Below are 144,179 nucleotides of genomic sequence, written 5' to 3'. Positions count from 1 at the left end.
GGAGCGCATGTGTGAAGGCGGCCAGGGACGAGCAGATTGCCGATCTGCGCGTCCATTCGGCAGTGGCCCAAGCTGCGGCGCGTCCGGAGAGATGGGACAGGATGTAAGCTACCTTGGCTCGGTCCGAGGGGAAGGCAGAGGCCTGAAGCTCGAAATGGAGTTCACACTGGGTCAGGAAGGGTCTAACATCACCGGAATCTCCTGAGAACTTCTCCGGCCGGGAGAGTTGCAGCGCTGAGGGAGCGACAGGTGGAGCCGGCGAGACCTCGACGACCGGAGCAGGTAGCGTGGCAGAATCAGTGGCAGGTGTGATGTTTCTGTGAAGCAGCTGAGTCAGGGAGTTCAGCTGCGCGCTCAGGTCGTGGATCAGCGCCTCCTGGCGCGCGGTCATCTCCTTCACGTAGGTGTGCACGGAGGAGATCTGTTCCTCCTGCTGCGCGATTCTCTGGCCCTGGACCTTCAGAGCGTGACGGACAGGATCAGAATCTGCTGAGTCCATTCTGGTTAGTCCGTTCTGTCAGAACCATGGACCAGAACACAGAATTGCAGGACTCAAAAATGCAGACTCTCAGACAGGTTGACGTGAAGCAAAAATCAGATTCTTTAATACAGTCCAAAGTCAAAAACCAGAAGTTCCAAAACTCACAGGCAAAGGTACAAAAAGCAGCAGGCAGGAGCGGAGTCAAAACGGGCTGGCGTGGTCGAGATGAAAACAAGACGTGAGTAAACTAGAGAGCTGGTACGTGACAAGAAAGGTCAACGGACTAACAAAGGAGGTGGGTGAGCAGGTGAGTATTATACTATGACTAATTAGTGATGCAGGACCGGTGTGAGGAGCAGCGTGCAGGACGGAGAACAGGAGAGGGAGGGGACGAGGTGAGTGACACAAGAGGTAAGGAGAGTCAGAGAGGAAAAGGCGGGGGCGCGGTGCATGAAGCGTGATTGATCTAAAAATAGAAAAGAGAAATTAGAACCAGCAAAAAATGAAACAGACATGAAAGTGCGAAAAAGGTGAAAAATAAACTTAACAGACGAGGATCGTGACACAGTGACAGTAACACAGAGTCCCCAAGCGTTGCTGCCTCAGAGTGATCTTTTGAGGTGGAAGATTTTTCCCCTTCAGAATCCCCTGAGGCAGGCTGTGAAGTGGTGGCGGACCGTGGCGGTCCTGAGTACTACTTGTTTGGGCCGTTGGCTCCAGCACTGGCATTACAGCCGTAGGTATTGGAGCCGAAGTATTGCAGGTGCAGGCATGAGAGGATGGGAGTGGTCTCTGAATGGTAAAGTCATTTAGAGGCGGTAACATTCTACCTTTTATATAGAGTAAAGTTTCTACGTCACATAAGCCCCGCCTTTTCAGAAAAGACCTTTCAAGGCAGATGTCAATTTGAGCTAATTAAAATATGTAAAATGCAGATTTTTATCCGTTTGGTGCAAATGTGAGAAATAACATCAACACTAATGTGCTTTATAATAGTTCAGTCAGATACTCAAGTGTACAGCTGATAAAAATGTTAAAGTGTTCACTGCTCCTTTAATAATGCAATTATCTAACTTTTTACGTGGAGAATACCAAATTAAGAGAATGGTATAAATTTGTTCTACAAAAAAACTATCTATGCCAAAATACAAAGGGGATCTTGGAATCTCAAATGTGCATTTTTTTTATCTTGCATGACAGATATTCACTTATTTGGGGCTAAAAAAATATTTTTTTAATGTGCAGCAATTTTTGAAAAAAAAAAAAAAATTTTTAGTGAGCAAACAGCATCTAGGCAGACCACATGTCTTAAATGATCTGGTCACAGATACAAATATTTCTAATATTTTGGACCAATGTGGTGATAATGATGTCAAAAGCTACTATGTCCAGTTTCACTAGTCCAAAACATTGTAATGTAATTTTAGCTTGATTTATGAAATATCAAAAATGTACCTGCACATTCTGGCAGCTACCTATACAGGCAAGAATAGCGCTGATTGTGGCCAGAGAGTATTAAATCATTTGAAAAATACAGGGGCTTTTTTTAAATTTCCTGATAAGATGTGGTTTTGTAGATGAGAAGTTATAGCTCCATGGCAGCAATATTTTGTTTTTGCTGCAAATGCAACACATGCCAGAACAGCCATCCGAGGATGTCAAATGTCTTCCATATTTAATTTTCTTCTGAAGTCACATTTGGCACAAGATCACAGGTAAGTTTCTGTGAGATCTCATGTGTGAGGAATCTTCAGACTGTTCCTAGAAACAGCAGGTGTTTGGTCTCACGGTCTGGCTAAATCATCTGATGTGTGGTTAAAAGAATTATGATGCTAAAAATTTGTTAAAACTGTATTTTTAACAGTGGTCCTCCATACTTTTGAGTCATTTGTAAATATGGTGTGTGTTTTTTAAGAATGCTCTTCCAGTATTTGAGTAATACTTGTTTTATTTCAGCTATGAAATGTGTTGTTTGTATTTCATGTCCTGTTGGTGCTCCATGCCATGTGATTAGGGATTGAGCTACATGTAGTGACTTTAAAAAGTATTCAGCCCCTAGATGTACTACCCTTTTATTGACTTAATACATCAATTATGTTAAATATAATTTGGCTTCTTTTGACAAAAAAAAAAAAAAAACAGATTTCTACAAAGTAATGTCAACTGAATAAAATCATGTGAAGTAAAATAAGTGTAGGGTTAACCCTAACCCTTGCAGAAATATTCACCTCCTTGATAGTGATTGACCTGATTAAACAGAGATCCAGCCAGTTGGTGCTAGTATTCTGACAAATAGTGAAATGGGGATCACTTGAGTGCAGTGGATGTGGCCTGAATGATTGTAGTATAAAGACGCGTGAGTCTGAAAGATCCAGTCACTGGTTTATCAGTATTAATGGCTACTATTACACCATAAAGTCAAAGAAACACTCCAAGCAACTCAGAGAAAAGGTTACTGAAAAGTACAAGTTGGGCATGGATAAAAAAACTTAAAGGCACTGAACATCCCTGGAGTTCAGTTAAATCCATAATCAAGAAATGGACAGAATTTGGCACATCTGTAAATCTGCCTAGATCCTCACAAACTGAGTGAATGTGCAAGAAGGAGACTAGTGAGAAAGGCCGCCAAGACACATATGACTAGTCTGATGGAGTTACAAGCTTCAGCAGCTGAGGTGGGAGAAACTCTGCATATAACTGTTGTCTGGGTTCTTCACCAGTCAAAGCTTTGTGGGAGAGTGGCAAAGAGACAGAAAACTCAACAAGAACTCAACAAGGAGACTCCATGGTCAAGTAAAAGTTTTTCTGATCTGATGACACCAAAATGGTTGTTTTAGGCCATCAACACTATGTTTAGTGGACACTGGACATAAACACACCATCCACATTGTAAAACACAATGGGGCAGCATCATGCTGTGGGGTTGGTTCTTAGCGGCTGACCCTGGTAGAGGTAACACAGTGTTAAAGGGAGCCAGACATGAAACCAAACAAGCTCTTTCTAGATATTATTTTGACTCGGGTAATTTTAAATCTCAATGAACAAGCAGAGAGTAGAGGTCTCTGTCAGAACTTCCTATATTTCCAGCAACACTTCCTCTTTCAGTTTGAGGTCTACGCTAATGTGTCTGGCTGATAAAAATAAAAAGGCAGAACAATGTTTCCTTTTTAACTTCCTGCTGTGTTTGCTTTAGAATTATAAATCAATGAATCTGCTATTTTAATGCTTGCAATCCTCTACTAACATTGTGCATGAACGCTCTGTCAGGTGCGGGTGTTCGGTCATGCAGGCAAATGTGGTCTGCACATTGCCTTCATTGGCCTTTTGCCAGCACTGTGTGAGGGCAGCGTGTTTGCAGACACGAGCAGGTAAGGGGAGGGCTTCAGTGGCTACGTGCCTGCAGAGTGGTTTTACAGGGGCCAAGCTTAGGGGGACAGAGTAGAATGAAGGGGGGTGGTGTGCAGTGATAAATCTGACATACAGTGCCACCATGCTTTGCATATAGATATGCATTGTGCATACCAAGAACAAGCAAAATAACACGTAATCCCATGAGTATCTCCTCCATCTCTGCCCTGCCTATGTTCCTATACTTATATAAACTCCTCTGCTACAACTTCCTCCATCTCCTTCTTTATCTCGTTCCTCCCCTTTTCATTTTCTCCTCAAGTTAAAGCCGCCACCTTCCATGAAACCAGTGGTCCTAGATAGCAGCCAAAACAGCTTGATGACATCATTTGTTCCACAGCTACTATCGCCCCCATTACCCAAAATCCTGTTCGCCAATGTCATTATCTCACTTGGCATCAGGCCCATGATTCATTGCTTCTGCTCCCTGCCACTCCCCCGATGCCCCATGCATGTACGTACACACTCACTGCCACCTCTATCCCGGAGTCGGAGCCAAAGCCTGTGGCAGGCTGAGCTGTAAGAACATGTCCCTAACACATATACTTCTTAGAGGCCATTTTAGCTCGTATAGCCTGTCTAAGCCTGAGCCGAGGAGACGGCACAAAGTTGGGATACATTTGTCATCCGATATGACAGGAAACTTTTTTTGGTGTCACTTAACATCAGCAACACCGTGCAATTAAACGCACAGGGAATAATATACTGTACATCTTCCTAAATGCAGAGTAAACACAAAATTATGTGGACTTGCCAAGCAGATCCACCCAACAGCTGCTATCCTGCAGCTTTAGGCCTGCATCTGAGACACATCAACAATGCAAAGAGAGAAATATACTCCGGACGGACGGAAACGTAATACTTCAGGAGATAGATCTGTTGCAACATAATGAGGTAATTCCCTTCATCTTTTATTGCCTTGCTCTCCAAAAGGGCTCTATCACTTCATCTTAAATGTTCTGTGAATCCGGTGGGTTTTTATCTCTCCAAGGTTTTCATTGTTGCACTGCGAGGTCGGCCACAGGTTAACTGATGTCACCTGGTTGCGAAAGCTGATTGTCTCTCCTGTAGTGTCTCTATCAGTCGTCATCTTATTCAGCTACTGTTTGCATTTCAACCCACACAGAGACAAGACTCTTGTCGGCACTCCCACATGACATCATGAGTGAGAGGCAGCTCATTAGGGAGTGAGTTGTTAAGGAGGTTGATTTTTAAGGGAAAGACAGAGAAGAAGGAAAGTGGAGGGAGAAATCACAGTAGGCTAAAAGTGAGGGGGAAATTAAACATAGAGGCTATGTTCAGTGATGTCCTGTACAGATAGGGAAGCGTAGTTCACTACCATCACTTGGCAGTTTGGCAACTGATGGTAGTGAATTGCATCTCTGGGATCAATCTAATCAGTGTCAGTGTCCTCAATGCACCCTCATGGTACTTTAAGAGGCCCTCATTATAAAACTTGCTTAGGCAGAAAACAACATGTATGGTAATTTCCACGCATAGATCGACATACGGTGCTTAACAAATTTATTAGACCACCTGTCATATTTGTCTCAGAGACTATCCAGCATCATGAAGTGCTTTAATGGGGACTCTTTCATTTTCAGTGAGCTCTACACATTTTGCCATTTTGAACAGGAATAAGGGAATTTCAAACTGAATTCACCTTTTTATACCCAAATTTGAGCCGGCTTACTGGAAGTCAGAAATTAATCAAGCATAACATTCAACCACTAAAACTCATTTTTCTGTTCAGGAATGCAAGTAAATAACTATCATTTGACATATTAATCAAGAAATAATAATGTGCTTTACTATTTTTTCAGTTTTTTTGTAAATCAGTAAATTTGAAAATTCATGGATAACAACAATCATTATATTTTAGCATTAAATATATCATTTTGGTTTATGAGCTTCTACATATTGGTGTATTAACCATTGCAGACACATAAAAAATGATTTTGGTAATTACCAATGCTGTTAATTTAGGGCAGCTGTGGCATAAACCTTTCTTTGGGTGGTGGTCTATTAAATTTGTTAAGCACTGTATACCAAACTGAACATGAGCAGAGGATACGTTCAAATCCACGACAGGTCTCACCTTGTGTATGCACGTTTTTGAGTCTGAGTGGTCTTGCTGTGCAGTCTTAATCTGGCAGCGACAGATTAGATATGGCTTTAAAAAATATTCAACATTACAACCCAAAAAAAATAACAACTGTGGCACATTAATTTGGCCAGAACTACTTGAGAAGTTCCACAGCTGTCCATATATGAGAGTGAGTGGACATCAATGGAGCTATCAATCAGGTCTGATAGAACAAATCAGGACTGAGTATTCACCAAGACCATGGTTTAATGGTTTTTAAATGTTGTTAAGCAGCAGAATCTTTCAGCTGATTCCTAATTGATTATTATATTTGATGAATGAGTGTTTCTTCACCCATTTACATAAAAGAAAAAAAACAGAGGCTGCTTTCACTTATTAAGTTCTAGTGTATTCAATGACATCATGTTGGGAAAGGTTAAGGGAGATTTAAGCTGAAAAAAAAAAAGTTTTTGGGTGTGCCTTTTTGGATAAATACTGCAGAGCTGTTACCACCTATTGTCACCAAATTCCCCGACACTTTCACTCTGATAGCCCAGAGTCATTTGATCAATATTTGTGATTTAATAAGATATTTATGGTATTAGTTCATCCAGAGAAATTAAGGCCCTGACCACCCGGAGATGAATTCAGGAGTATATGCAAAAGTTTTTTGTTGTATGGGCGTTTCATCCACACAGAAACAGCGTTTTAGGAGGCCGTAAACACTACTTGTTGAAACCGGGTACCAGAGTGAACAAATCTGTAAACACTTACTGTTTCGTCACCGTGTGGAAAGCCTACCGCATCTTTCTTTAAAAGATTACGTCACACATAGCATAGTCCACTTACACCGCTTGTGCAGCCGAATCAAAACAACAATGGCGGATTACAGTGTTGTGTTCGCACTGCAGAAGCTACTGAGCTTATTATGGCTGATGCTCCTTTACCACCGCCAAGAACAGCATACACCAGATGTTCTTAAATCCACCGCGGAAAACAACCAGAAGGGCAACTAGGAGAAAGTTTGCGGCAGTTTTCTGTAATCTTCTTCTTTCTTTTAGTGCATTTCTGTGGCAGCGTTACAGCACCACTTACAAGCTTGGCATAGATACTACAGATACTTTTAGTCGTTTTCAGTGGTTCTGTGCTTATGTGGTCATTTCGTGAAATAATCCCGTGTTTACGGAAAACTTTTACAAAACGAAATGAAATAGAGCGTTTTCGTCTCTGTGTGGACAAGGCCTAAGTTCACTACATAATGGCTTTGGCTATGAGAAATGCTACCAGCTAAGCTAAAGCAACACAAAAGCAGATTATTGTTAATATCTTTTTTTTCTCTTGAACACGTTATTTATAGTTTTGTTTAACATAACAGTGTTAACACTAAACACAAAACAACGACAGAAGCAGAAAGAATAGCAGAAATAAAGAAATACTGTATGGGAGACAGGGCTTTCAATTGCCTCATATTTGTCAGCATCATTTGTAGCATTCTACTTTTTTATATTCCAGTGACCCCCCTGTGTTACTAGGTAGAAAAACATAGAGTGGGCATATATGGTAGAAACCACAAAAAAATTAGAAATTAATTAAGTAGATAAAATAAATAAAATAAGCATAGACTAAATAAATAATGAGAAGGAAAAAGAAAAAAAATAGATAAATATGTTAATATCATTTTTGATGTTAAATCTTTCTCCTTTTTTTTTTTTTTTTTTTTTTTTTGTATTTTTTGTTTTTATATCAAACCAAGTTGGGGGTTTTTGTCTGTGTTAATTTTTATGTTTGGATGGACTTCTCTGTCCAAAATAATGGCATTTAATTTGAAAATTATGAGGTAAGTTTGGTGTCTGAAACCATAGCTAAATGTTGTGCTGACAGCCAAAACAGTGTTTTCTGAAATGTCTTAAATTGCTATTTAAACCAGCCTTTGATCAGCATCACAGAGCAGCACATTTATCCTGACTAATAACAGCCTAAAACCTCCTCAGCCTGGTTTAATAAAACTACTAAACACTTAAAATTGGTCCAATATGAAGCTTCCTCAATGAGAAACAATAAATTACATGATGTAGACAAAATGCAGCTGCCATTGCAGAAAAATGTATCAATTTATGCAGCAAAGTTTGTGCAGTCAGAATGACAGCCTATTCTTTCTAGGGAGAAGTGATTATATTTTCTTTGCCTTCATGCATTTTGTTGAAATCACAATTTAAGTTGAAATTTAGACACTTTCAGCATTGCAACTTTTGATTCTGCAAAGTTCTGCTAATCACATGTGAAAACAGTCAAAATGACTGCTATGGTCTCTGTAGAGTTGAAGGCTTCAGGGCTAATGTCAGATTAAATTAAAAGAATATTTAAGGCTCCATGTACTGTAAAGGAATGTGGACATTTACATTATAGACATTTAATTGTCAAACACCCAACCACCTGCCATGGAGTGTCTTAACTTAGACCTCTCACATAATTCTGATGACATTATCTTGACATCTCAATCTTACGTTATGCCTCCTACTAAACGCTGTGTGAGTTGATTAGTAAGTGATGACTGACTGAGTGGGTGAGTAACTAAGAAGGCATTAGCAAGAACATGAAAAACAAGTATTGTTAGCTTCCTGTCGCTGGCAGTTAACATGGAGAAAGAACACTTCCGTTCCTGCACCTTTGGCAAACATCCATTCACTTCACAGGAAGTGTTTGGCTGCCTGCAAGGTGGTCAGGTGATTAGAGTGGAGGAGATTGAAATAATCTGTCACACACAGTTGAATCATGAAACATCTGAGTGCAAAATGATCAAGTTCATCCCAAACTATGTGAGTAAATCAAGGAAAATCAATCTAGGGTAGATGCTAGTTCATGTGTGAGTCCTGTGTGGTGTCATGCAGGTGCGGGAGAGAGTATAGAGAGGGAGGTGCTGAGGTCCTGCATTGCTTTGCGAGGAGGCAGTGGGTGGTAGGGGTGGAAGTGCAGTGGAGATAATCCCCAGCTTTTGCCCTAAGTCCTGTGCACGCTGGGCAGATCAGGGACTGTGGGAGGAGTGGTGCTACCCGGTGGCAGTCACCCAGCCCCGAGCCTTCCACCTGACCAACCTGGCAACCCAGCAGGCCTGAAGACTCAGCCGTTAGCTTCAAACAAGCTGCCGAAGGCTTGTTCTACAGACTATAGGTTTGCTGTGTCCTAAACTGCCCCTGGCCACTCATGCTCTGAATTTTTATCAAGTCTCTACTTCCTTGTTACTTAAGAACAGGGCTGAGTAATATGGACTGAAAGTCAGATCCCAGTCTTCTTTTTAGCTGATTGTCAATACACAAAATATAAAAAACATATTTTTACTTTTACAAAATAATGACCTGTTGTGAGAATACCAAAATTATATGTGTGATTTAATTTTTTTTATTGTTGTAAGTAAGTGTCCTATGATAACTACACATGCTAAATTTATATTCAGAATTTAACATTTGGCTGTTGAGGTTAAATTTAATACTTGGCCATAATGGAGTCATGAATTTTTGCAAATAGTGTTCAATTGGTAAACAGTCATCTCATTTTGGAGCCAACCCAAAGTTATAAATAAGCTTATTACTTTGAGTGGTTCTTACTATAATTGTTCTTTTTACTGAGTATGTGCCTTGCATCCTTTTTCTTATTTCATGCCAAAATTATATCAGTATAAATGATGTTATCTTACCTTGAATCTTTTTAAAAAATATATTGATATAGTGGAAAAACTCAATATATTTCCCAGCCCTGAGTCAGAATCATACCATGTAATTTAAGATCCAAATCATTTTGAAACGAGTGTCTTGAGGCCTGTAATAATAGCTATTGTAACTACTGAGTGAGGCTAAAGTGTCTTGTGTATCATTGAGCAGGACACAGGGGGTCAGTGGGTTAATGTGTTCAGTATGGCTATGTGTTTGGCCCTGGGGAACGATGAAGTTGAGAGGTTAACCCAGGGGCTAAAAGGTCACCTAACCCCACAGCTCCACTCCAGGCCGAGCCCCAATTCAGCTGGACACCCTGAGGAGGGACCCCTTCAACCCACACATCACCCTGCATGCAGCACCAGCTGTTAAGAGCAGCAGAGAAGAAAAAGTGAGCTCAGCTGACAGGATGTGCTCTGGCCCCATGATACTCTTTCACTCCCATCCATCCATCCCACACTCTGTTATCAATCATATTGAGCACTTTTAATGTTCCTTAAAACTATTCCCCCAATAACATTTTAACATTTTATATAATCTTTTAGAAAGCTGTAAATAACATCTTAAATGGTTTTAAATTACACAAATTTCAGCATGCAAGCCATAAAAACATTGCGGTGTCACAGTTTAATTGGTCCCCTCCAGTGGCAGTAAACCGTGGCTCTTCTTCAGCCGGTCATAACCTCTTGCTCACCCCACCACCGCTGCTGTCATTATGGCCATCACAAGTGCTCTCATCATGTGATATTGGAAGCTTGGCTCCAGCTGTGAAACCACTGCTTCACACCCATTGTCCATTGGCCTGCTGATTGACTCCATCATGTCCTGGTTGTAAACATTTAAACACAAGTCTAGCACATATTTATGCCGGAGGGATTCTTGGGATAGCTGAGCTAAATGTTTCCCCACTCTACTCCACAGTGACTGTCACTTCCTTCTGTTTAATATACCAGCTAAATCCCTGTTTGCTTTTCTCTCTTAGGGGATGTCCCAGGGTGGTTTAAATAAAAGCAGAAGCTGAAAATGAGAGGATAAATCATAAGAGGAACAAATGCTTAAGTAGGCCAAGGGGTATTGGACTGTTGGCTGGATAGAGCAAAACCACAGCACAGATAGACGTTTAGAGGTTAGGCTTCTGGTAAACAGCTAAGATGCATCCGCTTGTCATCCGTACCAACTATGGCATGGGCTATTCGGACCAAAATTATATCTGTACCAGGCTGTTCACATGTTTAGTTTGGCTGTAATGCATTCAAGCCTTATAACGTTATGGCTCAGGGGCAATATTGCCATTTGCAACCACAAAAAGCAAGCAAGACTTAACGCATATGTAAGAAAGATTGAACTGACATTACGTGTTTGTCTGCCCCCTTAGCATCTTGAAAAAAAACTAACAAACAAGCTACCTAACTCAATATGCCAGATTGATTGTTTCACATATAGATGGTATTAAATATACAGTACTGTGCAGAACTTTTTGGCATATCAGGCAAAAAACTGAGGCTGAACTATAGCATAGATGTGGCAAGTTAGCCATAGGCACCATCAGTCAGGAAGGAGGATTGACATAACCCCAGTAGTGCTCTGGATGTCCTTGCATATTACCAGGAGCATGGGAAAATAATCTTTAAAAAATAACAAAGTCCACACCTTCAGGATGGAGTAAGGGGTGGATGTAGCAAGAAGGCACCACTGAAGGTACTGTCCAGGCGGGTAGTAGGGTTGCCACAAGCTCCCAGTCATGCTGTGGATGTCTAAAGGGCCTAAAAACAGTGGGCGTGTGGTCTCTGGGTATATTACCAGGGGTGAAAAGAGACGCCGTCGAGCTTGACTGTGGCTGCCAAATGTGTGTCAACGTGTCAATCTTGACTCTAGCTGCCCCCTTCCTCAGCCCCGCGTTGTGCCAAGTGGCCCCCATGGTGAATCCTTAATGCAACATGGCTGTGTCTAACACCCGCCTGGGTGAAACTCCATATATAGTGATGGGGAAAGACAGAACCTTTCAAAAAAGAAAAACTCAAAGCAGGAATTGACAAAATTTCCATCTGTGACATTCATTCTAGACTAATCAGAGAAACAAGACGTGATGTAGAAGGCCACTGAGGAGTAAACTACACTACAGTAAACACACGTCACGCCTTTCTTCACTATCACTGGAGCCAGTTGGTGGATTGAACTTGTGCCGAAGCTAATGGATGGAAGAGAAAAAACATGATTTTCACAAGGAGAGTCTTTCAGTGCAGTTTAACTTAAAACAAAAAAATGTCTTATTCTGATAAAACTGCTGTTAGAGCTGCATCTGTGCTAATCTCTTAACAGCTACCATTGTTTACTGGCTTGCAGTCGCTTCAGATAAACTATGCCCATAGCTACTGCCTCATTCCCCTTAAATGATGCTAATTAGTCTGGTCATTTGCTGGCATTTCAGCTTGAAGCCTGATTTTAAATCTGGCCAATCTATCAGCTTTCGCAGGGTTAACCACAGGGCTGTCAAGATTAACTGCAATACCCCTGTAAAGCCAATTGTATAATATTTGATACAATTTTTAAAAATCTTTTTCTAATTACCATGATCTTTAATTTCCTTGAAAACCCTTTGTTTACAGTCTGATAAATGATAAAAATGGCCTAAAGTGGATGGTTAGTTGCAGAAAACAGCTCATGTATCAAATGTGATGGGAAAAAAAAAGTGAAATTTTATGGCAACTTTTCTGTTTTGGAATTCAGTAGAAGGTCAAATAAACATCTCAGTTTCAGAACATTGGAATTGTATGGCTATTATTAATTGCAAGTCCACCACTGCTCCTAAATGTCTAATTTTCTTTAAAGAAAAAAAAAAAAAAAAACTCACACACAAGTTTGCATGCAAACAGGAAGTCAACTACCCTAAGTTTACAACAGCAGAATAATCCAAAATAGCCCAAAAACCCTTCTGAATACAAAAAAGTACATTTAAATTGTGATTAAAAGGATGCAATTGACCACAATTAACTACAGAAATTCTGAGATTGCCCTATTTTGACAGCCTTGTTTATATTCCAAAGGCCTGCAAAGTTAATTAGATAAAGAAAAGGATGCCTCTTTTTGATGTATTTTTGGGTATCATTGGCAACGCCGTGAGTCTAAAGCTGATTTGTTCAGGAGGGGGGAGATGGGAGGGGTCAGCTGTTGGATGTGGGAGCTGCAGCCTGCTTCTACAGGCACCTGCCGTGCTTTCCCAAGACTGATCCAGCTGATTGCATACCAGGTGCCCAGGACCCAGTGAGTCGAAACCAGACATCAGGGGTGTGCATCATGGACAGATGTTGCATGGGCCTGCAGGCCTAGACGATGGCCATCAGGAGGCCAGAGGAGTACAGGTTGACAAGGTACCAGCATATGCTTCTATACCTACAGTATATGTAAGAGACAAACCCAGTGACAGCAGAGCACTGATGGACTGACAGCATTATGTTTGACCATGTTTGAATGACGCTATTCTCTGCCAATATTGTTCATGCATTTTTTAAGTTGGGGTATGAAACTCAACTGAAGGGGCAGAGAACGTATTTAAGAGAGCTGAGTCATCTCATGCTCTCATGGTTGCCAGGCCCCCATGATAGTGGGACTTCCCATACTTTTCCAGCCTGCCTCAAGTGGTCATTAAATTTCTTTTTTCACTTCTTCTTAGGCTTCGTTTTTCAACACTTGAGGTTGCAGCTTGGTGACAATACGATCATTTGATGATGAGCACACAGGTTTCTCACAGAACGGCAGACATCTATTAAAGTACCTTTATACGCCTATTGTGAATACCTAATAGACCAGAAGATATTTGCATTATACCCCATGAGAAACTGTGCCTGATCCTTACAGGTGCCAAATTACCCTCACCTGCAAGCCAACAATGTCATTCAAACAGTTGAGATGGGACTATCTGCTAATGGATATTCTCAGACAGATTCAATGTGGGAAAATGTTCAGCCACCTCTGAAAACAATAAAGCTTTCTCACATTTGCATCCACAGAAAGAGCTGAATCATACCACACAGGCGATTGTTAAGCAGTTCTTTTTAAACACACCTGACAGAAGCACACAAACAAAGCAACAATTTTAGCATTACAAGTTCCTGCGTTTTCTCAAGTTGAACCATATGCACGATAAACAGCCAACATAGGCAGCATTTTGGCCCGAGTGCAGCCACGCACACAGCTCCTGGTCCTGCTCTCCCATACAAACATATCCTCAGAGGAAGAGGACGTACGGAGCCAACTGCTGGAAAATTTTGTAAAGTCTTGCCTTAGTCACATCAGGCCCCCACCCTAAAACACCACTAACTGTCAACCATTGATATGTGTTCATGCTGGACCCAGAAAATCAAACGTGCCTCGGCATATGAGTGTGTCACACATATAGTCTGGTCTCTAGAGCTCCGCTTTGCCTGATCAGGTCGTATTATATTACAAATATTACCACTGACAGACGCTACTGCTGCACGTCAGCCCAGAGCTCTTACTGCCTGGATTAAGGCCAGCGTAACGCATTTCCCCAGCCAAATAAGTTTCCCTCAAATGACTGAATTCATGTTTGTTTCTGTGCTCAGTGAGAGTAAACCTTTGGGAGTAAGTCTGCTCATTTACTGTGTTGTTTTAGCTAATGGACTTGCTGAGTCATGTCCAGACACTTATGATCTCTTTAAATGCACAGAGCTTGAATTCTAGAAATGCACGTGTCTTGAAAATCCTCATAAGATGATTCATGATTGGAGTGGCTTTAATTAGCATCATTATTAATGGGACATTAAAGTGTCACCATTGAGGAAACGACTAACATAAAATTAGCACTAGCTATTCCTTCCAAGTGACTATTCTGAACCAGAAAATGTGCTTTTCCACTCTGATAAATGTTTCTGAACCTAAATGACCCTTTCTGTACCTTAGGACTGTGGGTGCTGTTTTGTTCTCTCACTTTCACATCAGCATTCAGACTAGGTGCATGTTCGGCCATGTTGGCTACTCTCACAGCCTTCATAAGTCTTACCTCAGCATGCACTAAATGGACAAAAGCATTTGGCCACACCTGTTAATTACTGAATCAAGGTGTTTCAATCAGACTCGTTGCCACAGGTGTATAAAATCAAGCACTTAGCCATGTGCAAACATTTTTTAATCAAAATGAGTCATTCTGAAGAGCACAGTGACTTCAAGCATGGTTCTGCAATGGATGCCACCTCTGCAGTAGGGTGGTTTGTGAAATGTCAGCGCTGTTGAATATTCCACAGTCAACTTTAGGGAATGATGTTAGAAAGTGGAAGCGTTTAGGAGCAACAGCAACTCAGCCATGAAGCAGAAGACCAGGTAAAATCACTGAGTAGGGTCGGAGACAGCTAAGGTGTGTGGTGCATACATGTTGTAAAGCTTCATGGAATGGATTTCTATGGCCAAGCAGCTGCATGCAAGCCTCACATCATTGAATGCAATGCTAAGCCTCCTATGGAGTGGTGTAAAGCACAACAACACTGGACTGTGGAGCAGTGGAGACATGTTCTGTGGAGGTACGACTCATGCTTCTCTGTTTGGTAGTCAGATGGGCGGATGCTGGGATGTTATCTGCCTGACTGTACTGTCCCAACTGTGAAGTTGGGTGGAGGTGGGATAATGGTATAGGGCGGTTTTTCAGGATTTAGTAGTGTTGTAGTACTCGTCTTGGTCTTGAGACCGGTCTCAAGACCACATTTTGAATGTCTTGGTCTTGTCTTGGTCTTGGACTGGCCAGACTCAGGATTTTCCATCAAGACAGGTCGAGGCCAGCACTGATCTGCTATTCTTCAACTTCATTAATGTGATAATAAGGAGAGGCATTTGCTAAAACAACAAATAGCTACACCTGCACAAACTTGGACATCAATCCATCTTATTTCTAGTCTGAAATACCTCTGAACACCTCAGACCTCATTCACCTGACAAATCTAGATAAACATCTCATTTTCAGATATTTAAAATAATTCCAGACTTGTCATTGGTGTTTAAATACACACAAAGATTAATTTTTGTAAAAGAAGTTAAACAAATTTCTTAAGATTTAAGATTTGTGTATGTTGTGCTTTGAAAGAGTTGCAGACACCTTGTTTTTATCTATCAAACTTATTAAAAATGAAAACTTAAATTACAGAGGGAATACTCTTTAACTGTTCAACCTTGTCATGTTTTTTAAAATAGATTTTTTTGGTCTTGGTCTTGTCTTGGTCTCGGTCTTGACCCCAAAAGTCTTGGTCTTATCTTGGTCTCGGGCAAGTCTTGGATAGTGTGGTCTTGAGTACAACTCTAGGATTTAGGCTATGCCCCTTATCTCCAGTAAAGGCCAATCTTAATGCTTCATCCTACCAATATATTATGGACAATGCTGTTTCCAACTTTGTGGGAACTCTTTGAGGAAGGCCCTTTTCTATTCCAACATGACTGTGCCCCAGTGCACAAAGCAAGGACTATAAAGACATGGTTTGATGAGTTTGTTGTGGAAGAACTCGACTGATTTGCACAGAGCCCTGACCTCAACCCCATTGAGCACCTTTGGGATGAACTGGAACAGAGATTGCGAGCCAGGCCTTCTAGTCCAACATCAGTGCCTGACCTTATAAATGCTCAACAGAATGAACGGGCACAAATTTCCACATAAACACTCCAAAATCTTGTGGAAAGCCTTCCAAGAAGAGTGCAGTCCAAATACATCAGTCAATATAGTGTATCTCACTATAAGTGTCTTGATCCATTGTGTAACCAAACTAAGCTGGGACAAAGTCAGAGTAAAAGCATTCAAACAAGGTGAGCTTCTGCTCTGAACTGCTTAATCAGACTTTTGCTTTGAAAAACAAAAACCAAAAATGTTTTTCATCTTCCCTTTGACTTATTCTACTGATGTTGAAACAGAAAGCTTCTACAATTTTTCAAATTGTTTGAGAAAAACCATATCAGACCAGCATATTTTGGCTTGTGGCTTTCAACAGGGTTATCAAGAAACATTGTAGACATATTCTACCAATGTGTGCATGCATATCTAACAAAAAAAGGTAAATATGGATCCCTTTTCAAAAATTTCTAGTCTATTTTGCATCACATAAAAAACAGGAAAGCCTTTATTCTCTAGATACTTCTCACATAAGACGTGCATCAAGCACTTTAAATGCAGTTCTCATGCAAACTGTGTCCCTTGTTCATCCTGAAACAGGCTTTGGAGTAAATGCACCAGGAAACAGCACTGAGGCAAAGGAGAAGAGGTCCACCATTTGCCTTTCACATCACATGACACACTCATTGAACTACCAAACCACTCTTAGTTGGCAAGAAAGGCTTCAAGCATGCTACTTGTTTAGCTTATCCCTATCCTGCCATGTACTATTGTGTTGTTTTGTGCAAAACAAAAATGCATTTTTACTTGTATTGACAGCAACCTTAGCACGGCTCCAGCATTTTCCTGGCCCTTAAGGAAATATTTTCTGGCCACCTTAACAGGACTAAATGGTAGTGCTGTGCTCAAAATGATTAACCCTGGTCTTTATTATAATAGGCCACATCAAAGAGTAGAGTCTAGACCTGCCCTCTCTGTAAAGTGTCTTGCGATAACTTCAGTTATGAACTGTCACTATGCAAACAAAGACTGATTGATCGAGCCACAGTGATCCCAATACTAACAGCTGTTTCATACCGTAGGCACGTATTGGCAGTGTGACAGCTGTTTTTTCTGGTTGATTTCTTCATAAGTTTTACCACACTAAATCCACCTACAAGTTAGTTGATTCATTGTTTAACTGGCCTGGGAAAATTTCAGAATAAAAGCGTTCAGTGGGAATAAGGTGAAAAGCACAACCCAGTTTGGCGAGTGTAGCTGCACTGTGTTTATCTTAACATAGTTAAGAAGTTTTCAGAACAACTTGCTTAGACTGACAGGACCAAAAGTCCTAAAAATGCCTATTCCTTTCTAGGTTTCAGGACTTTACCACAGATCTGGCCAATCAGACCGACAAGACAAAGTTAGATTCTATGCATGCACTTCTGAGCAGACAGGCTGCTGTTGTAGTTGTGAATGGTGGAGCTCTTTGGCGGATACATTTTTGCCCAGGCCGGTTGGGAGACGTGCAAAAACATCCTCTTTGCCAATACAAGCACTCAGTGTGACTCTTAGTTCTTGTTTCACAGGAAAATGTATTCCAGTTCTGGTTAAACTGCTGCTTTCTTTTGGTTACTTCTGTGCTAATAGCTACTGTGGCAGCAGCCATTAGATACACCAGCAGACCCCACCCTGTAACGATTGCAAACCCTTGCCGAAGTAGACTGGGAGAAGAGTGAAAACATCTTTTCTGTCTTAAAAAATTGTCAGTGTGGCTCTTTTCTCCTGTATCAATACAGAAATATTGTGCAGTTCTGACAAAACCATCACTTTGGCTACATTTGAGATAATCACTCCACTGGCAGCCATAGTATAAAACCACTCAGTACAACTAACCACCATTCTGTGACTATCACAAACTCAAGCAGGTCAGCAGAAGCGCAAAAACATCTTTTCCATAATGACAAGCTTGGAGTGTTGTTTTATTCCTTATTTCATACAGAAATTCAGTCCAGTTCTGATAAAACTGCCACTACATTGCGGCTACATCCAAGCTAATCACTGCACTGGTGTCAGCCATTGTAATCGGCTAGGACATATAAACCCCACTCATAGCTATCCCCTTGTTCTCCTCAAATGATGTTGACTGGTCCCAAACGGTGTGGACTGGAGCTTTTCAAGATGGATTTGCCTTATGACAGACATGAAGTCTGGCAGAGTCATTTGCTTTGCAAGGTTTGGGTCCTTCTCTTATGTTTTTGCCCCTAGTGTGACATCCATCCAGCCCAGGTACTAAGGACTTGTGCTTGATGGCATAACATTCATGTCAGATGCCATATCAGAGTAACATATGTGCATGCACACCAGTCAAACATTTAAAAAATGCTAAATGTGGCTGATTTAATAAAACCAAAATAGTACCAAATGAAGGGCCACTTGTGAGCCAAAAGAGCTGGCTCTTTTTTGGAGATTGGCCAAATGATGCAGATCAGTAAAATGAGCTGAAATTCCCATCACTCTATTGCATGAACACCTATGTAAACAATACAGGCTTTAAACTTTTTAGCAAACAAACTTTGCAGATGGAGAAGGAAATGCTTTTATGGCTAACTAAGCCTTGAATCAATGTAAACAGAAACTTTGTGCAGAAAACAAAACTCAACAGGGGACTTTTAACAATAAAACAAAGATCTACGTGATGTCATATGCACTGCTTATTTGGTTCAAGGACAGTCAGCCACTATGAAGAACTTGATTTGAACCAAGATAAGTTTGACAGGTTATATCGAGTTTTAAAATGGACCTGTCTTGATATGAGGTGAAGAAAATGTGCACAAAAGCTGTAGATTAAATTTATATGGGATAATAAATGCTGCATAGCTGTAGTGATTCTGTAAAGTGTTGCTCCTTTAAGCCTCGATCTCTGATGATTCTTTCAAAGAGAAAGACTCATTCTAATTTCTGGCAAAGACACTCTGGGGCTTGCTGATAACATCACACAATGTCAACTTTCTGGGCCACGATTCAAGCGGAATGAACAGGAAGACAAAACCGCCTTTGAAATACAAACACCAGCGAGGGAAAAGCCTGAGTCGGCAGTATTTTGATCATCCTCCGTTTCAAGATTTGAAAAAAAAAAAAAAAAATCTAATTTTGTCTACGAGTAAGATTCCTCAGGTTTCTTTCAACAGGATGCTTGCTGGATTTTGACCAATAATCTTTTCTGGCTGTTATTATCTGCCAGTAATGCTGGATAATGGAAAAGAGAAGCTGCAACTAGCATGAACCTCATTCAGTTTTGAGTAACTTTTTAACTATAGCTGCCTTAGTGTGCATGGCCCCTGCAAGAAGATGGGAAAAAGGTAGATGATGTTGATCTTTTTCATATCTTTATGTCCTTGGCTGTGCGCAAATATGTGTCAGCAGCAGATATCCTGGTGTGGCTACATGTGGTGAAGCAGGTGATGGAGGGCCTCTCTGCCTGTGTAAACAAGGCCTGACTACCCTGTGAGTTGATGGCTATCGACCTGCCCAGACGCAGGAATGACAGGTCTTATCTGAGCTGTCACTGATGTCTATGTGAGCCAGCGGGTTCAAGTTTCTCTATTTAATCTTTGTACAGGACATCAGGAGAGAAATATCACCACTGCACAGCATTAGTAACACACCACAGCCACCTTGTTGGTGCTTTCAGTGTGATAGATGGCTGTGTGAGGTTGTTGTTCCTCACCTCTCTGCCAGCTCTGCACATCAGGAAACGAAATTCATGTGCCGCATGTAAGATGGAACTTTGAGTTTGAGGGTCAGGGGGGTCAGGGGTGTCTCTGGGTGGAGGATTCCTGCAGTGTGGGAGGCATCAAAATGTCAATCTGACAAGGCAAGATGATAAGATCCTGATATTTTAACTCCTTCATCGAGAGAAAGTCACAGGACTTTTAGGGCTCAATCATTCACCATTTTCATCACATTCACTACAGGGATAACAGGCACCATAAATAATCCAATTTATTATTAAAGCAATTTATCCAAATCAAAAATCAGCCGTCATGAGCCTTTATTCAGAGCAGTTCCTGTCTGCAGCAAGGGCCACATCACAGGCTCAGAGGGCCACATCACAGAACCTAAGGGGCACAAGATCTGAGGGCCAAACCACAGGCTCTGAACGCCACATCTCAGGCTCTGAACGCCACATCTTGGGCTCTCAGGGCAGCACCACAGGCTCTCTGTCTCTTTTTCTTCCCATTATGAGCCCCTTTGGACTCAGTGGTGGTGCCTAATGCAAAGTGGATAAAACTATTTCTAAAATTGATTTAAAATTGATTCAAAAATACATGCCCAATACCAGAGTTACAAGTGTGGATTTAATCTTTAATAATAATAATGATAATAATAATAATACATTTTATTTATAGGCGCCTTTCAAAACACCCAAGGACACCGTACAAAACAGATAAAAACAAACAATGAAAAAACAAGTTAAAAAGATTAGATAAAAGATAAAAGGTTAAAGACCCTGAAGTGTCACCCAAGGTCCAGCCTTGCTAGAAAAGCAACCATAAGAGCAACAAAGATGTAGATAGCATCATCAATGGCAAAACACAGGGCTTCCAGAGGGAGTAAAAGGAAGTGGCCGTAATTCATGGTTTAAGGTTAGACTCGTCAATTTGACAGCCAAACAGAGAAGTGTAATTCGTCACTCCACAGAATATGTCTCCACTGCTCCACAGTCCAGTGTCGTGTTTACACCGGCATTAGACCTACATGCAGCTGCTCAGCCATTGAAACCTATTCCATGAAGCTCCAGCACGTTTTTTGTGCTTACATTAACGCCAGAGGACGTTCAGGACTCTTCAGCTATGGAATCAGTAATAGACCTCTGGCTCTGTGATATTACATGGTCTTCTGCTCCCTGGCTGTTGTTCCTAAACTCTTCAGCTTTCTAATAATATCATTGACAGTCAACTGTGGAATATCCAGCAGGGATGAAATTTCGCTATTTTATTGCAAGAACCACTCTTGGAGTCACTGAGCTCTTCAGAATGACCCACTGTGTATCACAAATGTTTGCAAATGGAGACTGCATGGCTAGGTGCTTGATTTAAAACCCCTGTGGCAGGTCTGATTAACACAACTAAATTCAATGATATAAGTGTGACCAAATACTTTTGTCCATATTGTGTGTAATTGTCCTCGACTTTGCTTTTGCGATCAAAACTGCGTCTTCTGCCTCATATTTTCATAATGTGTGTGCAGTTGAAACAAACAGCAATGCACAAACGCATGTATACTTGTACTGTATTTTGTTGATTCTTTGTATATGTGAATGTGAATGATTATGTGAATGGAGTTTCTCTCTACTGATTTTCTGTATTTCTACAAATGATTCATATACTGCAATATGCACTTTAACTGAAATACTTTTACTCCAGCATTCAAACTCTAGCACTTCAACTCTGGCATTTTGTACTTCTGATTGTTTGATTGTGTGGTATTCATGAATTTTAGGCCTTATGAATTAACATTTTTTTAGTCTTATGATTTTAATGCTTGTTTAATTTTGTGACCTGCCAAGGGACAACAGACGCAAATTAGCATTTCTTTCTAACTCTGGCAAGTTTACAATATGTACCTCGTACGTTTTTACATTAATGTCACTGTCCCTGTTAAATAAATAAATAAAAGAAATAAAATAAACATGTTAACATAGAAATCCATGCAGAGGCATACAGATGTATGATACAATTTCAAAGGGGCAGATTATCTCTGTTGCTCAAGACTAAATAGTTGATTCATAACCATAAAAAAATGCCTATGACCTTCGGAGAGTGAGTCACTTTCACTTTAAAATGAGAGGAGTTTCATCTGAAATGCACCCTAAACCAAAAAAGTACCTACATTGGCATAGATTTTGCTTACTGTAGTGACAATTGTATTTTTGCTTACAATATCTTAAAAATATATATTTATCTTTTTATTTACATTTTTTTTTTACCCAGAAAAAAGGGTTCTAGATATTTGAGTTTTGGATTTGATTTTATAATGACCAAATTAAAAAATTAGTTTGAATTTCTCTATCTACAAACAGAAAATTTAATTTTAAATTAAACATTTTTGGATGCTTGTGCAATATTATTCAAGATTCTAAATGCAGTGTGCAGACTGCAAAACTAACGTTGTCAGGTCTTTGTTTCGTCTCTGACAGCCTCACATGAAGACATCATTTGTCCCTGCAGCTGACAGGTTGACACCCTCTGTCTAAATTCAGCAGCAGCATAATGAGACATCTCTATCTGACTGTGTTTCCCAAGGTAAACTCCAGACTATCACCCAACCTTCTCCACCACAGGACAAGCACTGGCCTGACCTTTGACTTGACCTTTCTTTCACAGAGAGGAGAAATGAGTAGCGCTGTTGGGTGGAAAAAGCACCTCTAAAAGTTTTTAGTGTCTTCCATTTAAATGTGATCCTTCCTCTTTGCCAGTGAGTAAAGGTCAAGCCTCTAGAGCTGCTGTGCTGAATCACCCTCTTCTGGAAAATTCTCAGCAGAAAAAGTGGAGAAATAAAAAATCATTTGTCATAATTTCCCCCGTTGGACAGATTTGGCTCTGCGGGGCCAATCGGCAGGAGTTCAGACGTGGTGCTCAGCGGGCTGGGAGTGACGTTCTCACCAAGTAGGGACAACCCGAACCGTTTGAGGTGGTCTGTCTGCTGGAATTCCGAATCCAGGAGTGAAATGGCCTGTCAGTGTGATGTATGATGTAGAGGGGACAGAGGGCTGGCATCCTCTAACGTGCTCCGTCAGAGGGCACGCACTAACTCTTTTACTGTCTCACGCGTCCATGTGAAAAACGAGGAAACCTGCATGAAGAATGAGTCACAACATTTCAGCGGCAAAGCTTTAGATTAAAGGAACCGTTCTGCTTATTTGAAGTAGGGTTGTAGGTGCTTTTCAAAAGTCATTGTAAGATACCAGTTAGCGTGGATCCTCTTTGGTTAAAGTACCAGGTAGGAGCTTCCAGAAATCATTGTCTGCCAACAAAGTTCGCTGTGCCATCCTTGAACGAAAGTTAAAGCTGAATCATGCAAAAAAAGAAACTGTATGTGAACATGATCAAGAAACAACTATCAAGCTCATTTAAAATGGATTGAAGCCAAGTGAAATACTGTTCTGTGGACAGATGAATTGAAATTTTAAAATATTTTTGGAAACCACAGATGCCATATCCTGCATACTAAAGAGGAGAGCTTGTTATCAGTGCACAGTTCAAAGTCTGCATTTTGATGGTATGGGGTTGCATTAGTGCTTGCACATCTGGAAAGGCACTGTCAATGCTGAAAAGTATACAGAGCCTTTAGAGAAACATGTGCTCCCATCCAGATAACCTCGCTTGCAAATTCCAGCAAGACCACTTACTGCATCCATCACAATAGCATGGCTTCATGGTAGAAGGGTCCAGATACTGATCTGGATTGCCAGCAGTCAACACCTTTCACCAACGGACAACAATTGGAGCAATATAATGAAAAATCCAGCAAAGAAGAGCCAGTACTGTTGAGCAGCTAGCTAAAATGTCTCAGTTTCAACATCTGATAATGATGTTTATGTTCTATTGTGAATAAAATATGGGTTTATGAAATCTGCCAATTATTGTACTTGGTTTTCATTTACATTTAACACAGAGGTCAAGCTTTTTTGGAATTGGGGTTGTAATTACTAACAAGTTGTCATTTCAATGAAATGGAGCATTTTTACCCCCAAAAATATATAAAATGTATAAATAAGCTGAAATGAAGGTAAAGAAAATTACCTAACAGAAGTTGGTGACACTTAGCTATTCCAAGCTTCAATGTATGTCATTGGATGCCACTTTGCCATTTAACCCATTGTGCCACTGTTTTGCCACTTAATCCAATTTTTTTTTGCCATTTTTGTCACTTTTCACTAATTTTTGACACTTTTTGTGCCACTTTTAACCCACCTTTGCTACTTTTTTGCCATTAAACCCATTTGAGCCCCTGTCCACCCATATTAACCACTTTTTTCTGCATCCTTTGCCAGTATTTGCCACTTTTAACTCACTTGTGACACATTGCAATTATTTTTGCCATTCTTACCCTGTTTATTTGCCACGGTTTGCCACTTCATGCCAATTTTGCAGTTTTTTTCCCCATTTGCCCCATAAAGTCACTCTTTAACCATATTTTGCTACTGTTTTTTTGCAAAATTCAACCTTTTTTGCCCATTTTTGTCAGTTATCCCTCTTTATCTCCCTTTTTTTTTTTTTTTTTTTTACCAATTTTTTGCCCCTGTCCACCCATTCACTTTTTGCTGGTTTTGCTCATTTTTTTGCTGTTTTTCCACACATTTTTGTCATTGAAGCCCTTTTTTGATGTTTTTTTAAACAATTTGTCACTTTTAACCCAGTTTCTCTGTTTTTTCTCTACTTTTGCCAATGTTTGTCACTTTCCACCCATTCCACCCACACTGTTTTTCTACTTTTGAACCATATTTCCACTCCCACCCTTTTAATTTTTGCTGAGGAGTTGTTGCCAGTTTGTTACACTTTTAACCTATTTTGCTGGTTTCACACATTTTAGTTCATTCAAACCTTTTATTTGCTGGGTTTTGCCATGTTTACCACTTCTTTCTTGCCTATTCCAACTTTGTCTGGTTTTTAGCCATTTTTGCCCCTTCTTTTAGAGTTTTAACCCCTTTTTTGTCAATTTTTTGTCACCCATTTTTTTCTACCTCTTTTCACAATTAATTATTTTCCATTTAAGATGATGCAGTTTCTTCTATTTTATTTTCTGGCATCCTGACATTTGTGCACATCATGGCTTAGCTTTGAAGTCTAACATTACTTTCCAAGTTGTTCAGAGAACCCATCCACATTGATAACATAACCAAAAAAAAGTGGTTATTATTTAGATTAAATTAAAATATGGTTATCACAGCTTAACTTTAAAGTGGATTATGATTTTTCTGACCTCCATGGGCCTCCACTTTGACTGGGTCTCAGAAAGCTCTCCCCTTCATCCCCCCTTATGGACGGCCTTGCCAAAGAAGGAAAATGCAGCTAGAGTCAGGTAAGAAGGAGCACAACTGTCTGTTATTCATCAAAAAATCCCTAATCCAGATTTTATATGACCTTAAACATAAAAACCAAATGGCAAATGACTAAATGTGATATAAAATGTTGAGTATCACTGGCTTCACATCTGATTATGAGCTGTACACTTCCTCTGTCTATAAATATTTCACTTCTTGTAACCACTTCTAAAGTAAAAGGGAAATGCTGCGCTGAATCAAAACGTGCTCACCCGAAAGGTCAACCTCACATCATCTTTGCCACTCTCATCCTCACCACCCCTCACTCTTGTTACACCCCCCATACTGCTCGACCCCACCCCCAAAACTCTCCCACACCCCCTTGCCCCCGCCCCTCGCCTTGCCACTGCTTCTCTGCATTGATGCTAATAATTACCGCTGAATGGATCTGCAGATTCCCATGGATGTCAGCAGAGCCTTTGGCCTGTTCTGCTGCTTCCCTCCTCCTTCTCCTCCTCCTCATCCTCTCCTGCTTCCCCAGTCTCCCCTTCCCCTCTTCAATGGGGATTAAGAGAGAGGCGAGAGATGGAGAGGGTAAGAGAGGGTGCTTTGCCAGAAAGAGGGTTTCCCATGCAACTGCCTCATCTATGTCACCTTGCCAATCAGAGGCTGTCACCATGAATAAACCAGACACACTGCTGCATTTTTTTATGATTTTCAGGAAGTGCATAATCTTAATGTCACTATCCATTTGCCTGGTGATGGATTGATAAAGCTCTTACTTGGGTAAAAATAATAAAGTCAAGGTAAATCCCATGACACATAAGAAAGTGGGAACCTGTTGGAAAAAGGGTTACCCCAATAAAGAACAATTGTGGAAAATACAGCAAGAAAGGAAAGTTGTGGATTCCCACCACTTCTCCAGTGCAGAGCGGAGTGGATCGACGTCATGGTCACTGGGAGCCCACGCAGCAACGGCATGCCAGAGGTAACCGATACCAAGTCAACGCTCATCCAAGCTCCAAAACCCACTAAAGCCATGCTTCTTTCCAAGGAAGTCCGAGGAGTGGCCAAGCCGGCACACCACAGTTAATCACATCACACCACAAGGAACAGCAAGAAAAAGAGAGCATAAAACTGTAAAGAGGGGCACTTAGAGGCAGTAAGAAACTTGGAATGATGGACAAGATGAAAACAGAAAGCAGTGCAGGACAAGCAAGAAGAAAGTTGTCTTTATTTTCCAATGCAAACCAGTATGCACTGAGCTACCATGCGTCACACATGTCTCTTTTACACAATATGTAACGTTCGACATGAAATGTGGACCTTTTCCAAGACCAAGTAGTAATTGTGTCATTTTTTTCCCTCAGATGGAGCTCCAATTCGAGGAAATGGTTTTGGAGTGCACTTAAAGGCGTCTATGCTGCAGGAGTGTTTGGAACCAACAAGGTTTGGCTCCGCACTGCATGTCAACCTCACTTCAAATTATCCTCATTAACGACAATTCTGAGGGGAAACGGCCATTTGTATGTGTGTGATACTCTGGTGTTCAGGGTCTGTAAAAGTTCTGGATGCACACCAGAATGAAAAGTGGCATTTATTAGTCAAGGTCACTGGTTGTTCGGAGCTGAACTGGACAGCCAATAGCAGCTCCTCTGGCTCAGATTCTGTGGGAGAAACGAGGATTGACGTCAAAACCTTGGATTGGTGGAACACCCCTATCACTGACCCTTATCAAACAAAAAAAGGAGACAGAGACATTGAAAACTATATTTTGGAAGTGGGGCTATCAAATGATTCTTCCAGTAGTTAATAATGATTATTCAAAATTTTAATTGCATGTTCAAAATTCAATAATCTTAAATCCAAATTGACTGTCAGTTAACCTTACAGCTGGACTGTTTCACATATTTCATGGGATATGTCTCACATCCATCTGAGCAACTGCACATTTAAAGAGTTTGAGAAGAGCGGAAGCTTTGAGTAAAACCTTGAAGGGTGATTGGATGAACATCCGGTCTGTCTCATTCATTACGGGCCATTCAGAATGCCAAAGCATATGACGCATCGGGCATGCAAAGCACCAGAGCAAACTAGCCATTATAGCCGCTAGGGTTGCTAACAATGACTGGAGCCAGTTGGTGAATCAAACTCATGCCGAGGCCAGCTGTAAGAAGAGCGAAAACATCTTTTCTGACAAGAAAAGCTTTCTGTGCAATGTTCAAAATTTTATTCTTTATTACAAGCTTGCAGCCCTATGTAAATGCACCATGTGCAGCAGACTCAAGTAAGCTATCTGTGTCAGATGTGCAACACAAAACACAAAATTAAGCATGCAAAGAACCATCCAAGTTAAAGAATGAAATGCATTATTTGTACAGTGGTATTACCCATACAGCAACTTTTCTAGAAGTGAGTGCAATATGAATACAGTGCATTCAGGAAGTAATCAGGTCCCCTTCACGTATTTCAATTTTCTCATGTTGCAGCCTGAAGCTAGAGTTAAAAAATAATTTTGGTTTGCACAAATATCTGATCTTGTCTGTGTTTCCTCAGTCTGGGTTGATGTGACAGGAAATCCATCTCTTTTAAAAGATCTAGATCATTTTGCTCAGCTCAGTAGAGCTGGATGTTTGGCTTCCAAACGGCTCTTCATTTTAATAATTGTGGATTACATCAACGTTTTCAACACAACAAGGATGTTTTTAAATGATTTCAAATTGTATATTTTACCAATTTTTCTAAAAATATATGCATGAAGTTTGTCAAATGTAAAGTAAAAAAGGTAATTTGGTGAGATTTATGCTGAGATCAAATTAATAAAAAAAAAAAAATCCTAAAATGTAACTCTGCACACGATTAATCGTAGATGTGCATGGCTGTGTTCAACTGTGCTTCAACCACCTTCAGGTGCAGTGGGGTTCCCCAGTCTCTGGCATCTTTTTGGGGGGTTTGCAGGATGAAAAGTTTGAGAATCCCTGGATTAAATAACAACAAAGGATGGAGGATAGGAAGCTGGCGCTCATATGGGGGCTAGCAGCAGTGTCTCACATTAAACAAAGCCTAGCATTTGCTCATGCAGGATACGGCAGTCTTACGCCCAGCTGATCCTTATTGTCACCCCCCAGCTACCACAGCCAATCACAGCTCTCTCTCTCTCAACACAGAGGTGAAATTAAATATGATGTACTTATCACTAATCTGTGCTTGCATTAATGTTGATGCACCATGATGCTGCGGCTGGCAAAGCTTAACTTCCTCCATCCCAGCCTCCTCCTCCTTTATAGCATACAGCTTGTTGCACCCTCATGTTCAGATTTATGCTATTATAGATTAGTAGCTTTTGAACTCCTTTCATTGTATTCAATATGCATTTTCATAACTGTATTTATCCGTGGCTTCGCCCCATTTCCTGACCTCCATCAGGCATACAGGATTACCTGATTGAAAACAATCTATAATTAATATAGTAAATCCATGATTATATATTTTTAGTAAAATGTTGTAAACCAAATGGGGGCTGGAGATGATTCCCAATCCAGCCCTGGTACTACTAAACATAAAAGTAAAACGTATAGAGCAGATCCAACAGATGTGAGTCCTCCATGCTGAATTAACATCTTGATTAATTTAAGAAAATGAATCATGGCTTGTGGGCCGTTTTCCCCTCCTTTAATTGACCCCTCTTCCATCCCACAAACACACTCCTCCTTGAACCTCATGAGAGAGAAAGTGAGACACAATGAAAGTTGGCAGAGCTTCAAGTGAGAGCTCACCAACTCAAAGCTCACGTTTGACAGTAAAAGTTTGTGTCTTGACACGTCTCACTGTTTCTTCGTGCACAAGTTACATCATCACTCAGGAGGCGAAATCAAGAGGGAGGCCGCCATTACATCCGAGACAGTCTTCCTCATCCCATCTTCCACCATCATTTCCCATGACTGTTGAGTGCAAACACAAGAGCAACACCGCCTGAGCTCATTATGGACCACCAAACTGGGATATACTGCCAAGTCCTGCCCCAAAACCCTGGGTCTAGCTCTGTTGCCGTGGCAACCCAGCATCCCGGAACATGGAGGGGAGGGTTAGTAGTGATGTGTTGACGTGGGGAGGGGGGTTGCATGATGTCATCCCGTGGCACGGAGGGGGCCAATCAAACCCTGAGAAAATTATGTCACCTTTTGTTGAGCCGGTCCATTCAGAGCTATAGAAGTGCAGTGAATTGAGAGCTGCAGAGGGGTCATTTTTTCCCCTGAGCTGTGTATGTGTGGGAGAAAAAGCAGGGGAGAAAAAAAGAGAGGAGGGGAGGCAGGGGAGCAGGGAAGTCCATTGTGGACATGCTAATGTTGTTGACCATAAGCACGGCCATAAAGATGTCATGAAGCTCAACTTCCAAAACATCAGCGCAGGGGCCTTCACAGCCTGTTTTCTGTTCTTCAGATGGCACTGACCTCGTCGCCCACAAATTTGATTCCTCATATGATCGCTGTGATGCTTTGGAAAACTTTTCAGGACACCGTCAAAGGCCGGGATGAAAGCCTGAGCAGAGAAATGGAAGCCAAACTAGTCTGCTTTGTTTTATTGCGCAGAGAAAGACAACAATAAGCAACCCCTTGAGGAATAATTACCCCCTTGGCAACTCCGCTACCCCAAACTCCTACACCCATCCCCCGCAGCCCCCCACCCAGGCTAGCTCTTATTGAATCACAGCTGAAATTGACAGTGAAAGACAGTTGAATAGGAAGTCAGTGCTGGATTGTTGAGCTAATTTTGAACAATAGAAAAGAATAAATGTGTTTTGTAAATGTATTCTGGAATGTCTTTCTGCAGAAGAGAAGAGGCTGTTGGGAATTTTTCACCACAGAATGAGGAAAACTCCCTGCAGTTTGGCCCATGTTGACCTAGACTGTGACATTTAGCACTTCTCTGAAAACATCATACATATAGAAACTACTCACAGAATAGAGAAATGAAGTCATCTTTCATAGAAAAGCAAAATGATAAAAGTTTAAGAGGTTTTTGCCAAATCAGTTTTATACAGTGTGACCATTTTTTCAATCACCAGATTGTGACACTGATTTCCCTGCAAACCCACATGTATGACTTCAAAGTACAGATGGATTCATGATGCAGGGACAGCTTTCAATAGTGTGGAAAAGGCCTCAGCATATGAAAAATCATATCTACCAAGACATGAAAACCCTTATTATATAACATCAATAAATGCTAAATTGGATTGCACTGGTATAATTTGCACACATTTTTACCAGTAAGATGGTTGTCATCAGCCTTTGCTGCATTAGAAGTTCATAACAGTGCTACTTTCAGCCTGTACCAGTCTAGCATTGCTAACTGTATTGTATTAGCTGGGATGTTTCTTCTTTGTAATCACTTAGGGTGTTTTCAGACAGACACGGTTCAGGTTCTGGCACTGGTTCTGTTCTGGAGACTCAAAACCTTGGTGCTTTCTGGTGAATCAGCCTACGTTCACACCAGTTTAAGCAGAACCAAAGTGGGGGGACATAATGGACATGTATTACCACGTCCTGCTCCACTTTTGCCCAGGTCTTTCCTGTCGTCCCAGTATTCCTTCTTCAGTTTCTTGAGTTTATTAATTATTTGGTCAGGCATTCAGGTGAATTCAGCCTTCGCCATGTCTTCCGCATGTTCGGCATATAACCAGCTTTTCCTTGTACTACTCTCCAGCTTCACCGGGAATTCTGTCCATGCCCAGATTGCAACGCAACATTTTGTCTCCCCAGCAGATCACTTTTTCTTTTTTTCCTGCTCATCTTCACAACCTAGAAAGTGATACGCCCCCCGATGATGTCACGGTTCCCAAGAAAGAACCAACTATTTTTGGTTCCAGCTGAGAACCAACTTTTCAGGTTCAGAACCAATTTTTTCCCGGTTTGAACACGACGGCTGGTTCAAATTTAGGTTAAGGAGCCGGTCCTGCCAGTCTGAAAGGCCTGTAAGTGACACTTAACTGAGCCTAGATCAGTTCAATGGAGTCAGTAGCCCATCGTGCACTGATCATGCCCATAGGTTGTTTGCATTCACATGATCTATAATGTCCATTGGGGTCAGGAATGGGGGGACAGTCCTTAGGAATGAATGAAAACCGAAACGGACCTCTACTCAGGAAATTAAATACGATTACTACACTTTAGAAACAGGGATTTTTTTTTTTTTTTTTTTTTTTTTACCACAGTTTAGATGATTTACCTGACATGGTAGTCTTGCAGATGGCCTAGCATCTAGTCTTGTCTATCCAGATGTAGGGAAACAAGAGTCTTGAAGAGTCTGGTACTGAGCTAAGAGGCTAGTTGGGCCCCTTCAGTGAATTAAAAGAATCCTCATGCTTTTAATTGAAACGGCAATGCACTATCAACAGCATAAACCTTGTGGGGTGAGTGTCTGATGATGATGAGCCATTCACAAACCAGCCTGTTCTTTGAAATAGCTCTTTTATGTTAGCTATGGTAGCTAGCGCCGGTATGAGTGCCAGTTTCCTTTCCTTTATCCTTTGGTGTTATTAAATCCACATTTAACAAGCCAAACAGTTTCCAAATTAAGATCCAAACAGCCAGGTCTACTGAGCTGAGCCGAGTGATCTGGATCTCTTGAAAGAGATTAATTTCCCATCACAATGAGCTAGACTGGAGGTTGGTGAAACTTAAAACACTTGGCATAGTCATAAACAGCTCAAAACATGGCATTTTGGTTGCATTTCTCTATGTAGAAATAACTTCTTGCCCCCCCCCCCCCCGCACCAGGGGAGTTCCCCACTGCTGCGTGACATCATCTGCAAATAACCTACTGAGTCATACCTACTATCTAATGACAGTCCCCTCATCAGCTATAAATACGGCATCAAAAACACCTTAACCCACTGAAGTGAGTTTCATGTGTGGATGGCTTTGTTTGGTTTGTGCACATATGAGGATAGCTAAACTCACAAAAAAGGAAATATATTGAAGCTTCAAAGAAAGCTGTCTGCATTTTGTACCATCTGGAGTTCTAATAGGTCATGAAGATGAACCTGATCTGACACAACATGGGGCTACAAATATGCACAAGAAAGTAAGACCAGCAAAACTTGCAGGCAATGTTCTTTTCTTCAGGTGTGCAGAAGCACCAAAAACAGCTCTCAAGGCTAACAAGAAATATCCCTGGGATAAGTGAACTCAGTGAGTCCTGCCTCTCTTCAGTATTTAAAATCCATTGTTGTTATTTTCTTTAAAGCCAACTTTTTCGTATCATTCATATTAAGATTATTAGATCAGTTTTCTAAGTGGAGTCCAGGGACTGTCAGACTTCAATAAGTGGTTACAGGGAGTTCCAACATAATAATTCAATCTTAAAATGACAGAATGTGACGTTTTGGTCATGGTTTTATTCACTTCAAAAATATATGAATATATCTAAAATTATTCGCACATGTAGGTCTGTTATGTATTTTAAGTTTAAGGGTCTTTATGGAGAAAGAGAAGTTCATTAACATGAAAATGATACATTTTCAGTAATACTACAGGTCAAATACGAATTTCTCCACTATGCACTACTTTCACACATCATACCTGCACAGCTGCTGTGGTGCTGAGCTCCTAATATAATGTTAAGTACCCTACACATAACATTTGTGTTTGCTAGTTAAGATAGGTCTGCATTCCACTGTGATCAACCTAGAAAATGCAGTGTGGTGTGTGTGAAACACAGGAGTCTTTAACTGGTACTATTTGAAGGAAGATAAAATCCCTCTGTTCAATCAACATTAGTGTCTCCATGGAAATGTCAAACTGGATTTGTACTTTGAAAAGCATGTGCATTTTGGACAAGAGATGCTGGTGGTAAAAATATGTGAGTCCTCTATTCTCAAGATTTTTAGCAGATGAGATGCAGTGCTCATGCAGGCAGTCTGAAATCCCTGATTTAACAAGCACAGCAAAATGAATATTGAGCCATTATGCAGATGTGATGTAGCACCCAGTCTTTAACAGTCATTTGACTTAGGGTTAGGAATTCTTTACTTATGCATCAACAAAGCATTTATAGTTGTCTTTCAGTAACATATCAATGAGTTAATAACATTTTATAAAAGGTGAGTTAAGTATTTACTTGTCTTGAAGTGTGTAGTTTATATGAAGTGTTACTTACACCAGTATTGAAATTGACTTGCAGAGCAATCATGTAGTCTTGCAAAGCCAGTGGACTGGCCAGATTCTATGGCTGTAATCAAGTGGGTCCATTTTGAACAACTTCAAGCTGAAATGCTTGTTCCTGGCCAGATAATGACCACACCAGTCAGTGCCATCTGTGAGGTGGTAGTTACTTGTTGGATTTAGTTAGGTGTCTGCAAGCCTGTAAACAACGGTTGCCATTAATGAGATTAGCATGGCTGTAACTATAAGCATTTTTTAACAGAACTGGATAACATTTTTATTGTTAAAAGAAGAGCCAAGAACCAAACTGAAAGGTTTTCTTGGTTGAAAAGATGTCTTTGCTCTTCCTCAACCAGCATCGACTTTAGTTTATGTAACCAGCTGGCTCCACTGGTGGTGAATGACAAAAATGGCTGCCTGTTGTTCACCATGAAACAGGAAGTTGTTTTTTTTAGGTGTTTAACATACTTGTACAGCCATTAGGAAAAATGTCCTGTGTGAAACTGAGATGAATGACATGTTTTGTTTTTTTTGGTGGGCATGGCCTATTGGCTCAGTGGCACCACCTACAAAAAATCTAAAAAACTGTTATTTAAAAAAATGAAATTGAAAAGATGTCTTGGCCCTTTCTCAACTGCCATCATCATTAGTTTGAGTTACCAACTTGTTACGCTGATAGTGAACAACAAAAATGGCTCCCTGTTGTTTACCATAAAACAGAAAGTATTGTTTTAAGGTGTTTTACATACTTGTACAACCAACAAACTTGGTGGAAAAATGTTCTGTGTGAAACTGAGACAAATGATGAGTTTTTTGTTGGTGGGCGTGGCCTATTGGCTTAGTGGTTCCCCCTACAAAAATGTTTAAAAACCTGGTATTTAAAAAAAATCTCTAGTATTGATGCACTTATTGGTTGACCAGATGTCTTTGCCCTTTGTCACCTGGCATCACCTTTAGTTTGATTTACTAGCTGGCTCCATTGGTAGTGAACAACAAAAATGGCTGCTTTTTGTTTGCCATAAAACAGGAAGTTGTTCTTTAAGGTGCTTACCATACCCTTACAGTCATCAGGCTCAGTAGTGGGACAATGTCCTGTGTGAAACTGAGATGAATAATATGTTTTTTATCAGTGGATTTGGCCTTTTTTTGTAGCTCTGACTGGCTCATAATGAATTAGATTGAGAGATTACTCTCCTGTCGACTTTGAGGATCTTTTAAAGAGGTTCTTCCCTTCTCAAACACCAGGTGCGCAGATGGACGTGAACTATATCCCATGCACTGGACATGTAATAAGAGTGTATCTGGCATGTCAAGATATTACTGATAGCTTTCTACTGGTAAAAACAGCAATAGCTTTATAAGACTGATTGACCTAGATACCATTTAGCTGTTGTTTTTAGCTTGGGGAACTGTTTTGATATTCAAATTGGTCAAAACCAGTAAATATTAGTGTATTGATATTTGTTTCTTGAAAACAGGACCATCCTAGTTAAACTAGGACATATAGACACTCTAATGTGGTGCAAAAATTAAACTTTCTATGCTAAACTTATCATATCACAATCAGTGGTATTAGTGAAAGAAAATCTTGGGATTTCCAGCAACACTGGACTTGCTTAACATTCGAATGTCCATTTTTTTCCATTTATGCTCCCCAGATAGAAAAAGAAAGTGACACTGTCACCCTGGTAGCAGATACTGGCTAAACAAGTAATTAAGCCAGCGTGACTGATACTAACAGAAGACACAAAGGTGACTCTGTAAAATACCTGATCAGTTATCTATCTGCAGGTGCAACAACAAAACAAACAGCTTGGATACACTTTTTTTTATTTAATATTGATAACAGGCTTTTACAGACACAACAAAAGTTATGGGGCAATTAATCATGCCAGTAGAAGTTTGACAGGGTTATTAACCAATATTAACACAGGCTGCCAATGTGTCATAATGATATGAAGTGTCAATAGGACAGGTTTTGGTTTGCGCCTTGATTACAATGGCTCCTTTGTGATCTCAATTACAAGATGTCAAGGAGAAGTCCACTTCAAATGATTGACTAATCCCTCTGAGGGATCTAGATCACATTTGCATGAATTAATTTACACTAACAAAACACAACTGAAATTTAAAACAACACCTGATTACTTTTAATTTGCAGTTCCAGCACTTGTTGATTCTTCATCCAGGGCAGATGTAAACACAGGTAATCCAAGGTCAGTTAAAAGAAAATCAAATAACTTGTAGATCCATTGTGTTAAATGTGCATCCACGGAGCTGAGTTCCTCATCAAGCACCTTTCCAGAAAGACTTGACTGATCTGTTCCATGAAGTCTCAAAGGCAGAACCAACTCCAATGTCCTGCTGATTTTATGTCACAGCTCCTCCAAGTCCAAACTGCCTGTGCTGGATCCTGACAGTGAGATTGTCAGTGGGATGGAGCTCATGCTGTTTGCAGTCATGCCAGGAGCGAACATCTGCTGCCGGGGATGCTGGTCCAAAGTCCAATCCAGGATTTAGTTGGATCCTAGAAACAAAATACAGACACTAATGACTGACTGAAGCCAAAACCCACTTTAAGCTTGACAAATGTTTCTCATGTACCAAAAGTCAAGGCTGTATATCATATTTTTCTGGCAACATTCCCTCTGTATGTGTTAAAAGTAACAGATCTGCAATATAGCATGAAAACCAGAGCAAACTGATCAACACTCATCCTCTGCTGACTTCTTTCACAGATTTGGCTGCCTTACAAACTTTCCACACAAGTTTGAGAATTCAAACTGGCAAAACAGAGCTGCAGATAAACCACCAAAAGCCTTGTCCACAACTATAACGGTCACTTTATGGATTGTGGCATAAACTTCCATCAGTGTGGCTACAAATCACCAGGATTTCTTACAGTACAGAGGAATGAGCCAGTTTCCAATCCAACATCTGATTTTACATGTCCTTGTATTGCTAGAAGCAAAAAATCTCCCAATTAGAACAATGCATTCCCTTACAGTACAATGAAAATATAATACTTTGTCTATCAAAAAGATTTTGAGAGCATCAGAACATTCTCATTCCTATTGCATAAAGATACTGATGTAAAATAAACCATTTAATGACTGTCTGAGAGGCATTAATCAAGATCCACAATTAGTGCACTAATTTAATTTCATTAGTGATTAATCTTATGTTTTACTGGGCCTGTAAGCACACTTCTGGTTCATCTGCACTTCATATTTCCTTCGTGATCCATGACAAGTTCCTTTTTCTGTGATTTAGTTCATTTTACAATCTTTGATTTCTATAAAAGCAGGTCTATATCCAAACAGGAAGTCAATTACACTTAGTTAAAGACAGTAGAAAAAGCCAAAAGGACACAAAAATAGTTCTGGTTGCAAAAAAGCTGGCTCCATTGGTGGTAAACCACAAAAATGGCTGCTTGATGTGCGCCATGAAACAGGAAGTCGTTTTTTCAGGTGCTTAAGAAACGTGTACAGCCATCAGACTCGGTGGAACAATGCCCTGTGAGAAACTGAGATGATTGACATGGTTTTTGTTGGTAAGCGTGGCCTATTGGCTCAGTGGCGCCCCCTATTTTTTTTTTCCTCTGGTAATTCAAAAATCTTTGGTATTGACACCGTGTGGTCTCACTTCAACTTTTGTGATAGAGACATGACAGTTCATTGCTGTTATTACATTCTGATGTCTGATGAGCATCAGTGCTCTAACCTAGTGATTCCAAACGGCGGGGTTCTGACCCCATTGGGGGTCACTGAGAGGGGGTCTCCAGACACCTTAAAAAAAAAATAGGAAAAAATTTTTAGATTATACATCTGCCAATTTACACCAATTTGGCCAAATTTAAACCATATCATCACTTTTTACCTCCAATTTTAACACATTTTTGTTTTTTCAAGTTTTTGTTTTATTCAACTTTTATCGCTTTTATTGCCACTGTTAACCATTTCTACGCCCATTTTAACCACATTTCATTATTTCTATGCCCATTTTTGACAGGTTATTCAATTTCTGCCGGTTTCTGACTATTTTTCAGCCTCAGTTAACCAGTTGTTGCCAGTTTTAACTTTTTTTTTCCACTTTCATCAAAATTTTCACCCATTTTTGCTACTTTGAACCCATTTATCTTCTTATTAATCCCCTTTTACCATTTTCATGCCTGTTTCTGACACTTTAACCCATTTTTGCCATTATTTGCTTATTTTTTGCGAGTTTTATCTACTTTTTGCCAGTGTAACCCATTTCTGCTACTTTCAAAACCCCATTTCCACACCATTTCCACTAATTTTTGCCAATTTTAACATATCTTAATTCTGCTTTTCAGAAAAAGGATTTGCATTTTTAAGAAGGCTATTTACCGTAGCACAAAACATTGTTTATTTGATAACAGTGGTAATTATTCAGGTTAAATATAAAATATGGTTATCACAGCCTAACTTTACAATTGACCATGATTTTGCTGATCTCCATGGGCCCCCGGTTTGGCTGGGCCCCAGAAAGGTCTCACATTTATCCCCCTTATGGGTGGCCTTGTCTTCACATGACTATTCTTCTTTGTGCATGGCTGTTCAACCACATTCAGGTAGAGTGGGGGGTCACGGGTCTCTGGCACCTTTATTTTGCGTGTCGTGGGCTGAAAAGATTGAGAACCCCTGCTCTGATCCAGGGCTCCAGATTAATTTTTGCCCAGGGCCTGAACAGACTCTTGAATCACTACTGGCCACCACCTTGGGCCTCCATACCTGATGCAAAAGAATGAAACACCAGAAAGATATGGCAAAATGTCAGTAGTTGATGACTTGCGATGAGAACATGTTGTCAGTGTGCAACATCTGCTTTTTCACAACAAGGTCAAAACTTCCCAAGATGAGGTAATGCAGGTAGGTGGCCTCCTGACAACCTGTACTCTGCTTCACCTGAGCCTGTATATAAACACCTCCCACAAAATGACATCGCTCTGTCTGCCCCCGCACTACTGTTGTTGCTATGGCAAAAGAGTGGCGGGACCAGCCTGTCCCGTCTGTTCTTCGCCTGGGGAAGGAACAACTTGTCAGAGGATAAATAGTCATCCATCAATGTTTCTCATCTTCTTTCTGCCTGTCTGCACCTCTTAGCTGGTTTACCTGCCACGAGTCCCGTTCCAACAGATTACAAGATGAGGCCTAACTCTCTTTCCTCATCGCTCTGCTCTGAGCCACGTCTTTGCTGCCTGTAGTGCTGGGCAATATGGACCAAAAACCATGTCTCAATAGTTATTTTGGGCTTTTTGCGCCTTTATTTGATGGAGGAGGGCAGTGGATAGTTGGAAACAGGGACGCGAGACCAGGGAGGGATATGCAGGAAAAGACCACAGGCCGGATTCAAACCCAGGCCGCCTGCATACATGCTCCAATCTCAATATAAGCTGAAAAATAATATATCTATCTAGTACAAAAGAATCTGAGTGGTGACATTTTTTCCAAATTTTAGTCTAGATTTCTCATTAAGGAGGTGGCTGTGGGTCCTTAAGCTAGACCAGCTGAGCACCACTGGCCTAAACGATAATCAAGCCCTGTTTTTATCATCCATACATTTTTATTTATAGTTTAACTCAAATACACTTTTATTTTGCACATTTTGAGCTCCATTTTTGAAACCTTAAAACAGGCCAAAACCAAACTTTCTTTGAAACTTTTATTCTATATAAGAAGAGAACATCAAAAACTTTTTTTTTCCATTTTTATTTCCTAATAAACTTAATCACAGCATTCATTTTGACTCATTGCAGTGAATGAAACTGTCTGCCATGAAAAAACAGGGACGGAGGGGCAGTGGTAGACGGTGCATCTCTTCTTCTCTTCATCCACAGAGGTTTCCACAGTCCCACGGAGTGTCTCCATCTTTTAAACCTTGACATCTCCTTGGGTGCCAGCTCTGGACCTGTAGGAATCTTTGACCTCAGCTCCTCCATCTCTGTAGCATGGATGCTCTCCTTCTCTGCCATAGGGAGTTGATCTCCTGCTCCAATTCTTCCTGAAGGCTGATCTTTTCTGTGTTTAAATTCTGTATCAATTCCTGGTCCTCTGCCACCTCCCTGTAGAGACTTATTCTCATCTCTGAGCTCATTTTGAGGCTCTTTGCCTCCTGCTTTACAGCCAGAACATCATTTTGGTGTTTCTGGCTCAGTTCATCATGTGAAGCTGTCATCTTCTCCACTTCTTCGTGGAGAAGCCTCACTCTCTCCTTCTCCCCCTGTAGCTCAGCTGTCAGCTGCTCTCTGAGGGTTTGATCAGCCTCTTGCAGCACCTTAAGTGTATTCTGATTGATGAGCTGGCTTTTTAGGTTCTCCAGCTCAGTCTTCAGAATCTGCTCCTTCTCTGTGGCAGCCTGTTGCAAGGCAGAAAACCCCTCCTTGGTCTTCTCCATGAGAGCTTCATGTTCAGCTTTTAGAGACCTTATCATCTGCTGGTCTCTGGACTCTCTCTCTGAATGAGCTTGGCTTTGCTCTTCCATCTTTATCTTGAGATTGTCCACCATATCTTTAGCAGCAACCATGTCAGCTTCATACCTGGATTGCAGCTCCTGGCATGAAGCCTTCATGTTGTGCAATTCCTCTTCAAGGGCCTGGCTTTTCTCCTTCTCATCCTGGAGATCCTTGGTGAACTTGTAACTGTTCACCACGTGTCCACCTTCAGCTCCTCGTAGTCAGCATGCAGAGCTTTCTTCTTCTGCCGCTTGGAATCGTTGACTTTCTGAATAACACTGCAAGCAGAGACAGTTTCTTCACTGCTGTATTTTTGCAGCCTCTCAAGCTCTTATTTGGTCTCCTTGCCCTGGTTAATGTACATTTCCTTCAGGGCTTTCTGCTTTGCAAGCTGCTGCTTGGTCAGCTCCAGCTGATCTGGACTTTTTCAGTCTTAAAAACTTGATATACAGTATTTCCCACCCCTATGCCAGCTAAACTACAACAACTTTCTGATAAACTCTTTCAGCTTTATCACCCCACAATCATCCTTATTCCTTATTCCCTCCATTCTGCTCTCTCTCTTCCCACGTTTCCCTCCGGTGTCTCACCTTGGAGCTCAGCCAGTCTAGCAGCATCAGCAAACAGAACCAGGTCCTAACCTGCCTCTGAGTCTCAGCCTGCCTGTGTACGCCTGCCTGCGCCTGAGGCCGGCCCCTATCGCCCTCCCTCATCAGCACATCTACTGTACCTGTCTGCTGGCACCCTGCCATCCACACACACAGTTCCCCTTCATTTACCCAGCAAACCTGGAGGACGGGTGAAAAAAGGAGATAATGAAAGACTAAAATCTAAAAAAAAAAAAAAAAAAAGACTACTCATGTTGGGGTCAAGCATGTTTGACCTTTATTGAGAACACCCACAGCTACCTTGTATATAGTAGCGCTCATTCAGGCTGCTGGCTGCCCTGCACAAGCCCATCAACAGGTTTCTTTGAAGGCCACCGACTCTGTGGTGGGCCATCAAAGCATATCTTCATTCAGTTCCACTGAAAGGATCTTAGGCTCCTGAGAGACGCCGTGTTTGAAGTGATATCTCTGTGCCACTGCATTCTTTACCGTGCTGTCATGACTTGAGTTACACAATTTAAAAAAAAAAAAAAAAAAAAAAGCCAAGAACATGGGCACAAAGCCAGTGCCACCACCCTGATCATGTCTCACATACATGTGAACTACTGCTGCTTTTGCCCCGTTTGATCAGCGAATTCACCGAAAATCCGTCTGTTTGTAAGAACTGACAGGTCGTAATAACACGGCACTGTGTGTGTGATCACAGATGAGTGACGATCAAATAAATAAGAATCATCCCTACCTGCTGAATCCTTTGAGATCATGTTTCCATTAGTCAGCCTCTTCTCAACGCACACCTGAGATCATCTGAAAGAGATAAAGGACAGGGAAAAAAGTGATTCAGAGAAAGGCTCATTCAAGAAGGAAAAAAAAACATTTGGAGTTAGACATAATTTAGGCCAACTTTGCCCAAACTTGCATAACAGTCTAATATTTATTTTCCTGTGAGCATTGAGAGAACAATCAGTTCCTTCTCAGATTTTAAGAGGTACGGTGAAGTTTTAGTAGAGTGTTTTTTAACCTTTAAGTCTGGGATGGTCTCAAAATATAAGAGCAAGAATAGTGAGAAAATAAATGAGAAAATTATTTAAAAGTTCTGATTTCTTCTTACGATGTCCAAGGTTCAGGATCAGGGTTGGTATAAACTTTCTAAAATCAAAATTGGCTCGAATGTTTAGTTTGAACACTCCGTATGCTGAGGCCATAGTCCTAAAGTGGGTGGCCCAGGTTCTAGTCTGGCCTGTGGCTTCTTCCCTACACGTTATTCTGCACTCTGTCTCAGTTTGTCAACTCTTGCCAGGCTCCTGTTTCTCAAATAAAGGCATAAAATGCAGAAGCAAGACCTCAAGATTTTTAAGACCTTTTAAAAACCTCAAAACCCCCCAAAACTATTATTTTTGTGCTGTGGCCAGATTCTGATTTTATGTTATTCTATTTTTTTCTTTAACCCCGTTTTATTGTTGTTTATCCCTGATAGCCGTTCTCTATGCTTTTCAAGTTGTAGTCAACTTTCCTGAAAGTTGCATCCCAATTTTCTTCTACTTTTTTCTCGTTAAGCTAACTGTATATGCAACTGTACATGTTACTGTGAATACTAAAGTAAATGCAAAATGAAATGTCATGAGACTGAGCAAACCCACCAATAAAATAAAAGAAAAAGAAAAAGAAAAAAAAAAATAAATAAAATGATAAAATAAAATAAAATGATAAAACAAAATAAAGAAATAGAGATAAAATAAGTTAATAAATGAAATAAATAAATATAAATGAAATAAAAAGATAAAATTAAGTAAAATTTAATTAAAAATAAATATAATAATATAGATAATAAAATAAAACAAAATATTACAATAAAATAAAATGAAATAAAATAAAATAAAATGAAATAATGAAGTAAAATAAAATGGCCACAAACAAACACACAATGCTTTTAAAGTTTTACACCACATGCTACCCTGAACTATCTACACTCATTCACCCCACTTTCACATGCTGGTAGTGAAAGCTTCTATGCAGAGTGTCCATCAAGATAAGCTAATCCCATTCCTATGCATCCAAACACCTTCACACGCCACTGACATAGAAGTGAGGGTGTTAAATGTCTTGCCCAAGGACACATCAGCATTTGACTGCAGGAGCTGGGGATCAAACCACCAACCTTTTGGTTGAGAGATGACTAACTGAGCCAGGGTCAGCTGCTTAATATAGAGGACTACTACAGCTCTGGAAAAAAAAAAAAAAATCACTGCTCCAAATTTACTTTAAATTAACATCCTCAGCCATTCTCCACCATAGTCTGTTACACCTAAACACAGTCTACACCTCATTTTACTTAGTCAGAGCTGATATGGCGATAACTTAAGTTATAGTTGCACTTTTGAGTGCAGAAATGGGGCAGCCTGGCGGAGATGATGCCAAGACACATGAAGGCTGAGACTGTAATTCTGGATTATGAACAAATATTGATTTCTGAAGTCTTCCTTTGTTGGTGAAAAATGTGTACTGTTTTTTCTTGATTCCCTTTCTGAAAATGATTGTATCTTTTGTGAGCACAACCAGTTTGAGACTCAGAATGAGGGAGAAATGAGACAACAAAAACGTAAAACTGGAAGAACTTGAATACTGGATTACTGTGCACCAGTTTTGTCTAAAAACATTTAAAGGCCTGTCCCATATTGACACCTGGCAAGAAAAGAGGCATAGACAGGCGTTAATTAAAGCCTGGGCTATTGATTTTTTATTAATTATTAAAGTTTTCCAGTGTTTTTATTCCTACATAGTGAAACATCTAAGGCTGTACTGCCAGTATTGGTGTTCGCCAAAATTCCAGCACCATAACCTCTAGGCTTCCAAATATTAACAAATACACAGAGTGACACAAGCAGAGAAAGTTGGTTAAGAGGGCCTTAATGTCAGCGATCCCTGTTTTTCTGTTTGTTTAACCATGCTAGTGGTGGGGCATTGGTGCTGGCTAATACTAAAGTCTAAGTATCAGATTTGGATTGAGTAGGAAGGAAAAATGGCACAGGAACATCTGTAAAAATCTACATAAAGCCAACAGAAAAACTGTTGTTTCCTTACACAAATCAAGCGATGGCCTACGGGCTTTAGGCTTACCCAGCTGCCTTGACAGCCTTCTTGTTGCATTATTTCTGAAGCTTTCAGTCATTTAAAGCTGGTTTTATAATGGCAAAAGGATACCGACCTTTTCCAGTATCTTCACAGAACATTGAAAAAGTCAACCCTGGAATAGCGACACTGATCAGCCCACTGTTTAATGTAGATCTAATGTTTCAGAGGAGCTCAGCAGTAGTTGGCAGAACAGGAGAAAGGAGGCAGTCAGAGTGGCTTTTCCATTATAGCACTGAAAATAAGCGCTGCACTGGTTTTGTTTTATTAGGGTTAATAGGTTCAGGTAGATATTGGATCGTGAAACGCTTCTTGATCACAGGTTTCTCGATCCCGACATGTTTAAGACTGCTGTGCTCTGGATCATCAACAGCTCCGGTCCCTCTTCATCCATTCACGGACAAAGGTGCTCTCTGCTACTGAGTTTCACTATCCCAGACCAGTTACCTTGGCAACAAATGCACTGTTTCCGAGTGACACAAAGACTAAACCTAAGAACCTCCTTTCAGGTTGAAGGCTCCAAGAGCTGAGAAGAAAACAGCAATAACAGGACGACGGGGAAAGAAACTGAATACCGGCAAATTGCTTCCCAGAGTTTCAGGAGGACATGGTAAAATGATTCTTTCTTTCCTCTCCCTTTTAAAATACCTCTCCCTGGCACCAGGCACCATAGGTAGCTGTGTTCTGGTCCCATTTCTTTTATGTCCCGTCTTATATTTCTGTTTTCGTCGAGCTATCGTACTGAGCTAAGTGAGTTATCATGTACACCAGCAGGCTGGAAGCTGCATGCAGCTCGGCTAAGCCTCCAGATGAGGTAATGTTTAGAGGGCTGGAGAGCCAGGAGACGGGCCGGTCAGGTCTTGATTAGCTCAGGGGTAGGAGCTCTCTCTAATATTGGACACCCCTTTGTGTGGAGAGATTACTACCTTATGAAAAACTGCCCCTGCTGACGCGCCTGATGGGATCAGAGCTTCCTGCCTGCTTCATCGTCCTGCTTATGAGCTCTGCACACACACAGGAGAGAAAACACAACCAAATACCGGCACACACACTTCAGCTCCCAAGAAAAGACACCAGATCATACACAAACTCACAATCTCTTTGCACAGACATATCCAATATACATGTCTGCAAATGTCCCCTCCTAGAGTCTCCTGTCTTTCACTTCTGCCTGTTATGATCCCAAAATGGGAAACAACCTTAATTTATTAATAAGTCCAGATGACGCAAACGGTAAATACGCACTCACGTATGCTCGCTCACTTTTACCGTAGTCATCTCCCCCCAGCCACTCTCCAATGAAAATCGCATGATGGACCACATCCAGCGCTAAAAAAACAACCGAAAATCCCCACCCCAAAAACATCAACAAACAGAGTTAAAGTAACCAACATCAGTCAGAGGCAAAGCCTTCAGGGAGCTTGATTCAGGCGGTCTTCTTAAAAGAGAGGAGGACGGAGGAAGACTTTGATTATTTGATATGATTCTGATGGTCCATTAGTTATAAAATCTAAACACTAAGTTGCAAAGAAAAGTGAAGAAAAGATGAACTTTTTCCAGATGTGTTATCATCTTTTCATTAGAAGCTTTATATCAGTGCATCCTTTCCTAAATAAATCTCATTAAGGATTAAAAAAAGGAATAAAATGCATCAGCAGAGCTGACAAATGACTCATTTCTTAACTAATCACTGAATTTCAGAAGTTAACCCTCTAAGCTCTCTGTCCTGCCTGAACTACTTGTCTTAAAAAGCTTGAAACATCAGCTCTATGCTGCACAGTCAAAGAGCCATCTGACCGTCTGCACCCGGGAGTACCAGGAGCCCAAAACAAGAGTCAAAAGCAAAATAAGGTGTTTGGCATTGGCAGAGGAGATCTGGCAAGTTTTCATGGGTGCAGCCCACATACTCAGCTCTGCTGCTCTTCCCACAAATGCATGTTCCTTACAAATGTGGCACCATTTTAAAGGGCATTGAACAGATTTTCTAACAGTATAAGATTTATTGCCATGAAGCATTCATCAGGTGTATAAGTCCTGAGATCTTTTGTGTACCGTCTCAAGGTTTCCTCTTTAAAAATGTGCTGTATAGGCAAGTCTATTTACAATCACACTCAATCCAGAATTCAAGGTGAAACAGCAGAATATCTCTGGATGAATGCGTACTGTCTGAAGCTCAAGGTACTTCACTTCCTGTTTGGATAAAATCATGCTTCTATTTTGAAAGTAAATAAAAACTTCTGGCAGACTGAAAAAAATCAACTGAATGATATGCAACAGATCAAAAACAAAAGGAAAAAAACTAAATATCAAGCAAAATCTATCTGAAGAACGCTGCTATCAGACGCCACACCTATCAGGACTGAAATAACTGCAAAAACATGTGCAATAAAAACAAATTACACCTCCAGTTACAGTTAAAGGGAGAAATACTCTCTTGATGAACCTCCCCACCTTGGCTAACACCTCAGCAGTCGAAATGGAATAACAAAGGAAATTCTCACACCTTCATACGCAATTTCCATATAAAACGTCTGTGCCTTGGTCCTCAGCACCAAAATTTTGCTCTGACTGAAGGTGAGCAACCTCACCTACTGGAAGCGTGTTTAGAGAGTAGCGCCGCAGAGCCCTGATCAGAGGGCAGAGATCACGGGAGATCTGAGAGTTCATGCAGGAATGATACAATACAGCTGATTATTTTTCTTTTTTGGGGTTGATTTATCATCCATTCTGGTATGAGTCCATATTATTGCTTGTCGTGGGTGATTGCACCAGGAAGTTAAAAGATTAATGTTGAATTAAGGATGTGTGGTTTTATGTAAAATGTCTTGGCTAAATTTCCTCAGAAGTTAACTTTTCCTTGTCAATGGCGCCGTTGTAGCTGTGTAACCTACTGACCTCCCTTTGCTTTGACCCTTTGCTCTCACTGCAGGATGACATGTTATGTTGATATAGTGATGATTTAAGATCAGGAGTCCATGCATTGTGTTTTATTTTGAAAGTACCGGATAGTCTACACTTCTGACTTCCTGTTTGGAGCTTTCTGATCGATGGGGATTGATGTGGTTTGGCAGCGGCCAGTGCTAAAACTAGACCTGCAGTGTATCTCCAGCAAAGCACAGCAGAGGAGGGGTGCTTCGGGGACGCACCGGTGCCGGACTGGAGCATGGGTATGGGAACTGCTTTGATTGAATAGAGATGGAGTGATTTGCTGCACAGTACGATATGCTGGCAGATTGCTGTGCAACTGCTGTATGTGGAAATTGTGGGTTACTCTTAGACTCCACATACAGCGGTTTCTCCTTGATGGGAAGATGATGTGTAGAAGGTATATTCATATTGGATCAGCGGTGCAGACATAAAGCTGTGTAGGTCTATAGTCTGTACTAGATGAAAGTCGTTTCCAGGAGCAACAGAAGGGTTAGGGTTATGGCACGTTGGGTTAGGCACAACCTGGTCAACAATAATACGTATACTTTAACTAACTCAGCCTGCAAAACCTAATTAAAAATGCTCAATATAGCCGGCTAAACAGTGTGCTGACAAATAAAAAGCTTATCCTCCATGCAAACACACTAACACAGCTAATGAAGCCAAAGTTAGCCACTGTTTGCATATCGACTGCTTAAACGCAGAGGTGGAAAAAGTACTAGACTATTGCACTCAAGTAAAAGTAAAGCTACTTTGGATAAAATTTACTTAAGTAGAAGTAAAAGTAACAATCTATAAATATACTCAAGTAAAAGTGAAAAGTAAGTTATTTAAAATTTACTTAAAGTACTGAGATACAAAGTAGCTACTTTTGATACCTGAGGAGGTTATATAGTAAAATATGATCTTTTATTGGTGTGAAATCACTACAAGAGAACATGAATCTTTAACCAGGTTGTTTTTATAAGGTGAGGTTCAACCTAAAGTCAAACACAACAGCTGTTTTAGGATGAAATGTGGAGTCATTCTCTCACTACTGACCACCATGTCTGAAAGACAAACTTTTGGCCATTTTCTTGTTGCTCAAGCTAGAACCTCCTTGTTTTGCTTTCAGTGTTAATTGTTTTTACTCAGTACTTCATGCTTTTTAAAATGTAGTGAAGTACAATACTTCCCTCAAAATGCACTTAAGTAAAAGTAAAAGTAGTGATTTTGAAAAGTGCTCAAAAAAGTACAAGTACACAAAAAACCTACTCAATTACAGTAACTTGAGTAAATATGATTAGTTACTTTCCACCCCAGCTTAAACGGCATCTAGGAGTGGCGGTATGCAGCCAGACCTCTTTTGAAATCTGCACAAGGAAATCTGCCGGATATCTAACTTCTCCACTGAGACATTCAGAGGCACGCCAGTGTGATTTTCTACTAATGTAGGAGCAGCTACCATAGCTTAACCTTGGTGTTGTTTTAATGGTGACATAGCATTATCACACTGATTTTAAAAATTAATGCAATAAAGTTAAACCTTAACCTCATCACTATTAGCCCTCTGATGTCAACAGCTCTACTTTATTCATGTTTTGTTTCACAAATAAGACTCACTCAAGACTAAAAACAAATAAATACTACAATCTGTTTTGTTAAGCTGCATAACAAACTTTGGCGACTCTATTGCCACAGCTAAGCTCCTACATTACCAGATTCTTCTATTTCTGCAGTGCGCCTTGTAAATACAAATAAATACTTGCAACCACAAGCATGCAGGAACACATGTCTGCACCCACCCACACACAAACCTGTCATGGACGCTGGCACAACCTTGCGCCAGTGGTCCTTTAAACCAGTCATGTGAAACGACCCGTACCTTTCTGCAAATCAGATTACATCTCCGAGCTGAGGTCTGCAATTCCACACACACATTTAAAGTCCAGAGCTCAAGTCCATGCAACACACACCCATGCACGCACAAACACACACAGCTTAATCAGATTTTGCCCCACAAACCTCTCAGTTTTTTTTTTTTTTTTTTGGCAAATGCATGCAAACAGCCAGTCCTGGAAATACTGGCTCAAAGCATGCACATCTAAACTTACAGGACTCAGTCAAATTCAGCATGTATGGGCTCCACCAATAGATTCCTATACGTAGGAACTATTTCTTGTCCAGGAGAATCATAGCAGGCTGTGATCGGCCTTCTTTCAGCAGCACTCGACTGCTGTTTGGCAGCGCTGCTTTGGAATGAGCACATGTGGAAACATGTTTATAGTGTGTTTGGCTGGAATGTGAATGATAGATGATTCGCAAATGATCCAAGTCCAATTCAGGTTACTGAGCGCTGATGTGTGGAAGCAGAAAAATCACACTAGTTTCCTATGCTTAAACAGTGTCAGATACTGAACAAGCTTTATTCTATTTAAGGACTGAGAGTGTGAAAAGTTGAACAAGAGCGGCAAAAACGATTAAACGGTTAAAAAAATCCATGCTTTTTGTTTCTGTGCTGCTGTTTTCCAGTGACATTGCTGCATATTCAAAGTCTAGTGATCAGATTTGCAGCAATCCGAGGGTTTTGCTTAACCTTCATCGTGACGTAAAAGAAGCTGGTCGGCTGGCTGCGAGTGGACTGGCCTAATTAAGGCCAGACTGTTGGAGGAAGTACAAGTCTCTGTCCCAACAGGATCTACATTAAGTCTCCACTCTGCTAATCAGAAAGCCCTTAAACTACATCAGCATGTCCCTCTGGCCAAACCAACAACCAAATCTCATTCATCTTCCAAACTTTTAAGGAAAATTAACATGCAAGCTGGAAAATCAATCCCTGATGTGCCATTATCCATGTTAATAGACAAAAATCCTTTAGAGATAAGCTCTGTTTATCATCATCTGTGCTCCTTTTGCCCTTGGTGTCATGAAGGTCAGAGGATGTGAAGTTGTGGGTGGCAGGAAGTTGAGACGGTTCTGCTTACAATGGGGTGTCAGGACTCTGTCAATCGGTCTGACTCAGGTTCAACTCATTTGGGTCAGTCTGTCCACACAGTGACATCCGAGAATCAGCAATGGAGACCAGCAAAGAAGGGGAACGGAGCAGCAGAGGGGCCGCACCCTGGGTTGGATTGCTCAGATAAGATGGCAGGAAAGGGCAGATTGGGAAAGGGGAACGGGGGAAGCTGGACGGGGCTACTGTTACCACAGGAAGAACTCACTCATCCCTCAGATCACCTGCCACACCTGTGGAGGACAGGACCTGATTCAGTGACACCAGCCAGGAGTCGGGGAGCGGTCACCAAAGCCTCAGAGAGAACTCAAAGTTCACTGATGTCAGGTAATGTGTAAAAACTGCATTAAATAAGTGATTGTTTGTGTTACAAATGTAACCCATAGACTGTAAAGAAATATAGACAAAGCCTTACAAGGTTACTGGGGCAACTTTTAAGCCCTTAGATGGCAATCCTATGCTGGCAGTGCTTAACCTTGCAAGGCTGATGGATTGGCCAGATTACTTGTCTGTCTTCTGGCAAATCCATCATGCAAAGCTCCAATTTGAAATTATTTTGCCAGGTCAGACAACAGACCTGACCAATCAGAGTGATTTGAGAAGAATGAGGCTGGAGCTACAGCAGGTTTAGTTGTACTGGAAGCTGATAGCAATGGCTGACACTGATGTAGCATTTAGAAAGGCGTTAGTTTTGATAGAACTGGACCACATTTCTTCATTAAATAAAAAGCAAATAACTGCAGTGAAAGCTTCTCATGATGGAAAAGATATTTTCACTCTTCTCCTAACCCGCTTTGGCATGAGTTTGTGATAGTTACAGATAGGTTTACTTGTACTGTTAGTCGACAGGTTTAATTGGAACCTTCCCAACCAGCCTTGGCATGAGTTTTATCCACCAACAAGTGCCACCATCCATACACTACCACAGCACCTGCTTGCCAAGCTCATGTTTCTCCTAAAGCTGTACGTGCCTGTTGCCTCATTTGGTCTTGTCGCTCTGGTTGGCCTGTACTGAATGTGACAAAGAAAACATTTGTCCAATCACCTTTTCCCTGCTTTAGTCAAAAATTTAAAAAAACATATTGGTTCAGTTTTAGTCAATAGAAACTCTTCACATTTTAGTCTTTATTTTTTGTCATGTTTATTCTTTTTCTAACCTATCTTAAAATCAGCCAAACTGTAACATTAAAATAAACATGAAACACTCATAGCAATGCACTATCAATTGTTCAATCAAATTAAAATACAATGAAAATACTGGCATATCTTTCACACACAGTGGAGAGCACAGCTTTCAACTTTCAACTTTCAACTTTCAACTTTCCACTTTATTGTCCCCTAAGGGAAATTTGCTTTGCAGGCAGGTAAAAAACATAAAACATAGGAAACACAATCACACAAGTTAGGTACAACACTAAAATGGGTTAGTACACCCATACCTTAAGGGACAGCTGAGGACAGAGCTATTAATACATTGATCACTCAATAGAATGCATTATGACAATTCACTTTCAAAATTTAAATTCAGTTGCGTAATGGCTTGACTAATAAATGAATTCTTCATCCTGTTGGATTTAGCCTTAGGTAGCCTGAATCTCCGGCCAGAGGGTAGGAGCTCAAATTCAGTATGGAGAGGATGATCAGGGCACTGTCTGATGTCCTGAGCCTTAGAGTTTACCCTCCTATAAAAGGTTGTGGACAGGTCAGGTAATGTGATACCAATAATTTTACTTGCAACTTTAACGACATGTTCTAGCCTCTTTTTGTCTCCCAGTGAGAGGCTGCCAAACCAGGAGATAAGGGCAAATGTCAGAACAGATTCAACCATTGCATGATAAAACATTGATATTAGTTTGCTGCACACACCAAACCGCTTGAGCATCCGGGGGAAGTGCAGTCGCTGCTGTGATTTTTTGTAAACAGTGTCTGTGTTTTCGTTAAAAGACAGCTTATTGTCGACAATCACACCAAGGTATTTAAAACTGGTGACACGCTCCACAATCTCCCCCTTGATCACTGTTAAAAGTGGTGGGCTAGAGTTCTTTCTTAAATCTACGCACATGTCCTTGGTTTTTGCCACGTTCAGGTTTAAAAATGAATCATCACACCATTGGATAACGTCATCCACCACTGGGCCAGGAGCTGTGTCCTCCCCCTGTAGCAGACTCACTATGACTGTGTCATCCGCAAACTTCAGGACAGATAAAAATGAGTCACAGTTGATCTCAATTTACATTGATTAAAATCCCCAAGAATAAAAACAGGAGCATCTGGGCACAGTGACTGTAGTCTCTCTGTGGATTGTCTGATCACGTGTGCTGCATTTTTGGTGTTAGCTTTAGGGTGGATGTAGACCACGGTGATAAAAATTTGGGGGAACTCTCTTGGGAGATAAAAGGGGCGGACTGACATGGACAGCAGGTCAATGTCGGGGGTGCATGCTCTCTCTCTGATGGTGATATTGTTGCACCACCTCCGGTTGATATAGAGACAGACCCCGCCTCCATGGGACTTCCCCGTGACGTCACTGTCTCTATCAGTGCGGAAGGGAATCCCGAAGCCGTCAAGGAGCAGGTCCGAGTCAGGATCGTTGTTAGAGAGCCAGGTTTCAGTCAGAGCCAGCACACAAGCGTTCCTGTACTGGTGGAGATGGAGCACGTTGGCCTGAAGCTCATCCGTTTTGTTACGGAGGGACTGCAAATTGGCCAAAATCATTGTTGGGAGCGGGAGGCGGTTCAGTTTTTGTCGCCGCCCCTTTTGCCCCGCTTCCGTGTTTTAGCGTGTCTATATATAGAGTTATTTTCCAGGTGTTGGACAAGCAAATCCGAGAGAGGAGCGGGAGTGTTGTACTGCAGCAACATGTCCTTTGTATATCGAAGTCTGGAGGTGAGATCGGAGTGCAGGTGATGACAGAAGTCATTGAAGCCCAGTGAAATGGCGATTGTAGTCCACCAGATGAGTGCGAAAAACAGCTCCATTCTCAGTTATCCCTCAATGGGTGAATACACAAATGTCCAAGACAGGGGACAAGCTAGTGACACAACATATGCCACCCAGATCAAGACAAAACACGATCAAACAGACGAGAAGGACGTAGAATCACAACGGTAGGCACACAGACATTCACCCTCCTGCCGGTCGCTACACGAGCAGCGCCCACCCCACAGTATAGAAATATCACAGATTTTGATTGTCAGACAGTCCTGCACTAACTTTTTAGCTTCATTTTTTCAACTTGATGAACACTAAACTTCATTTTTGCCAGAGTTTTAATCAATATTTCAACTCAACTTAGTCTAATCCTGCTAATGGAGGAAATAAGCTGACTAATATTTTTAGTCCTAGTTTTAGTCGACCAATTAACATGGTATTATGATACATGGACAATATTCAAATGAAGCAAGGTAGGTTGACCCGTCTCTGCCAGCAACCTATCTTCAACCCATCACCCAAATATGGCATTATTTTGTGGGAGACGTTGCACAATTGTGTCTAACACAGCTGCTATATGACAGGACAAAACAGTGAGGTTGTCTAAGGCAGTGGTTCTCAAATGGTGTGCAGAGGCACACTGGTGTGCCTTGAGACAAGTCTAGGTGTGCCTTGGGAATTCGTCTGACTTTACATTAGTACTACAACTGTGCAAAACTTAAGACACTATAACCAATGTCCTTACTGCATACAAGCGTTACATGTTGCATTGCATCATGCAGCACTGCATGCTCACTGTCCATCTGTTTTCTGTTAAATAAGCAAATGTAATCTGAGGTATGGTGCCTCTAACGGCTGTGAGCCACATAGTTTTTGTCTCCATGTTAGCACAAGTCAGATCTTAACATTTCATAAGTGGTTATGAAGAATATCCATGCATTACACTCCACTTTGTAAAACAAGCTATCAAGTTTAGGGAGTGAGAAAAGTGGAAGAAAATTAAGAATATCCTCTGGTGGGACACTCCTGGTTCCTTGTCATCCTCTGTGCAACCTCTTCCCTTATTACTTGTCCATCTTAATAGAATCGACAGAAATTAGGAACAGGGTTACTGGGGATAAACCTGGGGAGCTGCAGTGCATCACCTGCAGGGTGTCAGGATGCTACAATCATTAAAATATGACCGCTGGAGGGTACACTGGAGTATAAAACTACATCATCTGCATAACAATGGATTTTACAATTTCCTATTTGTCCTGCGATGTCATTTATATAGAGAGTCAAAAGAAGTGGCCCAAGGATGGAACCCTGAGGTACTACTTTGCTGACCTATATAAAGGGTGGTTTACCATTATCCACAACTACAGCTTGCATTCTGTTTAATGAATGTTGTGAAACCAGTAGCATGAAATCTTGTCGAAACTAAAGTACAAATATGAACACATAAAAAGTCAGCAAAATCAGATTGCAGGAGCAATCTTGGTTTTGATAGAGCCAGACCTTGGAATAGTTTTACATTTGTGTGAAATGTTGCTTCAACACAGAACTGGTCACTGAAATGCAGTGATATAACTGAGGAGACATATGGTCAGTCCTATAGCACATATGCCTCACAAGACATAAACACAACCTGGCAAAATAAACCACTATGTAGTATCTTCATCTGGAGTGCATTTCCTGTCTTCCCAGCTGGCATGTGGCCACTAGTTCCTGTTTTCACACCACTTCATTGCTCTGTTTAGTTCCCTGCCTGCACAGAAACAACTGTCATAGCACTATAACAACACAGAACTTTACAGAGAAGGACCACAACTTTAAAGTCCTGCCCTGCTTTTTGACAATCTCATGCAATTACATGTACTAGCCACATCTGGAATAATGCTACATGGTGGATTATGGTGGTTTAAAACCCAGTTTTGACAAGCACAGTTCCCAGTTTTGCTTAATTCTCTCACCAAGAAGCTGGGAGGTGCTATAATCAGAGTCATACACTGACCCTGAAACCCAATCTGGAATGGAAATTTAAGAGGATCATTAAATTACATCAAGCGCCTCTTTAATAAGACAAATTAGACAGCTCAACCCTCCAGCTTTTGTGAACACACTGTGGAAAATCCTCCTCGGTGTGTCAAGTTTTACAAGGTGAGAAGTGAGGAGAAAGTTCTTTTCAGCAGCCGTGGTGATGAATTATCTTATCTGAAACTAACATGTCGCCATGAATCTTCTATCACCTTTTTAACCCAGCAGAGGTAGTGACCAGCAGTGGTCACAGGAGCTGTGAAATGTTAGCTTTAGAGCGAAGGTAAACAGCCTCTCCCATGGTGGGCCTGTACCCTACACGGAGTAAGCACATGTTTCCCATTGTGGTTAAAAGGAGAGGGGATTAAAGTGCAGTGCAGCCGGAGCCACAGCCATACACCCCATGGTGGGATCACAGTCCTCTCAGGTCTTTCAGTACTGCTGATGCAGCCTAGTTAGAAGTGATTGGTGTTTAGGGAGAAGCAGAGGCCAGATCTATCAGATGGACTAGTTAACTGGTCCTCCAGAGCCCAAATTTGAGGCCTGTCTTTGGAGCGGAGGAGGCAGCCTTGTTGCCATGTTGACAGCACCACCGGGCTGAGACAGGCAGACACTCGCACAAACACAGGCTAGGTAAGAGTTATGAAAAGGTGTTGAAACTGAGCGGATTTTGCTTTTCAGAGGTCCTATGAAAAAGAGATCACCTTCAAAACTCTTATTAAAGACAGAAACAGAGGCAGAGTTCAAAGATGTGAAGGCATAGTTGGACTGAAAAAAACACACACACACACACACCAAAAAAAAAAAAAAAAAAAAAAAATCTGGTCAATGGTTCAGTGGTTTTGGCTGCAAAATATGAGCTAGTCACCCCGGGGCTTTGGGGTCAAATAGGCCACATTCAGGTACCACAGGGGACAGTTAAAGCAGGAGACTGTGACTGTGAAGCCAATTAAAGGACACTTTAAAAAGGCAAATAGTGCAAGGGACATTGAAGAAGATATGCATAGTGGAGCATATCTGTGCTTAGCAAAAACTGCCAATTAACTAACACCCCATGAAGCTCAGCTGTGACCGCTTCAGCTGGACAGCTTCCATGTGCAGTGAGCAAAAAAAAAAAAATCTATGTAGGGGTCAGAAAGGACGCAGAGGGGGGCGTGAAGACACGGGGTTTACTGAGCATGCTTCAAGATTTTTAAACATCTGACTAATGATACAAACGTGTCTAAAGACGTCAGACCTGATTAAAACCATAGACCGTATATAAGCTCCAGACTTTTTGCTTTGAGGTGCCGTTTGACATAAGTGAGACAAACAGTGTAAATGAGTCAGATCATCAAACACATCTTAAAATTAGACAAAGATAACCCCTTTTGGAGAGCTGAGTTTAATTTTACTTGCCACACCCAGACCTGATTACTGCCAGACCTGTTAAATCAAGAAATCACTTAAATAAAACATGTCAGACAAAGTAAAGTACACTATAAGATCTCAAAAATCAACACATCATGGAGCCATCTAAAGAAATTTAAGAACAGATGAAAAACAAAGTGACTGACATAAATCAGTCTGGAAAGGGTCACAAAGCCATTTCTAAGGTTTTGGGACTACAGCGAACCACGGTGAGAGCCATTATCCACAAATGGAGACAGCCTGAAACAGTGTTGAACCTTCCCTGGAGGCTGGCCAAGCAAAACTACTCCAAGAGTGTGTCAACACCTCATCCAGTTCATCAGTGTTCGTGATTCACCAAAAAGAAATAGACTGGGCAAAAATGCCCACTGTTGACCAGAAAGGACACAAAGGATTACCCCACATTTGCCAAAAAAATCTTAATGATTACCAGGACTTTTGGGAAAAAATTCCGTGGACTGACAAGACAAAAGTTGAACTTTTTGGAAGGTTCGCATCCATGTGGTGTAAACAAACATAGCTTTTCATAAAAATAAAATCAAAACCAACAGTCAAACAGGGCGGTGGTAATGTGATGGTCTGGGCCTGCTTTGTTGCTTCAGGACCTGAACAAAAATGTTAAATTATGAAGCGAAATACAGCCCAGTTGCAGGAATTTTATCTTTATACACTTGCTTAAACAAAAAATATTTATTTAACACCAAATTTACCCGTTTTTGTTTTTACTTAGCTGGAAAACACCGTCTGAACCAGTGATTCCATTCAGTCTGTTTTGAAGCATATATGAAGCCTAGTGTTAGTTCATGCAGGACACAGTAGTCATACGCCAAGCCCTGATCAGTCGATCTCAATTATCACCTCCCAGCTCCCCCGGCCAATCACAGCTCTTTCTCTCAACACAGCCTGTATTCAACTATGGGGTACTTCTCACTAATCCCTGCCTGCATTAATGCTGATGGACCATGCTGCTGCTGCTGGCAAAGCCTCACCTCCTCCACCCCAGTCTTCTCCTTTATAGCACACAGCTTGGTGCTGAGTTTCTGTCAGCCGGTAATTGCCGGTAATTGGCCGATTAAAAGGGTGGAAGTCCGGCAAATAAAAATATAACCGGTCAAAATGTCTGGTAGAAAACATGCATATGACCAGATAAGTGAATACTGAATACTTGCATATTATATTTTGTGTAACCTAGAAGATATGTAGAGAATGCGTTAATATAAACTAAAAGTAGCCTGATCTTACTACATCTACTGCCCTGCGGGGCTGGGGTTGTTTATCTCCTCAGACGGCAAGCACATGGCTATGTATGCACGATGACGCCAAAGCAAAGCGATCTCTCTGCTGCGGATGCTCAGCACTGCTGGAGACTCTGCAGGGAAAGTTTGACTAGAGCTTTCTCGTAAAGCAGAATTTTAATCTAAGTGAGGTTTTCCCGGTTAACCAAAGGCTTAATATCATCAGCGGTATGGAGGGATTTTGAGTATTTCATCGCTCGAGTAATGAGGAGGCTGAAAAGAAGGGAACGTATAGCTGAGCGGCTGAAACACCGATGCAGCAGAGAGAGAGAGAGAGGCCTATGCCGGCTAATTAGCAGCAATAGTCTCGGATAAGCCATTAATGAGAGGAAGACTGGACCAGGCTATCTGCTGTGGAACTTTTGTCTTTTCGGGACTAGTCCAAATAAACCAGAATGGTTGGATTTCCAGCATTAGCAGAGGTTACAGTGATATCATCACGAGGACTGATATTAGCAACTGATGGTAAGACTCATTTTTCATTTGAAATGTAGAGTTTTAACGCAGTGTCCAGTTAACAGAGCACTGGGGAGTTATGTTTGGATGCTGGTGGAGGATGGTATTTGGCTGTTGTAAGCTGCTAATAGTAGCAGCCAGTGTGCTAACAGGCTAACGGTGCTAATGTGACACTAATGTTGTTTATCAGTTTAACATGGGCGTATATTGTGTAACTGACTGTGTGTGTAAGGAAAAGCGCGCAGCCTTTATTTTGATACTTTAAACCACTTACACAAAGTAAAATAAGAGAAAGTCTTTATGTAGTCGGTTCCAGGGTCTAAACATGTGTCTGTAATAACAGGGTAATAATTACTCAGGTTTACTGTTGGCTTGGTTTCTACTGTCCTGGTTTTGAGTCAGGTCTGGAAATAAAAATGTGTCCTCTCTCCCGTTTAGCGCTGACTTGTATGTATCAATGTATCAGAGAATATCAGGTTTATTTATTTTGCTGCTGTTAATGCAACAAAATAATGTTAAAGCAAATGTCCGGTAGTTGTTCTAAATGGCCGGAATTTTTGAGGACTGCCGGTCATTTTGATCGGGGACAATAAAGTCTAGCGGAAACGCTGGCTTGGTGCATCCATATATTGAGATTCCTGCTACTACAGATTAATTGCTTTTAAACAAATGTCATTGTACACAATATGCTTTATCATAAATGTATCCATTTATATGAGGGCTTCTAGCTGTGCACTTCCTGGAAAGTCTAAGCATGCTGCTTGACTAACCCGGGGACCGTCTTTTGAGCAGAGCCTTCTCCGGCAAGTAAAACTGCATATCCATTTTGCAATAAAATGGTAAAATGTATGACTTGAGTGTTCCTAACTAAAATATAATATCCACTACTGGCTCTAAAAAATATATAATTAAATCTGCCTGTTTTGGTGTCACTGGGAATAGCAATAAATCCTCACAAGAACTACTGAAGTATTTCAAAGTATTGTGATTGTTTTTATGGTTTATTTCAATTTGAACATATTTCGACTTCTCTCACTGCTGTGTGCCTTCTTTGCACACTGCCCTGCAGTCTCATGTCTTTACATGGGCATTAAAGTGGTGTTTCTTAATGCTAATTAGGAGGACTGCATGTGCTTCCAGGCTATGAGCACATCGCATTCATCCACTTAGGAACACAAGTGTAAAAATTTCAGCAGTTTAAGAACGTGCCCTTTTTCTTAGAAACTTTTTGAAAAAATATGTTTGGAAGATATTGGTGAATGTGACCCATTGAGTCTGCTTTCCCCTTTGACATGAAGCAGATATGATGCTTTTTGAGGCTTCCCCTTGATGCTGCAAGAATTGACTTTGTTTGAGCCAGCCACAAGAGGCCGTGCATGGAGCTACAGTATTTGGCTCTTATGGTTTAACTTTTCTTTTCAGTCCTGGAGTAAGCCCTTTGTAATAAAAAAAATAAACAGCACAATTATGGATTGAAACTACTCCAATAATGTGCAATTTACTTGCATTTGTACCAGAAACTTCCCCAGAGAGACCTGTGGTTTTAATTTGATGTGTCCTTAAATGTATAAAGACATTATCATTTTTTGGCCTCAAAGCCTTAACACGTAGTCAGAGTTAATTTTATGTCTATGTCATGTGTCTGTCATTTCTTCGGCACTGGTGTGTCTCCTTCCCACTGATTGAGGGAGGAGTAGCATGGAGCCGATTCTGTTCAGGGCCTAAGTGTTTGAGCAGATCTGCGGGACTTTCTCACCCACAAACACACGGTGGGCGAGGGAGTGCGGCATGTTAATAAGCATGTGCGTGGTCGTGTTTTGAAACTGGAAACAGATTTATGCAGTGTTTGGGATCAGCTCTTTAAAAGGTCACACTGAGCAAGTTAGCGCGCCTGAGTAAACCCTGTTCCCTCATCGATCAAGGAGACTGTTGGCTTCACAAACGCAGGACAGTCATATAAGCGCCAGTGTGAACACTTCAGCACCTCCCAGATGAAATCAGTGATTTCCGATTAGAATGACGCCACATTGACATTTAGCGTCTTTGATTAATTGGTTCCTATAAGGGTCTTAGAGGGTTTCTGTGTGGAAAAAAACACTTTCTTGAGCCCTAAATTGTTGGAGACAAACAAGCCTCCCACCGCAGCGCAGCCACAAAGCAGAACACCCTGGTATGGGATAAAATTTCCCCGACAGTAACAGAACTTTCCTATTGACACTGATCATAGCGTTACATGGGATGGACTTAGAGGGGATATCTGTTAAACTCCCTTGATTACAAACATCCTTCAGCGACACACGTGAAATTGCAAACACACTTAAACACACATTCATGCATGGACCAACAAGCCTAGAAATACACCCTTAAATGCATGTGCGTGAGTGAAAATACTGTCCATGCACTCATTAACAAGACATGTAAATCTCCTGATGCAAATGTCAGGGAGTGTAACGGTGGAAAAAAGAGGTGGGATGAGGAACACCATCAAGACTAATCCGGCCCGGGATTAGCAGCAGGCAAATATCACCAATAATAAACAAATGACTAACATTCCCGGCCTGTGTGGTTACAAGCCTCAGGGCTCCGGCTAGAACCCAGCAGGGTCTGGATCCAATCCCTGCTGTTTATCAGTGAGAGTGGAAGCGGCCACTTGTGAAACCTCCATGACAAACACTCGAGGGACAAACCCAAATCGGCCAACAGAGGAGAGCAAACAAATGATTCCAACTTTGAGTTTTAGTTCAAAACTCAGTATCAAATGGCCTTTATAGACCACCAAAATATTTCCTTTGACACTGTAATTTTGTTAGATATATTCTGAGAGAAAATGATTTGGCTTCCTTTAAAAGACTGAAAAACCTGGCGACTTCTAAGCAGTTAACTACAAGATAAAGTTAGGTAACACGGAGTAAGGTAGGCTGGTTTGTGACATAATTGTTAACTTGAATTTAGGAAAATGCATTATCTGATGCTTTCATATTTGGAAAAATTACATTCAATAATGCATCATAAGTGGTAGGGATGTGATTTGTGATGGCAGTATTCGTACCTCATGATTTTATAAAATACCGAAGACCTTTTATTTGATTAATTTTACTGGTGTGTGGTACTTCAGCAGGAGGATGGCATAGATCCTATATTGGGCCAAAAATTCCAGCCTGGCCTTACCCAAGTCAAAGCATGTTCATTAGTTTTAGTTATTTTAGTCTTTAAGTCGATGAAAACTCTGAAGTTGGACGATCGCCGCCATATCTCGTCTTCTACTACCAAAGGTTGCTTGAACTGAACGTCTTCTTTGTTGTTTTCTTCGTGTGTCGCTGCCATATTAATAGAGGCAGGTCTGCCACATTTTATCATCATCTCTGGAGCATTTCATGAGCATCAGTTATCTTGCAGTGGTGTGAGCCTGCAGGCAGGGACTGATAAAACACCTAACAATATTAATTAGGCAGCACCACTGCTTCTTTATGCAGCTTTGTTAGCCTGCAACAGACAGGAACATAACTTAAGGTGTCCAAAACATTGACAATCCTAACAAGCAGGTGTTATTCCATTGTTTCAGTCTTGCAGTGTTAATCAGCTCACATATTAACTGACAATGACCTCCAAAACTCAAATCAAATGTAGGCCTGATATATCTGAACTATGCCAGGCAGATAATTCTGAAGTCAACAAGAATTTTTAAAGCCCTTCTTTGCCATTCAATGTGATACAGATCTGTATTACAACTATACAAAACAGAACTGCCGAGGTCTATCGTTTAACTGGATAAAATCTAGGATTACATGGTCAAAGTCCTAACGCCCAAGGCTAGACGGGACTTTATGAAAGAAGAAGCCAACACAGGAAAGATAGCAGAGCAGCACACCTGCTCAGCATTATTGACAAAATATTGATCGCTTGTCTAGGTGTAACCAAGGAGATCATAGCAGAGGAATGTTTGCCGGATGAGGTAACGAGCCATAATTTCCCTTAAGTAGTAACAGCGCTGGTTAATTAGCAGAGTGTGATGAAACAGATCAAAGGTAAAGTAGTGAAAGCAGGTTGTAATTTCGTCTGTGCAGGAAAGCTGCGAGCCTCGATCTCTTCCCCCAGCTTTAAAGCTCCAAAAATCTTAGCTATGGTGGATTTTGCAGACCTTAATCTCACTCTGTATATGGGTGTGTGTATTTGTGGGTGTGCTGGAAGGTTAAGTAATCCCTTTGCTCTAATCCACCTATTTTGTTTCGGTCCACTGTTCAGATTCAAGGTGGAAAAGTGCCGAGACGACAACATTTTGCCTTCTCAGTTTGTCTGGCCTGCGGCGCTCTACCTGCTGAGCCCACAGACTCACCAAGCCTGTCGCTTTAACCCTGTCCCCAAGCATGTCCCGGGCCCGCACAAAAGCCATCTGGGGTGCGTCTGAGAGCTTTAGCAACAAAATAACTCTTTCAATGTGCACTCTGCGTGGTTCTGACTGCAGGGCGTTGAGGTCGCCAATACAGAGACTCTTACTGGACGTCCTCCTCCTCCTTCTCCTCTAATCCGGGCCTACATGACTAACTCTGACTGAAAGCACCACACGCCAGAGGTGGGAGCCAAAAGCACTGTGAGATTGAAAAAAAGACCACCTGCTCATCAAACTAAATTGCACTCACTGAAGGCAATAGGGAGAATGAAAAGGAGGGGAGCAGGAGAAAAAGTAAGAACACAAAGAAAGACAAGTCACTGCTCTCCCTCTGTGATCTTGGCAGACAAAAGAACAAATTACATTTCTGCGTCATGCCCCCCGAGGGTCAAAATCGGCACAGGGTCCCTCTCGGTGCTGTTTGTGTGTGAGCATGTTGATATAGGTTCCATCAGTTCCCACAAGAGTCAGGGAGGTGCTCGGGCCTACCTTTCAGCCTTTCATCTTGGCTTCTTTTGTATTCCACTACGCTTGTGTCTGTTGTCTCTCCTCTCTATTGGGTGGAATTGACTGTTATTATTCCAAACAGCATTATCTTTATTAATGCCACAGGTCTCAGGACTGTGCACTCCCTGGGAGCCGGGTCTGGCGAGAGCTGCAACCAATCTCCCTAGATAAAAGCTCAGCAGAGAGCTGTATGCAAGCCAGACAGCTCGGACAAGCCTTCATCCTCCCTCCTCATTCTCACAGAGAGGTATAGACCCTACAAAGACTAAGATATGGCTTTAATCTTAGCACTTTCAGTCACACAGAAACATTTGAACTAAGAGCAGCTATATAGGAAGCAATCAGAAGTCACTCCATGTTGTTAGCCAACACTCAGAACAAACAAATTGAGTTATAAGTATTCAGAATTTCCATGATGACAAAGTTTTAAAAGCCAAACAGTTCAAGTTAAAAGTCACAGAGCTTTATCTTCATGAGCGCGCCCTCCATTTCTACTCCAGCTCAGATTGTAGGTGGCTCATACGCCATTTCTCAAAGCCAGCCGTGCATGACGAGTTATTTTAAAGGTGGTGTGGAGAGCTGACGTGTGGCCAGGCCAGGCCGGGGCAGCTGCTGGGGTCTCGGCTTAGTGCCTCAAGCCCCTTCGCTCCACTGGTCACACAGCATCAGCTCCCGGCCCGAGCCCGGACACTGATTTATGGGACAGGGGGATTACTATCAAACCAGCCGTGAGGACCACCCAGATGGTGGCACAGGACGACAGCCGTGCAAACACGCTCAGGCACGCAAAATCAAACACACAAATACATTTACACAAGTACCTATATGTAGGCTATCTTTTTAGAAAGATATTTACAGACACCCATGGTTCTAAACAAATATGGACTTTAAAAGAAGTTTTCTTGAAATAACCAAACATGAAGAGCTGCACATGACATTTGTGAGGCTCTCTTAACCACTCAAGTGCGTAGGAGGGATTAGTTTGCTGAGGCTTCCTTATTACCACAAAAGCAAGGGAGCCAACTTTGCTCATCCAGATTCATATGTATCTGCAGGATGTGCCTGGTTAGACCTAATACCACTCAATTATGTCATCTGGTTTCTTCTCTGTTTCTCACAAAGTTTGCATAAAACACAACTGAAAAGTTCAGACTTGTGTTGAGCACAGAACACAAAAGATTTTTGAAATCTCAACCAATTTTTTTTAAATGACAGACCACATGATGATGAATAACAACAGGGTTAACTGTTTTGTCCTCATAGAGCAGTGTGTCCAAAATGTTTCCACTGAAGGCCACATACAGAAATATCTAAAGATGTTCGGGCCACTTTAATATCCACAAGGTGAGGTACATGAAAGTTTGTTAAACCAAAATAATGAAGGTTAAGATATTCTTAATGATTGAGTACACTGGATCAACAATCAAGTCAGAATCAGAATAAAGGAGGAGCTGGAGTGGAGGAGGGTTGCAAGAGCAAGTTCAAGAGATAGCAACAGAGCATGGCAAGGCAAGAGCAGTTTAAAAATAGCAGCATGAGAGCAATTAGCCAATTGCACGCTTACATCAAATCAGCTGGCTGTAAAACACTGAGGGATTGTGTGATTATGGCAGTGCTTGACTCCATGCTTAATTTATTGACTGACAAGGCAAATAGACAGTAAATTACTTGTTTTTGGGCAGGACAATCAGATTTCAGAGGGTCCTGTTTGGCCTTAACTACTACTTGCTCTGCCCCTGAAATAGCATTGGTTCTCCTGTTTGCTGCCACAACCCATCAGGGAGTTACAAAATAAGGTATTGATATGACTTGGTTGCCAGTATGTTTACCATGTAGAGTGTTGTCTCAATTTAGCCACACAAAAAATACACTGATAAATTCTTCTTGTCAAAATGTTTGTTTACAAAATAAGCATGGTAGCACTGCCTTGTGCTGAACTACAAAGTAAAATACAGTCACAAGCACACTCCATGTTTAAATGTGGGCGATTTTTCATTTAATTACTTAAATTTGCTGCAGGCCAATTAAAATTGGACCACAGGCCACATTCGGCCCCGGGGCCACATTTGACCCCCAGGCCATAGCTTGACATAGAGTGTGGTGTGCAAATCAAATCATAAATCATTGGCTAGTCAATATATATATATCAAATTCATAATTAAAATCTACTATAAAATGATTATTATAATTTATATTAAATAAATCATTATAATTTTTAATAACTATTATTTATCACAATATTATCTAAGGTGTTTTTTCCCCAAAAAGCAGGTGTTTTGCAATATGTAATTTGCTGACCATGTATGAGTCTAAAAGTGTAATAGGTTATCACATCATTACAAAGGCCACTAAAGCAAATATAACTATTATTCAGAGAAACTGTGTTGTACTCTGTCATTCAAAATAATTGTTTGTGTCCATCTTCAATTACAACTTCATTTCAATGTCATGTCATGTTTTTTTAATCAATTTTCCCAAAAAATCATTGTGTATGTCATGCAAACTGACAAATTATGCGTCAGGAATTCAAAAATTTTAAACCAACCATGACACAGAGGTGGGAAAAAGGTGTCTAGAAACACTGCCAATGCACTGTCAATCAGTGGTGCAGAATATGATCACATTTTGAGCCTGTGTGCATTTTAATGAGGTGTTCACAGACTACTGGAGAACTTGGTATCTCAGCATTTTGATAAGATGAAAAGTTTAAAAGTTATTAACCATACTGACTGTATTAAGCACTGCCGGCAGCAGTGAGTTGGCCTTTGAGAGTTACCCCAACAGTCGAAGGCGCTTCATCTTGCTTTAATTTGATTCACAATGCTGATGCTTACATACTGGCTTGCAATTCAGCTAGACAGTATAAATACACACAACAGTATTTACCATAGATTGGCTTTGGAGATCAGAGAAGTGTTAATTCGGATGGTGAAAATGGGCTGATGTTGCAGATCAATCAGCGCCTCTTTACTCAGCTGTCAAACTTTTATGCAGCTGGAGAGAGGACGTCCCCGCTCTAACATTTTGTAAATTCCCAGAAATTATTGATATCTGACTTGATCTTGATGTTTGTTATTTTTCTTTTCATTTTTAGCCTCGGGGATCAGAATCATTCCTGATACTTTTCCACCAAGTCATATTTTCATGTGCAAACACAGTGAGCCAAAGAGGAAGAGAAAGGAAGAAAAGCACATATTTCATACTTGCTGGGACACAGTGCAACTCAACCTCTAGGCACCAATCGGATGAGCTGAACAATAAGACTCAATGACAAATCGGACGTGGTGCATTCCTTGGGCAAACACTCACTTCATAAAGGGAGACAGGTAGGCAAACACTCACATGCCCTGAGCTAATAACTCGTGTGGAGGCAAACACAAACTCACACATGCACACACAGGAGTTCATCGATATGCTGAGACAATGATGAGAGTTGGACTGAGTGGAGCGGTGTTGGCATAATGGTTGGATCAGATTTTCTCAGCTAAACTAAAGGATCTAATCTCAGAGAGTCACGTGTTGTATTTTTGTTATGAAATCATGAAAGAAGAATGCAAGAGTTCCTAGTAAATTTGCACAACATTACTATGTTATGTGAAGCGTGGAAGTAGACAAGTACACCCAGCTATAGTGTAAATGATAAACCTGCTCTGTTTAGAGTTTTTCTTCATCTTTGCACTGCAAAAATAAACAGAATTAGAGTCATTTTAAACACAGCAATGGCTGCAGGAGCAGGATTTAAGCTGATTACACAAAATGCATTTTATAATAAGTTGCACACTACAAACCACGTGTTTGTAAGTGTATGAGTGTGAGCATGTGCAGATTTTATCATGCATTAGATTCACTGATGACACCACTCACTCTGCAAGCAAGCAAATTACACATATTTTCCTCTAAGGCCTTCCCAAACCTCAAGTGACAGCAGCGCTCAGCTCTGTGGGATTCATCCTCAAAACTTCCTGACCATGTGACTCCCTCCAACTTTCTGATTGGGCACTAACCGGCGGAGAAGATGAAGAGAAGAGGAGGGGAAGTGGTGGCAGGGAGCGGGCTGGCAGCGGATACATGAGAGAAAACAAATTCCTGCCCCATTTCCATGGAGATGAGTCAACAGCAGGTCGGGGGCGGGGGTAGAGGGGGGGCGGGTTGTGGGGCACAGGCTGACCTGCTGTAGTTAACAATTCATCCCCGTATCCGGCTCCCAAATGATTGGGCAAACACGGAGTGCTGGGGAGTCAAAAGGGCCCCGAGGGGCTGAGAGAGGGGCATCACCCTGGGGTGACACGCTGACAGGCACACACTGGATGGTAGAGGACAGACTAGCTGAAGGGGGGAGGAAGGGGATAGGGGGCACCATTGGGGAGGGTCTGCTGGGATGGTGGAGAGGGGCTGAGTACAGTTAGCGCCGAGGGCAAAAAGCACAGTCACAAAACGAGGACTGTTGATGATCGTGGCTTTGCACAGCATCATCTAAGTGTACCTTTAAGTTCTGTTTTTGAGATAAATTAGCAAGTTTTAGCAAAATTCTGATCAAACTTATCGGGGGGGTGAGGGGTTACATGAAACTCTGTGTCATAATATTTACACAGACCCAGAGATGAGCAACTATGAGCAAGCACAGTGGCAAGAAAGTCCTCCCTTAACAGCAAGAAATCTTAAGAAAAATCAGAATAACTGGTTAAGAGCCATCTGCTATGTCAAGAGAAGCCAAGATAGTGGAAAATAAAGGAATAGATAAATCTCTTTAATAACGTACAACATGAATAATACAGGAATTTCTGTCTGTCTTCTAGTAAAGATGGGTCTGTTGTATAAGCAGTTAGAGCATGGATAATAATGCAAATTATATAAGGCAAACAAAGGGTTAAGATTGAGAAAGGTGCTAAGTCAGACAGGGCCTTAAGAAAGGAATTAAGGAGCATCAGTGTCCAAGAAACGACTTTTGGAAGGTGATTGGACGAACATTCTGTCCGTCACATTCATAATGGGCCAATCGTAGCAACAAGACAAAATGAGGTAGTTGCATGAGTAGCTGTGGGAATAATCTGAGTTTGGCAGGCAGGCGGCGATGGAGCTAGTTGTTGGATAAAACTCATACCGAGGCTTATCGGGAGAGTGAAACCATCTTCTCCACCAAAAGTTCTAACTAAATCTGAACTAAGTGCTACACCAGCAGCAGTCATGGCTATCTGCCTTAGGTACAACAAAGCCCCAACCAAACACTACTTTGGCAGTAAAATCGGCTCTAGGAATGTGTGGGCATGTCGGTTGAATGTGACAAAGCAAAGTTACAACCTGAATGGAGGCATACAGTTTAAAGAAGAGAGTCTCAGTTTTGTTTTCTTACACTGCATTTAACAGTTCAGATATTCCTTCTATCCCCTTTTCTGAGTTATGTGAGGTTATGTTTCTCTTTCGGTCATAGAAAAACAGAAGGTCTTTGTTGTTAAATTGCTGCTAAAACACTCAATTTCTTGATGTTGTACTTCAAAACAAAAGTCTTCAATGATGATTAGCATCTGAGACCTTAATTGTGACAGACTTGGCAGGAATAGACTGGGTCTACCATACTTTACTAGACTTTAGCATAGTGTTACTAACAAACAGGAGGGATGGAACTGTTGCTGCTTTGAGAGAGACAAAGCCACAGTGTGCTTCTTTTAATCCTCTAGGACTAACAACAAGTGAAATATGGATTTAAACACACCTTCAGCAGGTAAGATGTTTGTTCCTGCTCATCTGGTTTAAGTGAAAAATAGGCAAGTACTCCAGCAATAAGCCTGTCCCCTGAACTTATGGTGAACTATGGCCAGAGCAGCTGCCTGGCTCTGAACCAGAAGCAAAGGGACATTAAGTGTGTTTTCTGGCTCACATACACTTAGTCTGTTATGGTGTTTTAAATGAAGTATAGGCAACAGTGGCTGCTAGATTTGACAAATTTACCTCAAAATTTAAAAAAAAAATGCAGCATTTAGCAAGGTTTTATTTTTCAGTGAAGGCAGTGAAGTCAGCTAAGAGCTGATTGTATTGAGATTAACTGCTCTGTGCTTGTATATCAGTTTAGCGTTAGGGGGAATGGGGTAATTCCCATAGTGCTCTGCGACACTGTGGGCTGCTATATTTGCCTTGTCCAAGTTGAACCAAGCCATGAAAGAGTTGGAAAACTTTCTAATGGTCAAAATAAAAAAATCAACCAATCAATTGCAAATCACACATGTTAAAAGCTTAAAGCCAAGTTTCAGCATTCTTTAAAAATCCAAGGTAATGGAGAGCCTTTTAGGAAAGAAAAGCACCAAGACTGATGCTAATGGAGAGCACTTCACTATATTTTGGAGGGACACAAACAATTGGATTGTTTTTTTTTTTGCATGGAGGTCTTTAGCTCTTTAAATGTGCAATGCAACAGATTGTATGCAAATAAAGTAAGCCAAGAGCTGTAGGACAAACAGACTTGATGATGCAAGCCCTAGTCTTGGCACTGATGCACCACAAGAAAAGCGGGACTTATTTATTTTTTTACAAAATTATACTCACCGAAAGAGACCTGGGAAGTTATATACAGTTGACATCTCAATCCCAGAATTTGGAATCACTCACTGTGAAAAGATAAAAAGAGGAAAAAGGTCATAAGCTATAGAGTGTTTCATTTCTATATCTGCTTAACTCTTCACTCTCCGTTTGTTCAGCTGGGTTCATTTAGGTACAGCAATGTCAGAAGATGTAATATGAGGTACAAGTGGAAAATGATTCAAAGCCTGAACCCACAGGACCAGGCTCCAATCACTGGATATTCTATGGTGGAGTACAGCGACACTCAACAGTATCACAGAGAAATAACAGATGAGAGAAGGGTGGATCTCTATAAAGTCACATAATACAGAAGAACCACAAAGCTTCAATACTGTAATTATTAGGCGAGACTTTATGTAGTGTAAGCTCTGTGCCTGTGAGAAAAAGCTGTCACATGGAGCTTTATGCACTGTCACTGCATGGTTTCCTCCCCAGAGTGGCAAACCAAATCCCATTATCCAACTGCCTATTTTACTTTGAAGGGGTTGAAATGCAACCATTACTTCAGACCTCTGGAAGCAGTAGAAGTAGGGTGTGTAAGTAGAGAGGACCTGTTACTGGTTCCCTACTGCCACTAACGTCAGAGCGCAGTGTTTTCAAAAACACTCCCGAAGCAAGGACTTCCTTTTGTGGGAATTAAGATCCTCTCTAAAATAATCCACCCAACAAATCTCACAAATGAAAAACAGGTCTGCATCATTTATAGTCGGCCTGTCAGAAGAGGAGAAGGAGAAAAAGGGAACAAAAACAAGGGGGAGAAAGCAAGATGATGATAAAAATAGCAGATGTCTGGAGTCACTTCTCGAAAGGTGTGTCATTCAGGGAGTTTGGGACGAACTTCTGGCTGTGGCTCACTTCTAAATTTAGCATATTTGCTAAAATAAAAGTGAGTTCAGTCACTGGCACTGGAAGTTTCTCCTCCCTCCATCATGACCTCAGCGGTACAGCCGGCGTCACTTGTGACGAAATACAAACCATATAAAACAACAAAAACAGACCTCCTCAAATACTCAGAGTATATAAGGAAGCAGCTTGAATTTAATGATTCCTGTAAATGATTCTATCTCGGCAGTCCAGGTCCAAATTGACCAAAAAAAGCAATACTTTTTGCACATTCTAAAATTGGAACTAAGCAAGAGTCCAAAACTCTTGTGGGAAACTTTTTGGTTTGTTCACTCATTATGGATAAAGCAGTATTTATTTTACTGCCCTGAAAACACCATGCACATTTGCAGGTAGAGCTTCCTGTCAAAAACCTCATCCTGCATTCCTTGATTAGACTCACTCAGAATATTTGCACGGAAAGTTCGAAAAAAAAAAAAAAAGAGCTTACAATAACTTTTATCATCTGAACGCAACCCCACAGGAGTAGTTACAGGCATTAAAATCAACCACATACAAAAACTAATTTTGTGAATTTTGGTCTGGTTTTCTTATTAAATCATGAAGAGAATTCCCTCTTAAGTTCAAGTTGTTTCACTATCTAATCACTATTTAAAAATCACTGTTTGAATACATTTTTGCAGATAATCTCTGTTTTGTCAGTTGAAAAATGGAGGCCTTTTAATCTTATCAAGATACAAAAATCAGTGCCCACCATTTCTTTTTTCCAACTCATGTAAAAACACATTTTGCACAAAAAAATAATTGAGGTAGGGTGGCAAAAGTGGTTTCTTCCATTAGTAGAAAACAAACTCTGACTTGATGGCCACTTTTCCATGACTCTGCATGGACAGGGGTGCAGTGCTGCCTGCAGAAATGGGTGTATTCTTAAGTAAAGCCCTACATTTTATACCTTTCTGACCAATCCTGCAAAAGATAAATGTTCTTTTTATATACTGCCTTTTAAGTGTTGTTCTCTTAAAACAGCCTAAGCTCTATCAACATGAGACAAGGCACAAAGCAACACAGTAGAAGCAGGAAAACAGGAAATGAGTCCATACACTCACTGTGTCAGTGGCACCCAGGCTCAAGTGTTGATTGGCTGGTACTCATGTGACATCTAGCCAATCAGATTTTGTTGAGATGATGGAAAAAGAAAAATAAAGCCAGTGCACTATTTGATTAATTAACTTTATCGATTATCGGCAAATAAAAATGCCGATTCTGATGATCAGCCAAATTCCAAATATCTGTCCCAATAATCAGTCAGTCCTATTATTGTTCAACCTCTAGTCTTAGTCTGTCATGGTGGGCAGGACACATCCCAATGCAAATATAAAAATTAAGAATTGCTCAGGCTGCGAAAACAGTGGGAAATATTTGAATTAATAGTTTTATTATATGTATGTTTTTAAAATAAATTGAGACATTTCAGTATGAAAAATCTTCATATTATTCCTTTAAGTGTCCATTATTGTTGCAGCTTCTGCAGCTGCTAGGGCTTACATACTTTAAAAAACAGCATAAATTATTAGTGTAGTGTGTTTTGTATAGTGATGCTATAATGCAATGTTGCTAAACTAAGCTGCCATTTAATCCACTGACACAAAAAATACTATACCACTCAGACATGACATGAATCAAGCATCAATTATAGAAATATAAAGCAAAATATCATACATATTTAACATATATATCTATACATCAAATTACTTCTAAATTCACCAAAATAATTGCAGGGACTTTCTACCCCTGTGTCAGAGTATTTAGGCCAGTACATTTTTTTTTGACTTGCCAGCCTCTGTGAGACAGAGCAAAACTTCACTTTAGACCCTGAGTAAGTGTAGCAAAGACGTGACACATGTCGACGCTACTGTGTTTGTTTCCTGTGATGCCGATGACGAGCCTGTGTGTGGCAGGCTGCATGTGGAGGATGTCTCCGGGGCCAGGCTGAGGAGTAAGCGAAGCAGAAGTCCCATCTAAGCTCTAAAGCATGTGAGTATCAGGGCTGTAACTAAAACACAAGCATAAACACAAGCGATGTTAAGGATTACACCCTGCAATACCGCCGCGGGGAACCACAGGTGTAACCATCGCCTCGGACGCATTCTTCTCCATTGGAGGTGGTCTGACTGACAGCTCATCATCTGCTATTGTCGGCTGTGTGAAACTTGTGTAAACATCTGCGGGCGTTTGTATGTTTTAGTGTGTGCGGGGTGGAAGCTACAGGTGACATGCAGGGAGGGGGATTACAGTGGGCTAATGTCACGTCCAAGACGCCTCGGAGCACAATACCACAAATTCTTTAGAAAATTGCTGGATAATTAATTAAATTTCATATGATTTGTCTGATATTCCCCTGGAGTGTTGGATCCAGTCTCATCAGCAAAAAAAAACATCTTGCTTAGACATAAATCAAAGATTCGAGCAGGAAATATTTAAGGTTATTAACACCTATGGAATGTTTTTTTTGTTTTTGAGGAGGCAGGAGATTTAGTGAGCGGAGCCAGCATGAAGGGAGGTTTCTTCAGTAAACAGCACCCTCTAGAGCAACACCCAACATGCATCCTGCTCCTCACTCTCACTGGTGCAGCAGATCCCCTAACTTTTGACTATTTTAATGCCTTTATTCTTGTAATTAATTCACAGGCAATCCAAATATGTTATTTTGTATCTTTTATCTGATTTACATGGCAGCAGATAAGCAGGCTGTCTTGTCTGTTAGCTAATTTGTGAGCCATAATTATATGATGACAAAGGTAAATTCTAACTGCTCATTTTCCTTGTGTGAGTTGATAATGAGTGAGGGTGTTATTAGCATGTTTGCTTTAATCGTGTTCAGGGTTATTAGGGGCGGTTTACAGTACACAAGAGAGATTAAGGTAGGCCACGCATGACGAAAAGAGCTGAGGAGGCCAACGACAAGCCTGCTGCCCAAGCAGAGAAATATGAGTGCACAGTAGGACACAAAACCCAGCAGGACAAAACCTCTCCCTCCCTTTCTCTCTCTCTGTCCGCCTCAAATCACGTTACACAACCACAAAGGAATGCCTCGTATATCTTCAACAGATTTAAAACAAGCGGAAAAAGAAGGAACAGTAAAGAGAGAGGGATCTATAGAAGCAGTAGGTGTTGTTTGGTTCCTCCATGTTCGGCATGGCAGGGAGCTTGGTAAAGACTCACACAAGTCCAGACAAATACGCACCCAGCTACTTCACACATGCTTACATAAACTAAATCAGCTCACTTCTGCACACCGACTAGGGAGCACTACACGTTTCCTCTACATTTTTCCATGCCATTAATAAAAATAGACATTGTAGTGTTTCAATACATTTTGTTGGAATTAAGGGAGCACTTGAATATCCATCATTTTATGAGCCTTCAAACTTTCCCACAGAATTCCCACAGTTTTTCCGTGCATTTGACCCACACGCATTAAAGTAGCACTCAATTAGGACGGCACACGGAGTCCAAAATGGGGCGCTTGTATGGTCTTTAAACCTGACATATAGCACCCAACGCCCATGTTTATGAGCCCTGTGTTGCATTAAAAACAATCAGGTGTGGACAATGGAAAAGTCATTCATTAAGGACAATTAAAAGAGATTTATATTCTTGAATATCTTGAAAAACTGGAGTCAAAAACTAAACAGAGCTTTATAGTGTCAGTTTCAGCAAGTCCTGTAGATCCCCATGATAGCCATCTTTTTAATTCTAAGAAGGAACACGAGGGAATATGCGTGGTTGTGTCAACAATATCTACACACTTTAGCCTTATTTCATTCAGGTCTTTTTTTTTTTTTTTTTGCAAGATAAATATGCTGTTTTACTTGGCAGAAAAGGCTCTGTAAAATTGGTTCAAAAGCAATTTATCCGTGGTAGCATGAATCTGAATGAGGGTGCAACAAATTTATGCTATAAAGGAGGAGGCTGGGGTGGAGGAGGTTAAGCTTTTGCCAGCAGGAACAGCAGCAGCATGGTGCATCAGCATAAATGCAAGCAGGGGTTAGTGAGATGTTCATCATATTTAAGGGCACCACTGTGTTAAGAAAAAGAGCTGTGATTGGCTGTGTGTACATTAATCTGAAATCCTTTTCAACCCATTTAATCCAATTTAGCACAAATTTATTGATTGTCATCAACTGTTAACATATTTTGAGTCTCATGCCTGCATAATGTTCAAAAACGTTGGCACAGGAGCATTTACCACAGTTGCATCACCTTCTCTTCTAGCAACACTGTAAAAATCTGGGGACTGCAGACACTCATTTTTGAAGTTCTATTCTGTTCTGATAGTGGAATTCTTTTCCATTCTTGCTTGATGGACATCTCAAGTTTCTCAAAATTGCAGTGTCGTATTTGAAACTTTATAATTCACCATACATTTTCAATGGGAGACAGGTCTGTACTGCATGCAGGCTAGTCTAATACCAGCACTTTATTACTGTGAAGCCATGCTGTTGTACAGAATATGACTGTATTGTCTTGTTTTAAAAAAGCCATCCCTGCAAAAGATGATATCTGAATGAAAGAAAATATTGCTCCAAAATCCATATCTATCTCTCAGAATTAACAGTACATTCACAGATGTACAAGTGGCCCATGCCATGGGCACTAATACACCCAAACACCATTACAGATGCTGACTTTTGCTCTCAGCATTGATAACAATCTTGATATTTCTTTTCATCGTTAGTTAGGGGGACTTGGCTGTTGTTTCCAAAACAAATTCCCTGAAATCCCTGAAGACAAAGAAAAAATCTCAAAATCAGAAAAGTGAGTGGAACAGTAGAATGTTAAGCAGTGTCCCCAGTTAACCTAACACCAGTCAAAGTGATATGAGTTCAAACTTCTGCCTGTTTTGCAACTTCTGAGACTGAAAGTCACATGTAGTCAAGGCCTTTGTGATAATTTAAAATGGGACTTTTTTTTTTATTTCTGTGATTTTTACTTATTGCATATGACCTCCCGCAGCCCACCTACAGTACCTTTGGGTCCCACCAGTGGGCCCCAACCCACACTTTGGGAAGCACTGGTGAAGCGCATAACATCTCTGCTGCCAAAAATGTTTTAAACTGGTATTCTGAGACACAATTCAGGTCAGAGAAATATTGCATCTTCTGCAACTTGAAAACTGCAGTAGGACATTTTGGGATTTAATAACATTTTGATTAACTGACCAGCTGTAGGAGTTCTCCTTTTATATCAAATCATGGTAAGATCACCTGTTACCAATTAACTTCTTTACCTGTTGAATGTCCCAGATGTTTTTGAGTATGCCATAACTTTACCAGCCTTTTCTTGTCCCTGCCCAAATTTTTCAAGAACATGACGAAGGCATCAAATTCAGGATGTGTGTTTGTTTCCAAAATAACAATCAAGTCTAAACTTTATCTCTTTAAAACTGACCACAAATAGGTTATAAAGGATTCACAAATCACTGTGTTCTTTTTTAATACCTGCATTAAAGGCAACATTCCTACTTTTTTGAAATAGAGGTTTGTACAAAAATGATCAAAAACACACTCTAGCTCTGCATTCTGTGGCTGCATTAGAGAAAGGTGTGCATGTGTCTGTCTCTGAGCGTATGGAGTTAGCAGAAGGTCAGAGTGGTGAAGTATTAGAGCTGTGTTTGCTCTCCTCCATGTACTCTTAGGGACCAGCCTGTTTGAGAGTTTGAACAGTGACGTGTGAAACCCGTAAAAAACAGGACATAGCGCCGCTCTGTTTGCTTAAGTACACCAAAAGAATGGACTGCCATTACAAAACAAATCTCCCAGCCTGCATTCCTCCTGTCCATCAAACCCTACCTGTTGAACAAGAAATGACACAGAGCAGATGAGGTAGTTACTGGAACATCGACTTCATGCTGGGATGACTTGCAATTTGTTTACAGGTTGTCAGCTTTCTGACCTTCATATCTGACCCAGGGATGGAGGCATGCAGTCACACGTTTGCATGGGAGTAAGTTCTCTGTCTCTCTCAGCTCTACATGAGCATGTGTGGGCTAATAGAGACTCATGCTTATGACAATTCAGTTTGCAGCTGGTTACTCCCAGTAGTCCCAGTGGAGCTTTTTAAAAACCAACAAGAATTAATTACGATTTAAAACAAGAACATGCACTCGAGGAAATGTTTCTATTTTCGTCATGTAGGGGTTTTAAGGGTATTTTTTGATCATCTATAAATAGATTCAGCTTTTCATCCAAAATTCACAAGGTTTTTTCAAAGGTGTGGTAGATGCCAAACATTTGTACCTAAGCTGTGGAAACCACACCACCAAAGTCACACCTCAGGACACCTCTGGGCTTGAATGGTTTGCATCAGTATTAATCATTCATTTTGACAGCACAATGTTGATTTAACAGTGAAAAAAAGGGGAAAAAAATAAGAGGACATTTTAAAAAGCCAAAAACAGTGCCTTCGTATGAGGAAACCCTTTAATAAATCATTTTGAAAGGTTTTGTGATTTAAGTCCAAAAGTTCCTGTTACAACAGATCGACAAGCATGCAGACTAGAAGAGATTGCATACAAGTTATTAAAGAAAAGTAACTGAAAAAAGTGCTTTTACTTCAGTAAATCAACAGAAAGATGTGGCAGGGGAAAGGAGATGTAATGAAAAGAAGGAAACACAATATAGTTCACACACCTGAGTGTGGGGTTGCAGCAGCTCTTTCCAACTGTAACACATCCAAATAAGCCGCATCATAAGCCAGCAGCACCCAAACTTTTTCTCCCTTTGATGATGAAGATATGTTCAGGCCCCTCACCCTCCATAAACATCATAATTGATCTCAACAAGAAATCTCACGGGGTCTTGTACTCAGGAGATCTCATAGCATGAGAACTTATCACACCCCTATACAGAAGCATAAACAATTTCAAGACAAACAGTTTTAGTAAACAGACAAAAAATTATAAATCATATATATATAAAATTCCTCTTTATACACCATAAAAAGGACGAGCCTGTCTGTAATCTTTTTCTAAGAGCTGATTTTTTTAAAGGTGTCTGATAAATATGTGTGTGATGTCTAATGCGTGCAGCTCTAAAGTATGACCTCATACTGTCAAATATCATAAGCCATTTCAACCTCACCACCTTTTTTAAGCTTAGGTTTTATTCTGAAGTGACTCATGCTGACTTCCTGCCAGTTCCACAGCACATTGTTGTTGATGAAAAGTATATATAGGGATGCACAGTTACAACTGGCTGAGGTGGGAAGGGGAGGAAGGAAAAGCAAAATGGCACAAGAGAAACTGCTGATTTTAATACCTGCTTTCATTTGGTGTTAAATTGCCCTACTTTTACTGTCCGTGGCAGTTATTGCTGACCTTTGTGGATTATTATCTGTACTGAGGTTGATTTGTATCTGGGTGGAGCATTTTTGCACATTGTTTTGAATATTCCTCCTCCTAAACCTCATTTACATACATGTATACTAGACAGGGTGCTGTCTGCTCAGCTGAGCAGTTTGCATGTGTTTTGTGCAGTTGGCATTGATATCCCCTTTGCCTGTGCTCTGTGGATAAAACGCTATATTTTTGGCAATTTTTACAGCAAAAAGATGTACTATCTTATAGTGGATATGCCCCTTAGTCTCAGTCTTTAGGGTAAAATACCTCTTAGTTTTGGTAGCATATTTATGGAAGCCCATTTCAGCTACTTAAAAAAAGGATTAAAAGTTAGGAAATTTATAAAACATAAGAATCATAAGTCATTATTATGCAATAAAAAGTCAAATTTATGAGATAAAAGGCATAATAATGGGAAAAAAAAGTCAGAATTATGAGATAAAAAGTCACAATTAGGAGATTAAAGTCATAAATATTAGATAAAATGCATAATAATGAGATAAAAAAAAAGGCATAATGATGAGATAAAAAGTCTGAAATATGAGATTAAAAGCCATAATGATGAGATAAAATGCCAAAATTATGAGATAAAAATGCATAATAATGAGATAAAAAGTCAAATTAATGATATAAAAAGTAATAATTATGATTTAAAAAGTCAAAATTATTAGATGACTTTTTATCTCAAAATTATGACTCAGGATTATTTTTTTTTTCAAGAATTGCCGAAGTATCACATTTTCTTTGTTCAGTGGCACAAATGGGCTTCCTTACATATCAGTCGTTTCACTCTTAAAAGCTGTGGACTAGATTTTGTCCAATAAATTCAGAAACATTTCAGTGCAGTTTTAGTCCATCAAATGTCACTATATTTTAATATTCAAACCAAAACAATTATTTCCTTTTAATGAATTTTATTACATCCTAATGTACACTAAACATTTTACTATTTAAAATATACCAGGAAAATACTGACACTAAATCACATCTACCTAATCTTTGCTTGTTTTTCACAGTGAAAAAATATGGATTTTGAAAGTTCAACCGTCCAGCTGTAATATTTTTGTCTCATTTCAATCCCTAAAATAGAAAATAAACTTTTCCAACTTAATTAGTTTTATAGCCAAACTTTTAGACATTTTACTTGTCATAAGAGACAAAAACAGACATAATAGGCAAGTTCTTTTATTTTGAAACTGAAAAGACAACACTCAAACAGCATGCTTTCTCTGCCTTCTGTCCAGCACCCATTCTGTCAAACATTTTCATGATGTTTTCATCAAAGATGCCTCCCTTTCTCTTATGTAACATGTGATTCAGCCCATCACAACAAACCAATGTATCTGGTAGTAAAGCTGGGGTGACAGTGGGTGGAAATCCATCAACTGGAACGTATGAAAAGGGAACGAGAGGCACCATGAGATTCCAGCCACCTCCCCTGCTCTGCCTGCCATCATCCTGCTATCAGAGGAGCCACTGGGAGAACTGGATGTGATTTGTATGTGTGTTTTTGAAGAGGGGTGCTCATAAACAGCCATGAAAGGGGCCCCTCTATTCAGAGATGCGCTTCACTGGGCCGGCCTTTTGTTTTCGCCTGTTCACAAAACCTTTAGCGTAGAAAAAAAAGGGGTTGATTCTGTGGATGTGTGCAGGCCCGAATGATGCCATTAGATTGGGTGCCTGCTTTGGGTTAAAAAGGCTTCAGTAGCGTTTGAAGTGATTTAAAAGATGCGGGAGAGAGCTGCCCGCAAATCCTGTTTAGGAATAACACTAGAGGAGAAAGGGGAGGTAAAATGCCAAGCTAGTGATCATTCTATAGTATGCAAAACGGCTCTCAACTCCATGAGTGCCGGGGATGTTAAAACAAAAGACGCGGAGCATTCCTTTGTCACGTGATGAGGGTCAATGTGCTGCGGTGGTGCGTGGGGTCAGGAAGTTCACCAAACTTCCCACGCTGCCTCGCACCATAAGATCACGGTAAAAACTCGTAACGCACTTCATTACTGGCAGGGGAATTCAGTTTCCATGAGGCCTTCTGCTACAGTGCCAGCACATGGATGAGCCATCGAGAGAAAAAAAAACAGATAGTACTTCCTCATAAGCATGACAAGGCTAAAAGACCAATTCCAAACCCTCAGTTACAAAGAATAACACCCACACAGAAAGTATATGAAATCCATGAGAAAGACTTACTCGGAAACCATGACTAAGCAATACATCTATGTCAGTTATTGATCATTTTTACACTCAAATGCAATAATTAAAGCATATGCATGTACTTCAGTGGTTTCCACTCAACCGAGCAGGTGATAATTTGACAATGACATCGTGCCAGCCGATGGCATTGTGCAGGAGCATGTCATCACGGTGCCCATTTGTCGACAGCAACCTAATAGGCATGAGAACCTGACAGTGTCAACAAAGGGACAGTGCCAAACAAAACCACTTGTTGTGAGCAAGAGGGCTCTTGAAACAGGCTCGGTCTGGTTTCCACTGCACCCTGCTCCAGCACTTCATTTCTAGTTAAATGACATCTCCTTGACATCTAAGCTATCAGGAAGAACATTCTGTGTTTGTTTTTCTTTCACAATTTACCTTCTATTTTCAGCAGCCGCCCACGCTTACTCTCAGATGACCCCTTCAGCGTTTGAATTCTTTGGACGGTTTATTTGTCTATTTTTGGAGGGTTTAGAATTCCTTCTGTTGTTGCTGCTATTCTGGCATGACCAGTCTTTGGCATTTCCCTACCTTCACTTCAGTAGGTTATACTGGGAAAATAAGCAAGCTGATAAAAGTAAGGATTTAATGATTTTATTAGTGGATCTGATTAAACATTGAAAGGATTTGAGCTTTTTCTAGTCTTATGACTACTCAAAGTGCTTTATTACACTGCATAACAAAATCATTCATTTACGGCATTTACTGACCATCAACTTAGAAGACAACTGACTGAAAATTCCCACAGGATTTGTGTCCACAGCATTCTCTCTGTGCCACTCCTGTCCTCACCCACTGGGTCTAATTCTAAAGCAAATCACAGCTCATCTGTACACAGAGCAGATGAATCAAGACATCACTAGTTCACAGGTAATTAAGAGGAAAAAATGCCAACAAAATGTATTTTTTTGTCTGTCAAATGGATAAACTATTAATCCAGATTAATCCTAGAATTTCTGTACTTAATTGCAAGTAATCCTATCCTTTTCATGCCCTTCAAAAAATCAACTTTTTTGCATTTAAATCTGTTTTTGTGTCATTCTGGATTTTTCCAACTAAGGGTAACCGACTTTCTGTTCAGATGCAGACCTGCTTTTACAGGTAAACTGAAGATTATGCCATGAACTTCACAGAAGAAAGAACTTGATATGGATTGAAAAAAAAAACAGGCTAGCAATAAAAAGGTAGTTTATAACACACATGAATGGCAGATGACTGACTTGTCCACTGAGCTTTCTGTGAGGTTTTTAAGGTGAAATGAGACCACCAAGGGGCTGTTTTTACATCACTGTCGCCACAGTGGCTTAACCACAGTGTGGTGAAAGGGACAATAAAACATGAGACCATTGCAATTTAAAAAATGAATAATAATGCATTAAATTTGGATCTTATTCAAACGCAAATGATGTGAATAATCTTGACAGCCCTAGTTAATTTGCCTGTCCAAGGTTGATGCTCTGGTAAATTGCTGTCTGTCTGGGTGTAGTGTTTATTTATCAGTGAGATAAATGATTAACAGTCTGTACCTGGTGATTTATTTTGAAATCAACTACATGCTCTTCATTCACACATGTTGAAAAAAGACTCTTTTAAGAATAGACTTGGTGCATATCTTGAGCAGAGTGTAACGATTGTGTAAGAGATGAACTGTGGTGCATACTTAATTTGGAAACACAAAAAATGACTAGAAAGGGAGCAATTTGCTCTGGAGGGCATGGCACAGATGAAACACTTTGCAGGTGGACTATGTGGACACTTACGTCGCTGACTTTGGTGCATGAGATAAGGGGTTGAAATCCCAGTCTGGGCACAATCAGCATCCAGTGTAGTACCCAATGTGAGGTACTTATCCCCATGAAAACCTCAGATGTTTCAGATGTATGTTGCTTTGGAAAAGTGACATTGAAAAAGTGACATTGTAACTCTACCACTGAGTCATAGCCAGCCATGACGTTTCGATAAAAGTATAATTCAAGGTCTTAATCAGGAGAAAATTTGGGAAATTAGATATTACATTGTTTTTTTAATTATAAAAGGAATAAATATTACTGCCGAAAGTCAAACCTCCAATTTCCACATACTCCACCTGCGCTGCAATCTGCTGACAAAGTGCAGGTGCAGAGCAAATCCGTCACTTTCTGTCCACTCTGCTCCACCATCTCTGACAGGTCCCAGAGGTGCCACCTCACTTTACTTTAGATATGTGCCAGGCCTCTTATCAGTGCTGGCTACTGCTGAACCATATAATTCCATGTGCAGCAGATTGATCCAGCAAGAAAAACATGCAAATGATCCAACTTCAAAATATAACACCATGCATGGATCTTAAATCATTGCTAAAATCATTACTATATGAACAGTACATCTAATCCTGTAGCACAAACTCTGGAGAAAATTTAACTTTTGAGGTGGAAAACCAAAAATTTTACAAGAAGCCACGCTCCTTTTATTGCAGATGTCATCCTTTTAACTTCCTAATGTACTCACAGAGGCAAAAAAATATGGAATTATGTCAAAATGAATGTAAAATTAACCCCAGAAAGGCAAAATAATCTGCTGTTTGTGTGTCGCTGTGCAGTGTTTCCAGTGTGAAAGGTTACTCATCACTGGTCTAGGCAGCACAGGTGGAGTATGTGGATTTTGGGGTAAAGCAATTCACTCATACAGATGACTGCAAGAGCTATAGGGATCAAACCCCACTCTTGCAGTCGAAGGTGACTGACTTGAACACTTGCTATAGCTGATTATCTTCATTTATTCAACTATGAAAGCAATGCACAATCTTTTGATTTCAAAACACATTTATAAAGCTACAAAATTAACAGTTAATCATGATTATACAGACAAATTATTGAGTGACCATGTATTCTTTTTCAAAGGAATAGAATCTCCTAAACCAGTACTTGGCAGTTTTTTTGGATGACTGTACAAATCCAGGTTAAAGAGTAAGGCCATTAGTAAGAATTGTAATCTGTGAAATCCTTATGAGACATCATTATTCATACTCACCAGGTGAGCTAACAGTGAGCTGGTTGGAAACATTCACTGACTCAAATGGGCTCCAAATTGTTGGGTTTTCCCCCATTCGGCATATTTGTCAGCTGTCTGGCCTGCCAAGCAATATCAGTTCTGATTGCTCATGACAGTGTAGACAAATGGCCTAAATACCATACTTATCAGTGCTGGTTGGTAACACAGTTTGAGAACTTGGAGATAAAGTTTCTACTGTAGACAATAGTGACCTCTGGAAAACATTGACAGTAACTTTATGTGGACACGCTGTCTTCATTTCGACAGGTGGTCGTATCAGGAAAGGATAGAAGCTGCACAAATGAACCAACTTTTCAATTCCAGTTCTAGCTAAGGACTAAATGGAATTCTGCAATGAGGCTTACCATGAATAATTCAAACATGACATCACAGCAGCTGCTCTAGAGCATTACATTTCCCGTGGACTGTGCTAAATGGTATGTAAACTACTTCTCTAAATCTGTGTTTATGAGAATGATGTGATGACAGATTGCACTTGTCAATCAAAAGTGGGTGTTCTTGGCCAAATATAACAGGGAAATGTCAGGACTACGCTGGTACAAGGAATGCTCTTTCAAATTAAAATAAAATTAATTTATGTCATGTCAAAATGGATTGTAAGCCCTCTGATACAATCAGACTTGGCTGTTTAGATTCAGTTCAGCATCACAGCTGTCAGATTAATAATGTCAAGACTCACATGTGAGAGCAACATGTGAGACAGCCAGAGGGTTGCAGATGTGCAATGGTAGAAGTAGAACACCCGCCTGGTGGTCATATGCTGAAACGAGATATAAAAGACTGAAAATACAGTGGTGGGCCTTGACCTATGACCTTCCAAATATAGTTTGTCATTGGTACTATGCAGTGTAACCAAAGATGATGCACTTCTCACTAATCCCTGCTTGCATAAATGCTAATGCACCACACTGCTGCTTCTGGCAAAGCTCAACCTCCTCCACCCCAGCTGCCTCCTTTTTAAAGCTGGTCGCACCCTCATATTCAGATTCACGCTACTATAGATTAATTGCTTTTTTTGCAACTCATTTTATTGTATTCGATACGCACTGTCATAAATGTGTCTATCCATACATGAGCTCCCAGGGAGCATCTTCTCAGCAAGTAAAACTGTGGATTTATTTTGCAATAAAATGGTTAAATGTTTGACGAGTGGTCCTGACTGAACCCTAATTCTTGCACAACAGTTCTTTAAGACATTTTAAGAGTTTTTGAGATTTTGCTCTTCTTTGAAAAGCAAGAGAGAGCAGCCAAAAAAAAGCACCACACAGCCTCATATTTGGGAGTCAAGTCTGACCAATTCAACAAGAACTGCAGCCTCCACATGGATCACCCAATCTACAAACCAGCGCCCCTACAACATTTTATTGGAGTGGAGTCAAATATAATGGATGCAAGTCAATACATGGTGTCAAATTCGTAATGCTTGGGAAAGCAGGTAGGTATGCAAAGAAAAAAATACAACTGGGGTAGACCCGAGAGGCCATGATGTCAGTGGAAGTCTTTACCAGGATGCTTGATATGGGTCCTGTGGGCTCCTGCTGATAAGATTGAAGAACAGGTCATTAGGAGACCCTCAGCAGAACTGCTGGTTGGCTAACAATGCTGCCTCAGTCCCAGCTATCGGGCCATCTCACCACAGACCACATGTGGGTGAGACGGACACAGGTAATCAGGGCTGTTAGAATGGGACCAGCTCCTCTTACAGAGACTATAAACTACAGTTTTAAGACTCATCCAGTGGAAAGCTGCAAAATGACATGTTTTTATTTATAAACCACAACTCCAAAAGAGCTGGAGCACTGTAAAATGAGAATATAAATAGAAAACAGTGATTTGCAAGTATGTTTCAACCTCTACATAACAAGATACAGGAAGACAGGATATTTTAATGGCTAAACAAACAACCTTTATTGTTGTGGGATTTTTTCTGTTGAAATATGTATTCTCATTAAAAATATGATTCCTGCATCAGGTTCCAAAGATGGTTGGAACAGTAGCATTTACCACCTTGTTCAATTGACTTTACTTATAAAAACACTTCATCTGTGTCTGAGAACTGAAGAGAGTAATTGTCGAAGTATTGAAAGTAGAATTCTTTCCCATGGTTGCTTGATATACATCTAAAAGTTGACAGCGAAGTGTCACATATTGCACTTCCTAATTTGCCTTATATTTTAAATAGGGGACAGGTCTAGACTGCATGCTGGCCAGTCTGTTACTTCTACTCTTTTACAAAACCAAGCTGTTGTAACTCGCTGAGCATTGTTTTGCTGATAAAAGCAGGGACAGAGAAAGATGATGTCAGAATAGAAGCATTTCTTTAGCTCCAAAACCTCTAAGTATCCCTCAGTATTAATGGTGCCTCCACAGACGTGTAAATGACACATGCAATGGGCATTAATACACCCCAAAGTATTTTAGATGCTGGCTTTTGAGGTCATTTACAATAACTAAAAATCACATAAATTAAAAAAATATATGTGGCACATTTTAAACTATCATAAAATACTTGATTGCATGCTCTTATTTTAAGTTTAAGAAGTAACAAAGCACAGCCATAAATTCTATCCAGAAGTGTCTTGGATCAATAGGTGTTGGATTAACTGGTGAGACTTTGTTCAATATTCTACTATGCCTCTCACCTCCCATTTTTAAGAATATACCAGTGACTTTGGAGACATATATGCTACTTGGGAAGAGTTTGCTGGGCTAAAAGGTATGTCCAAGAAACAAGTATCAGAAAAGAAAACATAATTGACTTTGCAGATGCCTTATTAAAACCAAATAAATGGCAATAGATTACTAATTGTTATTAATTGAATAGTGGAGTCACCTAATGACTCCACAAATACTTTGCTAATAAAGTTAATGTATCTGAAAGAAAGCATTTGCATTAAAATTTCCTCTTTATATAAAAGGAAACATTTGAGTGTCATGTTATGACAGTAGAATGGTTTTGGTGGGCCTAAAACAATTCTCAGGACTCAAATTGGGCTCCAGCATACTGAAGTTATGTAAAGGCTGATACAAAGTATATACATCCATCCATTTTTATACTGCTTTTATGGGGTTGCAGGGGGCTGGAGCCTATCCCAGCTGTCACTGGGAGAGAGGCGGGGTACACCCTGGACTGGTGTGACAACCAGGCATGCTCACATCCATACATACAGCGAATTTAAAGTCACCAATTAACCTAATGAGCATGTTTTTGGTGGTGGGAGGGAGCCAGAGAGAACCCACATATGCATGGGGAGAACATGCAAACTCCGCACAGAAAGGCCCTGATCGGGAAGCAAACCTTCTTGCTGTGAGGCAGCAGTGCTAACCCTTGCGCCCATTATAGACTATATACATTAAGACTAAACCCTCTTTTGCAGGCACCACCACAGTACTGCTAATGCTATTGGTGATTATAAACAACTGAGCCTTTCAGGAGAGCTCCCCGTATACCAAGTCATGGTACCATCTCCTGTTACCAGTTAACCTGTGGAACATTACAGGTGTTCTTTGAGCATTTCACAACTTTCCCAGTCTTTTCTTGCCCCTGTCCCAACCTTTTTTGGAACACGCTGCTAGTGCCAAATTCAGAATTCTTAAACTGTATAAGTCTGCAAATTAAATATCTTGTATTTGTGTCTTATAAAATTTAATATAGGTTGCAAAAGACTTGCAAATGACTGAATTCTGTTTTGTTTCTTTATATTTTACACAACATCTCAGCTTCTGTGGAATTGGGGTTTGCACATTCAGGAGCAGAAAATGTTACTCCACAGCAGCTCTGCACTTCTGCAACGTCTCACTTGACTCTTCCTTTTTGGGATGTGAGGCGAGCACTCCCAGCTTCCTTTCTGAAATGACCCTCCTTTCTCAAGCATGGCCACTGACTCTCTGTCAAACCGGTTAGTGGCGAAATCGCTGCTCATTGTGATGCCTGTTGTCATGGATGCGCCCAGGTGTTGCTCACGAGCCGGGTGCAGAAGAATCAGAAAGCCACGGTGCTCGCTAATCCTCTGCCATACCACAGTGTGTAAATAATCAGGAATGTACTGCCTAAACTAAACCATTGTTCCTCTGCCAACAAAATCACAACTATAAGTACTGACACTGCCTCCGGGTACTGCCGTCTCTTGGACTGGAAAAGAAATGAACCCAAGAAAAAAACAAGAGTCAGAGATGGATGAGGGGAGCTTTGATATCTCTCCAGATGGCTTAATACTATCTAAATCGTAAAGCTTTCTTCTACAGTGCATGGCAGGAAATATAGTATTGTATTGTTGGGCTTTGACAAAAGCAGTAGTTTATACAGTAGGATAAATTCAGAGCTCTCAAGAAGACCAGCTGCTGTCAACAGTTGGAAGGCTTTGAACTGACTCTAAGCCTTGAGACAGCAGGAAATATCCTCTTCACTTCTTTGAGCTCAGCCCCATTAGGGTTCAATTCAGAATACAAGATGTAATAGAAAAATAATCTCACAAGGATTTACACAAACGCACCTGACAATAGCGTCTGATCTTCTGTGGACAAAAGCAACCAAACCTAAGAAGCAGTCGCCCACTATTCATGTGTCATGGATTAAGTTTTTATTGCGTTGATCCAGAGGATGGTATGTGAAAAGCAGCCATTCTGAGAACTACTCAGGACTCTTGAAAAGTCATTTGTTTCCTCCTGCGTCATAACTCACATATGTCTTACCTCTAAAAGCTTCGATGGTAGCTGATACGGTGAAAAAAAAAAAATCCTTGACATAAAGCAGCAGCAACCGTCTTACACAAAACCAAAGCTCATACTTTAAGATCAGACATGCAGACATGAGTAGTTCTGAGTCTGTCCTGCGTAAGACAAGACAATAGCCCGCCTGTTGTCTCCCCTCCTAACTGTCTTCTTTTCTATGTGTGTGTTTGTAAATGTCGCGGTTTTCATAGAAGAGAGGAGCGCCCAATTGGGCGAACGGATGCGGCTGAAGTGGTGAGACCATTGTGGAATGCCCCGGCACTAGAAGGTCCTCTAGAGAGCTTTGTTGTACCGGGAGGCTAGCCGCAGAAAGTTCTGTTTCCTTGAGGGGTAAGGCCTTGCTTCAAGCCACAACAATGAGATTCTTTGTCAAACAACACCATTATCTTTGCACATTACTGTAAATGACAGGAGAGGGTAGTGTGAGGAAGAGCCCATTAAATGAGCACCAGGTATGCTCCTGTCAAAAATGAGAGACTTATTTTAGCATCTGCATTCTTTTAGTTTTGAGGAAAGGAAGTTCCCAGAATCTAATCAGATGTTCTACATATTATTCCTTTAACCCAGTGGGACTAGAATCAAAATTCTTTGGGACGAAGCCGTTTATTAAGTGAGACTGCCCTGTTTTCCAGCCATTGCTGTTGGTGTTTGTTGGTTTTTGTCTCTGTGTGTGTTTTATATATGTTTTGTTGTAGGGATGCCAACATTAATCACATTAATCATAATTAATTGAAGTCCACAGTTAGTCTAAACAATTTTTTAAGCATGAGTAAATGCATGATTTATTTTCCCTTTTTCAAAACCTTTGGTTAAGTCAAAGCAGTTCCTCCCTGCAGATTTTACTAATCCCTTTAGTTCGTTTCAATCCATAACAAGATCCCTTTTCCTAGGTTACTTTGATGTTAAATCTTATATTATTTATATAAAGAAGCTATAAAGCATCTAAACAATTTAAGACAGTAGACAAAACAATCTGGATTACACAAAAAAACAGATTTAATGCAAAGTAGAGGAATAAAAAATGTGATTAAAAAGATTGCAATTAACTGTAATTAACTATAGAGCTGCTGAGATTCATCACAATTAAAAAAAAAAAAATCTTTTAGCTTTATGCTTCCAATCTAGAATAACCATGTTTTCAAATATATGCATGATAGTGAGAGTACAATGATAGATCAAATAGAAGGGCTAGGGTGTTTTCTGTGTTGCAAGTGTAAAAACCAAAAGCGAGTGAGATGGAACGTATGTGCAAAGTTTGAAAAAATTCCTCTTAGCCTTCTTCAGATGTTATGCTTACAATCAATGGATGGACATGAACCCCATGACCTTGACCTCTGACCTCAAAAATCAGATCAATTTATCCTTAAGCCTTAGAGGACATCTGTGTTTGAAGAAAGTCTCTCAAAGCTCTCTGGAGATGTCATGTTCACAAGTGAGAGATGCACACAACCTTGACCTTTGACCTGTACCTTCCAAAACTGTAATCAGTACATCCTTGTCAGGACCAACATAACACTGGCATCAGGTCAAAACCTCCTATCTACAAAATCTCCACTTTTCAGGGAATGAAAAAAAAAAACGTATTTCAAAATTAATTTACCACTAAAGGTCAGAGGCAGCATCCCTCTGATACTTTCTATTGCATTAAAATGAGTAAAAACCCACTGACAGATCTAAAGGATGACCAAAAGCACTGATTTATGAAAAAATAAAATTAGATCGTTAAAAACAGAGATATGAGGTTTTGGCCCAATGCCAGCAATATGTGCAGAGTTTGAAGAAAATCTCCCAGAGCATTCAGAAGACACATTCACAAAAGTAGCCTTGAAAGCAAGGGATGGACATGAGGCCTGATGACCTTGACCTTTAACCTATGATTTCTAAAATCTTACCAGTTCATCCCTAGGCCAGGGAAAACTTTTGTGCAAAGCTTGAAGGACATCCATCAAAGTCTTTAACAGATAATTCATTCATGAGGATGGCCTGGACGAACAGATCCACATGGATCGATGGCAGGGCAACCCAAAAACACACAATGCCATGACTTAACTAAAGTGAGTGCAGAGATTCAATGAAAAATCAATTTGGAATTAAGCTAAAGGTTAACAGATGATGAAGTTACTTGTTATTTGAATAGTGCCTATCAGGTAGCCAATTTGACTCCCAATCAAAAATACCTGGGAAATTTCTGGCAGATGGCTGCTTGAAATCTTCCTGAGTCAGTTTTTCCCGTGTACACCTCACAGTGGGAGACTATCCAGTTACACTGAATGAAAGGGGTGAGGGGTGATCTAAGGAGGCAGCATGCTGTAAATCTAGGAGTGGCAAATGATGCAACAGTGTCTGCTGTACAACGCTATATTCCTTGGCAAGTACAGTTTGATGCATTTAATAAAAATAGAGTTAGAAACGACAGGCCAGGCTTGAACCTGGGCCACATGTGTACATTGGGCACAACCTAACCACTAAGCAATCTGGGCCCCTTAACTAAACATTTTAATGAAAGAATGGGGCAATTTGAACTTGGAATGGAACAAAAGATGTGATGGAACAACGCAACGGGACATATCCTTCAAAATAAAAGCACACCATAGACTTATTGCATATTTTGGTTCAATGCACACATTCGTGATCCTCTTAAAATGGGTCAGTCACATTCAAATAATGAAAATTCAGTTTCTGATGAAAAAAAATCAATATTAGAATTGATAAGGATTCAGATTAATGTGGAGTACAGCTAAGGGTATTCATATCAATAAAAATTGACAGTCTTCATCCCTATTTAACATGCACATTCCTAAGGGTGCCAAAGATTGCTAAGTCATCAGGACAATCAGAACTGCAGGGACACTTGACCTTCTTTGCAATATCACAGCCCAACCTGAACTTGACCCATGCGTGACCTTGTGTAAGAGCCTGTATTTAAGAAGGAGCTGGCTGCTTGAGGATTATCTGACCCTAGACTCGTAGCGAGTGCTCACTTGTCCTGATGTCATGTGTCTAATTGCTCTCGCTGCGTGGGATGTGAAGTCTGATATAAGGAACATTGTTGACTGTGAGCACAGCTTGTGTGTCTATGTCATCAGGAGCCAAGCTAACTCTCGCCTGCAGCAACACACACACTCATGTCTTCACCCGCCACAGCCTATCATTACCGCTGTCACGTAGCCACCTCCGCAGTGGGCCTCACAAGCCCCAACAACCACCGGCACACACCTGGAGGGCCAAACACTTAGTTCCCAGCTCTGTGCTTCATAAACACAGCTTTGTAACACACTCAGATACACACAGATATATATAAACACCTATTCATATCCTGCAGCCTCAGCTTCTACCTTGCCCCTCCTATTTGCTGTAAAGTATGTCTAGCTTTTCTATCTCCTGACCGCAAACGCTTTAGTGCTTTTTAATTTATTTCCTTTGTTATCATCATCCACACCAGCTGAGAGAAACAGCACACAAACTGCAGGGCCCGGTTGGCAGCCGCTTCCAGGCTGCTCCTGTGACTAGACAAATAGGCCGCTGTATGTATTCCAATGCAAACACAGCAGAGAGAAAGGGGTCCTAAGTTGAAAGGTATAATTCAACAAAAAAAAAGGAACTTTCTAATCCACTTTCAGGTAGGACAGATTATGATCCCACAAGCCTAATATTCAACCAGATCAGCTTCCTCTGTCATGTCCCTTCATGTGCTTGCTCGAGCCTGGCCAGCTTGAGAGTGTACACGCTTGAAAGAGCACCTAAGATCACTGCAAACACATGGTTGACGTCGTACACCTGAGCTACACCCGCCTGCCACACATGATCTTCACAGAAGCTGTCACCATGACAAATCTGAGACAAACAAAAAACCTCGAAGGATCCAAGCCTGTTGGGTTAGGGCTGCTCCAGACAAACAGACATTTCAGCCTGAGTTAATAGAGGGAACAATGGAGGGCCTCAGGAACGTGCTACCCCAACAGAAGCCTTTGAGAGGAGTAAGAATCACTGTGTCTGTTTGCCCTCCTTTGTCATGTTACAAGGTTGTCCTGGGCCTCCGCTTGCTCCGAAGCATGTTCTATTCAGAGAAAGCTTAGAGTGTAGCAGGTTAGTCTGGAAGGTGTAAAACCTGCAAGCTTTGGAGGCAAACAGAAAGTTAAGAAAAGCAGCTTGTCACACCTGTTCCCAACAGACTAACATCCTGTTTAAACAATGCATTATCAAGGATCTGTATCAAATGTACACATTTGGATATCAGGGCTTTGAGTGGATGCACCTGAATGCATGCTGGAAAGGGTTTGCTATCTGATGGCTCAGACTACATACAGAGATGGTCTGTGACGTCTTCATCTGGATTGGATTGGTTGTAGACATGATTACTTGCACACATCAAAGATCACCACTTCAACAAGTGCAGCACAGTAAATCAGAGCACAAGTGCAATCGTGATGTCAGACTGGGAAATTGCCTAACTGCATAAAAGGCTGAAATTATACACTTAGACTTCAAAACTACCATTATTTTCTGCTTTTTCATTGATAACCAAACGAGTAGATACTCATGATACCATTTATGTATAATATCATAATCCCAATCGCAAATTGTTAATAGATTATTTGCAGATGTTGTCACGCAGCAGTGGAGAACTCCCCTTGGGAGCAAGTAGTAATTTCTACATAGAGAAATGCTACCAAAAAGGACATGTTTGAGCTGTTTACACCTATGCCAAGCATTTGTACTTTTGTGTCCTGAAAGTAGAGCAAAAGTCAGGCAAAAAATAAAGAACATTTTTGTAAAAAGTCACAGACAAATGGCAGCAAGCAGGAATGTAAAAAAGCTTCCATCTAGCCTGGACGAGTCACTCGTCTTTACACAATTGGTGTTACAAGTGGTCCAGTTTGATTCAGTACAGTTCTGCCAAAGTTTAGCACATTAAATCGATCTTACCCAGGCTTCATCAGCAGATGTACATCTCAACAACCTCCAGCCAAGACTCTTGTTTCTCTTCATCTGGTGCTAGAAAATTATTTGTGATTTTGATAGTCTCTACGGTGGGTAAATCATATAAACTGTCGTAAAAAAAAAAAAAAAAAGTCCCAAAATTTTCTCCAGTCCTATTCAGTCCTATTGATGGCCCCTGACTTCCTGAGCCCATGCATTTTGGATCATGTAATTGCAACCAACCCATATTGTCCAGTGAGCAACTGCACTCTATAAACACATTTTGCAGCACTACCGTCAGCTGACGTGATCTGCTATAAAACAAAGGCCCAAACTGGGATTACTAACCAGGATTCAAACTGTCGATTTCCTGGACCAAAGTCAGCTTTGTAACCCACTGAGCTATCCAGCCTCTTAGAGGATAACTTGGTATCCAATTTAACAAAACATATCCCTCATGTGAATTTAAACAGGGCCATAAAGCGGACTTGTGGCATGCTTACATTGCATGGGTGTGTTTAAAACATGAAGCAGGGACTCTTAAATAATGCTCCTCCATTTATCAAGTCTGTTTAAGATGAAAGTCACACTTTCATGCATGAAAATCACTCTAAGGTCTCAAACCAGCTCCAGAGAAGTCTAATGACTTGCCACCAGTGCTGAGTCAATGTCAGTAAAAGCTGTGCTAAAGGAAGCTCCAGGCTAAAATAGCGGCAAGCATAACTCAATGAATGTCATCTATATATAAGTACCACAGTCCCATTCATGTCAAACTGGAAGCTGTTTAGGAGCCTGAAGCAAAAAGAAAGTTCCATTAGAATTACTCAGATTTTCCGAATAGCTTCTGCAGTATAGAGCTCATGGAGAAAGTTCACTCGCATATTCCTTAATCCCTTTTAACTGCCTTTAACAGAAATGGCTGCTGCTTACTGAAAACTCATGAACTTAAAAAAAAAAAAAAAAAGACTCAGTTCATCCTTAAGTTGTAGAGGAAATTAGTGCAAAATGAGAAAGAACATTTTCAAAGCTTCCATGGGATGTTGTGCTTACATACTAGGGATAAACATGAGGCCTAATCATCTTGACCTATCTCCAAAGTTTATCTCTGAGTAAGAGTGAACATTTGCGTACAGTTTAAAGAAAATCAATCAAAGATGATTCTTCTCTCACAATAATAGGGATGGAAATGGATGAACATGTAGATGTAGAGAAAGACTGACAGACAGCCCAAAAACATAACGCCTCCAGCCTCAGCTATCAGCAGCATGAGGGCATAAATGTGAAAATTATTATTTTCAATTCACATTTTCATAAATGTCTCGATGACAGCCAAAGCAATGTTTTCTGATGTGTCTCTCTCCATAAAACTGCATAGAGGTCTGACTGTGTATTATTTATTTAATTTAACCTTTGTTTAACCAGATTACCCACTGAGATTAGAGAACTCTTTTTCAAGAAAGTCCTGGCGAAGAATGGCAGTTACACACAGTTTAAATCAAACTTTGAACAGTTCAAAATAAACAATAACTATAGTAATAATAGAACACCCCTGAAATAATGACACACCCTTGAAATTGTCATTCAGCCAGCTCTTGATCAGCACCACACAGCAGCACATTTATCCTGACTCGTAACAGCCTAAAACCTCCTCAGGCTCAATACTAAACATCTGAAATTGTTTCAATAGGAAGTTTACACTGTGAGAGACAATGAATGTTGCTTGGTAACCAAGATGCAGCTGACCATGCAGAAAAAAAATCAGCTGCAAAAATGACTCCCTGCAGTCTTTCTGTCTTTCTGCAGGTAGAAGTGACCACATTTTCTTGTGGTCCTTTTGTGCAATTTGTTAAAATAAGATGCAGTTAAAACACAGACATTTTTCAGAAAAGTCAGAGAGGCACTGCAACTTTTATTTCTGCAAAGTTCTATGTAATATAAATGTGAAAAAGGTCAAAATGACTGCTATCTTTCTAGTCTTAATGTGGTTTGATGATGGACTGTTGATGGGATCTGTACAGGCTTATAAATCTAGCTTCCTTTGGATCCCCCCTGAGCCAATTCCTGCTCTCTAAAGGGTATTACAATTTCAATCCAATGTATTTTGAAGTGGTTTGCCCTCAGTTGGTATATCTAAAAGCCAGTTAAGCCCAGATTAGGTCCACGAAAACAGAGGTGACCCTATCTTAAAGTATTCTCTATCCCTGCCTTATTTCACTCCTTACTTTTGTGTGCATGCATATGTATGAACTCTGTGTTATGAATGACCTCATCAAAGCCTCAACTATACAGCAGAGGTCTGGTCAACATCAATTTAAGGCTTCACCACAGAGCCTCGGCAGTGTCTCCCCGCTTCATTTACATACAACAATATACAGATCCACAGCCCACTCCCAAATACACACACACAAAGCATTCACGGATTGCTAAACTCAATCTCACTCAGAGAATGACAGTGCATTAGTATTTGCGTGTGCATGCTGGGAAGTGGTTTGAGAAAAGGGCAAGATTCCCTGAAATACGTCATCTGCATCAAGAAAGGTAAGTATTTTAGAGTTAGGGTGGGATTATGTTGCTCAAAATCAGTTAAGCAATGCTACTTGCATATTTTCCCTTTTCATACAACACAGCAGAAAGCGCTGACTGCTGTCAGTGTATTCATTTCTATCCTGTCAGTGGCACAGTGTGATTGCTGTGAGAAATATGCAGAGCTGTCTCCTGTGAAAGAACTTGGGGAAAGATCCAGCCTCAGGTTATATGTGTGTGTGCTTGTTGTGTGTGTACATGCAGAGGGCTCAGGCATGATCAAACAAAGCACATCCAGGTACAGTATGCCATCTGTACTCCCCCCACCAGCCCCCTAGAAATTTTCTCTCCCCACCCTCTTCATCTCCACAGAATCTTTGCGGTATATGGAGTGTTAGAATGAAAGAGGCCTTGTCTAAGAGGCTAATCCTTAGGCGATTAGTCAACGCGCTTCGATTAAAAGCTGGCGATGCTGCCACGCCCCCATCTCTCAAACCCCCCATCAGTGGAAATGGCAGCCCACAGGTGTCCATACAATGTGTCTCATTAGAAAAAAATGGATGTCAGGAGGTGGGTTAGGGGTGACTTTCACAAGATGCAAGAACAAGGCCAGAACAATCCTTTACAACATGCTTGAAAGCGACTGCAGCCATGGACCAAAAAAAGTCAGAAAAGTAGAGCAAGCAAGACAGAGAAAAGAAAGAAGTGGCACATATATTTTTGACAGATTATCCCTTCATCAGTCTGTGTTTTCTGTAAACAGACGTTTTGAAGTGGAAGGATTGAGAGCAGAGACAGGTATTTCGCCTTAATCAGCCTTGCTTTCCATCAACATAAATACCTCATCTTAAGGTTTTCTCCTGCCACAACATGCCAACAATGACTAAAATATTCTGACTTTGATGACACTGCACACAATCAAGAGGACATAAAATAATTCTCAAAGGTAGCTCAGTAGACATGTCACCAAATTACAAAGACATGCTAAAACAGTGAGACTACATCTGTAGAGCTTGTTATCATAGACCGCATCAAACATGGATGTAGTCTTTCTAATGTCAGTTATTGGTTTCCAAATGCCTCTTTGGAACCAATGAATGACAATCACCATACAAGAAATTCTTTCTCCACCTAAATGTTGATCAGTTAAGTAACAAGCAGGCACTAACAGCTACTGTGCACCCATCTTTAAGTGACTCAATAATTTCTTATGTTTGCATATTTATGCATATCTCTTAGCCTTAAAGAAATATTATGCAATTAATGTTGGAATGCATTGATGCACACCAGAGGTTTGTGGAAGCATACATTATAAAACACACACAATAATGTTATCTCCTCGTCATAGACAATGCATTTGTTGACAGCAAGACCATGCAGTAAGAAGCCAAAGAAACATGTTGACCTGCATTCTGCAAAAATGACTATGATCTAGCACATTGGTTCCCAACCTGGGGTCCAAGACCCCCTAAGGGGAGCACCAAAGATCTTAGGAGGGATGTGAGTTGTTGTCTGCTCTGTGGCTGCCAAAATTAGATTTGCTAATATTGACTTAAGCCATGATAAAAACAGTTATTAAGTAGTATATATAAAGGTCTTTTGATTTAACAAGCATAGGCCTTTTTTATTTTTATTTTTTTTCAGTGAAACAATTAAAGTCTATGTTGATTTTTGGTGGCAGTGTGTCACCTTTTTTTCTCTCTTGGGTCCTGGGGAGTCTCCACTTTTCTTAGGTGCATGTAGGGGGGCTTCAAAGAAAAATGGTTGGGTAACACTGATCTAGTACTTGTAGTCTGTTACTTGCAATCTGTCAGCCCAGTGCCATTTTCATGACACCCTCACCAAAATAAAGTCTGTTTGGCATTAATTCCATGCTGGCTACTTGCTCAGTCACTCTCTCTTTGTTGCTCCTTAGGTTCAGCTGTCACTTTCCTCCCCCATCTCTTAGCCTGTATCACACAGTTCTGAGATGAGCCAGCTGGCTTCGTTTTAGCCTGATGGATGGTGTTTGAATAAATGCTGTGAAACTGTACGCACTTCTCAGGACAGAATCACAGCTAACCGGATGATCTGTAATCAAATCAGATTATTTGTAAAAGAAAATCTGTACAATTCATGCAAATAAATTGAATCTTAGAGGCCTAAACCATTTACATACAAGGCTTTAAACACATTTGATTCTGCTGTGAGATGGTTGCTTTAAAATGGGTGTTTAACATGCTTGGACACTTGGAGTGGTCACTTGAGGAACAGCATTTATTTACTCTTGCTTAATGGTTTCAGTTTTTAAAGCATGGATATTGCTGGTTTGGTCTATTATTTGGTCTTACTATTGTTTTCATTCATACATTTCTGCACTGAAAAAGGCACTTCTGCTGGAATTGATCCCAGAATGCTTATGTGCACTGGAAGCAACGCTAGAGCACATATGCATCCTAGGACTTCTTCCAGCATGAATACAGAAGTAACTTTTTAAGTGCATTTCTCCCTCATGATAAATGTATGAAGAAAATAGTTTTCTGTTAGTAAATACAGCTAATGAGGTGTTGTTTTTATTGAACAGAGTCCTCAATTCAAAACAAGACGTAGTATCGAGAAGGTGACTGCGGCGGAGCTGAGCCATGCTCGTCCAAACTCACTGGAAGTACCCATTGTGAGGGGGCTCCATGCTACAGAGATGAGTTTGGGTGATTGAACTCACAACCTATGGCAGTCACCATGATAAGACATGTCATGTTATGATCTAACAATGTTTATTTAATAAGGATCTCTTTGTCTTTGAGAACTTAAGGAAACATTTAAGATACTAAATTTAAAAATATATATATCAGAAATGGTGGCTGCCATTGGTTGTGAATGTATATTGTGTGTTGGTTTGCAGAATGTGGCTAATGCTAGCTGTGCTAGCACTGCCAATCTTCAATCCTCTTTGCAGGATACATCCACATTCATGCATTGAGTAATATCATGTGAGTATAACCTGACACAGCCTGTGTACAATTTATGCTACCAGTGCTTTCAGTTCAGTTGTTTTCTTCAAGTTAAAGAGCATTTTGGTAGCATGGCTGTAGCTACTACTTGGAGCTACAGTGGCTACAAATGGGAGGTGGCTGGTTCACAGTTACTCTGGTGCAATTAAACAGGATTCTGGGCCTAACATAAAAACAAACAAACAAACAAACAAACAAAACTATATTTATAACTAGCTCAACTGACCTAACTGATGCATTTATAATGTAACAATGAAATTATTGGTGCCTTAACTTCTAATTGTCATTGTGAGTTAAAGCCATTTTTCCTAATCTGTTCCTTGTTAACCCCTGGCAGCTTGAATATCAGGAAATGACCTCTGGCTCTAGGGACAGACTACTGTACTTCCCCAATCACATCCATCGTGTGTCTAACGCTGAATGAAAGCTCCAAGAAGGAGGAGCGTGTCTTTGGAGACCGGACACAGGGAGGAATCACCTACCACTCTCTCTCAAGAGACCCCAGTAAAGTAATACAGAGCTGGGATTCAAATAACAATGTCAGAAAGGAGGGGCTGAATGTTTCCTGAGATCACATGTTGTTAAGACGACCAAAGCACTTGCCAACCAGCCAGCCAGGCTGGCTGTGTGCGGAGGTCCACAGGGTGAGAACACACATGGTTTGAGTTTGGCTCCGTGTACGACTGGGAGGAAAGAAGGGGCCTGGTAACAGGAACCCTCCAATTCTCACTTCCTGCTTCTGCTGGAAACACGATCTGAGTGCCCGTTGTGCCCATCAACACAGAGCGCTGTGTTTGCCCGGCAGCCGAGAGGATGGGATTTTCATGCACAGAGCGACCCATCACGCCGAATCAGCCTGTCAGCACCCTGAAACCAAGGCGGGTGTTTCCCTAATGAGCTGGAAGGGGGAGCCAAGACAATCTCATTCAATCATGCTGTCAGTCCTCCTGTGCCACAGCGGCAGGTTGGGCGACATTTCTTCACTTCTACAGGAAACATTTCTTTAACACAAGGGCTGATAACGAAGTCTCTCCTGTTTCAGGCTCACATACAGTTTCTTTCTCTAAAAGTACTCTTTGGTCAGTAACAAAGATGTTCCTAGTCAACTAATTTCGAATCAGATAAGTCCAATGTTCAGTCTACCCTCTGCCAGTAAACTGTAAGTATGTTTAGGTGCACAATTAAGTTGAGCATGGGTTGTATCTCCATTACGCCATTTCATTGGACAGCTGTTCTTGGACCTGCATACAAGCACCGGGAAATCAGTCTGTTGATGAATGTCTCACTATCCTGTAGGAGGATATGACCCCTTTCAATTTGTTAAATTTGGACCTTCCTCCAACTGATCTATGACATCACATAGAAACAAAACTGTGCTGTTTCTGCTGTAGCTACGTTGATAATTTTGTCTTGTTTTCTTCCTGGACTTCTTTTGAACATTTATGCTGTTCTGATTCTGGGTCAAAGTCCACATGGGAGCATGCACAAAGTGCACTGGCCAGGTCTGGGGAAATTTTAGGTGTATAGTAGCATAAGTAGGCTGACCCCCAATGCATTATCTCGGTGTGTTTTCAGCCAGACTAGCATGTCTACATGTATTTAAAGTCCACTTTTGGTTGATATAATACAATAAACAGACTTTTGTTAACATAATGAAAATGGCTTACCAAGGCTTTCATTGGCACTGCTGACACAACCAGGCTTCAGTCCTCCTTGAAGTTTAGCATCCACTTGTGCTGCTCATGCATTGTCGTGCATCAAATTCCTGCTAAACTGCTCAGTGGATGGATGGATATGTCATCCATTCACTGTGCTGGTGTATGTCTAGGTAGCAGAGCATGATGGCTGACAAGCACAGAACTACTACTGCAGCACTGCAGTCATGAATTGTTACAAAATGATGATAATCAGTTACACATGCATAGTTACTGCCTCATGAAATTATGAAGAGACGCCGTAATGGATTACAAAGGCCACTGCTGCTTCATACAACACTCTGAAGACAAAAACCCTGCTAACAGTGTCAACAATGTTAAACAAGACTCTGTTTGGGTTAGTTGGGCGCCCTTGAAAATAAAATGGTCATTGCAGAGGAACAGCGAGACATTTTTTGCATGTCAAGGACTTTCTCTCTTTGAGTGTGCTGCTTTGCATGCACAGTGAAGGAGAGACTACAGTTAACATTGTGTGCTCCTTACAGCGCCCCTGAAAAACCTGAAGAATGGGCCCTCCCCAGTTGTGATTGAATTAATATTAATGCATGTGTGTAGGCTAGGCAGCATTGGTGCTAGAGTCCTGGGTAACAGTTACCTTATTCTGGAGCTGAAAAGTGTGTTATGGTGTTATTGGGATCTGATGTTACAATTATATACGCATGCTACTTTTAAACCCATTTTCACCATTTTTCCCCACCCATTATTGCCCCCTTTTTGTCCACTTTTAATCCATGTATTGCCACTTTTTAACCACTTTTCACCATTTTCCCACACATTTCTGTACCTTTTTTTTTTTTTTTTTGCCATTCTAGACTATTTTTGCCAGCGTTTGTCTTTTAAAACCCATTTTGGCCACCCTAGATCAACATTTATCCCCTTTTTCTGCCAATTTTTGTGACTTTTAGCCCATTTAGCCATTTTTCACTGCTTGTCACCATTTAACCATCTATTTTTGCCACTTTCATCCCATTTTTGCCCCTGTTAACCCATTTTTGCCACATTATAGACTTTTCACCTCTTTCTTGCCCTCTTTTTGTCCTCTTTTAACCCATTTCTTTCCGCTTTTAAGCACTTTTCACCATTTCCACACCCATTTCTGCATCTTTTTGCCTTTCTAGACCATCTTTGCCACTCTACAACCTTTTTACTCCTTTTTTCTGCCATTTTTTTCTTTTTCTTTTTTTTTTTTGGAAATATTTAATTATTATATTGATATTGTCTAAGTTCCTTCTACTTTATTCTCTGGCATCTTTATGTTTGTGCACACCAAGGCTTAGCTGTTTCGTCTGATATTTCTTTCCAAATGGTTGTCACCAAAAAATCTAAAGTCTAAAAATCTAAAGGGCTATATACAGCATAAATAAATCATTTTTTTTCTTCTTCTTTGATAAGATTGGTTATTATTCAGGTTAGATGTAAGATATGGTTGTCAAAGATTAACTGTAAAATGGACCATGATTTCCCCGACCTCCATGGGCCCCCCCATTTACTTTGGCCTTAGAAAACTATCCCCTTTTACCCATACATTGTCCCACTTGACAAACCAATTTGACAATTTTAACTGTTTTTTAATGATTTTTCACAAGCTGGTTAATCTGAATTTTAATACCTGTTGCAACTCACCCAGAAAGTAGTCAGCTGGGAGCATCCCTAGTGCCAATAAGCCATGTTTATAACACTGGATCATTTAGCTTGCCAATTGCTCACAACTCTAGTAGGTAACAGCACCAGAAACAACTAATGTACACAGTTTCTGCAAAGTACAGCGACCAGTTTCTATTGCATACAGCAGAGAGTATTTACAGCTGATAATGAGTATAGAAGGAGCAGATACACATGGGTGCCGCATAGGGAGAGGCCATAATTACAGGCTTGTGCAACCTTTCTAATTACCTTTACTACCTGAAAGCCAAAATCAATGTCACTTCAACTGCTCCTGGAAGGAAGAACTCTAGCTGACCTCGCCGTCCCTCCCCGACTGCTGAAGATGACTCAACTGAGAATACCGCAGGTTACATTTGGTCAAGTAAACACACCACGCTAATAAAACTACTCGAAACAGCCCACATGTATGCACCAATCACACAACTTGGGCTTATTTCTATTAAAAAAATAGATGAAAGAGATGGTTATGGGGACATTTCTGCAAGAACTGAAGCTGCTGACAACAGTTGCAAGGGGCAAAGTGTGTAAGTGTGTGCCCTTGTGTAGTCTGTGTGTGTTGCAGAGGCCTGAGCTCTATTGTTTATGCTCTGCTGTGTCTGGGTCAGCAGGGCTCTTCACCGAATTCTTGCCCCAGCATGCAGAAAGTTTTACCAGTGTTGTTGCAGGGGGAGGAATGATTACATTATGAAAATAACCCACACCATATGTCCTAGTGAGAGCCCAGACCAAAGGATGACATACAGGAGAATCCAACAGGCCTTTAACACTGCACCTTCTGCACATCGACAGCTAACACAGCCTCACAGCGGCTTTGTATGATGCACTCACCTGCAGTTATTATAAGAAAAAAAAAAAGATTCTGGGTCAGCAATTCCCTAGTTGACAGACAAATGCAGCCAAAAGACATTACAAGGGAGAATTTGTTCTTGCGGAAGCTTTTGCTAAAATAAATGTCTGGTTTTGCTCATAATCCTCTATCCTGACCCCAGATTTGGCAAGTTTAAAGTCCAGCTAAACACATTAGCAGCTGATTTTAATGATGTCCACACTTCTACCATGTCTCCTTCCTTCGCTTGAAGACCTGCCAGTCGGAGCAATTTGCCGTCGGTTTGTGTTTGGTTAGGGTGAAAACACGCTCCGGGGTTTTGATGACAGCTACAGAGTGAGGCATTGTGGGAGTACCATGCAGAGAAGTGTAAATGCAAATGCTTGCAGAAGTCATCAGAGCTACAAACAGGCCACAAGCAACATTTAAAGTTGCCCCCTCGGTGTGAACCCTCCTGCACAAGTTGGTTCTGGTTAGGAACCTCGCCCTCTTTCTTCCCATCTCCATTTCGCTTTCTCTGTACTCTCCTTGTGTCTCATAACAAGACGGAGCATGCTCACTGAAAAGCTCTTGGGGGGTGAAAGGGATTGGGAGATTAAATTTATTTTGAATTCCTTCCCCTTAATGTGGCAATTACCCCCCCTTTCCCTCCACTCTGCCTCACCTCTTCTCTCCTCTCCCAGCAGCACAGCGAGGAGCCTGTTCCAAAGCGTTAATGTTTTGTACACAGAAAGCATTTCTTACACCCCCAGCTGAATCTCAAACTTCACAGAAAAAAAACGGTCTTCCAATCATGCAACTTAAAGTGGATTACATGTGGGTGCACTCCTGGAAAAGTGGGTGCTTTCTTAGATTTGGAGGGATAGGAAAAGATCCAACCAAAATCATTACTCATTATCACTTTGTGAGCTTGCATGACAGTGGAAGCAAACACACAGAAGCTAAAATGCCTGTAAAGAGTCTCTGAAATGCATTTTAATGTAAACTAATAAAACCGTGCTCAGCTGCAATTGATTTACTTTAATATAGAGCAAAACAACTTTTATAACTCCAAGTGTATGGGGATTTAGTTCTTGAACTTTATGCTGTGTACAGCTGATAAACTTGAGGCTTTCGCTCGTTAAACCCGTCTTGTGAAACGAAGTTTTCCTCAATGAGTCAAAAGTAGATGGCTAAAACTTTAAAACCATAATTCTATGGATCCTAATCACACCGTTTTGCCACGTCATAAGCCAGGTCATTTGTGTCTAATCTTAGTAAGCAGATCAGAAAACTGTGTACGTGCATGCTTAGTACGTGCGTGTTTGCAGTGCGAGATGCTGCCGTTCCATTTTTCCTGCACCCAACCCAAATGCAACAGTTGCAAAAGTGACGTCTAATTCATTTCATGTAACAAAACCCGTTGAGCGAATCTTCGGCTCAGTTTCACTGCTCTGTCTAACCTCTCAAAGGCGACACAGACTCTCCTTTGGGACATGAATCCAACCAAAAGACTCCATTTCCCTCTTTTCTTCCCTTAGAGGGCCAGTCACAACCCCTCTTTTCACTGCACTTTCACACATTCAATGCATCCAAAATGGTCTCGTTTTCTATCAGCTAAGCTTCTTAATTGACAGTTCCATACAGGAGGGGATTAGCTGATAAGAGGGGGTCCAAAGAAAGAGAGGGAAAGCAAAACAAAAAGAGGAAGTAAACGGTCACTTTAGGGGGAGGGATGGCAGGACACTAAAGGATTACCTCTGTCATGTATTCTGTTATTTAAAAAAAAAAAAAAAAAAGTCTTTAGGTGTGTAGGTAAGGCCGCCCATGGGGGGGCTGGAAAAATAAGTAAAAAATGAGTTAAATGTGGCCCAAATGTGTCAGAAGTGGCACAAATTGGTAGGAAAAATCTGTAAAAGGGGCATAAAGTATCGTATACAGGTTTAAAGTGGTGAAAATGTTGCAGAAATGGTCAGATCAAGTAATAAAAACTGGCTAAAGAGTGACGTATGAGGGTAAAAAGTGGTAGAGATGGGCTACACGTGACAAATATGTCACAAAAAATGCTGGATCAAGTAATAAAAAGCAGTTATAGTGGCAAAAAATGGTAAAAAGTGGCATAAATGTTGGGAAAAATCACTGGGTTGAGAAATGAAATGCATTCAGTGACCAAAACGGGCAAAAATGGGATAAGAGTGGAACAAAATGTTGCAAAAAGGGCGAGCTAAAGTAGCGGAGAGTAGTTGTAGAGTGGCAAAAATGTGATAAAACTGTAAAAATGTTGCAAAATCACCAGGTTAGGTAGTTAAATGTTGCACTCATAAGTCAAAAAGTTAAAGAGTGGCGAAAAATCGGCAAAAACAGCAAAATGGGTTAAGATTAAATAATTTCGCAAATATAGTCAGCTAAAGTAGCAAAGAGAAAAATCAACAAGAAACAGCACAAATGGATAAAAGTAGCAAAATTTTTGCAAATATGCTACAAAAATGGCTAGATAAAGTAGTGAAAAACGGTTAAAGAGTGTCAAAATGGAAAACAAATGGCAAAAATGTGTTATAAGTGGCAAAAATTTTGCATAATTGGTCAGCTAAAGTAGTGAAAAGTGGTTGTCAAGTGGCAAAAATGGGCAACAAATGTCAAAAACATTGCAAAATCACCAGGTGAAGTAGTTAAAAGCGGTTTGAGAGCAGCAAAAATGGGTTAACAATGGAAAAAAAGTTGAAAAGTTGTGAAAAGTGGTTATGGAGTGGCAAAATGGGCAAAAAAAACAGCAAAAAAAAAATAAAAGGGCAAAAAAGAGCTGACAGATTAAAAAAGGGTAAACACTGACAAAAATGTTTTAGAAACTGTTGGATAAAGTAGTGAACAGTGGTTAAAGAGTTGCAAAAATGTTGCAAAAATTGCAACATTGCAATTACAAAGTAGTAAAAAGCTGGGCAAAAATGGGGCCCATTCTCTTGGTTTTTTAGGGGACCAGACAATTCTGTGGGCAGGCCTGCATGCTGGGAGTAAGAAAGACTTTGTGAGGCCTCCAAGAAAAACTCAAACCACTTCGGAGGGACCCTCTCCTCCAGGAGAGAACAGAGAAAGGCCCCTGTGGAGACGATTCAGTATTTCCTCCACCAGTAGCTACATTTAAGACACTCTGAGGACCTGAAACTCTTTCCAAAGTCTTCACTTTGGATGTACTCTCCCAACACTTGGCTTACAGCCCTCATTTTTCTCTTTCTTTTTATGTTACTGTGTTACCAAGGCCCACTCGTGTACTAAATATTTTGTCGTCACGTCATTCTGCTCGCGTCTAATCTGTTCTTTCCATTGTTTGCTGAGTTGCCAGTATATTCTAAGGTTTTCAGTACAAACAAGGAGCTGTAAAAGAAGGTTTCGTGCTGTTTTGAGACCTCCAAACTCTTTAGAGCAAAGCTGAAGAATGACTAAGTACAACTGGGACTGATATAGTGTAAAACATGAGCACAAACACACACACGGAGCTGCAGAGTGCCAGCTGTGCCACTGACGTAGGTGGAGTCCGAGTATCAAGCCAACACAGGCCTTTATAATTGTGCTAGATTTATAGGTGTGGTGCCTTGTGTTCTATATCTAATTACAGATTTTTTCACTGATAGCATGGTAAACGAAATGTAATACAACAGAGTTGGGAGCACTGCTTTGCCCTAGACGTTGCAGGCTCTACCTTTTTAATTTCCCCATATAGAGTTTCAGTGAAAAAGCTGATATGCTTCCTCCTTAGGGGGTGCCGAGGTAGAGAAGCAGACAGGAAACTTCTTTTTTTATCTCTTGGTCTTTCCTTTCCAAAAGCTGCCTCTCATTTTCAGGCTTATCACTTCATTCTGTCTCCCTGACCTCCCTCTTTCCTCTCCTTCTCTGTCTTTTGCTCTTAGAGGTGCAGACTTCTTTATCTCGCATTTGACGAACAAAGGAGCTGTAAACTTCTTACAGTGTTTAATAAGAAGAAAAAAAAATGTACAGGGAAATTCCGGCTAAGGATGACAGGGGACTGCGGGGTAGTAGGAGGGGTTTGGTGAAAGCAGAGCTCCATCTTATTTTGATGGATTGGTACAGACATGAAGGAACTTGACACGCTGTTTATTTGACCGTGCTTTCCGTATGCGCGTATCATATTAAAAACCACAAGTGTCGAGAGAGGAGTCAGAAGAAAAGGGCTCTTTCCTTCCCCCAACAATACCGGAGCTGTTTAGGAGCTGATTTGTGAAGCACAAAGGTCTCAGTGAGGGGAGAGAAATGCACACTTTTACGTGTCACTCACTGGGTTCTACTGTCACAGATGATCTGCAGTAATATATCGGAACTGTCATGTACCCACACACTCACAAACATGTGGACACAAGTACAAACACACTGAAGGTGGATTCGCCAGTGCATCTGTCAGTTGTTGCTGTAATCTTCAATCCGACACCTGGCGATCAGCAAACAATTATAAATCCATCAAGCAAGCAAATCCTGGTGGTGTTGAAACCACGATAAAAACGTCACCAGGTGAAACAGAGAGCAGATTTTACTCTGTAAACTAGACGCCCTAACTATCTTCAAAATAGTATTTCCAGCCTTAAACCAGCTTATTCAATAGAGGAGTATATTCATACCAATTAGTCTCAGAGCAAAGGTTTAAAGGCATCATTTGAAATCTGCAATTAATCCTCAGAACCAACAGCCTTCAATGATTTGTCATCGTAATAACAGTGCATCAAACCGGGTTTGAAAGAGTTCAGAGGAATCATCTCCATGTGCCCTCACATTTGCAAAGCAGATGTCAGCGTTACAGCTAAGGAAGAAAATTTATGGAGACGAGGGAGATAAAAACAAGCAGAGAGAGTCAGGTTCATAAAACTGCAACACTAACAGTTTTGTTTTGTAATCAGTGCATCCTTCTCTGTCAATTCAGCATCTAATACATCATGATTGAACCATTAGTTCTGACAAAGTATCAGACTGGATAGAAAAATAAAGAGGGTACGAGGTGATCCTCGTATGTCTCAGAGACAGTGAAAGAGGCGTTAAGTCCTTTGCTCACCGGGTGCTTTTTTTGTGTTGTTAATTCATACATTACTGATTTTAAGTGCAGGTGCAAAATAGCCAGGTTAGGTAAGTAAATGCACTTGAAAGATGCAGAAATGGGTTATGGTTGACAAAAATATTGCAAACATTGCTGGGTAAAGTAGTGAAAAGTGGATAAAGAGAGGCAAAAATTAACAAAAATGGCAAAAATTGGACTAAAGAGTGGCAAAAAGGGCAGAAAAGTAGTAGAGATGGTTTGGGAGTGGTGAAAATGTTGCAAAAAAAATGCTGGGTAAAGTAGTGAAACATGGTTAAAGAGTGGCAACAATTGGCCAAAAAAAAAAAAAAAAAAAAAAAAGCAAAAATGGGTAGCAAATGGCAATAATGTTGCCAGGTTGAGAAATAAAAAGCGGTCAGTGGCAAAAATGGGCAAAAAACAGTCAATTCAGTGGTGGTTATAGATTGGCAAAATGAGCAAAAAATGTTTAAAAAATGTTGCAAAATTGCTGAGTTAAGTAGTTACAAGCAGTTTGATAGTGGAAAAAAATGGGTTATGGGTAACAAAAATGTTGCAAAAATTGCTGGATAAAGTAGTGAAAAGTGGATAAACTGTTGCAAAAATCAACAAAAATCGCAAAAATTTGATTGCAGAGCAGGCATCAATGACAACAGAATAACAGTGCTTAAGTCAGAAGCAGAATAACGGAGGAGCCTGGGTGGAGGACGGTTGCAAAAAGCAGCTTGTTGAGGTAGAAGCAAAGTGTAGCCAGGCTGGAGCAGTTTAAATATGGCAGTATAAATGTGATTAGGCAATAGCGTGCTTAGGGCAAATCATCTGGCCATCAGCTGGTGAGGGATTGTGTGAGATCAGCTGATATTAATCACACGGCTACTGCTGGTGTAGCATTTGGCTTGGAAGTAGCTAACAGCAGTTTCATCAGAACTGGGCTACATTTTTTTCTACAAAAGAGCAAAAAACTGCACTGAAAGCTTTTCATGATGAAATGATGTTTCTTTCTCTTCTCCTGGCCTGCTTCGTAAGTTTGCAATAGTTACAGGTGGGGTTTAGCTGTGTTGCAAGCAAGCTGCAATCACTTCCACTAGTGAAGGTATCATAGCTGGAATGTAGCTTTAGCAGCAGTTTTTATAAGATCTGGACAGCATTTCTTTATTGAAAGAGGAACAAAGAAAGACACTGAAAGCAGTTCTTGGTGAAGAAGATGTTTTTGCATTTCTCACTATTGGCCTCGCCATGACTTTAATCCACAAACAAGCTCCATGGTTTGCAAACTAAGACAGATCCTGCTTGCTGTAAACCTTCACCCTTTGACTTTTTCTGCCCATTGTTTTCACCTTTGACCCACCTTTTCACTACCTTTTTTGCCCAGTCATCTACTTTTCACCAATTTATGCTCTTTTTAAACCACTTTTCACTACTTTTTCTGCCCATTCTTGCCAATTTTGACCCCTTTTTTCCATTTTCTGCCATTTTTTTCACCTCTATTAAAAGTCCTGCCCCTCCCAAACACTATGGAAAATTTCCCAGATAAATGTGAAATTTATCCCTAACAGTGGCTACATGACAGTTGCCTGTTGAGCTCATGTTAGGTTGGCTGCATATGGTCACTATATCATGTGTTTTTCTCTGATTGGCCTGTAATCAATATGACAGATAGGACTTTCACCCAGTCACCCTGCATGAATTTTTCAGAGGTTCTGCCTTTCAAAACACAGACTATGGGCAGTTGACCAGATGGATGTGAAATATACCCCATGCAATGTCATGTGCTACTGCTTAAATAGATGAATCAAAAATATATTTCATTAAGTCCAAGACTAAGACCCCATGTTTGCTATCAAAACCAAAGCCTATAGAAAAAGCAGCCTTCTTGTCCAATCACAGATCATAGATCAGACTGTTTATGAGGCAACCTGTAAAGACCAGAGGCAAAGGCTCTGCCACATGTTTTACTGCTCTGTTTGAATAATCAGGTACAAGTAAAACAAACATCTACAGAAGGGATGTTTAGCAGGGAGCTCGGGATCCAACTCGGGGTAATAAGTGTTCATTAGTTTTAATAGCCTGGCTCCAGGAGCAAATGAAATGAAGACCAGGAGACCACATCCAGCTAATGTAAATAAACTGAAAATCTCCTCCACTGTCTGTCTTAAAATTTTCTCTCACTTTCTTTAGAGATTGGGGTAAGAGCAGAGCGGGAGCTGAAAGATTCGGATAAAAAAGTACAGTCAGTATGAATGAAAAGACAGTGGGGCTCCGTGTGTAAGGAATGGGGGTCCTTTGGGTTCAGATACAGAGTAAATAACTATTAAACTACATCTGGATGTGGACTTTTTCCTACTTTTTTGGCTTTTAAGTGCTATGCTGTGACTGCTAAGAAAAAAAAATGTGCAAGACACGAGTGAAGGATTGTTTAATCTACAATAAAAGTTTAAAAATACATATCTTCAATGACCCAGTGGTTATATTTTAGGCTATTCCATTAAGCAGATGCTGGTGTTCACTGGGACATCTTGATTCCACCTGAGCCTGGAGAGAAGCGGTAAGGCAGGCGCAGTGGTCCAGATGCCCCCCTCCCCGAGCACAGGCCTGAACATAAACATGGCTTGGGTCTGGTTGAGGAGAGGGAGATCCTGTTTATTTATGGACATGTCTGGGTCTGGGACACAATTATAGAAAGATAGATAGAGGAGGTGAGAGACAAAGGAAAATGGCAGTGGAGTGGTAAGTCCAAGCTTAAACATGTGGATGGCTGCCAGTATGGTCAGACAGTCATGAGATCTGGCCCACCTACACGGCAGTAGCTGTAGATGAGTCAGAGTATGTGCAAGGTTAAATGTGCTTATTCCCAGACCTTTATCTGCAGACTTAGTCCAATGTACAAACTATAAAGTGGAGTACCAGAGAAGGAGGAAAAGCAACAACTTGAGGAACTGATTGATTTAACCGTGACGTCAAATGCACCACAAACAAGCCCATGTAGCCGGAGGCATTGGCTGCAGGGCGGCAAAAGTAGAGAGAGGGTGTGAGGCCGGGGAATTCAAAGAATTTTCCCGTGTGCTTACCGGTAAAACCAAGCCCACTGTAGGGTTGTGAAAGTATGGCTGAGCGAGGCCCTTTTCATCTTCTTCTCAGCTATATCGCTTCAATCTAGATTTTTACAATAGGGCTTTACAGCTTAATAGCCTGGCTGCAGAGAACCAGACATCATAAGGGGTTTTTATGGCTCTTATAGCTCCTTTATGACTCAGCCAAATGTCATTGCAGTACTCTATGGTGCAAGCACAGGTAGATCTTCAGAGTAAAAGGTGCATGGTTATTTTTCTTTCATAATCGCTGCAGGATTCAAAACACTGACCGAGAGAAATGTGGTCCAACGAGGAAGACTTTGCTGGCCGTGGCTCATACATGTGCACACAGTTTGCACTCAGCTTAAACCACTCTGGCAGCTCATGTGTTTTCTGTTGCTTTTCACAAAACAAATATCCAATATAAAACCAAGTTACACACTGGAGGAACCCTCATGGGAGCCTCTGCAAGATGTTTCTTTGTGGGGAACATTTGTTTGTTATGTTCGGCAAGTATAATGTTGCATAAGGTATAACAGCAGTGCTGCAAAGGCTACTTTTCCTGGTGATATTAAAAGTTATGATTGATGTCAGGATGCTCACTTATTCAGTGATGTTACGACACTGCAGGGCAATAGGAGTAGGTTGTTAGTAAGATGGCCTGACAAGGCGTGCATGCACACTCCTATGCACACATACTGGAGTATAAACATTACACAATCACACCGAACCTATGAGCAGCTTCAGCTAATTAAGACCACGCTGCCTTTTAATGCCTGTTTATATCTGACTCTTAAATGAACGCTGCACCCTGGAGCTACTTCCAAAACAGCTCAGTCAAAGAGGGGAGGGAAGGAGGAGATAGGGAAGGTGGGACAACAAGGGGGAAACACAGCGAAGGAATAAAAGAAGTTTTATGCATTGTTCAGTTTGCCAAAAAAGAAGGGTTCTGGGGCACAGATGGCCTTGTGGTTAAGCCTGGCACACACTAAAACATTTCCAAAAACTTAACCGATTTTGAAAATGTGACACAAATGACAACAAATTATGACAGATTCAGCTGTTTTTTCTCAAAGTGTGTGGTGTGCTATGGGATGAATAACAGAGCACACCGCACGCTAACAGATTCAACAACCACAGTCATGAATTCAAAATCCTGCATGGTCAAACAAGACTTAGGAGAAGGCAAGCTAAATGTGGCTACCTGCTACATTTATTGCAGCAGCAAAGGATGCATCATTTTACAACAAATAACAATTTCATGCCAGTTTCCTTTGTGCCAGTTTGATTTTGGTGTGCTTCACAGGACAAGTATAAACACTCGGAAAGTCAACAAGTGTTTCCTTATTTTCTGACATTCATCTCTGTGTTTACTATCGTTGCCATGGCTGTGTTTGTTGTGCTTCCTTCTTAAGTCAGTGTACTTCCTCATTGGTCAGATGTCCCACACAGCAGGATTTCTAATCGCAAATACTGTTTAATGTTTTTCATTTCAAATCAGAGAGGCTCCAGTCATTTTTCAAGCAGACCAAGGAGGGAAAATTCACTTTTAACACACCACAGGAAAGCTCAAATAATCAGGCCTTTACTGAGTCTGGTCTGAGGCGGTGAATTGGGTCCAAAATCAGCACCTTTATCTTGTAGTGTGAACCCTGTCCACAAAGTGGGCAGCCTGGTTTTGACTCCAGTGCTCCTTTACAGCATTCCCAACTCTCTTAGTTTCTAATTTCCTACTCTAGCCACTGTCCTCTCCAAAAAAAGGAATAATAAGCTCAAAAATAAAACTTGAAAAAGGGTTCTGAGAGGCAGTTTAGCTCTAAAGCAGTGGTTCTCATCTGGTCTAGACTCAGGACCTACGACTGACTTCTTATTGAGAAATGTATATATACAAATACATTTTCCAATCAATCAGATTGTGCTGATAGCACATGATGGTACAAAATGTAATAATAATAAAGAATTAGAAAGAAAGTGTCATAGTCATTACTGAAAATTACATGGAAAATCTCAGGTAAAATAAAACCCTAAACCTATGCATAAAACATTCCAGAGAGATACGCAAACATTCTCAATTGCTGAAAGTTTTTTTGAAAAAGTCCTTGTACTTCAAAAGAAATTCCAAAAGAAAACTCCCCAAATATTGCAAGACAATTCTTACCTATTTTTTAGGAATATTGCCTTTAGTTTCTATAAAAATTCACTGTACATGCAGGAAAGGGTCACAGGCCAGACTTGAACCCGGGCCGCATGCATACATGGGATGTGCCTAAGACCACTAGGCCATCTGTACCTCATAATTGCAGCCTTTATGCAATGATAAATTGCACAGCTTCGCATCACGAATGTGATTGCAACTAGATTAACTGTGCAACATTAAAACAGACACTGGATTTCTCCACCAGTTTTATGAAGATGCCCCATTTTTGAAAGCAGTGAAACTGTATTTTTGGCTGTTTAGTTAGATCATTGAAGCTGACAGTGATCACTAGTCTCAGTCCATTGCTAAGAGTTTGCATGTAACTGTAACCTCCAATTTCCACGGCTGCACCGTGATCCAGAGGCAAATTGTACTGCTGAGCAAGTTGCTACCTCTCTAGTCAATCGGAGCAGTTCCACTGCCCATGCTGCAGCCAATGCTGGCACATCCCAGAAGCACCACTCTGCCTACTACTGGTGGCGACAAGTTCAGTGCTGGTCTCTGCCAAGCTACCTCAATCCACATAGGGCAGATCAATCCAAACAGCTGTAAAGATGTGCAAAGTCAGTCAACTTTAAATACAACACAATGCATGGACAACGTGTGTGAAATTGCAACTTGCTGGTCTGAAGCCGATCAGGGCTGTGCAGCACTGTGCATCGCTCAAACCATGCTTCCAGCGTGGGAGGTCACTCACCTTCACCAGAGCAAAACCATGGCACTGCAGAGCACGGAACAGCCAGTGTATGTGGAAATTACGGGTTAGCAAGCTAACACAACATCACTGTATTATAACAAAACAGCACGTTGTAATAGTTTTCACTTCTTGCAGTATATTATTTGAGCATTTTAATCTGCACTGCTCTTAAAGCATTTGCTCCATACACAGATCACCAGCACTTCTGTTACAAAAAGGAAAAACTGTGACAAGAAAGGCAGGATCTGAGCATGCTGTGTTACAAAACCTGTGAGAAGATGTGAGATTTCACGGCTGAATTTCAACAACCTTGAAGACAGGAAAGGCTGGATGAAAAGGAGCTGGTGCACGACAATTCTTCCATTTTTTTATTTTTTAATCATCTGAGCAAGTAACTTGAGTAAGCCAAAAATCTGAGGATTATCAAATGTGCTGTTTTTACATCTTTGATCTTTATGATTCAGTGAACAATTAAACACGAGCCTGGCAACAGGAACTTTAATACCTCACAATCAGTACCATGTGGGGCTTTATTGGTGCACTGCTGCCATTCTTGCTGCCTTGGCGGGCATGAAGGACGCAGAGACCCAGGGGGCAGCGGGACCGGCCATCGCTCGCTCACATCGTTAAAAGTCGATAAGCTGGCAGCAGGAAGGAGGGAAACTTGCCATCAGTAACCACCAGGTCCCCGACCACTTCCCTCACATTTTCCAAAACTGTTTCTCAATCTGCTCTCTGCCTCTTCTCCACGGACTGAGCTTTCAAAAGCAGAGGCCCAGTTGGTCTGACGAATGGTGACACAGTCCTGAAAGGGACTTGGAAAAATGTGCCACCTCAGTTTAGTGACCTGTCCTCGAGGCCACCGGGCTCTCCATGTAGCAGTAAACATGCTAGAGCTGCTGCTTTGACATTAAAACTTCCTATACCTCCATGCATTTACAGGCCACATGCTGCATGTAATTGCAGAAATTATGCAAAATACTAGAAATGTCAGAGTTGTAATTATATTTAGAGATGGAAATTTTACACGGATTTAGGGCAAAGGGTTTAGATTTCGAGTTGGAGCTTGTACAGACATTAGGATTAAATGAAATGGTGGTGCAGGTAGGTATGTGTGTGTGATTGTGTGACTATGTGTGTAAGGGAGAGACAGATGTCTGCAGAGGCTAGGTTGGCAAAGTTTACAGTGGAGTAGCTCAGGCTTTGTAAACGAACAGAGGAACACACACAAACACATACCCACCTCACACAAACTCCCTCCTTGGGCCACACCACAATGAAACCTAAGCTAACAACAGCTGCACACCAATGTGTGCTAATGTGTGAAGATATATGTGTGTGCATGCTAGCAGTGGGTGGTAATCCAGTGTCGGGGCTATCACAGGTATAACTTTGTTCATAAAATAGATTTTTCAAAAGTCATAATTGGTATAAACACATGTAAGGTTATAGTGCATGATGCAAAACGGATGCCACTGATACCTCAATATACCAACCACAGTGATGGATTAGTAAACACAGAATAAAAGAGTAATTTGAGATGGTAACAGCTCTTATAGAGCCCCACTCTCCTCCATGTTTTACCCTGTGTCACTTAAAGAGCAGGGCCAGCACCTCCCCGTTGTGTCAGAGCAGGTGTCGGTATTTACGATGGAAGCATTGGCAGCAGGCCTTTAGTGCTATAGTGGAGTTTAGTTGAAGGCTGAGGGCACTGCAGCACAGCAATCAGGTAAACATTAGTTCCCTCATCTCTAAGTTCAGTGTCTGCCAACAGTGAAATGTAGTGAGTGTGCTCTCTTTGCAAAGTGTCTCTGTTACTCTCTCAGGGGTTTTAACACCACCATTATGTGCTGGAAGAGATCGACTTTGTTTGTCTGGATCCCTTCAAAACAGTGATCTGCATCTCTATTACAAAGGCTTAAACGCACAGAATGTAAAATTACACCACCAGGGGGCTCTCAACAAAAACAACAACACAGTATGACAAGTATGAACCAGCACTGTCCAGCTCCACCCATCTCGGCTGTTTACTTGTTTTGGATTGAGGACAGTTGAATAAAAAAGCCCCTCATGAGGCATATTTACTAAACAGAAGTAAGGGAGAAATGCACTTAAAAAGGTACTTCCACATTCATGCTGGAAGTGGTCCCAGAATGCTCATGTGCATTGCAAATAGCCCTGGCGTGCATGAAAATTATGCATAATGAGAAATGTATGAATGACAACAAAACATCAGTCTTAAGTTTAGTAAATACGCCTCATGAGGTGTTGTATTTATTGAACAGAGTCCTTGATTCTTAACAAGAAGAAGGAGGCCACAGAGGTGGGTGGCACTGAGCAGTGCTGGTCTGTACTTTCTGGAAATGCCAAGAGTCGGGCAATTGGACTCAAGACCTAAGGCAGCCATGACAAAACATTCCTGTTACTGTAAGACCTCCATTTAAAAAACACATAACAGGAATTCAAACCTTTTTCTATTTATATAGATATTAATTAGGCCGAAGGACTATGGGGCCAAGCATGCAAAGATGACCTATGTTATGGAGGTGAAGTTGTCCCTTTCTATTCTCGTAACACAGTGAGTGCCAGGTCAAGAGCAAATTGAGTCCAAAGATAAGGTTAGCCAAACTAGCACTAGCTATCAGCTCAACCAACCAGTGAAGGACAGTACAAAAGCAAGACTTGATAAGCAATAAATTTGCAGAACACAAAGTGGTGATGCTTTTGCCAAACATTTGTCATACTGGCTCATCTTGAAAACTACATGGTGCTGTAAAACAGTATTCAAGTGTCCAAAACATTTATTCATGCATAATTAAACTGCCTGTTTATTTACAGATCAGGTCAATCCTGGATTGGGCCCGGATGGCTTGTACCAGTTTGGGTACTTTTAAGATTTTTTAGGAATTGTGCCCTATAGGCACCTTGCCTTGACTAATTGTAGCTCCACTGAGGCTAAAATAATTTATATATAAACACATATTTTCAGCAATTTCTTTACAATTTAAGTCCCTGGTTGTTATGTTGTTCGAAAGGTTTTATTATGAAACAGCCATATCAGGAAAAGAAGTTTTTCAAGCCTGCATCTACCAGAGACAACTGATGTGAATTGCCTGATAGTTATAATCTGACTAAGAATACTCTCATATAAATGTCAGGCCATATTGCCCACCTATATTACATACACACGTCAGTCTCTGAAAACCCCTCATGCGGCTGTCCATGCCTCCACACATGCACCCCATATAAGCCTCTGCTGAGAGCCCTGACTGGGGGTAGCAACATAAGGTAAAGACATAGTAATTCATTTTCATTGCACCAGGGTTTCCCCTGTTTCTACTTGTAATTGGGGTGCTGCCAATGTGACCCAAGGAGGCCTTTAGTGTTACAGTGGAGGTTACCAAGTGAGAGGCTGAAAAAGCAATGCACTGCACAGAGAGCTGGGGGTTTCTCCATACGTTAAAAAGGCCTGTAAAGGAGCTGCTGCCTCTAACAACATCCCATTAACGTGAACCACAGGGAGCAAAGACACACAACCATAAGAGGTAGTTATAGAGAAAAGGCCCACCATGTAATGCTTTATTGCACTGCTGCAAAATGTGGTTCATGTAACAGCCAGCAAATGTATTTTGAGGGTTAAAATGTAAGAAATGCAGCTAATGGAGGAATGTATTCCTGCTTAAGAAGTACAGAAACAAACAGGCCAAAGTCGATGATTAACTCCAACAGTAGACGGAGGTTTACCCACGCCATCGACTAGACAGATAATACACTCAGACTTCCTCCTCTGTATCTCCACCTCGGCTTGCTCACACCACCCGCCCCGCCATGCCTCAACATATTGTCTGCAATAAACGACAGCTTGGGAAAAACATGGATCTCTCCCCTGAAGGCAGGTGAGGCATTACAGTACCTGCCTGCCTACCTGCCTGCCTACCGTGGACACGTCTGGTCAGGTTCTGAGCTCGGCTAGCCTGCGGTAGCTGTTATCAAAAGCTGCTGACGGATTCAGATGATCGATTGCTATGAAGAGATGAGCAATTTTGGAGAGCTTAGAGGAGATGGGAAAGATATGAAGCTGGGAGCAGTGTTGCAACAATCGACTTCTGTTGTGGGTTAGAAATTGTCGATGTGAAAATGAAGGAGATTTGATGCAGGTGCTAAAGTCAACAGGCTCGGGAAGTGGACTGTTGGCACCAACACCTGCACTTTCACTAGAGATGAACTAAGAAATTAGGGCTACACAAATCCCAGTGTTATTGTTATTGCATTATGAGCCCTACAAGGCATACAATGCTAAATTGTTAATGTGATGCAATACTAGAGAATACTTATTTGATAAGAGATGGGCAACCAGTTACCAGGAGGGCCACTTTTTTTTTTTTTTCAGTCATGAACACTCTCATCATACTTTTAACCATTTCATTGTAAAATGGATGTTCAGTTTTACTTGGCGGAGAAGGCTCTGCTCAAAAGATGCTCCCTGGGTTAGTCAAGCAGCATGTTTTAATTTCCAGAGGGTGCAAAGTTAGAAACCTCATTACGGATAGATAGATTTCTGACAATGTGTATTGAATACAATAAAATTAGTTCAAAAACAATTAGTCCATAGTAGCATGAATATAAGGGTGCAACAAGCTTTATGCTACAAACGAGGAGGCTGGGGTGGAGGAGGTTAAGCTCTGCCAGCAGCAGCAGAAGCATGGTGCATCAGCATTGCTGCAAGCAGGGATTAGTGAGAAGTATGACATATTTGAACATACTCGTGTTGAGAGAAAGAGCTGTGATTGGCTGTGGGAGCTGGATGGTGATAATAAGGATCAGCTGGCCATAATTTTATAAAAGAAAAAACATGTTGCTGTCCAAATCATTTGACATACTAACATTTCTGTCTTTGAACTCAAGTGCAAATATAAATTGATAATTCAACTAAACAAACACAGAGTTAAATCAATTGAGAGCTGCTATTCTAATGCAGTGACCATGATAGTTCCTTGTTGTTTTAATATATCTTACTTGCATATTTATCTTTTACAAGTAATGCATATAAAAATTGTTTTACAGAAACAATTGCAGCCAAACTACATCTACTAAAGTCTAAACATGTACCAGTAATCAAAGCTTTTAAGAAAAATGTTCCTATTGCCATGTTTTCATGGCAGATTTTACCTTCTTTCTCCAAGTTTAACACTATTTTGGTATCTAAAATGGATTTGAGTGCCAGATTCAGTGAGGTGGAGGTTCACAGGAGCTCACCCAGGCTGAAAATTGTCCACCTCTGTATTTGATGCAAACAAACTACACCTTTTCACCTTGTATATATGTAGATTTCACATGCTTTCAAAATCTTTTGACACAGCCAAATAAGACTCAAGCTAGCCATCAGCTCCCCTCAGAGTTTTAGTTGCAAATGTAAAGGTACAAAAAGCATGATTTGTTTTGGATTCATAAGAATTATGTCGCATATATCTACAGCTGAGGCTGATACATTATCTAGACCACACTTATTAATAATAGAACTGTGGGGTTTTTTTCAACATGTAAGTTAAAACACGTTAAGTTAAAAAAATAGACTTAAAGTCCTGAAAAATTCAGTCAAGATGGAGAGATTTATATTGTGTTTTCCCCTTTAAGCCTAATCTGCTACACTGCTGAGGAAAAAACATCCTGTGTTTTGTCATATGATGAAATATATAACAAAAGGAAAATAATCCAAATGTGACTGTTTTGATCACTTAGCCCTAAAATAAAGGAAACTTGAGGAAGCAATGGGTAGCAAACTCTCTGATGCACTCACATTTTTTATTTTGCCACTGCACAGATACATACAGAGAGTATATGAAGTATTGCGAAGGTTATAAGGCTGTGTGTGACTAAAGTCCCTTTAGTGACGAACCCAAAAGCAGAAATCTGATTAGCTGGAGATTATGCACAACTTGAAATTCCAGTACACTTGGACCAGAGCAAGAGGTGTGGCTGTGTGTAAAGTACACACATTCTTTACAGACACACAGATGCATTTAACCTATACCTTAAAGACCATACGCTGCATATATGCACATGTATAAATGAGAGTAAGTCAGTAGGATATAATTTGAACAAAAAAGTTCAACTTTCATATTTTAGAGGCATTACATTCTAGACTAACAACTTGGATTCTTAAAGTCAGATATTGAGACCAGTGTGAAGTCTCACCAGTCAGTGATGGTTTGTGGTGCCATGTCATCTGCTGGTGTTGGTCCACTGTGCTTTATCAAGACCAGAGTCAACACAGCCATTTACCAGGAGATTTTGGAGCACTTCATGCGTCCTTAACCGGACAAGCTTTATGGTGGGCCTGATTCTCCCCAGAGATTGGCACCTGCCTATTATACAGCCAAAACTAGGAACTGGTTTGCTGACCATGGTATTTCTGTGCTTGGCTGGTTCCCCAAATAGTTTATCCCAAGGGCCAATCAAGTCATTGCTGTTATTTATATTTGGCTGTTCTGGGACCCCCCCTGCCCTTCCACAAACCCATGCGGAAAGCATCACGCACATGTCCCTGCTCTTCCTGTGCCTACAAGGAAAGCCTGATGCAGGGAGAGAAGCAGCAATAAACCCAGAGCAGAGCGGGCATCAATGACAACAACAAAATGACTCTGATTAAGTCAGATATAGCATGAAAGAGGAGCTGGGGTGGAGGAGGGTTGCAAAAAAGCAGCTTGCAGAAGGAGTAATGAAGCATAGCCAGGCTAGAGCAGTTTAAATGTGGCATCAGGAGTGCAATTAGCCAAAAGTTATAATAACACTTAGAGCCAATCAGCTGGCCATCAGCTGATGAGGGCTTGCGTGAGATCATCTGATCTTCAATTTATGGCAGTGCTCGACTCTATGGCCTGCCTGAACTAACGCTCGATTTTGTAATCATAATAAGCTGGGGTAGTGTAGTAATTCAGAATTCTCAAATCTAAAGTCATACAAAGAAAGAAGCAAAATCATAAAGACAGTGTGAAAGTTTGACAGGTGGTCAAAATATATAGAGGAGGCTAATTTTAGCATGACTGCATTATTGTACTCTTTGAAGTAAGTTATGGCAAGATACAATGCTGCATTGATGCAATGATTTGTGCAGAAAGAAAGTACTGAGTGCAAAAATAACACACTTCTGAATGATACTTCTGTATTAAAACATCCCTTTTTGATTGGTCTTAGGAAATATTCCAGTGTTTCCAGAGAGACTGGAGTTCTGATTTTTATAAGATGTAAGCCCAAATCATGAAGATAAAAACAGAAAAAAGCTTGATTTATTTCACTTTGTAAGTGCTGAATCTGAATACAATAAAGTTTAATTTTTTGACACTATATTTTTAATGTTATTAGATGCTCTTGTGTTTGTTAGAAATCATGTACACAATAAAAAGATGCATGCCAAACACACTGCACATGCACACTGTAAAACAATATGCACATTATGATACACTTACGATCACAACTTCTTCCCACGACACCTTTTCTCATAATCTCCACCTGACAGGAACCAGAATAACTTCATACTCAGAAATCAGATTTTCTGGAAGGGACTTGGTCAGCGTTCAACACTGAGAGGAAACGGAAGATGAGGCCTTCCAAAAAAGGGAAAGAAGCCTCAATAGCATGTATTAAAACAAAATCTTATAAGTGTTGAATGTGACTCTCTGTTTTATTATAATTTTGAGATTTAAAAACAGATGGAAAACTTTTCATCAAATAACAGCAGGCAAGGCCTGAGCAGAATGTGCCCTACAAATCAGAGTGAGGCATGCAAACAAATACAAAGGACACCTGTGGGAACCAAACTTCACCTAGCGCTATGCTTGTGCCACCCAATAATATCTGCCCCACCTTTTCCTAACTATGCCACCTGTATCTCTCTCTTTCATTCTCTGCGTTCTGTAACGTCTGGAGTTCATAGAGGAGGAGTGGAGCCAACAAAAAGACGAAGAACCTGCCAAGGTTTCATATCATTAATCAAACAGCAGTGACCAGACTGGTTTCTGGTGGTTGTTTGCTGTTTCCATGCTGAAATTTAACTCTTCAAGTGTTACTCTGTGCTACATGGCCATGCATTTAGAAAATTATATCCCAAACTTTGCTCAAAGTAAATCAAGGCAAGAGAATTCAGAGTAATATAAGCAATCACCATTAAAAAGCTGCACAACAAATAACCACTGCTTCAACAGGATTCTAGAGGCTGGAAAGGGTTAGGAGCGACAGATGTACAGAGTGAGCAGTTGGCTTTATTGAAGTTCACTGTGGGTTTATCAGTGTCGGTACACACAGAGGCACACGGATACTTTGATCTTCAAAGGGAGATGAGCAGGAATGAGGGGCAATAAGAAGATAATAATGCCAATCTGATTCAATTACCCCAGAGATCACAGGGCAACTCCGACAGGCCAAAAAACTTTTACTTTCTTCAGGGAAAGCCTGATTTCGTGTTACCACACTGCCATCTAGTGGTCTGATTTGAGACTAACTTTACTGCACTGAAGAAAAAAAAGTGCTGAGTGCACTGAGAGGCGTTTTAACAAATGGCATGAGGCCTCATGCACCAAAGGGCCCCAAGGCATGGATAATGGGTGCATAAAATGTGAGGTATACATGAAAAAGAATGCAAATAAGAAGTTCAGAGTGCATGAAATAGCACCAAAATATAGGTAGATAGTCCAAAAAATGTTGAGGTCTAAGTCACTCACAACACCCCAGTATGTCATCAAACCAAACTAGAACGATCTACATAGAAATATAAAATCAAAAGAATATATAACGTGGTAAAATGACAAAAACTACATTTAATGCTAAAAAACTGCTATGCAAATACATCATTTGTCTTTATAGAGTATTCCTTTGCCTGGAGACATATTAAACTGTATTCAAATGTGGCTTTAGTGTTTGGTTTTACCCATACAAGAGGTGATGATCAATGTTTGCTCATTCATATTAGAGTATTTCCTGTAGTTCTGTAGATATGTGGGGTTTTTTTCACTTAAAAGAGATGCTTTGACATATTTGTCCCCAAAATGGCTTTAAATTACAAGGGGAAAGCCCAATATTGCTCCTCTAAATAACATAAAGTGCCCTTGAGTGCATTAAACCTGTGAAAGCTGTTTTCCTTAGATGTTTATTTTTATTAGTATGATACAAACTGAGTAAAAAGTGATCTGAAGCAAATTTAAAGAATGCAACAATAACTACATGATTTTTAAGGAGCAGAAAAAAGCTCTGTGCACTGTGGAGTAAGTTGTGAAATCCACCCTATCAACTATTGTCTTATGTTAGAGCGACACCTTGTGGGTTGTGGTGTGAACTGTACAGCTTCAATAGTTTGGCATGGGGGAAACACTCCTGTGAAACATGCAGGCATGTCAAGGGCAGGCAAAACCAGTTCTGTACAATTCAGTTTGACTTTCATATGCTTTGACTTTAAAGTCGGAAGCATCATCAGAAGGAAAATGAAAACAAAATAACAGACATTCTTACAGAAAAATTTAGGCGCTGACAGTGAGCAGTAGCAGCCGAGGATCAGTCCCTCTCTGTGCACTTTTGATGGGTTTCTAACAAAGAGTAAGAAAGAAGTGACGTCTTTAGTATGTCTCAGGACAACAACTAAATGCTGGCCTCTAGTGGTGGCAAAAGATAAAGGAATAAAGGTGTAGGGAACACTCCGCTTTGCCTGCATGTCTTTAACTTGTCTGCTTTAGTTGGAAAATATAACATGAAATCAGTCCGCCTTTCTATCCACCTGTCTCCATCCACTAGACAACAGTTTTTTCCCTTGATTAATCTAATAATAGTTTAACCAAGTAAAACAGCTACAGAGACTTCTCAGCTGATAAAGCACCAAACCTTCACTAAAAACTAAGGTTTTTTTTCTGTTACCCTGTTAACCTTTCCTTTTACATTATAATCAGACATGTAGAACATCCTTTAAAGCAACATGATGGCACTTTTCTCACAAGGCTGCATCAAAGATACTGAGCAACAAAAGTTGCTCATCAGAACTAATGACTAACAAAGGCAACAAACTGTGCAATCCCAGTTCATAAAATAGGTTTAAAGGAGCACGTGTTTCATACAGCTTCTAGAGATTGCCTTTTGCTTATCTTTGTGATGCTGCGGGCCATGGTAAACCTTCCATATATGATGCTTTTGGAATAAAAATTGCCTGGTTCATTTGGATTGAGAAACAAAAACAAAAAAAAACATAAAGAAAAAACATCAAATCTCAATATTCTTAACAGTGTCCCTAACTGAAAGGTAACCATTGCAAGGTTGGATTAATTCAGTTTAAGTAGACAATTTGAACATAACTTGTTGTCAGATGGATTTAATAAGAAAATTTCTATTATCAAGGTACGACATTGTTGTGAGTAATACAAAAAAATACTAAAAATCCATACAATGTCCATACCACTTATCCCACCCTGAGTCACAGGAGCTCAGAGCTGATGCCAGCTGTCATTGTGTGAGAGGGATTAGATTCACCAACCAACCTATCAGGAATTTTTTTTGGACTAAAGGAGGACGCTGGAGTATTTGGAGAGAAGCCACACATGCACACAGACAACATGCAAACTGCACACTGAAAGGCCCTGTCCTGTAGGGGTTCTAATCCAGGAACTTTCTGGCTCAGGCAGCAGTTCTAACCACTAAACCACCATGCAATTCATACCATAAAATCTACTTACTTTTTAAGAGCTATGTACATCATTATAGTGCTGGGCAATGAATGGAATTTCAATTTCAATCACAAATTTGTTTCTGAAAATCATGATTAAAGATAACAGTGACTTAACAACTTCTGTGTCACATGCAGATGTGCTGGCTTAGTCCACAAGTTTTGCCGTGCAGTAAATGTTTTTGAGCTAGTTGTGAAATTTTGGCCTTGAAAGTAATCTCCTTTATCAATTCATTTTTTTTGCTAATCACTATTTTACATATGAAGTTTCTTAACTAATTTATATTCATTTATTTTGTTTTTCAAGGTGTTAAGAGTGTTTAAGTTCAATAAATGCATGCAATGCAGGTATTGTCAAATCAATGAGTAAATGTGTTAAAAACATAATCGTGATCCCACTATCAAGGAAAAGAATCAGGATTAGGATTTTTCATAAACAAGCCACCCCATTACATTATGTCTAGGGCTTTCAAACAACAACAGTGTTTTAACTGTGATTAATCAGAATATCTATGGTTCAGTAATAAATCTCTGCCATATGTTTTATTTGAAATTACATTTTTTTTTTTTTTTTTATTTAAAAGTTTCTCATTTTGGATTTCACTTCTGTCTTCAAGGAATGTAAAATTGGATTTGAATGGACACAGATCAGCTTTTATGTTTAAAGGAAATAAGGGCTCTGGGATAGATTGAAGACCATGGCAGAAACTTACAGAAAAATAAACTTAGCATGGCCTTTTTTTTTTTTTTTTTTTTTTTTACAAATTTTACGTATACAGTTACTTGACTATACAAAAGTAAATTAGTATTTTCATAAAAAGTCAGAGCAGTGAAAAATATTTATCACTTCTCACTTAATTACAGCATTAAAAGCTACTGAAAAGTGCTTGCCTATGGTTTAAAGAAAACAAGTTCAATTGAATATTTTCAGAACACTCAGTTATTTTTTTAAAATTATCATTAGCCTTTTTTAAAATTAGACAAACATATTCAAAGGCATTATGCTACACCCTATATAATCTTAAAAAAAATATTCCATAGGCTACATTCAATTTTTATCCTCAGTTGTTTTTTTTTTTTGTTTGTTTGTTTGTTTGTTTTTTTTACTTATCAAAATAGGAATGAAATTATGGGATGGGGGCTGAGTGAAACTGGTGGAGGGCATGAACAGAGCTACAAAAACTATCATCAAAGAAATCAAGGCATCTATTTACAAAAACATTATGCATTAATGTTCTTTGAGCAGCATGGTATTCTGAGCAAGGCCATGCTGGTATGAAAATATACTGGACTTGTACTCTTACATTATGATGATATGGTTGACCTTACACCGTTTTGAAACACAAACAGCTAATAGAAGAAAAAGAAACATTCCAACCTGTCACTTAGCACCACAGATCTGTAGCGGCCAAGAGTGGAACTGCAGCCCAGTAGACGTTTAGTGTTATAACTCAAGTGTCCACAAGGGGGAGGCAGAGTTCAACAAATGCACAGCTCTCAGAGTCCACCAGAAAAATGAGGCTGCCTTGTAATGCCATTTTTCGTCCAAGATAAAGACTTTCAAGCAACAAAATATGACTAGTATTTTTTTTTTTCTTTCCATGAGTTGTTAATAAGATTTTATTCTCCATAAATGTGGCAGGAAATCAAATCTGTGACAGCCCTGAGAGGAACAAGACGTCTGTCTTCTCCTTGGCCTGTGAATGAATGATGACCTGTGATGACAGCCTGTCGTCTGGACAGCCTCCAGTCGATTTAGCTGTCATCACAGCACTTTAGAACTGTATGCTTATCTCTTTGTCTAGTCAGGGATGCTGACAGCCATCGCTGCCTTACCCACAGTGTTTGTGTCAGAGCAGGGCCCACTGCGGAGGCTTGACCATGTAGCATACGGGGCTACAAAGAGAGCATGTATCTCCCAGTGCCAGCAGCTTTTATGTGATGTAGTAAATTGTGTGTGCTCTCTTAATGTCAGGACGTTAACCAGCCCACTGTAATTGCACGTTTTGTGTGTAAATGGGTGTAATCTGTATCATTCAGTCCCCTTTAGACAAAGCAATTAAAACGTACACGCAGTAAAAGCTGCCAACATCACACTGATCTTCAGCACAGACGCAGGATTTAAGGCACACACAGACTCACACAGTCGTCTGAGGAGCCTGGTGGTCTGCTGTGTCCCGGGGAGGTCACACAGGAAATTTCACGCTCCTCTTCACACTGAAAATGTCTCCTTTATCCTTCCCACTGAGTACCAAAGAAAAGGGAAGAGGAGTGAAAGAGTGGATCGAATGAAATAAAAGAAAAAGAAAACCTCGACTGCTCAGTGTGGATGGCTTACTTGTGTAGGTGTGACTCGCTGAAACCCAGCGGCTTCGCCTTGGCAACCCACACCCAGGCAGACGAAGGAAAAGGCCAAACACGGTCACAGGTTCGGTGGAATGTGACATTTGCAAGTGCGGAGCACAAAAGGGAGGAATTTTCCCTCCAAAACAAGAGAAGGGAAAGAACAAGTGAGGTCAGTTTGAGTGAAAATAGAAGGAGGAATGTCTGGTATTTGAAGAACTGCAGGAACAAGGAAGGGCTGCACAACCAAAATAATCATCATGAGTATGTTCGTCAACACTGAGATCAAGTTTATGAATCATGATATTCTTAAATATTCTTTTGTACTGCTTAAGGTTTATTTTATAACACATATGCATATATGGTCAGGGCTGGTCTGGTGCTAAAGTCTGACCAGGGCTTTTGGCCCCCAAGAACTGACCAAACACTGTGCAGCACTGATCCACAGTGTCCATACTCAAGCAAAAATACGTCAGACGTGACTGTTAAAAACTAAAAGGTCAATATTCAGCATTCATTATCAAGTAAGAATAGATTTTATAAATATATATTCAGGCAAATATGACAGCTTAATGTAAACAGCTGCTGTGATTCATGTTTCTGTGATTGTGAGGGCCAAAATCATGATTATGATTAAAATTCAATAAATCAGGCATCACTGTTTACCACTTCAACTCAGTTGGTGGAGCAGTTGGCCATATACAAATGAATAAGCCCTCGACGCTCTGGTCGCAGGATCTATTCCTGATCCCAAACCTAGTTTGGTACACATCTACCTCAGCTTTCTTTACCCATATTTACTGTCTCTCTTCCTCTGTCCTATCAAAATGGTGGCAAAAAAGCCCAGAAAGTAATCTTTTAAAAAATGTGCAGCCTTAAAAAGAGATATAGGGTGACACAATACCATTTACAGCAATACAGTTTATATTGATCCTTATTCAAGAAAAACAATGTCAGCCCAGTAATATGTACTATAATAATACAGTGAGACGCTCACTGTCCCCAATATCCTTGCTTGCATTAATGATGCACCACGCTGCTGCTGGCAAAGCTTGGCGAAGCTTAACCTCCTCCACCCCAGCCTCCTCCTTTACAGCATAAAGCTTGTTGCACCCTCATTTAGATTCATGGTATTATGGATTAATTGCTTTTGAACCACTTTCACTGTATTCAAAATGCATTGTCATAAATGTATCTCTGCATACTTTTCCAAATGCCAAAGGGCACACATAAGGGGTGAGTTTTCTCTGGCTTCATGGAGATCCCATGGAAGTTAAGCAAAATAAACCATCCCACATTAGTTGCTTTGACCTTAATCATTATCATTTTCTATTACATCAACACAAATCCATCTTGGATGAACAAGACAACCCAGACATTCCTCTCCCTCTGGGGCATCCCTTTCATCCTCACTAGAGAACAAGACCCCAAGATTGGCAGGGGAACATAAATTTTATCAATGGTTGCCTTACTAGAAGCTAGCCTATTTCAGAATATAAACCCCATATTACTGAAGTGTTATGAGCCTTTTTTATCATGTGAATAATGTGCAAACTGGACAGTGTAAGGATATTCCAGTACTTGCACAAAAGTTGGGATGGCAAAAAACAGAAAAAGAGGGCGGTAGTAGGGGGGTTGACCCCAGTGATAACCTGCTAACATACTCAAAAAGCTAATCGCCAAGGAAGGGAATGTTAGCCAGAAAAAGGCACTATAGTGCTATGAATCCAGTGCACATGGGTTGGGCTCCTTCAGGGTTTTTCAAGGGCCTAGCGGTTCCTATGGAAGGCCTGAATTTTGTCAACTTATTTGCCCTATTTAGGCCAAAAATATGACCGAAGATCATCAGGTTTCCTTAATTTTTGATACCACTGATCACTAAAATAGTGGAGATTTATTATTTCATAAGACAGAATACTTACGAGTATACAACTTCTCCTATATGTTGACAAGCTCAATATATAGAAATGCTGCCAATATGGTTGTAAAACCAGTGGTTCCCAACTGGTCTCAGCCCCAGAGTTCACCATTAACATTTAGAAAAATTACTTATATTTACTTATATTTTTCAACCAATCAGATTCATTTGGTCAAAATCTGACGTTTGTACCTCAGAAAGTACAACATATCTTACAGCACAGCAAAAATGCATGTTAAAATATACATTAAAGACGTTTTTTTTTTTTTTTACCCAGATAAACTGTGGAAAATGTTGAGAACCATTGTTTCAGCAGATTGTTTGTAGCAGATTGGCTGCATTTTTTTTAAATCAAAACAACAAATTTCCCAATATTGTGTGTCTAGGACTTCTATTGTTGCTGCTTTGGTTTAAATATGACGTGTCTTTTACCACAGACATGCCAAAGTTTGTAGTTCTGGTATTGTTACAAGCATTATTCCATCTATACATAGAAAATGTTGAGATATATGTTGTGTGTCACCATCCAGCTGATAAAATTGCAGTATCTTTATCCATAGTCCTGTGTACCTTGCAGTTCCAACCTGTTGGAGCATCTCTCCATCTACAGATGTGTTCTTGTAGTAGAGGGTGTTACTTGCAGACTTCCTGTGGCCGAACAGAGATTGAATGGAGTGCTGTCTGTCTGTTTGGGCTGACAGAGATGCCCCTGTACTGCTCTGTGTGTCTTTGCTGTTTGCTCGGTCTGTTTGGGGGGGGGGGGGGGGGCTGTCCTCCACCCATCTTTTCCTCACCTCTTATAGCTCTACATGACTTCTATGCTCCTCTATACTCCTGTGAAGTCAGGCTGAAGGCCCACACAGGAGGTCAAGGACAGAAAGGAAGGCTGAAAGTCATCAGGAACATGCAAGCTTTTATCATCTAAAAGGGAATTTCAGCAATGCAGGAAAGAGTGGAGTTAGAGGTCTAAACCCCAGGTGCAGAGAGAGCTTTATCAAAGAGGACAAGCTTTTAAGTGTCACACCCGGGGGGCATCAATTTGGAAGAATCCGCCACTCATGTTCAGCACTTCCTCTAAAGCACCCTGCCACACTCTCACTCAAGCACGAGCTGTCCGTCTCTCTCAGCCTCCCACTTCCTGATGAGTTCCAAATGACACGCTATTTTACACATGTGCCACCCTCTAAGTTGCGGTTTCCCCTCAGAAGGAAATAAGCAATCTGCTTCCATTACCCCACCAGCATCAACTCCTCCTCCTCTTCCTCCTCCTCCCTGTTTCCAACAAAGCTCTCCAGCTCATGAGCATCATTAGAGAGAGAAGGGACAATCACTGGCAGGACAGTGGGAAGAAAACAGCACACAGACTGTGGCAAGGGGCCAGAGGAAAACACAAAGTAGCTAATCAGTCTGAGGCATTGGTCTGGTGTCATGGCATCACAGAGGTCTGTAGTTTTGTGAAGCAGTATAGAAATGTCTGTGAAGTGGTTGAAAAATTCAATATTTTAATACCAACTCTATCAAAATGATAGACCTCTTCTTTTAGAGATCAATAGTATCAGAAAGTGCCAACATATGAAAAAAACAGTATTGGAAGACAGGGGAGGAATTTAGATTTAAAGAAGTGCAACGCTACACAAAGTTATGTTGACAGGCAGTCACACACTTTTGTCTCTGAGTCATCAAAAGTCTAACATCAAACACTGGCATGGATGTTGTCTGTCTCCCTTGTTCCTCCTTCCTTGTCCAAAGATAAAAATGAAACAGGGCATCGGGTAAAAAAGGAGAGTCAGGGCAACAACAAGACAGTTTGCAAAATTAAGTCAGGGTAAAAACTAGGATTTGAACAGGGTGTTAAATTAAAACAAGACCTGGGTAAAAATGGCAGGCCATGGTAAAAACAGGGCACCTAGATAAAACAGGGCTTTCGGGTCAATGGGATGTCAGGGAGCTGGGGACTAAAAGGGTGTGTCATGGTAAAAATAGGATGTCAGGGTAAAAAAGGGGCATCAGGATAAAAATGGCAAGTCCTGGTAAAAACGGGGCAACTGGGTAAATAGCACTTCAGGTTAAGAACGGTATATTGGGTGTTGAAAAAGGCACATCATGGTGTAAACAAGATGTCAAGATATGGTGAAAACAGGATGTCAGAATAAAAGTGGGCCTTTTGGGTAAAAACTACGGAGTCAGGAAAGTGAAGAACATCAGGTAAAAACGGGGTGTCGGGGTAAATATTGCACGTCATGGCAAAAACAGGGTGTTTGTGTAAAATGGGGCTTTAAGGTAAGAATGGGATGTCGAGAAAAAACAGGTTGTTGGGGACAAAATAGGCATGTCATGGTGAAAACAGGATGTCATTGTAAAAGTGGGGTTCTGGTATAAAAACACGGTGTCAGGATAAATAAAGGACATCAGGTAAAAATGGGGTGTCTGGATAATTATGGCAAGTCCTGGTAAAGACCAGTTGCAAAGCCTTACCCAAAAAAAGAAAAAAAAAAAAGAAAAACTAACAAAAACTGTAAAGTGTGCTTACAAAACTAACTAAAATAAAATAAAACAGAGACAAAATACCCTTAGTTTTAGTCTTTGACACAACCAGACTGGCTGGCACCTAAACCCAAGTCTGGGGAGTGTAAAATTGCCTGAATTGGTCAGTGAAGACTTCACACAGGGTTAGTTTTATGTCTGAAGTTGTATTCAAATATCATCTTTTAATGAATACGATGATAAGTGATGAGAAGCCTGTTTGAATGTGTTTTTAAATATGTATGAAGTTCACTCAGTCCTGACATGTGTCTGAAAAAAAACTAAAATTAACACTAAAACTAATTAAAACTAAACTAAAATTGAACACAGAAAGTGGAAACGAAATATATATATTAAAAAAAAAAAAAAAAAAAAATGAAAAACCCCAAACTATTTTCACCTTGTCTGGGACAAAAGGCATATCATACAAAAACAGGATGTCAGGTTGAAAATGGGGCTTTTGGGTATAAATGGGTGCCAGGATGAAAACAGGTAAAAACGGGGCATCGGGGTAAAAATTGCAAGTCAAGGTAAAAATGGGTGTTCAGGGTAAGAAAGAATGTTGGGTAAATATAGGACACTGGCAAAAAAAATGATACACCATAGTAAAAATTGGATGTCAGTGTACAAACTAGACTTTGGGGTGAAAAACAAGTCATCAGGTAAAAATGTCATGGAAAAACAGAGTGACTGGATAAAAACGGGGCTTTGTGTTTAGGACAGGAGGTTGGGTGAATGTAAAAATGGGCATTGGGATTAAATAAAAGGGGCAATAGGTAGAAAGGGGGTGTCGGGTTAAATTGGTAAAAACAGGGCATCGTGAAAATTGGGCTTCAGGGTAAGTGTATGATGGCATTGAGGAAAAAATGGCACATCATGTAAAAACAAGATGTCAGGATATAAACAGGACATTTGGATAAAAACGGGGCATCATGTAAAAACTGGACATTGGGGTAAAACTAGCGAGACATGGTAAAAAAAGGCATCTAGGCAGAAAAGGGCATGTTGTAATTCTTGTGTCCTAAATGCACAAAAACATTTCCAATTTTTCATCACATTTTTGGCTTTTAAAAAAAGAAATATCTAGATATTGGTTGTCTGGGGCTTTATTGTTTTCTGTGGTATCAAACTGGTATTGATTTCATTAGATTTTCTCTTGTATTGTATCAAAGTTTAAAAATTTGGCATCATCACAACCCTAAATGCCCAAGTTTGATCTGTATTATTAAATGAAACTGATCTTTAATGAAATATTTGACGCCTCCAGTTAGCATTCTGAAAATCTTAATCTCAATTTTTGAGCATTTCATGTGAAATCAATCAAATTCCATGCATCTCTGAGGAAATGTCCACTCAAATTAAGCCTCATTGCCTGAAAAGTTACCTAAAAAATGTTTCTTACAGCCATCACCTGAAAGAAAATCAAAAATAGAAGGGAAATCACCGAAGCTTTGAGTGAAAAAAAACACACTTTACACAGCGCTCCCAGCTTTCAAAAACCCTCTCCTTCTCCCTCTCTCTCCCACTCACACACATAAACACATAGGCACAAACACATACACCTCGAAACAAAGGTGCCATTTTACTCAGGAAGGGTCAGCAGTTCTCTCCATCAGACAGGGGCTTGTTCTTGGTCAGAGGCTGCTGCCCAATCTCAGGCCACCCTCCCCTGGCTCCACCGGCCCCCTCTGGCCCCCCTCTGGCCCCCACCACCCCTGGAGACAAGCTCCCCATTGTTCCTTCACTACTAATAAATGACAGTTCTCCTGTTCAGACAGACTTTAGAGCCCATTCTAGACACATACACAGCCTAAATGGTGCTCTATATGAGAGGATACACAACAATGTTTTAAATAGTTCTCATGCAGCTCATTTAGGGGTTATCTGACCCTAATGGGGGGATATTTTCTTGTGATTTGAGGCTCATGCCCGGCAGACCTGATGAGGTAATGCTGGGGGCGCATTTGCTGCAAAAACACGGTGTAATTAATGCAGAATAAATACTTCTAATGCTTTCAATTTCCCCTCAGCAGCCGTAAGCGGTCATGACTTGGAGTCTTAGTTCATCAGGAGGTCACACTGCTCTGCCTGCATTGTCACCTGTGTGCAATGTCACACACGCACAAGGTACCGAGCACAGTCAAGGCCAAACAGGAACCCCTGAGGCGAGGCGGCGAGGCAGGAGTTTAGACATGATAAATCACCACTCAAGCTAAGCTCATAAACACACCATTAACACGCTCGACCACAGCAACTCGATCTGTTTACCTGAACCACTGTGCAGGGGGCCGGAGACCTCTGGCAGGCTTGTATTAGCATGCTTAGGGAGGCCTGATGAACATCACTGGGGGGCTGGCAAGCTCCAGCTCAGGGCCACAGAATTCACTCAGTGATGTGTCATGAGGTCATTTCACAGCATTTTGGGCTACTTTAATACAGAGTGGGCTATAAATTTTAAGGATTAGACTAAAAAAATCACTACAAATAGGAAAAAGTTTGTGCTTATTTGGCGGGTTGTCTTAGTTGGCCTTGTAACTTTAAGTTGACAGAGATAAACATATCTGATGTGAATTCTAGGGCTGGGAAATTCAATTTTTATAGCTATATTTTCAAATAAGACAATCTATAACAGAATCAGTGTTCCAGCTTTGTAAGGCCTGAACTGAGACAAATGAAAACAACTTTTTCTGCAGCAACCTGCCAAAATGTAAGGCGTGAGATTTCTCAGTACACCGGACCAGGACTAAATTTTTCTGATTCAGAAAATTTGTTTGCTGAATTGGTTTTAATTGAAAATTGGACAGGCATTAAACTTATTCAAAGTGCCTTCTGAAATCCAACACTTCTCAACTCTAAAATTGAGACTTTTTAAGACTTTTTATGGCCTTAAATTTAAAAAGTCCAATTAAAGATCTTAATAATGAAGTTTAGCATTAGTTCATGCAGGACATGTTAGTCATACGCCCAGCCACGATCAGCTGATCCAGATTATTGCCTCCCAGTTCCCTCAGCCAATCACAGCTCTTTCTCTCAACACAGTAGTGTATTTAAATATGACATATTTCTCACTAATCCTTGATGCACTAATGCTGATGTACCATGCTGCTGCTGGTAAAGCTTAACCTCCTCCATCCCAGCCTCCTTTATAGCATAAAGCCTGTTACACCCTCATATTCAGATTCATGCTACTATGTATTAATTGCTTATGAACTAATTTTATTGTATCCAAATGCATTGTCACAAATATCTTTCCATATGGGGGTTTCTAGCCATGCACTCCTGGAAAGTCAAGTCATGCTGCTCAATTAACCCCAAGGAGCATCTTTTGAGCCGAGCTTTCTTCGCCAAGTAAAACTGTGAAATGAATGGTTAAATGTATGATAGTGTTCCTGACTGAAGACTTATTTTCTAGTTTCCATAAAGTACACCAAATTTTCAGTCCCCTCTAATGTACACCATAACTGCTTTTTTACCGAAGATGGCAAAGGCGTGACCCACCTTACTGTGCCTTTAATTGGATAGTAATTTTAACTGCTCCCATTGTTCCCATGGGCAGGAATATCATGACAAGCCAACAATGGGCAGACTAGGAAATATTGCAATGTGATTGGAGTTGCTTGACTTGAAATCAAGCACCAAAAGTCGGTGGCCAATGTAAAAACACAAACCCATGCGTATGCAGACGGACCTTTCTGTCTGCATCCGTTTTCGTACGTGGGTAGGGCACTCATGAGCCTTAACAGCAATGTTTTTTTGTTGTTTGTTTTTTTTACCAATATTTTAAGGAAATTTCTCATTATAAGTAAAATCAAATTATATTTTGGGATGAGTATAGAAATCCTGTATCCAATACCTACCAGACCGAATTACAACACAGATATCAATACTTTATTTCAATTATTCTCGGTGCGACCTCCTCCACCCAAAATCAACGGTGAGGAATACGTTATGGAATTTGTGTGATTTATGTTTCAGTTACAGTGGTTTCCTTTTCATATCCCAAGTTCGACTGACATTTTATATGGATATTTCTGGGAATCACTAAAGTACCCAGACAGCTTTTATTTCCCTCTGACTTTCAACAAACTCTTTTCTCTAAAAAGTATCGATTCAGCCCCTGCTAAGGCACTGGCACTGTATAAAAAGTATAGAAAAACCCAAACGATACCCAACCCTCATCATGTTTGATACAATGTTAAGAAAAACCAAAGTACTTGACACCCAATACTTGGTTATTTTATGTTTTTGATTCACATAAAGCTATATAAATTCCAGCAGTGTTTTGGTACCAGAATGTTGGAAAGGTCATGCAAATTTTTGGACAAAGTGGAAGAGTTAATCTGCATCTTTTGATGGATTTGCATCACATCCTAGCAAGCGTCTGCAAAGCAATACACCATTTCAACTCAGAAGTCATGTTTCCTTTACGTCACTTGCACTGATTTGGAAAAAAAAGAAGAACAAGAGAGATTGACAAGGCACTGGGAGTACACTACAAGATTATTTTCTTCATTATTTCCAACGTTTCTCGTTAAACAGAGCTTGTACGCTTGTTTTACAAAAGGTAAGTAGGGGTTGCATTGATAATTAAATTCTCACACTGATATGGACAGGAACATCCTTAAAGATTTCAAAGTGCTAACTAAAGCTGTTAAATATTTCATTAAAAAGCAAATATATTCATTAATACATGCAAAGTTAGCTGTAGGTGGTCAAAATGCCATGCCACAATGGTTTTGTACAATTTAGACAATGTCTAGAAGTTTGTCTGCAAGTTCAATTATTAAAAAAACCACAAAAATGACCAAAACTATGTCTTTGACTTCTGTTTTTGTTCCCATGGAATCAAACAGGTTTCAATACTGTTTACCTTTAACTAGAATCATAAAACAGTGTCATGACAACCATTTCGCATGTCTTTATGGAAAATAATATCAAGATGTATACCATGTATCACCATTCATCTTGGTCTATATTGCCCAGCCCTAGCAAATATACAGTAAAGGAGATGACAACACAGCTGAATGTGAGCTTAAGAAATCCCAAGTGGTGTGAAAGTTCTGAGGAAATACTGAGTGGGGTAAATACAGGGTAGTTAAGTGAGTCCGACCCTGCTGTGTATACATCTCTGTGCTGCGGTTCACCACAAGCGTATCATATGACAGCTCAGCCAGCCCTGTGAGGGAGCAAATTCCAGCTCTGCTATTCTCAGCTCTGGGCCGAGACATAAACAAAAGTATCCTCAAAAAACTAACATGTGTAGTAATATTCCAGCTCCTTTGATGTCTAATGGAGAAGTCTGAGCGCTAAAGAGTGGGCGTGCATGGGTGTTTCTGCACAGGGGGCTGATGTTAGCAGCACGCAGGACAGATGCAGGGCGAGCGGGGGTCACGTCGACAGACACGCTCTCCCGCTCGGCCGTTCAAACGACAAAAGGAGGAGGAGGAAGAAGAGGCAGAAGTTGTGAGAAGAGGAGTTAAAAAAAAAAAAAAAAAGGGCCAGTGTTTAGTCAAGGCCTGCTCACTGACACAAAGTCCGTCTTTGTCTGCCTCCCAGGGTGCCAGATAAAGGAATTCTTGTGTGTCGGGGGCTCTGACCGAGTTTATTTGACACTTCAGCTCCTTTTGTGCAGCAAGTGTCCCACCGTCAATGCTGGCCATGAGAGTCACTTGGCATTAGACAGAGGGTCCCTCTTCAGTTGGAGAAAGGGGGTCTTGTTTGGTGAAGATTTTTAATGGAGGGGGTGTATGGGGGGGGGGGGGGGGGGGGGTGCTCTGAGCTGTATACGGACATATAGTGGGGCTCTGTCCCCCCTCCCTGAACCAACAATAGGTGGAATTCTTCATTGCTATAAGGAAGTGGGTGAGATTGAGGAGTGAGAGCTGAAGGGAGCAGAAAGAAGGTGGACACTTTATCTGATTGCTTAGTACGTGACAGTAAGGTCACAGTTAGAGCTAAGCAATATGGACCATAAATCATATTTTGATACATTTTTACCAGAACTGATTGCATTATTTAGTGTGTTATTTTTTAACTGCATGCTTAATAAATCCTTTCAACACCTTAGTTAAGCTACTGCAGCATCTCTCTGCAGCCACAGTGACGTCAAGTAAGTCTTTCACTGTTTCTTAATGTGTCATTTCACTTTAAAAAAACTCACAGACGGCTCAGTGGACACGTCAAAAGTCACCTGTGCAGACAGTTACCTTTTTACTTCCTCCTCATTTCCTTTACAATCCATAACAAGTTCTTTTTTCGTGCCATAAAGTTTGATCTACTTATAAAAACAGGAAGCCTTTAGGTAAAGACAGTAGAAAAAATCAAAGATACACAAAAATGGTTTTAAATGCAAAATGGGTTAAAAAGGATTTGATTAATGCCAGAAATTCATGGTTAAAAAATGTGATCATTTGACAGCCCTAGTTTTCCTGAATGCCAACTCAGTGGATATTTTTTTCTGCGAAGAAATAATGAGAAAAAAGTTTGTTCCAAGTCAAATACACATGGGCCAGTTGTCACACAGGCACTCTGAATAATGTCAAAATGCAGCATGCCAAACATCTTTTACTATCCAGATTCAAAGCAACCATATAAGTGCCACTGTCTTTCCCTATACTTCGTTCGAAATCATATCCATTTATCTTGAAAGCTTAACATATTCATAGTTTGCGTCTTTAAGTTGAACTTGGAAAACCAAAACAAATGTATTTTTACATGCACCTGTAGATTCTCCATCTAAATCTTGCAGCACAGAGTGGATTTCTCATGCAGGAGCAGGGGCAGTGTGCATGAGTGACAGGCAGCTTCACATGGCAACAACCTGTCCACAAACTCGCACATTCACTCTCACCTCAATAGGGTCACTGTAGCAGAGGCTAGAGGACTAAATGTTGCTTTTTATATGTTTCCACACTGATCATTCATGCTGCTGCACCTGGTTTTTCACAACTTCTGACAAGCTCTGGGAACGGTCTGTGGGCACCTGGCACTGCAGGTGTATAAGGACAGGTACTATGGTGTTCACCTAAGGCATGGATTGCTTATGTGTGGTCAAGTCAAATAAATCAGTTTTAAGGGAAAGATCTGCACTTCATGAACCCTAAGAGTCCTCATGTTGAACAGGTGAGTCTTATGTGTGGCAGATGAGGGGGTTCCACTTCTCTTATATGGAACACGCCCCCCTCTACAGGCACACACAGACCCTAACTTGAGTTTCTCATGAGACAAAAGTTTGATTGTGAAGTGTAATTTGGAAGGGAAGATGTGAGCCAAATGGGTGTGTAAGGAGATAATGACAAGGACCTTTGATCTGACAGACATTGTTTATAGTTTTAATTTCAATGGAGGAACAAAAGCTGGTAAAATTAACATATTCCTGTTTGGGACCCCTCAGAAATAGCACTGAATGTGCTTCATAGCTGACAGTTTTAAAGGCAAATGAATTTCAGTTGAGGAAATAAAAACTTGCTGTAAGCTGTGAGTGAATTTCAGTTCGCACATACCTTCTGGATGAGATGACATTATCCAAATTGCAAAACTTCTTCAGAGCATCGCTCCAAACATACATCCCAGGATATTCCTTTCCTTGTTTTGAAATTAACAGGCACAAATATTAATCCCCCAAAACCTGGCGGTGTGTGACACTGGCTACACTTGTACACGCGTAAAGTATCCCATGGGACTCCCCTGTCCGCCAAACAGCTTGTCCAGCAGCTGAGTAATGGACACCACTCATCCCGCGTCAGAGACAGCATTATTTCCTTAAATCCAACAGGACGACTCCAAACAGGAGTGCTAAATCCTTCATACGCTGCCATCATCCAGTTAGACTTAGAAAAATAACAAGAAATAGAGCTCCTCCATGTGTGACATTGCTGTAACATTTAATCCTCTTTTACGCGTCCCAGGAATTAATCGATGGGTGCTTCAGTAAATCCAGCTGATCGATCAGGGTGATTGTTTCCAATCAGAGGTAAAAGAGGCTGCTTCCTCCTGGTGGTCCAGCGCAGTGATGGTCTCCGCTGGAGTTCCGACTGTACGGTACACTCCTGTGAAGAGCCGGAGCCGCACTGAGCCATAGTCGGAGCACAGCAGCGAAGCACATGCTGCTCCATGGTGACGTAGTGCGCAAAGCATCATGGTAAGTGGAGTTTATTGAGCTTGCTCCAAAATACTTCAGTAAAGCGGAATAAAACTCTTTAAAAAGTAGTAAGACCAACACAAGTAAGAAAATTCACATATAAGAAAAAAAAAACATATTCTACGGAAGCCTATAGAGGATATGAATCATACTCATTTTTTTCCATTTGCATACATTTTGTTGTTTTCTCAAGATCTCCGCCATTCAGCTCGCTATCACGGTTTAAAAAAAAGGGCAATGTCAACTTATCAGAAAAGGAAGCCTAGTTTCTCAGTATCTCAGGAGTAAATGATGCTATCAAGGGAAAATTGAGTAAAAACTAAATTAATGGATGTCATCTTCATAAGAGCTCTTATACTCGATGTTCACACAGGTACTCTGGGTTCATTTCATTTATATTTTTCCATGTTTTCAGAAGCTTATAGTTGCAATACCACAGGAAGCCATGGGGGCAGTGTTGAGCAGTGTAATCAGGAGTCAAACCAGACTTATTGGCTGTAGAGAAAATTGGATAAGGCCTGATGATATCAGACATTTAGCAACTAAAAGAGGCCTTTGAGTCCAATACACGGCGGTTCCGTCGGTAAAAAAAAGCCAATAACTCAATAAGGCATATTTACTAAACAGTTAACCAGCTTTTCTGTTTCATGGACAATCTTCACACATGAAGGGTGAAAAGATATTTAAAGGTAACAATGCAAGTCATCTAAGATACCATATATCTCAGAACAGTAAAACATGCTAAAACTTTCCAAATAGCATCTGATTAAATGTCTGGTTAGGGTCAGGGTAAGGGTTAAGGTTGGGATACTAAAATTTAAAAGTTAAAAACCTGACCTGCAAAACATTTGATCAAGCTGAGTAAACAGTCTTCTTACAGGAAGAAAAAAAACTCGCCCTTGATGAAAACACTCTAAAACAGCTTATGTAGCTCCATTAGCTTTGTAAGCTACGTAGATAACATAGATAATGGAGGTACAGCACTAACGTAGCTAAAGCTAACAAAGCAGCTCTTGCTACATTTGCTAAAGCTCAGGTTGCTAGTGCCAACTTAGCTATAGATAATGGAGTTACATAGCTAATGTAGCTATGTAAGCTATGTAGGTTTGTTATCTTAGCTACCTTTGCTAAAGCTCACGCTGATAAAGCTAACATAGCTACACTGGCTTGTGTAGTAATGTTAATGACATAGCTACCGTAATTAATTAGCTACCGTAGCTATGTTAGTTTTAGCTAAAGCTAACGAAGCTAAATTTACACCACTGACCTTTTTCTCTGTTAAATTTTATTTACTGAATGTTTTTTAGTCTTCAGTGTTTGCAATGTGGGTATTTTTAATTAATGCAACTGCCAGACGTTTATGAATAAAGCTGAATTTAAAAAAAAAAATCTAAAACTGGATGCACACTCTGAAAAGGCTCTACATGTAGCTCATGTCCCCAAATTCAAAGCAGCCACTCTCCCTTAAAGTGTGGGATTTATCCCTGGAATGGTAGTGGTGTAATGACTGGTAAATACACATTTGTGGGTACAGTTTTATTAACAGATTTCCAAATTCAAAAAAGAATGTAAGCTTTGGTGGTGACGGAGCTGTGTGGTCCATCGCTGCGCAGCTTGGGAACATTCAGAGGGGCTGTAGCATCACAGAACATCCTAGCAGACCAAGAGGCTATTGGTCAACATCCAGGCCTCACAGTGAGACCAGGAGGACCAAGACTGAAAGGCTCTGATTTTGGAATCTCACTACAATAGTTTTGTTGTTGTTATTGCTTTGCTCTTTTTTGGACTCTCATACTATGATTTTTCAAATCATGCAATTTTTTTGTTTCTTTTTTTCTACCTGTTTCTTTTTGAAGCAATTCTGGTTGTATGTTTGCACAAAAGAGCTATAAATGAAATTAAGATTAAGTAAAAACTGAAAATACTTGCCCCTACTTTATTATTTATTACATTACATTTAAGAAGGCATTATTTGTCTTCTGCCTTCATATATAGGCTACTTACATGAAATCAGTCCCTTTTTACACAAAAAGTGGTACTGGCATGATCAATAACCTCACATTTGACTGTAATCCCTATTATTATGATCACTATTATACTAAGCAACAGCCAGGTTAGTTATGTCATGAATAAAGGGAGTTATAATCTTGTTGCAATCACTCATCAGCTGTCAGTCTGATCTCGGGTTGCGTGTGAGCGCTGGGTGAGCTCTGTGAGTGAGTAATAATGATCATCTGTCGCTGCGCAGAGATACAGGGCTGTCGGTGCCTTAAATCACCTTCCCATGAATGAATCTCTTGTCTTTCTCACCTCACTTTCATGTCCTAACCACCTCCAGGCTTGCTTGTATTTCTGGGATCATAGCTTACCTTGAACATCAAAACAAGGACTGGATTCCAAGGAGCGGACTACAGACGGGCATGAGCTGAAAGAGGACTGAGATTTCAAAACAAATAAGCTTTATGAGTTAAATAAGCTTCAGAAACAAAAAATCTCTATGTGACATGTATGTTTCTGTTTTTTTAATTCAGTGCTTTGGAGATTATTTTAATCCTCTGTGCATAAAGCAATTAAAGCTTTTCAATAAAAAACAAGATAAAATCAATCTTGATTAGTTTAATATGCTTTAGAACAGAAACCTCCGTTTGATATGTGCTTTTATGAATCAATAATTCATGTGTTTGACTGTTTAATGAGATTGCTTTAATCCCCTGAGCAGAAAATCATTGAAAATAGTGCTTTTCTTTTTGTATGATTCTGTTGGGACCTAATTAGGTCTCTAATGTAATCTATTGAATTCTTGAATTATGCCACCTCTGATGGCTATAACAAAATGGTGACCCCCTATAAGTATTCAGGTATTTAGAAAGACAACAGGCCTTCATTTATGTACATATAGGCAATCTTATTTAAAAGCTTAACAGTGGGGGCAATGCACAGCATTTTGAAGTAATCTGTTAGGGTACACTGAGTCATATTGTCGTTTTTTCTATTAAAGTAATCTGTTGTTAGATGATTTTTCATAAAATAAATCAATTATTGACAAACCCTGCCCTATTTCCTTTCATCTTCAGTCAACACAGACAAAGAAAGAAAAGAAAATCCACAAAGCATCTGCACAGTTTCTGTTTCTCTCCTACCCATTGGCACATAGCTGTGGTGGAAGGTAAACACAACTGTGTCACTCGCGTGCATAGCTGGCTAATCCAGCTACTGATATGACAGACAGGACTTGTGTGGAATCATCCCCATTATTTATTTTGATGGGAAAGAAAATCTCAGAGACATATAACTGTAATACAACATAGCACTGACCACTTCATTGTCTGGACCTGGAATTGAGGCAGTAGAATGAATGCAGAGAGCCAGATACAACTATGTGCAATCTTTACAACAGCTATGTGGCATGAGTTGTTAAATGTTTTACTTTTTGGTCATTTATCTCACTACGAAACACAGTAACAAGATACTTTTCTCAATATGTCACACAGTAACCTAATGATTACTTTCAAAGTAATTTGACCTTACACTGGAAAGTTCAAAGTGAAGATTGGCTTCTATTTTAAAGATTTTTCCTGCTTTACTTTTAGTCCTGGGAAATAAACTATGGAAGCTATATTCATATCTATGGTTGATTATGATCACATTTTCTATATTGCTGGCACCAAAACCTCCTATCTCCATAATTACATCTTCTTGATACTTTTTATTGCTTTAAATTTGTTAAAAACCCCACTGACAGATGTAAAGACTGACTAATAGCAGTGGTCCATGAAAAAAATAAAATCATGAGAAATGGAGATATAAGGTTTTGGCCTGACGCCAGCAATATGCATGCATCCCCATCAACTTTAAACAATCCTGAATGAGTCTCTTATGCATCTCTTTGTTTAATCACAAGTGCAAAATACCAATCCCAGACAACAGCACTGGAATCTATTTATCTGCAAAGCCATAGTTGAAAAACATGCCAGCTTATCTCTTCAACCATCTTTATTTCTTCTCTGTTTTTTGGAAAACTCCTTCCAGGGTGGAAATTTTAACAGACTCTGTGCACAGGATTTATGTGTAGGTGGGTAAAACAGAGAGAGCTTTGGACCTGTACCACCACGCTGTGCACCAGTTTCTCCTGTGTTGTTTGCAGTGGTGTGCAACTTTTGTTTTCATAGCACTGGCTGACATAGCTCTACTTCTGCTGGTGTAAACATCACTAGCTCGACGTTGTAAATGCTTAAAAAAACACACAGTTGCTCCCATTATGTTGATGAAAGAGACACCTGAATGGACTAAGGAAGTCACTGTAGCTTCATACAACAATTATGAAGACACAAATCAAACAACGTAGGTGGTTTTGGATGGGATCTGGCTGGATTTGTATGGGTTATCTTTGAAAATGAAATGAGTTGCTTTGCCCAGACTACTGTCGGCATGGCCTGCTCTTGACAACACGTAACAGTGTTATTGCATGTAGACAAATATGTTTTTGAGCATGCAGCATATGCAGATGGGGAAGGAGAACCACTGATTTCAAAAACTACTTGCATACGTGTGGTCAGGTCAGGTATGAGAGCATATGCTGGTTTGGCAATTCATCATATCAACCTTTGTCCTGTACTGCTCTGGCCTCCTGATGGCAGCAAGGTGGTCATCAAGGTCTGCACCAGGCCCGTACCCCATCTTTCCAGGTACCCCCAGCTGCCCCTTCCATGATGAACATGGTTCCCCCGGCATCTGTACCAGCCCGCTTTTTTCCAGTTGTTGACTCGATAAAACTTTTACTATCAAGTTGAAGCTCACTTTTCCTGTTTCAACAATAAATGAATGAAAATAAAGTAATTAAAAATTACAAATATTTCTTAGCTACTTAAACATGAAAGTAATCTCATTATTATGGGAAAATTACAGATTATATGTTTTGTTTTTGGTTGTAAAGATTTTGAACAGGCTTTTAAACTCTGAAAGTTTTTATTTAAAGTAGCAAACACAAATCTGTAATGAGATTTGTCTTTTACAACCATTTATAAAATGACCATCTGAGAATAACCAGATCAAATTATGCAACAATGACAGCTTTATAGATGACGTAGCTGAATATTTAGACATTAATCAGGCTTTACTTCTACAGAATTGAAATCCCACCACAAATTGATGCTTTAATATTCCCCAAATGTGCTTAAGATCCCCATTTTGTTACTAGTTTAATAGGGGGAAATCCAATTAACTTGCTTGTTTATTCCACAGACTGACTGCTTTATATATCCTTGTAATAACCTGATGTTTAAGTTGTTTTTAATGTGTTTTTGTGATTATGATTGTTTGTATTATGGCACTAAATTTAAAAATGGAATGGTTAAAAGTGATCAGTATGAAGTAACATTTTCTGACTTAAAATAAAACATTACCTATAAACTGCCATCAAAATAAGTGTAATGGAAGATTACACGCACCAGTATTACTAGTCAGAGGACAGACTCCACACTGCTCTGTAAG

The 144,179-nt window shown here is 40.5% G+C and overlaps 1 long non-coding RNA gene across 1 annotated transcript; it reads right to left on the bottom strand.

The window, feature by feature from the left end:
* Window positions 1–35,307: 35,307 nt before the first annotated feature.
* Window positions 35,308–138,605, bottom strand: LOC121503517. The gene is made up of 4 exons (XR_005991373.1): window positions 138,052–138,605; window positions 69,154–69,215; window positions 41,305–41,369; window positions 35,308–36,006 (listed from the first exon to the last, which is right to left on the bottom strand). It is a non-coding gene; the product is annotated as an uncharacterized LOC121503517 (long non-coding RNA).
* Between the last annotated feature and the right edge of the window lie 5,574 nt (window positions 138,606–144,179).

Source organism: Cheilinus undulatus, linkage group 21, assembly GCF_018320785.1.
Source record: "Cheilinus undulatus linkage group 21, ASM1832078v1, whole genome shotgun sequence".
Taxonomy (NCBI): domain Eukaryota; kingdom Metazoa; phylum Chordata; class Actinopteri; order Labriformes; family Labridae; genus Cheilinus; species Cheilinus undulatus.
The sequence above is the reverse complement of the archived record's forward strand: the minus strand, read 5'-3'. Positions and strand labels throughout refer to the sequence as shown.